A 122,452-nucleotide genomic window follows, 5' to 3' on the forward strand; every position below is an offset into this window, starting at 1 on the left:
GGGGGAGGGCAGGCAGAAAGGCTCTTCTTCAAGTCACAGAAGAGGAGCCATCAAAACACAGAAAATTCACGAACATTTTACAAAAAAGGATGGTGGCGCCCACGGTCCATCACCGACCAAACCAGATCCGTGATGTCATTATCATGTTACCAGCGGATCGCTAATGGTTCGGGCTGTCTGGTCCGAACCGGGAGGAACCCACCACTGTTGATATGATATTTACAGATTCAAAAATAACCTGGTGAATAAAATCTGGACAAGTTTTCAAAATTCTATGAAAGACAGGAACATTTTAAATTGCTTCCATTAGTCAGAACTCAGAGGCAAATAGAAAATTACTGTAGTTCCAAATAGTTGCCCATAACCCAGGAGAATGAAAATCAACGCAATTAAATATGTCTATTTAATTCTATGCCAGATTGTGGACTTGTATTGGGTTATATGAAGAAATCTGTCTATCATGACCCAGCATTTGTCAGCAAGACCAATTTGTTTCCCTTTGCAAACCAGTGTCGTTCTTAAATATGTGAAGATAGCCCTGTAATTCTAGTAGTGGTAAAAAAACTTTTCCTGGTTTATTTTTCCAACCTAGTTTAACAGCTATACAGTATATTCAATGATAGATAGCACCATCTTGTGGAAGAAAATCCTGAAACAAACCACAGTTTTTCAACACACGTATCTAGTGGGAGATATAAATGAAAGACCTTAACATAATGGTATTGGCAGAAATATATTCTGATAAACACATGGTAGTACAGTAATTACTTTTACATAAAAGTGCAGTTTAGAAATGTCATTTTCTACAAGGTTGTCTCAGAACGAGGTGTTTTTAACATGAAAATATTTCGTATTTTTAAACTTCAGTTCACTAGATATATTAATTCAAAGCTTGCAATCATAAAAAAAAAATCTGTGCAGAATCCAGAAACAGTAGAAATTGACTTAACTTGCATGTATAACTATATTTTCATAAATTTCAATGGGTATTAGGCTGTAAACATTTACCTTTTATTATAATATCCACGTGCAATCACAGCTATAAATTCTTTAGTTCGTGTTAGCATTCATATACATCAAATTCTTCCCAAGAGTTCAAGATGTCATAATATATGGTTTAGTATATCTCAAGATCCAAGTGCAATGGCCTTTTGTAACTGACAGGTGTATATGTTATCAATGCAAATTTTTCTAACTGCTGTCGAACATTTTTGGATATTACATAAAGTATGCTGATAATCACTGTTATTAATTATGGTTCAACTGCAGTCAGCCAGATGTTTAGATTGAATTTGGTATTTTTATTTAACTATTGAGTCCTTCCCTAAGATAAAGAACACATAAGATAAAGAACACAAGAATTAGAGAGATGAGAAGGAAAATTTTACATAAATGGTACTTTACGCCACTAAAACTAGCACACTTCCAGAGGAAAGGAAAAGGAAATTGCTGGCATGGTTGCCAAATAAAAGGAGGTTTTATGCATATGCTCTGGGAATGTGTTGAAGTTCAAAAAATTTGGAAGGAAATACAGAATGAAATTAACAATATGCTAAACATTAATTGGATAATCACAAAAAAATTAGCAACACTAGTTAAATATGGGGAATTACGAGAATTCAAAGAAATCAAAACAGCAGCTTTGGAAAGTGCTCAAGTAGTAGTGGTATTAGGGTGGAAGGACAGCAATAAATGGACAATCCAGAATTGGTACTGGTACATGGTGGACCACATACACTTCGAAATTATGGAAATAAGATTAAATAATTTTGATGAAAATAAATTGGAGAAGCTGATGGCACGATGGAATAAGGTGAAAGATTATATCTTAAGTAGAATATATGACGACAATGTGAAAAATAAACTCCAATCACTTTTTGTATGTAAAGAAATGTAAACCGGAGCCAAGGAAGAAATTGAAATTTATTGTAAATAATTTAACCCCCTAAATGGTGGAGGGGTTTATTGGTGTTGGGCACTCTTTCTTTAAGATTTTTTTGTTTGCTTGTTGTAACAAATTTTTTTTTAAAAAAATTTAAAAACAAAAAACTATTGAGTCCTTCCTGGGAGACAGATGTTATTTGATGTTAAAGAAACTTTCACAGGGTGTAAGTTGTCCCAAGTAAAGATGTCTTTGTAATTGACTGATGATTTTGTCCATGATGCTGCTGTTCACCTGGTGGTGCTCCAGAAATTTTGGGATTGCACCTAGGGTACCTATTATTACCTAATATTATATTTCTTTCTTTTGCTGCAATTGTTCTATTTCTATTTGCAGCTCTTTGTATTTTGCAATCTTCTCCAGTTTTTGTTATCTTGTGCAATGAAGTCATTTTTAACTCTTAGTGACCACATCAATTTTCCCCATGACACTGTCCCTAACCTGTTCTTTCAAATCTCCAAATTGTATACTTATTGCCATCTTCCTTGATGCTGATCCTCCTTTCGTTTTTCCTTCGACTTTTCCCAGAACTAAGCTTTTCCTACTTTCTTTTAAATCTTGAGGAGCTTTTTTTTGTGTGTGTCTTAGTCGGAAACAAAGAGAAATATTTTTTTTAAATTCACTGATTTTTCATATTTCTGAACCGCCCATCTTCCTCAGAAAAGGACTTTGGGCAGTATACAATCTCATTTTCCTGAGAACATAGGATTGCATTACAGAACATGCATTGCTAGATATGTTGAGAAGTTATAGTCATAAAATGCACATAAAAATTAATGGGTATTAATTAAAACAGTTTTTATGAAGTATGTTTAATTTTATAACTGGCAAAATTTTGGTTCCTGCTTAAACTGCATGAACGATTAGCAATTAGATACTAAACAAACAAGAGATAATTGTTTTTCTATCTTACTTCCTACTGCAAAGATTAATGTTATCAAACAGTGCATAACATATCTTTACTCTAGCTGGAGAGATTGTAACCAGATTGCAGTTTGAATGTTCTAGGAGTGTCTCTATCCCACTTTCTTTAACATGTCAACCTTCGGTAAAAGAAAACATATTTTGTCAAGTTTTGAGTCATAAATATCCAGTACATCTTAATATTTTACACTGGGGGTGGGTGGTATTTTGACAAGACAGATCCTAGCTCCAAATGAGAGAAATCTACAAGTTGTGTTTTCACAATCAAGTCACATGGTTTCAAATTGTAGAACCCTTTCCTTACTTTGCTTTTTAGAATTTAACTTTTTGAGAAAAACGTCCAGAGATAAATGCAATTATAAGTAAAGTCGGTTGTGATATTTAGACAGATAAGCCTTAGAAAATATTATGCAGAATCCAAGTATATGGAGGGATGATCAAACTGTGTGTTGTAAGTAACTGAGAAGGGTGATCATATTTTTTTTTAAAAATTGACCAGGTCAGGCTTGCAAGAATACTATGGAGTTCACGCTAGGTCTCCCTCACCACCTTACCTACAGGTACATGCAATTTACAACCATAACTAAACCCAGAATTATGGTCCTAAATAATGTCGATCATTACATGATTAGCCTAATTTTAAAACTTTTTTGCAGCAGTCTTTGGGCTAACACTACGGTTATGGTTGTTTTGCTGGAAACTGGAAGTAAACATTAATTTATGGCCCCCCAAAACCATCATAAATTGTGGTGATGAGACTTCTTGTGGGGAGATCCTGGAGGAAAGCGATGGCAACTCCCTTCTCTACAGTACTAAAAAAATTATAAGAAATCGAGCTTGACTTAAGAGCATTTTATTTCAAGAAGGCAATAGCGACTCACATTCAAACTACATGGAAATGTCCATCAAGTCACTAGGAGCCAAACTTAATTAGGATGCTTTTTATTCCAAGTGCAAAAGTATAGTGGGAACTTCTGCAAATAATTCTGGTGCAAAATGTTTTCTTGCCAAACTTCAAAATAACAAGCTAATATTAGAAAGAGAGAGGTGGTTTGGTGTAGTGGTTAATGACCAAGAAACCAGGAGATCGAAGCCAGATGGGTGACGTGAAATGATCTAGTCATTTTTTATCAACCATAGGAAGGAGGCAATAGCAAGCTACTTCCAAAAAAACCTTGTCACAAAAACTGCAAGGACTATTCTAATGGTGTAATGATTAAGGCAACAGACTAGAAAGTGGGAGACTATGAGTTCTAGTCCTGCCTGAGGCATGAAAGCTGGTTGGGTGATTTTGGGCCAATCATTCTCTCTCAGCCTAATCTACCTCACAGGGTTGTTGTGGGGAAACAGAACGATGGAATATTAGATATGTTCATAGACTTGACTTATTTCTAAAAATAATAAAGGCAGGATACAAATATAGGCAGTCCTCAACTTACGATCACAATTGAGGCCAAAATTTATGTTGCTACAGTAAGTGAGGAATGTGAATTTTGCCCCATTTTACAACTTTTCTTGCCACATTTGTTAAGTGAAATTACTACGGTTGTTTAAGTGAATCTGGATTCCTGGCTGTTAAGTGAATATGATTTCCCCATTGACTTTGCTTGTCAGAAGGTTGTGAAAGCTGATCACGACTCCAAAACACTGCAACCATCATACAAATCTAATTAATTAATTAATAAATAAATAAATAAATAAATAAATAAACAAACAAACAAACAAACAAACAAATAAATAAATACGATGATGATGATGATAGTCAGTTGTCAAGCATTCAAATGTAAATCATGTGACCATGGGAATGCTTCAACTGTCCTAAGTGTGAAAAATGGTCATGTCACTTTTTTCAATGCCATTGTAACTTTGAACTGACACTAAGCAAATTGCTGTAAAGGGAGGACCACCTATAATAAAATAAAAATATTAGAAGGCATATGGACAGCTGTATAACAATCCAGAGCAATGTAAAAACAATGTTGAGACTCAGAAAGAGTGAAGAGAAGAGCAACAAAGATGATTAGCGGATTGGAGACTAAATCATATGAAGAACGGTTGTAGGAACTGGGTTGTGTCTAGTTTAATGAAAAGAAGGGCCAGGGAAGACAGGATAGCAGTGTTCCAATATCTCAGGGGTTGCAACAAAGAAGAGAGAGTCAAACTATTCTCCAAAGCACATGGGGGTAGAACAAGAAGCAATGGGTGGAAACTAAACAAGGAGAGAAGCAACTTAGAATTTAAGAGGAAATTTCCTGACAGAACAATTAATCAGTGGAACTGTTTGCCTCCAAAAGTTGTGAATGCTCCAACACTGGACGTTTTTAAGAAGATAGTGGATAACCATTTGTCTGAAGTAGTGTAGTTTTCTGCCTTAGTAGGGGGTTGGACTAGAAGACCTCCAAGGCCCAACGTTGTTGTTGTTGTTAATATATTACCTAGTGTCCCATTCCTTCTGAATCACCCCGCCAGAATGCCTGTTTTTACCCAGGGTGTGATTAGAAATAGTATAGTTAGTATAAGAGGTTTTTAACTGTTTTTATTATTCGTTATTTATATTTGACTTTTTGTAATGCTGTATTGTATTTTTGTTGTTTTAAGCCCCACGGGATTAGACGGCATAAAAGTCAAATAAATTAAATTAAATTAAATGTTTATGAGGCTATGAGAGGATTTTCTTTATTACCAGATGGGCATTTCCTTTTTTCGGTCACTTGCCCGGGAAGGGAAATACAAACAATTCACCTGCTCAGGTGCTGCAATCAATCTCACACGCGCACACACGTCTAATCTGGGACGCTTCCACGCGTAGGGGGGGGGGAAATACCCTGCTAGCCGACGAAAATCCAGTCACACATGAGAATGGGAAGACGCGCAACCTTCTGCCCTTCGGCCAAGAAGATCCCACTTCTTCTTATTTTATGCCTTATAATTCACGCGCCTCCTTGCGAGAAAGAGCTAGCTGTGGGGCGCCCGCCTCCCAACCAGCGCGGAGTTGTGATAAAACTTTGCACACAGCCGCCGCCAGCATACTTGTTCCCGGAAAGGCAAACAAAGGCAAGGCATGAGGAGAAGAAACACGGGCGCCAAAGCGCGCGGCGACTCTTTTGCCAGGGGAGGCCCTTCAGATATTTATTCCCCCCCGAGGCCGGTTTGCGCACCGGGACTGCAGCGCGCTAAACACGACAGCTGGGATATACCTTGGCTAAACCTGTAGCCCGCACCCAGCTGCAGCCCGGCCCAGCCTTCCCGGGGTTGGAAAAGCAGGAAGGAGACGCCCAAGTTGCCCCAGCACCCAAAGCGGCGGAGGTGGGAAAGGAGGGAGCGGCATGGCGTGCTACAGAGGCGAGTACTCGGTAAGAGACCACGCGTGGTATTTTTCATTGAGGGGAGCTTAGAGTTTAAGCCTTAGACGGAGGGCGGGATGGGGTGGTGCCATCTCCCTTCACCGTTGCAGGAGGAGTTTTGAGGGGGGGGGAATGCCTTCTGCTGCTTTGCAGCGGCCCCGGGCGTCGCTAACGTCGCTGGCAAGCGGCGTTTTCTCCCGCACCACCTCCCCACACCGGTTACGCAGCAGACGCGGTGCTGCCCGTGAAAGCGGACTGCCGTGTCTCCCCAGTCGACAGGTGCACGGGAAGACGGTCTCGCTTTTCCACCGTAAAGAGGCCTCTTACCGCGGCGACCGGTTTTTTTCCACCACCACCCCTTGTGCATTTGTATGGCGGGAGGAAGGGACAAGCAAGCCCTATTGGTTTTGCAGGGGAACAGCACGGTTGGGCGAGTTGAATGGGGGGAAAGTTGCAATGCGAGGAAAAGCAGAGTTTTCCCGTGGCTGAAATGGATTACAACTAGCAAAGGTCGACAGTTTTTTGAAGGATTTTTAAAGGAGGAGGTCTGCCCTGCCCTGCCCAGAGCAAAAAAAAGATTTAATCTGCTTGCCTGCACCTCGGTGGATTAGGTACCGTTGAGCTGGGATTGTCACTTGAATGGCGTTGGATCCGTCGTTAGTGCTCCAACGAATCACATCTGCAAAATTGTGTTGATAGTGTGAAGAATGACCACTTACACTGCCTTAGTTAATTAATTAATTAATTAATTAATTAATTAAGGCATTAATTAATTCGATTTGTATGCCGCCCAAATCTCTAGGGGGATTCTAGACGGCTCAACCCCACAAAAATAAAACCTACAGTATAATATTAGGACATCTAAAAAAAAACCAATTAAAACAATTTTTAAAAAGCAATTAAAACAATTTGCCTTGTTTTCTTTGGGGTGGGGGTGGGGAGGCATAGTATCAAAACAATGTGATTGGCAAACATTTGCATTTGTTCCATTCAGATAATGACCTTTGTAGCTTATTTATTCCTTACATTATTCTCATTGTACTGTATATACACAGTATATCAGCAGTGTGTTGAACCACTAGGGGCGGTTTTAGGAGTGGAGCTGTTGCTAAACGTTGATTGGTTAATGCAATTATGCCGGTTATATTTTAAGGAGCTGTTAGAACAGTGATGGCAAACCTTGTTTTCCTCAGGTGCCAAAAGCATGTGCGTGAACGCTATTGCGCATGTGTGAGTGCCCACATCATAATTCAATGAGGGTAAAATGGCTTCTCCCATTCCCCCAGGCCCTCTGGAGGCCGGAAATTGACTATTTCCCAACTTCTGATGGGCCCATAGGCCTGTTTTTCCCTGGAGCCTTGGGAGGGCAAAAACACCCTCCCCTATTCCCCCCTCCCCGCCCGGAAGCTGAAAACATCCTCCTATCTCTGTGAGCTGAAAATCAGTCCAACAGCTGAGCTAGGCCAAAGGTTTATGGCATGCTGGCAGATATGGCTTCTCCATCACTGTGTTAGAGGAGGCCTCAGAACTTTTTAAGATGTGTTACTATTACAATAAAGGTTATTTCACTTGCAGCCTTTCATCTCACCTCAGTTACTGCCCCATCAGCTATTAAACATAGCAATATAACGAAATTCAAATAAACCCCAAAGACCAGACCCAATACCCATAAATCCCCAAAACACGCCCCACCCACCACAAATTCCCCACCCAGAACCACCCAAACATCCACACAACAGACCAAGTAATAACGTCCAACAGCTCACTGATGGTGACCATGTAGTACTATCCCATGTTTTCTGCAAGAGTTAATGTTAGAAATCACATTCAGCAATCCCTTCCCCCTACCCAAATTAGTTGTATTGAGTTAATGACTAGCCTCAAGATACAGGTAAATTTAGTCTTACAGCTAAATTTTAAGGATATAAAAAAAACATTATGAAACCCAATTAAACTAATCTAAAAACCCAGACCATAAGAAGAAACCATACAGTCAAACTCATCCGCGTTGCAATCATACTAACGGCCGGACCAAGATGTTAGAGCTCAACGACCCATTTACTATTACTTGTAAATTCTTGTTTGTTTCAGTAACATATATTGAGCAATTATGCAATACAGTATTTGAAAGAGGTACTTTGCAACATGCAGGAGTAGGAACAACAACAACAACAACCAAAATCTTTGAAGCTTTATAGCAGCCACATATTTTGTAAGGCTGCTTTAGAAGTACTTCCCATATGCCTCTGCATGCACACACATGCACTGCTACTTTGTTTTGCAGGAGAAAAAAGCAAAACGTTTGCTGTATATATGCATGTGTTTTGATGCTTCAATTGCATTGAATTATGGGTGTGGGCACTCATGTATGTGTGTTAGCGTGCATGCGTGGTCTTTTGGCACCCGATGCAATTGTCAGTAACTTTTCTGTTTGTGATTATCAGGAATTCTTTAAGTTGACCTTATCAGCTGTATATATGCATGTGTTTTGATGCTTCGATTAACCTTAAGTACAAGAACCACAAAATATTATAAATAACCATATCCCTCAATCATTTATATATGTATTATATAAGTAAACAGCACTTCTTAAGGCATACAGCAAATCACTAGAACGCATTGTATGAATTGTAAAAAAATATTGATAAAATCTGCAGCAAAAGTTTAGCATCTCAGTTATAAGAGAACTGAAGGATGTTCTCCCTTAAAACCATATATACCACACTTCAATTGGCAGGGGAGGCAAGGATCTTATAGCAGAAATAGGCAAAGTTGGCTCTTCTGTGATTTGTGGAGTTCAACTCCCAGAATTCCTGAGCCAATCATGCTAGTTCAGGAATTCTGGGTGTTGAAGTGCACATGTCATAGAAGAGCCAACTTTGCCTACCCCTGCTTATAGGACAATGATGGCTAACTTTTTTGTTGTTGCATGGCGATAGCCATAATGCATTGTATACGTGATCACTATACGTGCCCCGCGCATGTGTGCACATGACCCACCCATTGTGCGCTGAACATGCACCCCACACACGTAATCATCATGCATCCTCTGCACATGCATGCATGACCCAGCACAAGTATCCTGCCTCCTGTGCATGCACATGTATCCAGCATGCACCCCACCTCTGTGCAAGGACGGCAGAGACCCAAAAAACAGTGGGTTGACGGTGGAGCTGAGTTGGGGCAACAGCTTGCGTGCCCACAAAGAGGGCTCTGCGTATCATAGATTCGCCATCACAGTTATAGGGAAATCTTGAAGTATATAGGATAAAGATTAGAGAAATTACTTCTTCAGGTAATTCCTCCAGTTCATTTAGGGCAGTGATGGTGAATCTATGGCACGGGTGCCCCAGGTGGCACACGGAGCCATATCTGCTGGCACATGTGCTGTTGCCCTAGCTCAGCTCCAACGTGGATGTGTGTGCCAGCTCGCACAGAGGCTCTGGGAGGGCATTTTTGCCTTCTAGAAAGCCTCCGAGGGGATGGGGGAGAGCATTTTTACCCTCCCCCAGCTCCAGGGAAGCCTTTGGAGCCTGGGGAGGGTGAAACATGAGCCTACTGGACCCACCAGAAGTTGGGAAACAGGCCGTTTCTGGCCTCCAGGGAGCCTACGGGGTGTGGGGGAAGCTGTTTTCAACCTCCCCAGGCATTGAATTATGGGTGTGGGCACTTGCGCATGTGCGTTAGCGTGCACGCTCGCTCTTTTGGCACCCGAGAAAAAAAAGGTTCACCCTCACTGTTTTAGGGACTCAAAGTTAATTTTTTTGTTAATACATGTAAAATTATGTTTATAATCTGATATTTGTGCGCTTGGTACTGATTAAACTAAAATGATTATAATCTGAGGCTTATGAGCTTTGTGCAGCATAAACTAAAACGAATGACCAAGATCTACCCATTGGATGTCATACAAAAAAATACATTGTCCATCTAAACATCCTTAATATTTAATGAATCTTAAAATATATCCTCTTTGTGAATCTTAGGTTTCTGAAGATAGATTTCTTGAATCAAGAAAGTGGCGACCATTGATATATAGGAAATGCACGGACAAATTTTGGTTGATAATATTTTTCCTCTTCTGGGCAGGTTTGGTAAGTATAGTTCCCATTGGAATAAATGTGTTGAAAAGAATGAGATGTTGTTGAAATTGTTAGAGAATAAACTGATAAAAATATTTCTTTATTCATCTGCAGTGGGTACTCTGAGTATATCAATTACTCTGGAAGCAGAATTTTGCAATATTTTAAACTGGTTTGGCAACTGTCTATTGATTAGGTGCAGTAACATAGCTGTTCCAGTATTTTACCGCAATTCAATATGTTTGTCTTAGGAAAAATGGCTGTATTGTCTGCCAATAGACCCAGTTCACTGCCAAGTTGCTATACATAAGGATATAGATATGGAAGCCTGGAGAGCTTCTGGTTGACGTCGCTGCGAGACAGACTCAGGGAACAGGTCTCTCCATCCCCTGAGTTGACCTCTGTCTGTGGGCTCGAAGAGGAGCCTAAGCCGCTCTGTAGCGGTGGTGAAGCAAAGAGGGGCACCCTGAGAAGTCAAGGAGAGTCACAGCTCTCCTGTCTGAACCGGAGTTTACTTTCCCTCTCAGCCATGGCAGGAACGAAGAGGCTGCCTAAAGATGGCCCCTACAAAGCTGGGACAACCGATAAGGATCTAAGAGTGGTGCTGGATCAAAGAAGGTGAACAGTGGGTGGAACTGGGGGAAAGGATTTTTCTTTTAGGTTAAATTTAACCCCAAGAAGCAATCCAGAATAATTGGTTTAGAATCAGCTTTTTAAGCGGGGGCTATGCTTTCGGAGAAATTACCAAACCACATGATCAGAAGGGGGCTTGAATGGAAATAATAAACTTTGAAATACACAGAAAATTAAACCCCCAAGCTGGGAAGGTGTGGTACTGGGAAGATATTTTTTATGCTGGACTCATTTAAAACTTTTTTTAATATAACTTTGTTATAATTAAAAATACGCTGGAAACCTGGCTATATTGAAATGTAAGTTGAGAATGCCACCTGCTGACGAAAGAGAAAACTGCATGTTAGGAAATAAGTTCATTTTATAAACCTGGATATACTGTATCTAAATGAAGTTGTCTGAAAACTTTTATTGAATTACTTCTAGCCACTCTATGACTATTGGATTATTGGAGACTCAAGTTTAACTTCTAGAACTATTTATGTCTCAATGTGACATAAAGAATTGGAAATAGTAACTTAAAGATTGGATAAATAGCTTCTTGGACTGTTGGATAGAAATGGATTTTTTTTTAAAAGAAAACAAGGTATCTAATAAAGGAGAGATGAATTAAATTAAATAAATATTCTTTCTGCCTTTCCTGATATATTAAAGTTCTCCATATTAGCAGAGAAGAAAATGTTGTAACTTTTCTCCCTATAAAGTCTCCCCGACCCTTTGGAATCAACTCCCCCCCAGAGATTAGAATTGCCCCCACCCTCCTTGCCTTTCGTAAGCTCCTTAAAACCCACCTCTGTCGTCAGGCATGGGGGAATTGAGACATTCTTTCCCCCTAAGCCTTTATAATTTATGCATGGTATGTTTGTTATATGGATGTTTAGTTTTATAAAAAGGGTTTTTTAGTTGTTTTTAGTATTGGATTTGCATGATGTTTTTTATTACTGTTGTTAGCCGCCCCGAGTCTACGGAGAGGGGCGGCATACAAATCCAATAAATAATAATAATAATAATAATAATAATAATAATAACAACAACAACAACAACAACTGTAAGCAGAACGTTTCGTTATCTTTCCTCTCTATTTTCTTGTCTTTACCAAAAAAGTCTATGGAATTGTAAACCCTAAAACAAAACAAAACTTTTTTTCAGTATTTTTCTGAGTGTAAAATGCACCTTATTTTGGGGGGAGGAAAATTGGGTGGGTGGGGGATTCTGCCTACCAGGTATTCATCTGGCTAGTCCTTAGCCTGGCTAGCTTCAGTACATTTGTTTGCTTGCTGGTTTTACTGGTTTTGAGATTGGGGGAGTGGGGGCTGTGCTTCTAAAGCACAGTGGATTGTTGGAGAGAGCAGCAATTAAAAAAGCACGCAAAGCATGGAAGATGTTTAGCTTGTGTTTGGTCTGAAAAACAGCTTCAAAAGCACAGCTGATCCTTGGAGGGAGCTCCACTGACTAAAGCAGGGAAGGGGTAAGAGAAGGCAGCAGCTGTTCCGGGTAGCCATTTTGGGCACTGTACAAACATTTGGAGGCTGAAAATGCAACCCGCAGAGCCCCAAAACACAAACCATTGTCAGTGGCAATCTCTGCAGCCAGGAAGAGGATATACGGAGGTCGAAGGGTAGGGGTCGGCGAATGGGTGGGCTACATTTGAAGTATAAGATGCACCCAAATTTTCAGCCTCTTTTAGGAAGGAAGAAAGTGTGTCTTTTTTTGTGAAAAATATGGTAATAGCTGACTCCGAGAAATGGTTGAGGATGCAGTTGTCAGTAATAATAATAATAATAATAATAATAATAATAATAATAATAATAATAATAATTTATTAGATTTGTATGCCGCCCCTCTCCGAAGACTCGGAGTAACTTTGCTGTTTGTGATTATCTAGAATTCTTTAAGTTGACCTTATCAGCTACTGAAGTCACTTAAGTGGCTTGTGGATTTAAGCTTTCTGAACAAATATATTTCTGAACAAATCAGAAGGTAAGGGAAAAGTATATACCAAATACATATATAATAATCTGTTACAGTTTCTGATAAATGTTTCACTTGATATAATTACATTATAAATGAATCATAAATGTATTTAATGGGTAAAATAGTTAACCCTTAATATTCATTAGAAGGAATGATATACATACAGTGAGTGTGGCAGATCAATGTGAATTCCAAGAATAAAGTAGTGTGCATATGCTTACAGATGTTTATAACAGGCTATGCTGTAACAGCTGGAGCTACAGAAAGGCTTATATTTGGATATGATAGCTATGGAAATGTTTGTGGTCGGAGGAATACACCTGTGGTTGGTGCACCTTTGTCAGGACAAGATATGAGAAACAAAAAGTGAGCAAATTATTATTTATAATATTTTAACATTATCTCCATTATATTTGAAGTGAAATTTGGTTCCTCAGAAATCCATAATTGGTGTGGCTACAGGTATTTTATACAAAGAAAAAATGCATAAATATCCTAAAGCAACAACAATATTTGACTATGATTCAATATATTTGGAAATCCTCTTAAGCCTTAAAATCATATTTTTGTTTAATATATTATTAGAATTTATTCTATAGAGTATTGGTCAGAATAAAATTGCAGTAATATACGGTATGAAACATTTTAAATAGAAATTAAGTTTTGGTTTCAATTTTTTAGAAATATGCTTTTGATTCCTAGGTAAAAATTGTAGGTAAAGTAAAACGCACATTTGATTCTTAAATAGAGTTTTTCTCTCCCATCCTTAGATTTGTATTCTATTTGAACTCATGTGGTTTAAAAATAGAAAATCTTAACATCAACTCAACTGCATTATGTGTATCAAGCTGTCCACAGGAGCAACTGAATTCTTTAGAAGACATCCAGCTATTTGCAAATAACAATGGTATGAGGCCAAATATATGAGTTCCTTTATATGCAAGGTTTTGTGTGTATATTTATCTTTACTTAATATATTATATTATATTACATTCATATTATATTTATTATATATATTTATATATAATATAAAAACATGTGATACATATATATATATATATATATATATATATATATATATATATATATATATATAAAACTCAAAGATGTATTAATTTCTAATGGGTTTGAAAGAAAAACAATTACAAACCTAATAAAAAAAGAGACATCCCCCAAAAATCAAGACAAAGAACAGGATAATGGCATCACCTCTTCCCTTACATTAAAGGCACCACAGACAAAATTAGCAAAATTCTCCACAAACATAATATCAAAACTTCATTTATCACTAACCAGAAAATATCCAACATCCTAAGAAACCCAAAAGACAAAATGTAACTCGAAAACCAAGGAATCTATGAAATACCATGCAAAACGTGCAGCCACATTAGACAAACTAATCGAAGAATAAACGCATGCATTGCAGAACATAAAAATGCAGTCAAAAAACTTCCTTTTCCAGCACATTAAAAAAAAACCAGGACATGAAATTGACTTCGAAAAAACTAAATTACTCTCCAAAACAGAACACGTATATAAAAGAATAATCATGGAAGCAATAGAAATAGAAAAACACCCCCTCAGTATGAATAAATGTGATGACACGTCCCGCCTACCAGAAATTTGGAAACCAGCCCTAAACAAAAAAACATATCACAATCATCAACATGTCAATCCTTTAACTAAATGTGATTCCACCAACCAATCAAATCATTAAAACAGAGCCACCCAATCTATTTGCTACATTCAAACCAAATCTCCACCCCCAATACTATTTATAAGGAACAAATGGCAGTTGCAAACAAACTATATTTACAGCAGCACGAAGCTAACAACTTCAGCCTGATGATGGTGAATGTGATTTCACCGAAACGTCGCATAGACACTCAAAATATTACATGGGGTAAAACCTGAACTCAGAACAATCTACATATATATATGAAGCCAAAATAAGGCCAAAATAGATCTATCCTAGTCTCCCTTAATTTTCAAATTCAGCAAAAAAACATGTGACACATACAGATAGAATTGTCGGCTATCAATAAAATTAACTGCCTTGAAATGGCCCTGGCTTGGGCCGAGAGGCAAAAAAGGAGCTGCGATGTTCCTTCAATACACCAGGGTGATTCGACACAAAAATATGTAACCCTTCCCTGGTGCAGAGCTGAAGGGATTGGATACTGTAGCCTAGAGGTTAATTCTCTGCCTTACAAGGCAAAGATTGCAGGTTCAAGTCCCAGTGAGGGTATGGCTAGCTGATGAGGCCAAAATAAGGCCGAAATAGATATATCCTAGTCTTCCTTAATTTTCAAATTCAGCAAAAAAACATGTGACACACATATATATATATATATATATATACAGCCAAACCTCGTCTTACGAACCTAATTGGTTCCAGGGGGAGGTTCGTAAGATGAAAGGTTCGTAAGACAAAACATTGTTTCCCATAGGAAACAATGTAAAGTCAATTAATCCGTGCAACCAAAAAAAAACCCCGCAAAAAAACCGCTGCCGCCCGGCTGTCACCTTGTTTTAAAAGGTGACAGCCGGGCGGCGGGGCTTCCCAGCACCCCCAACCCCGAACTTTTGCCGAACTTCCGGTTTCGGGGTTGGGGGGGTGCTGGGAAGCCGCGCGGCTGTTTTAAAAGGTCACAGCCGGGCTGGGGGGCTTCCTAGCACCCAACCCCGAACCCGGAAGTTCGGCAAAAGTTCGGGGTTCGGGGGGGTGCTGGGAAGCCCCCCAGCGCGGCTGTGACCTTTTAAAACAGCCGCGTGGCTTCCCAGCTGTCTCCGAACGCGGAAGTTCGGCTTTGGCGTTCGGCTTCGGGAGACAGCTGGGAAGCCGCGCGGCTGTTTTAAAAGGTCACAGTCGTGCTGGGGGGCTTCCCAGCACCCCCCCGAACCCCGAACTTTTGCCGAACTTCCGGGTTCGGGGTTGGGGGGGCTGCTGGGAAGCCCCTCAGCGTGGCTGTGACCTTTTAAAACAGCCGCGCGGCTTCCCAGCTGTCTCCGAACGCCGAACGCGGAAGTTCGGCTTTGGCGTTCGGCTTCGGGAGATAGCTGGGAAGCCGCGTGATTGTTTTAAAAGGTCACAGCCGGGCTGGGGGGCTTCCCAGCAACCTCCCGAACCGAACCCAGGGTTCAGAAAAATTTTATCTCTTCTTACGAACTTTTTTCGAGTTACGAACCGGCATTCGGGAGGCTGCTGGGAAGCCCCGCCGCCCGGCTGTCGCCTTTTAAAACAGCCGCGCGGCTTCCCAGCTGTCTCCGAATGCCGGTTCGTAACTCGAAAAAAGTTCGTAAGAAGAGGCAAAATTTTTCTGAACCCCGGGTTCGTATCACGAGTTGTTCGTAAGACGAGGGGTTCGTATCTTGAGGTACCACTGTATGTGTGTGTGTGTGTGTGTGTGTGTGTGTATGTGTGTGTGTGTGTGTGTGTATATATATATATATATATATATATATATATATATATATATATATATATATATATATATGTAGATTGTTCTGAGTTCGGGTTTTGCCCTGTGTAATGTTTTGCATGTCTATGCGACGTTTCGGCGAAATCACATTCGCCATCATCTATATATATATGTCACATGTTTTTTTGCTGAATTTGAAAATAATCTTTATATGAAATAAGTGGAGACTACACACACACACACACACACACATACACTGCTCAAAAAAAGGGAACACTTAAGCAACACAATATAACTCCAAGTAAATCAAACCTCTGTGAAATCAAACTGTCCACTTAGGAAGTAACACTGATTGACAATCAATTTCCCATGCTGTTGTGCACATTCAACTTTGTACAGAACAAAGTATTCAATGAGAGTATTTCATTCATTCAGATCTAGGATGTGTTATTTGAGTGTTCCCTTTATTTTTTTGAGCAGTATATAATTTTATTGCCATTGTACATCATAGTTTATTTAGGATGGTCAGAGTTATGAAATCAATTGCTTATTAAAATTTCTAAAAATTAACATGGGCTTTAAAATTACCAATTTACATAGATTTTTGTAATTCAAATGAATATTTTGCCCAGTTTACTGATTCTTCTTTCTCCTTTTTTAATGTTTATGGTATATCTTAATTATATTTTAGTTTTCCTATAACTTTAATCTTTAAGAAATTATGAAGTGTGATCTATATTTTCCTTTTAAAAAATGGAACAAATCAGCAAAAGTAAATTCAGTTCTGTGCACACGATTATGAACATATTTTATGGGTTTGTTTTCTGTAGGATCTTGCCTTTGTGTTTACAGTTTGAATGCTAGCAGTTGTATACACGGATCCAAAGCTTCTGAACTTTGTCCCACCCTACCAGTGTCACCAAGGTAAGAAGAACCATAGGTATTATTTACATAGAATAAAACACATTCAGTTCACTAATTTTGCATTGAAAAGTTGTTCTTTTTTAGAAAAAAATACCTCCGTAGTTTCAAGGAAGGGATATTTTAAATACTCTGCATATTCTAAGCACTCTACAGGTAGTCCTTGACTCCCAATGGCACTTGTGACTGCAATTTCCATCGCTAAGTAATGTCGTTGTAACTATATTCCTTAGCAATTGAACTACATTGATTAGCAATGGCAACCTCTGCAGTCCACTTGCTATCATTCATTGAATTCTACAATTGTTAGATGAAACAACTTATTGCCAGCTCCTCACAATCAGTGGGAAAGCCGACAGGAAGTTGCAAGTCCCAGGCTCACAGGCCAGGGATGAAATTTTGAGTAGTTCGGAGACCCGGAATATACCACATCTGGCTGGCCCAAGAGGCGGGTGGGAATGGATATTTTGCAATATCTTTCCCCCAGGAGTAGGGAGGAAATGGGGATTTTGCAGTATCCTTCCCCTGAAGTGTGATGAGAATGGAGATGTTACAGTATCTTCCCCTGACACGCCCACCAAGCCACGCCCACAGAACCGGTAGAGAAAATTTTTGAATTTCACTTCTATCTCAGGCAATATGTGGCTGCTATCAGGTGGGGGAGCATGTGAGAAGGGGTGCAGGGGAAGGTTGTGGAGGGTGCACGAGAGGCTGTACACAGTATGGCAAAGTGTATATGAAGGTGTGAGGGAGTGTGTGACTTTCATTCCAGTGTATTCACTTTTTAACATTTATTGTACATGTATTTTAATTGTCCCAGTTTATCTTTTCCGCTGTTTAATCGATGTGTTCCACGGAGCCTCGAATGCTATACCAATTTCGCACCTGTATTAATAGATGTGGTAAATGAGGTGGACTTCTTTCATCGTATTCTGGGTGGGCTTATGGCAGGAAGAGATACGGTAACAGGACTGTGCATACTTTCATTAGGTAAGTTGAGTCTCCACTTATTTCATATAAAGATTATTTATATTTATCTTTTTAAAAGTTATTACTGCATTACAAGATATATGCAACTTTGCTCTGTTATTTATCTTCAAACAAATAAAGGCAAAATTCCCCATGAAGACAAATATATCTGATCATATATTTAGTTGAAAAATTCTGCATTCTCCATATCAATAATGAATTTCAATAAATAATAGAGGGTTTTCTTATTAAAATATATAAAAGTAGAGAATATCTATCCTAAAGAAAAAATACCCATATTAACATTGCACAAGTGGGATTAAAACACAAAATCTATCCAAAATCCTAGCCATGCCTTTATAAGACTGACCAGATGAATCCAGAAGGATGTTCAAACTTTTGAATTCTGCAGAAATTTCTCTGAATGGTACATTTTTAAAAATGGAATAGAGAAGGAAGAATAGGAACTCATATGTAATTTTTACAAAATATGTTCATAAAACAGGTGCTGCTGGGAAGAAATTCACCACTTGTGGTCTGCATGATAATTAATTAAAGTATTAATAATTTAGTAAAGTAATTAAATTACTTAAATTATTCAAAAAATGTCATTCTACCACAGGGGTGTCAACTGGCTGGATACATCATGCCACGCCCACCCCAGCTCCGCAAATGGGAAGAACATTGCGAAATGTCACATGACGGCAATGTGACACCGTGTTCTAACGCATTCAGAATTGAGCTGCAAATTACATTTGGGTATAAAATTGAAGTGCTTTTGAGCATATAGTTCCATTCAATAGTTTCATATTCAGTATGAATATCACAGTAAAGTAAGAAAAAACATTTATATCCATATTAATTGATATGATTAATAAAAACAAAAGCTTAATAATAATAATAATAATAATAATTCTCCTAAAAACTAGGTCTTGTGTTTTTCAATTGATTGTTTTTCAAAAAAGAGAGAATACAGGTAGTTCTCACTTAATGGTCACTCGTTCAGTGACTGTTTGAAGTTATAGTGATGAATGAGGGGGATTTAGAACAAGTCTTCATGGTTGAAGTCACTGCAGCATCCCTACAGTAATATGATTCGGACTCTTGGCAACTAACTCACAATTATAGTGGTCATAAAGTCCCACAATTATGTGAACATCATTTGCAACCTTCACTGATGGCTTCCAACAAGGGTGAAGCCAACAGATCATAAAATAACTATCAGATGTGAGACATGGGATTCGCCTAATAGCAGCAACTGAAACACTCAGAAATTTTATCATAAATTAGTGAAATCATGTGATGGTGAACTTAATAATCGCATTTGTTAGAATTCTTAGCCCCAGTTATTGTTGGTAAACAAGGACTATCTGTAATTTAATCATTATTAAAATATTATGAATTCTGCCCCTTTTTCTAAATTATGTCTTCCTTCCTTCCTTCCTTCCTTCCTTCCTTCCTTCCTTCCTTCCTTTTCTTTTCTTTCAGAATTTAGCAATTGATATCTGCTAATGTAAATAACACACTCACATGATTCTTACACACATAAATACGCCTATATATTTATTAATGATTATCGTGTACACTTTTTGTTGGTTCAGAAAAATCAATACATGATATTTTAAAATTATAGTATGTAATTCAGTTTTTACAAAGGGAAATAATTTTGCAAATGCAATGAAAATGAAAGGAATAGCAGAAGAAAATTGGAAAGTTGATCATGTATCCTTAGAAATAAACAATAATGAGTATAATAGAGTCTAAATAAAAATATGGTACTGAATTGGAAAGGAAATTGCATTAATTTCTCTCTCAAAGTGATAAGACCTGCATGAAGATATGTAGAATTGATTGTTAAAATCAAAGACACCATGTGCACAGTGAGGCTGCCATTGGATCCTGTAATGTTTGGCAATTAAATTGGCAAGGAGTGCAATTTCCATCTCTACATACTAAGACATTTTCCATGTACTCCACTTAATTAGCTTGTTAAAATAAGCAATCTATTCCATTATTTTTATTGCAGCTTTGTCTGCCCTAATGATGTTAGCCTTCAGATGCATCAATATGCTCGTGGTCCATATTTTTCTTACACTGTTTTTATTTGGATTGTTGTGTAAGTATAATTATAATTTAATTTGCAATTTAGAAAAACCGTGCTAAATTATTTTATCAGCTATACGTTAACATGAGGGCTTTTCATCCTGATGAAAATCTCTCATATTCTGAAAAAACATAATCAGAAATCTTACAATGTAAAGAGCTGCTTGCAAGGTGGGGCGGATTGAACATTCAGGGTTCTTTCTATATTTCATTCAAAACCACCAGTAAATAAAGAGATTCAATGAAAAAATAGATCTCATTCTTCTGGCACTTAGTTTACTTAGCAAATTAAAAATAACTTTAATAGGATTCATAGGTTAGTATTCAAACATATACAGTGGTACCTCTACTTACAAACTTAATTTGTTCCATGACCAGGTTCTTAAGTAGAAAAATTTGTAAGAATAAGCAATTTTTCCCATAGGAATCAATGTAAAAACAAATAATGCATGCGATTGGGGAAACCGCAGGGAGGGCAGAGGCCCTGTTTCCTCCCAGGAGATTCCTAGAGAGGCCCCATGGAGGTTTCTCCCCACCTTTTCCGGACCTGTTTCCTCCCAGGAGATTCCTAGAGATGCTCCATGGAGGCTTCTCCCCACCTTTTCCAGCCCTGTTTCCTCCCAGGAGATTCCTAGAGAGGCCCCATGGAAGTTTTTCCCTGCCTTTCCCGGTTACAGTTTCGGAGGCTCGGGTTTGACACCCATGCTCTAAGGCAGTGGCTCCCAACCTTTTTTTTGGCCATGCCCCACCTAAGCATCTCTAAAATCCTGAGGCCTCCCCCCCATGACATATAATTCTTATTATTCAAAAACTGAACTACTGAGTGGAGAAAGCCTAAAAGGCCCATTAACTAGGTTTAAACAAGGTTCCAATTGCCCCCTGTGGGCCATGGGCCATGGGCCTTCATAAGAAACCAGTTTGCAATCAAACATCCTTAGCAAATAATTGGGGCAGAAGGTAATATGCATCAACATTACTGCTTCACAAAAATGCAAACTAGAGTAGCATTTTAGTTTGTGTTACCTTTTTTTGTATTAACCTAATTTTTTAGTCTCTTTGGAAGAACTGCAGGTGAATCATGCTGAGTAAATGCTTGATGATAAGCTTAATATGCCACTGCTGCTCTTTTATCTTTTAAATTAAATGAACATTGCTGGATTTCTATGTTTGTTCTAGTTGTCTCAGGTGTTATGTGGTGGCTTTATTACAATAGCAGCAGCGGGCCCAGCATGGAATTAGAAACTGAAAAAGAAAATATGAAATTATTATGTGGATTTTCTATTATATCTACAGTTATTGCGGTAAGGCATCTATGTATATTATCGCTAATATTCTGTGAATACTTTTATTAATATATGATACTTCATCAGAAGTATTTGCTAAACTGAAAGCCTATAGTTAATTTCCTATTTTTAGCAATTAAATTGCTTCTAGTAGGTATTCATAACTGGAACTTAATGTAAAATAAATTGTACACGACTGACTCAAACCTTGTAGTAATGGGGCCAGGAATGTATTCATTTTAAAAATCAAATTACTTGTTTTTACCAGTTAATAAATATCAGGGTACAATGGACTAGGACAAATTTAAATTGTAGAGAGAGAAAATACACAGATGCTGCACTTGTGGATTGTGGCAATGTGAATTAGGCTTTTGTGTCCATCATCAGATTCAATTAATAGCGATTTGTGGGCCCCAAGCATCAGTAGTAGCAATGTTTTTGCCTCATTAACTACTATACCTGGTTGCTGGCACAAGGGGGCAGCAGATATCTCAAGGAAGACAGCTGCATTAACAATACACAAAAGTATATTTTGAATACACTTTTTTGCTTAACATTTTTAGCGTTGTACTGTTGAAGATCTTTCAGTGTGTAAGAAGTGACAGATACAACAAACTGCACCTCATTTTTAATCATACCTTTGGTGGGTTGCTACCGGTTCAGACCAGTTGGAATTTGGCCCCGTTGGTCGAACCCGTAGTGATGACCAGCTTGCCACACCCCCAAACTGGTTCCCTGGTCACTGCTGCTTCAAAGCAGCTGGCAAATAACCCTCTGCACATGCACAAATGCTTCTGTGCATGTGCAGAGGATCATGTGTGCAAACTGGTTCCCTGGTCACTGCTGCTTCAAAGCAGCTGGCAAATAACCCTCTGCACATGCACAAATGCTTCTGTGCATGTGCAGAGGATCGCGTGTGCAAAGTGCGTATTTCCAACACAATGTGCACACTTCCAAACCAGTAAGGAAAATAAGAGAAACCCACTCCTGATTCATACAAATGACTGATCTTTATATTGCATTTTTTTTGCTGTATAATTGTAGCTGTTTGTAAGATCAATAAGAATTTTTTTTTTAAGTATCCGACAAAACTTACTCATTTATTGAAATTATGTTTGAGCCTTTTCTGTATAGACTCTGTGGTTTTCACAGTGTATCTTCCAAACATTTTCTTGGGTAGAAATGTGATGCAAAACTGTGATAATGGTATTGAAATTTTTATTTCTGTGTTGGTGCATTTATAATGTAGTTTTGTAAGACTACCCATCTCAAAATCATTTGGTTAGTAGACAAATGAAAAATTAAGTACAAAATTAAGTCCTAGACTTGATTCTCATTTGGTAATAGAAACATTCTAATGCATTATTTTTCTTTTTATAGGTGATTCTACTTGTCTTGATAGTGTTATTAAGGAAGAAGATTCACTTGATTATTCAGCTCTTTCAGGCTGCCAATAAAATAATTGGCAAAGCCCCCTTTTTGTATTTTCAGCCTATCTGGACGTTTGTAATACTTATTTTATTCTGGATGTACTGGGTGGCTGTACTCCTTAGCTTAGGAACTGCAGGTCAGTAATGTTACATCAATTCTCTTTGCTACATAAATATATCATTTTCCCTGATGATCAAAAGCTATTAAAATTGTCCCAAGATGTGGAAATATGTTTGCATTTTGTTTTCTAGAATTGCAAAATACTTAATCTAGATCTAGAACCAGTCAAGCTAAACCCTACATTGATTGTTTTCTGATTATTATAGGTTTGCTTAAGTTGTCATTTTATGAAAAGCATATCCTAGCCATGTGTATTTACGTCTCTTGGTCTCCTGCTATTTCACTTTAAAATAAAAACAGCATTTCCTACAAAAAGAGAAAATAGTTGCAATTAAGGATATTTGGGTGGTTATGGTCTTAAGTCAAGACGTTAAACCAGTGATGGTGAACCTTTTTTCCGTCAGGTCCAAAAGGGCATGCACACACACTATCGTGCCTGCGCGAGTGCCCACACCCAATGCCGCCCCGGAGGCCCTCTGAAGGCCAGAAACAGCCTCTCAATTTCTGGTGGGTCTGGTTGGCCCATTTTTCACCCTCCCCAGGCTCCAGAGGCAAAAACGCCCTCCCCCATCCCACCGGACGCTCTCCAGAAGCCAAACATGCCCTCCGAGAGCCTCTGCATGAGCCAAAAATGAGCTGGCTGGTGCGCACATGTGTGCTGGCATTGAGCTAGGGCAATGGCTTGCATGCCGGCATATATGGCTCCATCACTGTGTTAAACTAATGATCCCGTAGTTCTTCAAAATGTATGGTATTACTTGAATTAAGGAAACTTAATAATTTTAATTGTATGATTAGTGCACCTGCTAAGGCAGTATTTTGTTTCGACTATGGAAATAATGGAGAGTGTTAGAAGTCTATAGATCATATATAAGGTAAGAATTAGTATGAGTCCAATTGTATGAGAATACAATATCAATGCAAAAATTAACAGTCAGCTAGCTAAGCGCCTCTTAAGGGCAAAGAAACAATTATTTAATTTTGTTTCTATTTGCAAAACTTTAAAATGAAAAAGTTTTTGAAAAACTTTTCAGTTGATGAAGATATATACCCAAACCTTCCCAAATTAAAAAAAAACAAAAAACAACATTGAGGGATAAAGACACAAACTTGGCAGTTGAATGCCTATTAGTATTGTTTCTGCTATATGAAATCTTCCTCATTTCCCCCATCCTGTTAAAATTGCATTGTGTAAGATAGAACTTAGGACAGTGCTGGCTCTTTGGCTAGAAATGGAGATATATACTGCTCCTAGAGCCAGAAAGGAGTAGCACGCATATGCAGGGGAACCTTTACCTTTTAACTAGTGGTGGGCTGCTAGCCGGAACCCTAAATTGGGCTCGCCGCCGTGGCTCGTGAGTGCTTGCAGGGCCAGCGTGATTTTGCTTCTGCAGCTGTGGAGATAGCAAAATCGCTCACAGAGCCACAGGTGCGCCCGTGTTTCGGCAAGGTTTTTTTTGCTTCTGCACATGGCAAAACACGGGTGCACCTGCGGCTCCGTGCCTGATTTTGCTATCTCCACAGGTACAGAAGCAAAATCACGCTGACCCCGTAAGCATCCATGAGCCATGGCGGCAAGCCCAAGTTAGCGTTCCGGGTGGAGCCCACCCCTGCTTTTAATGTAGAACTTGATGTACTACCCTTGCAGGTTTTATATGTTATATGAGTCTTCGGAGAGGGGCGGCATACAAATCTAAGTAATAAATAAATAAATAAAATATGTTGCTGCTGTGTCCTTCTCCAAAAGGAATGCCAATGCTAGGATTTAAATAGCAAATTTAAATAATAAAGCCAAGAGGAAAATTATGTGTTGATATTTAAAAGTGACTCTAGAATACTCTATGGATTGAAGAGAAGCATTACAGTATAATTAATTTTATTACAATATGGGAATCATTAAGATAATGAAAACAGGATGATTTGTAAAATAGCATGGACATTATTACAGTGAAACCTATATCCGTGTAGGTGTCTATGGCTTGCTTGCTTGCTTGCTTGCTTGCTTGCTTGCTTGCTTGCTTGCTTGCTTGCTTGCTTGCTTGCTTGCTTAGTTAGTTAGTTAGTTAGTTAGTTAGTTAGTTAGTTAGTTAGTTAGTTAGTTAGTTAGTTAGTTAGTTAATATGCCGCCCTTCTCCGTATACTCGGGGCGGCTCAGATACCATCCTCTCGGGGGGGAAATGTGGGCTTTGATCCACAATGCTAGTCATTTGGTGGGATATTATTATTATTATTATTATTATTATTATTATTTATTAGACTTGTATGCCACCCTTCTCTGAGGACTCAGGGCGGTTCACAATGAACCTTATCTTCAAGTGACCTTGCTCTAATCCAATCCAAATCTAATTATGATGCTGGTTTAGATTTCAGGATTCAGGTAGCTCTGGACTCAGTGTCACAAACATAATGGATTATTATTATTGTTGTTGTTGTTGTTAATGTTGTTGTTATTTATTAGATTTGTATGCCGCCCCTCTCCAGAGACTCAGAGCAGATGTGGTTTGCTCCTTGTCTAAGAATCTAAGCCATACCATTGCTTGAAGTGAAATCTAATATTAAATGCTACTCTTTATGTTTTGCAACTTAAACCTCTAGTAGATAGTTCAAAATGACTATATAACACTATTTCTGTCACTTTAATATGGAAATACAAATTAACAGATGCGTGTGACTGAAAAAGCAAATTGGTATTATCAATGGTCATGGGCTGTTTTCCTTTAGCTGACCTTAACCAATGTGTTGTTAGGTTACAAGGAAACACTTTCTATAACCTTGAAAAGACAGCTGGCTCGCCTATATTATGTAGGAGTGTGATTTGAAGGTCACATATTTCCTAGACAATGTCCTTCACTTAGAATACTTATAAAGTTTTTTCTCTTTCAGTCCCTGCCCAACCTTCCATTTAGAAGCAGTTAGAGGTTCTAATTCATAATGGACATGTTAATGTCTGAAATTGCTAAAACTGTGACAGCCACTAGATCTTTTAGAAAGTTTCCTTGTTTGTTTTGCATTTCTTTCTCAGGGTAAGATATTCAGGAAAAAAAGTACAGCATGAATACATTATCCTTTTCTCTATATGTTTGTATTTTCTAGCATGGAGGCATATTCTTGTCTGCTTTTGAAATCTTAATTTTATAAATCTTTCTTTTCTCTCCATGGAATGTTAAGATATTAAGTGCAGCTAAAGTTATAATTGATATAGGCAGTTCTTATTTAATGACTGTTTTGTTCAGTGACTGTTTGCAGTTAGTATGGTAATAAAAAAGTAACTTTGTGATGAATTTCATTTATGACCTTCATTGGTCTGTAAAACAAAGGAAAGCTGCATCAAGTTCATAGGCTTGATTGCTGTTTCACTCAGTGAAAACTTCATCTAAAAATTGAGTTACTAGTCAAAATTGTAATTGTTATAAGAGAACTACTTATACAAAGCTGTCTCAGTGTTTTAAAAGTTTATAAGTGTACTTCATTTTGATGTAACTTAAACATTTTGTGGCTACACTTCTTCCTTTTTCTAACCTATCAGTAGTTTTTAGTTTTTATTTTAGCATAAACATCGTGTCTTAGTCTGACATTTATCTTTTTATTTGTTTTTATTGTCTTAATTTTTTTTATCTATAATCAGTTTCATAAATTTTCATTATAAATCGTTTCTAAGATACGATAAATAATCAATTGAATAACAGCTGGGTAAGCTTAAAAAATGACGGAAGAATATTTATTTCTATTCTTTGTGTCTTAAATTTATAGGCAATGCGCAAGTCATTTCAGGAGGCCAAGTAACATACAAAATTCGATTTGGAATCCGCTACATGTGGTGGTATCATTTACTGGGGCTTATCTGGACCAGTGAATTTATTCTAGCATGTCAGCAAATGACTGTGGCTGGGACTATAGTTACTTGCTTCTTCAACCGGTATGTACAAAGTTAATCTAATTGCCAAAAACCTGTTTCTTAGCTTACTTTTACTGTATTTTTAAGAGATTATGGAAAAAGCATCAAACGATCCTGTAAGCATATATAAACAAGCCCTCTCGAAGTCAGTGGATTCCTTTCTCTGTAAGTATAAACATGATTATATAATTATTAAGGAATGTGATGAGAGCAGTTGATCTTTATTGGTTGATGTTCTATTCTGTGAACTAAGTGCCTTTCTTTCAAATCTTGCTTGTCTCGTTAATTCAGTGGCTGCATTCATGCCTAACACAATCTATAATTTAGTAGTGCATCAACAGGATTCAGAGTTCTGGACTTTCCCACACTACTTATGCTATTCTGGCAGGACTTTGGAAAGAAGATGAGAAACATTTGCTGTTTTCAACTAATAGTAGTTTTCCATTGGATACAAATTAGAGTGGGCTTTAAAGTAATGATTTGTTTGCATCAGAAAGCTGAAATCATGTCTCTAATCCAAGGCTGTTATTAAGCCATAGTTAAATGAGTGCAGATTGTATTTTATATACATTTTATTAAAAAATTTAAAAGAATATTAAACAGGATATAATACAGGATAAGGAGAAGAGAGAGAGGAAGATAAAACAAAAGTACGGAAAATATGAGGAAGCTTCTGATTTCCTCTGCACTATGGTTATCAAAAAAAGCTAACTTTTTTTCTTTTAGCCATTTTTTCTAATCAAAACAACAAATCATAAGTGCATTATTTTCTGTTTCATGCAAAAAGGTCTATAAAGTGTTTCCAGTGAACCATACGTACTGTCTTTGGTTTCAGTTATACTTTAATCTTTAAAATCTTTTGAAATGTTTTTTAGCTTTTTTATATGCCCTCCAAATGATAAAATGTCACTTCACATTGTTCACATTTCTAGCAAAGATTTGAAACCCCTTTATACATTCTAGATAATTTTTTTGGTGATAAGTGCCAACCTTAAATCATTTTATAAAATTCTCTTTTAAGATTAGAGACTAATGCAAATTTCAGTCCTTTCAACCAAATATTTTCCGATCAATACATTTATATATAATAACCAAAAAATTTAATTCATTTTATCATACGTTCTTTTACTTGTTCTTTTGTTGCATATTTCAATAAAAGTTTATACATTTTAGCAATAACATTTTAAACATTAATACATAGTTCTTTTTCAAACTCAGTCCTACTCTGTTTTCCCCAAAATAAGACCTCATCCCCTGATAATAAGACCAATCAGACTTTTGAGTGCATGGCAGTAAGGTCAATCAGGGTTCAAAAAACCCGTAGGGTCTTATTTTTGGGGAAACATGGTATGTTCCAACAATCAAATCTTTTATTCACTTCAGATCTTTCTGATAATTGTTTATAAGAAGATCAGCGATAAGTAAACAATTTATTGTCAAATCTTTGAATTTATTTTTCACTTTCTTTAAGAAAATTCTAGTATGATAAATTAGCCATTCATGTTTACTTAACATATCTCATCTAAAATAATTGCATATTGTTTTGAAACATAACACAAGAGTTAGTAGAAAACCAAAGTACAGTAATACCTCATCTTACGAACTTAATTGGTTCCAGGACCAGGTTCATAAGGTGAAAAGTTCGTAAGATGAAACAATGTTTCCCATAGGAATCAATGGAAAAGCCAATAATGCGTGCAAGCCGATTAGGAAAATCCAAAACATTAAGGCTTAAAAAAAAAAAGCTGCCGGCAGACGAAGCTGAGGCGAATGGAGTGGGGGGAGGGAAACCCATGGAGATCCAGAGGGGAGAATGGGGCAGGACAGAGTGGAGAAAAACGGAGGAAACCCATGGAGATCCAGAGGGGAGAATGGGGCAGGACAGAGTGGAGAAAAACGGAGGAAACCCATGGAGATCCAGAGGGGAGAATGGGGCAGGACAGGGTGGAGAAAAACGGAGGAAACGCATGGAGATCCAGAGGGGAGAATGGGGCAGGACAGGGTGGAGAAAAACGGAGGAAACCCATGGAGATCCAGAGGGGAGAATGGGGCAGGACAGAGTGGAGAAAAACGGAGGAAACGCATGGAGATCCAGAGGGGAGAATGGGGCAGGACAGAGTGGAGAAAAACGGAGGAAACGCATGGAGATCCAGAGGGGAGAATGGGGCAGGACAGAGTGGAGAAAAACGGAGGAAACGCATGGAGATCCAGAGGGGAGAATGGGGCAGGACAGGGTGGAGAAAAACGGAGGAAACCCATGGAGATCCAGAGGGGAGAATGGGGCAGGACAGGGTGGAGAAAAACGGAGGAAACCCATGGAGATCCAGAGGGGAGAATGGGGCAGGACAGAGTGGAGAAAAACGGAGGAAACGCATGGAGATCCAGAGGGGAGAATGGGGCAGGACAGGGTGGAGAAAAACGGAGGAAACCCATGGAGATCCAGAGGGGAGAATGGGGCAGGACAGAGTGGAGAAAAACGGAGGAAACGCATGGAGATCCAGAGGGGAGAATGGGGCAGGACAGAGTGGAGAAAAACGGAGGAAACGCATGGAGATCCAGAGGGGAGAATGGGGCAGGACAGGGTGGAGAAAAACGGAGGAAACCCATGGAGATCCAGAGGGGAGAATGGGGCAGGACAGAGTGGAGAAAAACGGAGGAAACGCATGGAGATCCAGAGGGGAGAATGGGGCAGGACAGAGTGGAGAAAAACGGAGGAAACGCATGGAGATCCAGAGGGGAGAATGGGGCAGGACAGGGTGGAGAAAAACGGAGGAAACGCATGGAGATGCAGAGGGGAGAATGGGGCAGGACAGAGTGGAGAAAAACGGAGGAAACGCATGGAGATCCAGAGGGGAGAATGGGGCAGGACAGAGTGGAGAAAAACGGAGGAAACGCATGGAGATCCAGAGGGGAGAATGGGGCAGGACAGGGTGGAGAAAAACGGAGGAAACCCATGGAGATCCAGAGGGGAGAATGGGGCAGGACAGAGTGGAGAAAAACGGAGGAAACGCATGGAGATCCAGAGGGGAGAATGGGGCAGGACAGGGTGGAGAAAAACGGAGGAAACCCATGGAGATCCAGAGGGGAGAATGGGGCAGGACAGGGTGGAGAAAAACGGAGGAAACCCATGGAGATCCAGAGGGGAGAATGGGGCAGGACAGAGTGGAGAAAAACGGAGGAAACCCATGGAGATCCAGAGGGGAGAATGGGGCAGGACAGGGTGGAGAAAAACGGAGGAAACCCATGGAGATCCAGAGGGGAGAATGGGGCAGGACAGGGTGGAGAAAAACGGAGGAAACCCATGGAGATCCAGAGGGGAGAATGGGGCAGGACAGGGTGGAGAAAAACGGAGGAAACCCATGGAGATCCAGAGGGGAGAATGGGGCAGGACAGGGTGGAGAAAAACGGAGGAAACCCATGGAGATCCAGAGGGGAGAATGGGGCAGGACAGGGTGGAGAAAAACGGAGGAAACCCATGGAGATCCAGAGGGGAGAATGGGGCAGGACAGAGTGGAGAAAAACGGAGGAAACCCATGGAGATCCAGAGGGGAGAATGGGGCAGGACAGAGTGGAGAAAAACGGAGGAAACCCATGGAGATCCAGAGGGGAGAATGGGGCAGGACAGGGTGGAGAAAAACGGAGGAAACCCATGGAGATCCAGAGGGGAGAATGGGGCAGGACAGGGTGGAGAAAAACGGAGGAAACCCATGGAGATCCAGAGGGGAGAATGGGGCAGGACAGGGTGGAGAAAAACGGAGGAAACCCATGGAGATCCAGAGGGGAGAATGGGGCAGGACAGGGTGGAGAAAAACGGAGGAAACCCATGGAGATCCAGAGGGGAGAATGGGGCAGGACAGGGTGGAGAAAAACGGAGGAAACCCATGGAGATCCAGAGGGGAGAATGGGGCAGGACAGGGTGAGAAAAAACGGGAGGAACTCAAGTCTGGAGGTGGGGCATCCCAGCGGCCGGCGGCAGGTTCGTAAGGTGAAAAAAGTTCGTAAGAAGAGGCAAAAAAATTCCGAACCCTGGGTTCGTATCTTGAAAAGTTCGTATGACGAGGGGTTCGTATCATGAGGTACCACTGTAGATGTTTTTAACTTGAGAAATCAGTCTCAAAATGATACAATCAATTATTTAGAATTAAATCAGCTTGCTGTTTCATTTTGAAATGATAATACTTAACTAATCTATAAAATTTGTTGGGATTAGGTGAAGTGGCATGATTTGCACATGACATTAAACCAGTGTTTACTTTTTGACCATGTTTTTTTTGAATAGGCCCTAATATTTTGGTTCACATTAAACCAAAACAAATCAAATATATTGCATTTTAATATTAAGCATGAACCAGGGCATTTAATACCTTAAAAGAGCTATATAAAAGCTTTAAAAAATTAAAAACCTAAATTATTTCTAATAGTCTGTTTAATATACAATAAATTGCTTGGTTTTTTAGCATGTTGTTATATGTGTGTATATGTATTAGAGAGTTATGTGTGTGATAAGATGCTATGTTCTAGAAATACTATCAAAATGGAAGAGGGAAATCAAAGCCTCTTGCATCATAAACTACAATCCAAGCAACGGTTTATTAAGTTTCAACCTGGAAGAAATTATATACACTTCTCCACTTACAACTATTCGTTTAGTGACTGTTTGAAGTTACAGTGGCACTGAAAAATGTGGTTTATCAGCATTTTTCACATGATCATTGAAGCACCCCCATGGTCAGAATAGAACATCAAAATTCAGACTCTTAGCAACTGGTATGTATTTATTATGGTTGCATTTTCCCAGGGTCATGTGATCAACTTTTGTCACCTTCTGACAGGCAAAGTCAGTGGGAAGCAAGAGTCGCTTATGATACCAACCAAACAAGTGCAATTAACAATTCACTTAACAATTGTCTTGCGTAGCAAATACATTTTGGGCTCAATTTTGATCAGATCTCAAAGCCTATCTGTAGTATTAGAATAACAGTCCTTAAAAGCTTCTTTTTCATTAAATATTATAAATACTGAAATATTCTGTAGTATCAGAAAAGCAATCCTTAAAAGTCCTTAAGAGCTTCTTTTTCATTAAATATTGTAAATACTGAAATATTCTGTACCTTCAAAGGCTTCACAGTTCTCCATTGTTTCCATGAAACTGTGAGATTATCCACAATTAGAACTGGAATTCTGATTTTTATGTTTTACTACAGTATTTGATTAATAGCACAATGTGTTTTAAGTTGTATTAATAGATTTAGATTTTCTCGTGGGTTTCTCATCCTCTTGCATAGGTAAACAGATTTGTGTGTTTGAATTAACATGCCCGGCTGTAGGGAGTTGATTTGTTAGATTATGAACACTAGGTTCATTTGGAAAGTGGTTCTGTCTTTAAATATTCTTACATTGTTCAATAGCTCATTGGTAGCCAGAGTGGAAATCACCAATCAAACTCAGAAGTGCAAACTAAGGTTGGAAAGTTAAGAAAAGATGCAAAAGAGTATCTTTTGATTGATAAATTATTGTTGCTATTTGTGTATTTCCATACAAAATGCCCTAGGGCTATGATGGCAAACCTATGGCACGTGTGCCATATCTGTGGGCATGTAAGCTGTTGCCCTAGCTCAGCTGCAGCGCGCATGCTTGCGCCAGCCAGCTGATTTTAGGCTGGCCCTCTCCCACCCCTCTCAGGAGTCTTATGCAGCTTGTTTTGGATACCTGGTAAGTACAGGGCTCATGCAGAGACTCTGGGAAGGCGTTTTCAGAGTGCCTCTGGGGGATGTGGGAGGTCGTTTTTGCCCTGTGGAGGCTCCAGGGAAGCCTCTGGAGCTTGGGGAGGGTGAAAAATGGGCGTACTGGACCTACCGGAAGTTAGGAAATGGGAGGGCTCTGGCCTCTGGAGGGCCTCTGAGGGATGGGGGATGATGTTTTCGCCTTCCAGAGGCTTCAAGGAGGCCTTCTAGGCTCCAAATGAGGGTTGTGCATGGACGCATGGGGGCAGGGAATTATGGGTGTGGGCACACCAGTACTTGAGGGAGAAAAGGTTCGCCATCACTGCCCTAGGGGTTGAGCTTGTGCATTACGGAATCACTATTCATAAGGTTTCAGTTCTATTTATATCGGGGATGCCTCACCCTTTTTGGATATGAAGGATTTTGGTTAAATTCTTTCTGTTTCATAATTTTCATAAAATGTCAACATGGTGTATTTATTTTACTTCAGTAGTTTGGTGAGGAGAAAGAAGGAATTCACACTACATTATATCCAATGATACATAATATTTTTAATTTTGTTTTATTACAAAATATGTACTGGTAATTTCGATTTGTATTCGGTGTGCAAAGAAAACAGTTTTATTTTTCAGGCACATTGTTTTTAGAACATAACTAAGGATAGTTATGTCATAGTTAAGGAACATAAGATACTTTTAGAACACACAGAATTATAGCAACATTTTCATAAAACATTAATTTTTAACACTGCATCCTATTGTCATCCTTTTAACCAGAATGCATAGGATAAATAATTTTGGACTAGTTTAATTCTGGCAAGAAATGTTGATTTGACTAATATTTCCTCTAATGAATATCTTTCTTTTTGTCTTATTTATTTATTTATTTGTTTATTTATTTATTTATTTGAATTTAGTTCATGTCAGAACTAAACTTGACTCTGATAATTGTAAGTTATACGACATTTTAATCAAAAACCTTACACTTCCAGAGGGAAATGTGGTGTTGATGTGTCTTCCTATTATTTGCTTCGTCAGCTTGTAGAAAATGAGATGAATCGATACACTAGAACAATGTTATAAATATAGAAAAGAAAAAAAAACCGAGTGTTATTCACATATTTTGTCGGAGGAACGTGAACAAGAGCTTTGTTTATCGCAGTCTGTGTAAAGCTTTCCTTTTTAGCTAATAAGCAATTTACAGGAAACTGGAGAGACTTTAGTTTTGCAAATCTGCTTCCTTACTACATAGTCCATTAGGCACTCTGCTCTTTTCTCCTAAGCAGAATTAAACTGGGGAGGGTTGTGAGTTGTTTCAGCTGGATTACCTATTGCAGGAGACATCTGTTTGACCTAAAACAATAAAAATGAAGCATGCTTTCCTTTTTTTATTTTTGATGAACGATACATTCCTTAGAAACTGTAATGAAAACGCTGGTTCAGATAACAGTATGCTATATAGTTTCTGCAAATAGGCTCTGCATATTCAAACATATAGCTAAATTTTTACTTTAATAGATAATACATTTTGGGAAATTTGACTGATTGGCAGAGTACTTCAATAAACATGCAATGAGTGAGGACCCAACTCAGGCATCATATTCATTGATTCTCATTGGGGGAAGACTTTTATCCTCTATCACCATTTCTAAAATTTGAATAATATTCTTCCCAGTATTATTTTGTAGCAAAAATATTGTTTGAATTAGTAGTAGGAATACGGGGAGCTACCTTTGAATTTGTAAAGCTGCTGCGATGGGATTAAGTACCTCTCAGATTTAAGCGAATAAAGAGCAAATGTAATTAATGTTTTTTTAAAAAACGTAACAACAAGAATAATAGAATGCATATAACAGTAGTTATGCTATATCAACCATGAAGACAGTTTAGGAAAATGTTGCTAAGACAGCAGGCCAGAAGCATTTTCTCATAGTAATGTTTCCTTCAATCTTTCTTAAATGTCATACATGACTGCACCACTAGAAACACCATGCGAATTGCCCTAGTTTCTAGCCTCAGCATATTATATGACCCTGAATCTGCAATGCTAGAGAAGATTATATGTGTCAGTAGACCAGCTGATGGCATTCTTTAAATCCCTATTATTTTTGCTTAAGGATTGAGTGCTTTATACTTTTTGTATATTTGGCTTGATTTTACTGCAGATACAAAGAAGAATATCAGGTTTTTTTCCAGTTTTTCCTTGCCAAGAAAGAGGTGAGGAAATTATTGGTTAGAATCACTTAAAAAATTTCTAGACCTTTTCCTAGACATTTCAGAACATACAGTTTGTGCACATTAATTATCTAATCTTACAAGTAAAAGGTAATCAAGCAAAGACAATTTCTTCTTTTAATGTCCATAAGAAGTTAACTATTATTGATGCATAATCCCATATAATATATGAATGTACACTTGGTTTCTGTACTAATTTAACTATGAAATTTCAAATGTGTGCTTATTAAGAGGCATTTTTATGTATCTCAATTGAAGCTGAGATAAAAATAACTATTTCAGACATAGAATTAAAACAATTTGAAATATGTTAATAATTATTTTATACAGAAATCCAGTCATTATCCTTATATAGACTTGTGGGCTGGTAACTGAAATATATGCATACCACGTCTATGGTATTTCCTATTGAAAATGCTGAAACACAGGAAAGCAGTGCAGCCATTAAGCTGTAGTGTAGCAATAAGAAATTTTTGTGGCTCCTTGGGAATTTATGTTAGAGCAGGCATTTTAGTGGGTATTCTTTTGCCCTGACAAAATAAGGTTTCTTGAAACAGTTTAGTCTACTTCACTATGTTGTAGTATTCAATATTGGTTAAATAGGAGTGTGCTTAATTCTAAATTCTGTGTTTCTTACTTGCTCTTCTTTTGCAATTTTTATAATAAACAAAAAGCCTTAAAAGTTTTACAAGCAGCAGGTGAGCCCATGAAGGTTCATCTGCGCATGCACAGGATTAGGTTGCACACACAAAATCATCCCTGCTCCTGGAGCCATAAAGGTTGGGGACCACTGCTTTTATACCACATTCTAAGCAGTTGTCAGAGTCAGCATGTTGTCCCCAACGAACTGGCTCCTCATTTTACTAAACCTCGGAAGGATGGAAGGTTGACTCAACCTTGAACCGGTCAGGATTGAACACCTAGCTGTGGATAGAGCCAGCCTGCAATACTGCATTCTAACCAGGTGAGGGTTACTTGTCTCCTGCGCTACCAGTACGCTCCTGGAAACAGGCGCAATAGCGTGTCTGGCAGGCAGGTATGTGCATGTCTGCGCAAGATTCAGCTTCTGTGCATGCATTGGAAACGAAATCTCTCGCAAGGGCACACACATGCGAGATTTTGCTGATTTTTGGCATTCATTCATTCATTCTTAGATTTCTATGCCACCCTTCTCAAGGCGACGTTACAGAAACAAAAAACCGCTGAAAATTGGTGAAATCTCATGCGCGCAACCATCCTCGTGTGAGATTTCGCTTCTGGCGTATTGGCAGAAGCCAAATCTCACATGCAGCTCCATTTTCCCTACTGGAACACCATCCTCCCCCCAAATGCCCCCGGAAACCTATTACTGATACTAGCCACTATACCACCAGGGCTCATATTGTACTATCTGTGCATACTGCACCCATTTGTTACTAGGCACAGCCATGCAGCACGGGAGGGGGGAGTGAACTGGCAGCGAGGTAGGTTGGAACACCCCCCTGCTCATAAGTTACTTTTTTCAGTGCTGTTGTAACTTCAGACGGTCACTAAATGAAATGTTGTAAGTCGTGGACTACCTGTATAGTGTAGCTTCTGAAATGGAATTGGCTGAATGAACAAAGGATAAAATGATAAAATTTAAATTGATCAAAAGTGTTATTTTATTTATTTATCAATTAACAAAATGTATATAGCCACCCAATTCACACTCGGGGACTGAGTGTTTTGCAAGTATAAAACCCCAATTCATAGCCCTCATAGGGATGTGAAGATGTTTAATAGATGCTGCTTCCCTAAGACCAAAAGGAAAATATCAAAAAAATAATCAAATTGCATCCAGGGTATAGAAGTGGGATCCCCAAAAGTAATTAAATTTGCATCCTCCGTGTAGAACTGAGACCTGAGTCAGCCAGTATCTATGCAGAAATATTGAACATTATTCAGTCAAAGGCCTCATAATATGAGGGAATTGTCAAATCAATGTATAGTGTACAGTAAGAGCTGAAAGAATGAACAATTCCTCTCTCAAAAAAGGAGCCAGAAGCACCCCAAGTGCTTGTGCATTTTTTTTCAAGCAGTATGGCCATATTTTGCTTGTCAGTAGTGTAGTGAGGTACAAATTTGATTTAAATAAAATTAAATATCATTTGTGTGGTGTTGTTCTCATCATGTATTATACTGATGTATTAAACACTTTAGTTGCTTTAAAAATGTATTAACACAAGATTTTTTGAAAGATTTGGAGGGGGCATATTTCAGGATTTGATTGGCTCATATTGGTTTGAAGCTCAATTGTCAGTAATAGTTTTGGGTCAAGCTGGACAATAAAGAGACTGAAAAGAAAAAGGGAAAATAAAATGGGAACTGTAAACACTTGGAAGGATTTCCAAACTATTTGATGAATATTCTGGTAGTTATATTGTGTTTATATTTCATTTTCTGTATCAAGCTTGTTTATTTTTCATTGCAGAAATAAGTGTAAACTATCAAGTCATCCAATCCTGAGTTCCATATCACTTCTTTTTTGTTATCATCTGGGAACAGTTGTGAAAGGGTCCCTTATAATCCCAATCATGAGAGTCCCAAGGATTATTCTATTGTCTGTTTATAACATTCTGAAAAATAAGGTAGGCTCCTACTTTCAATTTCTAACACCACAGCATAGCAGTTGGGCAAATAAGTGTAGAAATGTTGTATCTAAGTAAGGAATGCAAATGCAGTCTTTCTTTATTTGCTTACTTTTAGATTGGACTTTATAACTTAGCCTTATCTCAGCAGGCAACAGCTTAAAAAGCAATAAATTCCATTGTAACAGACTTACTATAAAGAGGATCCATATCCTCATGATTTGCTCCTAATCCCTGATAGCTAGAAAAAAGTACTGCACAAACTAAAAAGGTCTGCTTAGGCTAAGTCTCTATCTATGAGGAGAAGATGAAAATGTCTATTATGAATGGGTCAGAAAGGGAGGGAATGTGGATTGATGTTTCAACTTTGTTCATGTGAAGTATCATGACCCTTTGAGTAATTAAGGTTCCAGTGAGACAAAATGAAAGAGATTTCCAGAACTTCATATATTAAAATGGAAGGCTGACAAGTATGCAATATTAAATTTATACGCATAGGTCGATTTAACCAGAAAGTAGCAGGAAAATGTGCAGGCTTGCATTTTTCTCATTCATGTTGCCGTTAGCTATAATTTAGGTGTCAAGAAAAGACAAGTATGCTCTGATAATATTTTGCAAACTAATGATGTACTTTGGGAATATCTGCATGGCAAACCAAAACCACTTCTTCCCCTTCATCATATTGACATTTTCCATAAGTGTATATGATGGAGTTTTAACTTGCGGGGGGTGGGGGGGAGAGAAGCAAACGGAAGTTTAGACATTTACTTTCCCTCCTTGGTAATTTTGGCCAATAATCCGAGCACTCTGCACCTGTTTCTTAAGGTCTTAAAGAAACTTAAGAGGGGAGAGTTGCTGGACAGAGCTCATGAAGTTTACTGGATGCCAGCCAGGAAGAAGAGGGCCAAGCAATGAATGGTTTTCCTTTTATTAATTGCTGCTTTCCATGATCTAATTAGCCTGAATCCCAAATGAATGTGTTGCATAACTTTTGGTCAATATTTCCTTGGGTTCGTAACACTTCATAAATTAGTTTTATATACAGTATGCATAAACTTGTTTGGTGATGCAAATAGTCCTTGACTTACAATTGGTTGCCTAGCAGCCATTCAAAGTTACCCTGAACCCCAAAAGGGGGACTTACCACCCAGATCCAAAGTACTAAAGCTGCTATTTGTCTTTACAGGAGTTTTAATCCCAAGATTCCAAAATCTTTTCAAGCTAATTCATGAATCATGACTATAATTGATGAATATGAATCTTGTATACCATGCATAAAAAGTGTGAAGTATTAGAAGTATTTGAAACACTTGCTTTTTAAATTCTGGCATTTTTTATAATTAATTTACAACTTGTGCTTTTTTCCCCCCAGGAGAATGTGTGTGCAAGACATATTTTCCAATACTGTTTTTGCAAATTCTGGTGCCTAGAAAGATTTCTTGGATATTTAAACCAGGTATATTATATAAATTGGATAATATCACATGCATAAAAACGAAAATCACATGAAAAAGAAATGTTATGCTGATCAGTAATGTTTCCAAGGCAGTTACTATCCCAGTTTTGTCACCACTAGCAAAGAAAGATGATCTTTATTTGCTCTTTTCATTCCATCTGATTTTATAGAAAGCCTACAGGACTGTGCTATAAATCTTAGCTGAAATAAATCACATTGAGTTCAATAGGCCTATTCATTGATACATGGGGTAGTAGAATAGCTACTGTGATTTATAATGACCGATTTAACTAAACTAGAATGCATCTAAATCTGATTATTTCATTCTGTCAAACATAAGCACCTAGTGAATTATAGTTTGCAAAATGAGAATATAATCAGTTTCTGTAAAAATCTAAAGGAAACCCCTTCGTTCAAATCAATGTCATTCACAGCATTATTTGTATCATACTCTGAGCTGTTCTAATCTGGGAATAAATAGCATTATTGCATACATTTTTTTCAGGTGTGTTTCCCCAGAATTATTTTAGATATGGAATGCATATCAATATAATAATATAATCACTCTGTTGAGTCCTGATTTTTACAAGCAAGATTGGTTTGCTGTAAGCCTTCTTCTTATTTTGACTAAAGATTGCTGCTTGCCATTGTTTGACATAAAGGAAACTTTTTCTTGTTGCTTTTTCTGGTGGGAAAGAAGTTAAAATCAGTGAGACAGCATATGCAGTATTCGTGTTAGTGAAACATTATTTCCTTGTCCAATGCAATAAGGAAAATAGGGGAGAAGACAATTGGAAGATGAAGGCAACCTTAGAAGTAATTTCAGCCGATATCCATGGAAGGGTCTGTTTTCAGTTGAAGTAATAGAAACGTTAATTAATACTGGTCCTATGATAGATATTATAAAAGGCAACAAACTTAAATAGTTAGGTGGTTTATGTGGAGGGGTGGTGCTTTTTTATAAAGAAGTTCCAGGTGCTCTCCCCATCCACAAGAAACAGCTTTTATGGCTTGGGAAAGCTTCTAGATCCATCGTCATGGAAGTTTGTGTACATATATGGCATGATATAACCACCTAATTTGACCACAGTAAAATGCACAATTTGAGTCTGCCTTTAAAAACTTCTTGGAAACCACAGTTGGTCCAAAATGTATAGCCTGCATTAGGAGCATATAACATCTAGTTTGCAGACCCTGCATTGTTTACCAGATGGTACAATTTGAGGTGCTGGTTTTAATCTATTAATCCATTTATGGCTGAGACTCTGGCTATCGGCAGAACTACTTATGCGAAGCAATACCTGCCTGATGAGTTAGATCAGTGATGGCGAACCTATGGCATGAGTGCCACAGGTGGCACGCGGAGCCATGTCTACCAGCACGTGAGCAATTGCCCTAGCTTAGCTCCAACACACATGTACTCACGAGCCAGCTGATTTTTGGCTCACACGGAGGCTCTGGGAGTTCGTTCTTAGCTTTCGTCCTTCCCAGGCTCTAGGGAAGCCTACTGAGCCCACTGGAAGTCTGGGAATGGGCCATTTCTGGCTTCCAGAGGGCGTCTGGGGGGAAGGGGGCAGAGAAGGCCCTTTTTGCCCTCTCTAGGCATTGATTTATGGGTGTGGGCACTCATGCCTGAGCAATGGCACGCTCACACGTTTTTGGCATCCGAGGGGGAAAAAGGTTCGCCATCACTGAGTTAGATCATTTAAGCTTGTTTTCTGAATTCCCTGTGTTTCTGGAAAATTTAGAATTTGCAGAACAGGTACTGAAGTTGTAAGACATGAAAGTTGGAAGGCATTGGACTGCCCATAAACTGAATCCTATTTAATAAAAATTTTCCCAGTAATTACTGCACCAAGTTTTCTTTCAAATCCCAATCTGGTGAGTTCAAGCAGTAGAGACTGACTCTGGAATTTGAATCACAAAGGGTGTACTTTAATTAGGCATACTTTAATTTATAGCCCTTCCATCTGCCCATGGAGATGCTTAGTTTGGGCATCAACAAGGGAAGGTTACATATTAATGATGATTAAATGTCTGGAAGGTATCAGGGACCACTAAGACAAAAGAAGAAAATAATTACCTACTTAAGGTTAGAGCAGAAATTTGTTACCTTGTAGGCTATGGATAATTTTATCTGACTTCTGTTCTAGAGATACAATTGTTTTGTTCTCTCTTAATCGGAGGGGTTTCTTAGTGATAATGCTTAAAGTCAATCTAGCAATTTGTGAGTACTTTAGGGAGTTGTATTAACTGGTATTGTTTCCAGTGTCCAGTGTCATACACTTCAAATATCTCTACTTTCTGTCTTCTCTACAAATCCAGGGAAGAAACACGGAAAAGTAGCCACATCATGTAATTAAGAACTGACTGTAGGGCTGCATTTATTCACATTGTATTCACCATTATTCATTCAAATAATGCTGCTATTTCAAGCTAAAGCTGTTTTGTTCCCTGCACCTATCTGAAAGAGGCTGTGTTATTATCCCATCAATATTTTCCTTTACTGCTATTTTTTTAAAAAAACCCTACTTCCTTCTACCGCTTCCATTTATCACAGTCTATGGATCATTTACTTTTTCATTTTGCTGCACCATTAGGTCTCTGGGAGAGCTCTCTACATAGTGGGAGATATTGGCCAACCACTCTAAAAAGGCAGGCAGGCTGTGGATTGGAAGCTAGACGTACTTGTGTGCCTGGTTTATTTTCGGTTTCTTTCCAAAGAGGATTCTGTTGCTATGGTGCTTTTCCTTTCACTGGGACAATTTTATAAATCTTAGAATGGAAGATAGAATTTGGCTGTGACGCAAAGAAGCAATTATTTTTCACAAGAAGGATTTTTAAAGTGTTGGACCTGTGCCATATAGCATTTCTCATGAAGCCATCAGGTCAATTTTTCCAAGACCTTTGACATTCTGTCTGTATTGGGAAATGTAGATGTATTTTTTCCTAAATATTTTCTTCGCCTACTAAACTTGAAGTATGTAAACAAACCAATCCCTTATTTATCTGTTTCTTTGGTTCCCATGCATATTAATGCAAAAAACCCAGAGTGAAAATCCAGAGTAATTTACTTTAAAATCCAGAATAAATTTAAACTGTCAATATCTGAAGATTACTTTTTTGTGACACTCCCTTAATCAAGAAATTTAGTTATGATATATAAATCAGAGAAAGAGTTAAATCTTAACAAAATGCCGTTAACTTAGTCAATTATTGGGAGAATCAGTGTTTGTTACTTTTAGTGTTATCTTGACAGCTGCTTCAGTTTGCAAAAGATTGTACTTAAGTATTAGTTCTAGAGTATTGAAATTATTAGAGTTTAAAGAGTTCAAAGATTTGTATGCTATGGGTTTTTTGGGAGTGGGGGGGGGGGTTGTTGCCTTTTCTTCAGATTATGCACACCTGGAATCTGCCCTCAAGGGTGGGAGTTTGAATTAGAATACAGAAGGCAATTAGAGATAAAAGAAAATTAGTTTAAATGGGAAAGAGGTTCCTTGTTTGCTGTTTCATCCTGTCTTATTCTATAATATTGAAGAATTTTTTTCAGTTCTGGGGAGTAAATTGCAAGCAGTTGTAATTTTGTAAGACAAAATCTCCACAAATTACTTTTTAGAAAATTCATCCCATAAGTAAAGATGTTGAATAATATCTGTTAAAGCTCCATGTTGGAATGTACAGTATTTCTTTAAAAGTACTAAAATATTTAAGTTGAGCTAGTTAATAGCACAATATTTTAGATGATTTTTTAAAAAAAATGTTGATACACTGTGGTGTGTTCAGGAAGTCATTGTCATTGTGTTAGCAAAAACTTCAGAAGAAAAGGATTTAGGGGTAGTGATTTCAGACAGTCTCAAAATGGGTGAACAGTGCAGTCAGGCGGTAGGGAAAGCAAGTAGGATGCTTGGCTGCATAGCTAGAGGTATAACAAGCAGGAAGAGGGAGATTATGATCCCGCTATATAGAGTGCTGGTGAGACCACATTTGGAATACTGTGTTCAGTTCTGGAGACCTCACCTACAAAAAGATATTGACAAAATTGAATGGGTCCAAAGACGGGCTACAAGAATGGTGGAAGGTCTTAAGCATAAAATGTATCAGGAAAGACTTAATGAACTCAATCTGTATAGTCTGGAGGACAGAAGGAAAAGGGGGGACATGATTGAAACATTTAAATATGTTAAAGGGTTAAATAAGGTCCAGGAGGGAAGTGTTTAGGAAAGTGAACACAAGAACAAGGGGACACAATCTGAAGTTAGTTGGGGGAAAGATCAAAAGCAACATGAGAAAATATTATTTTACTGAAAGAGTAGTAGATCCTTGGAACAAACTTCCAGCAGACGTGGTAGATAAATCCACAGTAACTGAATTTAAACATGCCTGGGATAAACATATATCCATTGTAAGATAAAATACAGAAAATAGTATAAGGGCAGACTAGATGGACCATGAGGTCTTTTTCTGCCGTCAAACTTCTATGTTTCTATGTCATATTACACCCCCTCCCCATGGCAGCACGTTGAAGTTTCATGGATTACAACTGATTTCATGTTTGTGTATTTTACACTGTATTATTTTAGTATTATTTATTATAGACATCGATTAATATTTCTGTATTAATATTTCCCAACCCTCTTATGAAAATAAATCATTGACTTAATTTTCACAAGTTCCAAAAAATTAAGCACAAGAAAAAAGGTAGAAATAAAACATTAATCTTAGGTTGTTGAAGGGTGTATTTAACAGATGCTGGGAGTATTTTCAGTTCCATTCATGCCCACGATCAGAATTTTAATTCCAAATTGAGCATTAAAAGACTACACATTTCTTTTTAAGAATAATTTTTGCAGTTATTAAATACTTATTAAATATACCAGCATGAAAATTCTTTTAAAGAGGACAAGAATAGCTCATTTTTCACTACATAAAATAAGGATGTTTATAGCTTATTATAGACTTTTGGGTGTTCCTATTTATATACATAATTAGTTTGGTTCTTGAGGAATGAAACTTACTGATATCCACAATTCTAAATAAAAGATCGTCCTCATATTAAAAATATTGTTAATTGGATGATATATAGGTTTTGACAATTAGATTAAAAGTTATGCAAGTAATTTCATTTCCACAGTAGGATAAAACAAAGATTATAAAAATAATTTTGACCAACTAATTCCTATTTTCTGTCTTGTTACTTCTGCTATTTAACCAATTAATGTTTTGATTGCAGAATGCATATGTGGCAACTATCATAAATGGGACAAATTTTTGTACCTCAGCTAAAGATGCCAGTGTTATTTTATCAAAAAATGTAACTAACACCATGGCAATCAATTGCTTCAGTGACTTTGCTGTCTTTCTTGCAAAGGTAAAACTTTATTAACCTTTTTTCCCTAATTGAAAATCTTGTTTAGTCCATATGAAGCATCAGTCAGATTCAAGGCTAAATTCAAATTTTTATGGAAATTAAATTATTCTCTGGAAGCCAGTAAAATATGTATCATAACCATGAATGACCATGTTTAAGACAATCAGAGCAAGTACAAAAGTATTCTTTGGACTGGTAATTGTGTCAAAGTATAGTGTGCATTTGGATGTTATCTTAGCCTTGGATCTTCCTATGGGCAGAACCTCTCCTCTCTTATTTTTTTAAATTCATCTGATTATAATATACGTTTGTAGTCAGATTAGACCTAAAATGGTACATACATAATGTTGATTGTGGTATCCAATGGGGACTTACTGTAGTTCCCGCACCACAGTGTAGCTTCCATCACAATGGAAATCTGGATTTAGGAGAGAAAAAGTTCAAAGAAGATAACCGATTGTTCAAGCGACGGGAAGAAGAGATGGATGCCTCTTCATGGGAAACCCAAATTAATTTAAGGAATGAACTAAAACAATGAAGATATTTTCTTCTGTTAACTTAAAGCAGTGGGGCACCTCTCCTGGGGGCGCAGAGCACGGGGGAATGTGCTTTTTTTTTCTGTCACATTCTTCACCATTGTGTTCAGGGCATCCCGTTCTTAAAAAAAAGTCTCACAAGTTCAATCAAACTTCTCGAACTTGTGAGACGTTTTCTTTTAAAATGGGCTGTATTGGACGCAATGCCGAGGAATGCGACAGAAGTACTGGTACAAGTGTCCAGACACGCGTCCCGCAGTGGGGCACAATTTGGGGGTGGCAGGTCAGGCCACTGACGGGTTGATGCTATTTACAGTAGTGGCAGAGAGTTAGGATGAGAAATGTTTACTTCTGGGCGGGAGGAGTAACAGAAAATAATTGAGAAGCACTGACTTAGAGCAACATACTGTATGACAGGACTGAAACGCCAAACAAAAGTGAAGAAAATAGTCAACCAATATTTATTGAGACAACATGGAAGGTTTAGGTGAAAATGTTATTAAAATGTCATAAAACCAATAATAATCATAATTTATTTACTTATTTATATAAATGTATATTTACTTATTTATTTAAATTTATTATCCAAGCAACCCTAATACTAAGTATTTATATACACTTGGTACCTTCTTTGGCTGAATTACCTTTTATAATATAATCTAATTTTATCTTAATATAGGTGTTTGTAGCATGTTTCACCGTTTTTGGGGGTTTGATGGCATTTAACTACCACCAGGAATTAAAAGTTTGGGCCTTGCCACTGCTGCTGGTTGCTGTTTTGGCTTATTTCATTGCCCATAACTTCTTATCAGTATTTCAGACTACAGTGGATGTTCTTTTCATTTGCTTTGCTGTTGATGTAGAAACAAATGATGGCTCTTTAGATAAACCCTACCTAATGGATCAGGATTTAATGGTAAGCATTCTCAAAAGCAGTTTATAAGTGTTAATTCTTTAAAATGAAGTAGTTATGTCAAAAGTTGATAGTAAACATTTTTAGGAAACACCTGTATTCTTATCCAGGTTAGTGTTTTACTTTTCAGTTGAAACACAGTGGCAAATATATTGTGAAATTTATTCCACTTTCTAATAGGGATTTCTATTAAAACGTATTCTAGATTTTCAGAATTTCATAGATGCTTGAGTGATTGTCATAAAGGTAAAACTTCAAGAATTTTCCCCACTATACTATAGTTGTTTTTAAAAAACCATCAGTCATAACTATTTTCTTCTCATCTCACGTTCCTTTAGATATTTTCCCCAAAAATTAAAGCTTACTATTAATTCTCTGACAGAATTTCTTATTTAACAGTTTTTCAAATAATTGAACCACTTTTTATTAGAACTGTTTTTATTAGAACTGTATTTTACCCATCAAGGCCAGGGGTGGGCTACTGCCCGGACAGGGGGGGGAACGTTGTGGGGTAGCGAAAATGAAGCTCTACCCCAGACCACCAAATTTCCACTGAAAGACATTGAAAGAAAATGCAGGGCGTCCTGCATAAGCCACGCCCATAGTGTGGTAGTAAAAATTTTGGTAGCCCTTCACTGATCAAGGCTATATAATTTCATTTACTACATGATATATGTTTCATCCCAGAATGCAAAGAACTTTTGCTTAAAATTTAGTAGTGCTTAAATAATGATAGTATTAAATATAATACGTTTGGATAATATATTGCTATTATTTGCAGAACTTTGTCTATCAGAACAGCAAGCTTGCAAAGATCAAAGAAAGAAATAGAAGAATATTTTATAACAATGAATACAGCATTGAATTGCAGCTTGTGGTAAGAGACAAACCAATTCTAAACATCAGTAGATACTGCTGATGGCTGGATTGCACTGTTCTGTTGTAGCTAAAATTTGGTAACAGAAATCCCTCAATAAAAAGTGGGTCAGTAGCAGAGCAGGACGAGTTATCTGTTCTTGTATGTGGTACAGATAGTCCTCATCTTAACAACAGTTCATTTACTGATTGTTCAAAGTTACAACGGCACCGAAAAAAGTGACTTATGACCATTTTTCACACTTACAACCATTGCAGCATCCCTATGATCAAGTGATTTACATTCGGATGCTTGACAACTGATTCACATTTGTAGTGTCCCGGAGTTATGTGATCACCTTTTATGACTTTCTGACAAGCAAAGTCAACGCTGAAAACAGATTCACTTAACAAAGGTGTTACTAATTTAAAAGCAACAATTCACTTAACAAATGTGGGAAAAGTCATAAAATGGAGCAAAATCAGTTAACATATTTCTCACTTAAGTGATGTAAATTTTGGACTCAGTTGTGGTTGTAAGTTGAGGACTTACCTGTATTACTTCCCTTCATCTGAAATCTGGGTGGAATAGAACATAGGAGTATGTTTTTAACTAAATCGCTCCCGTGTACATTTTCAACCAGAATGGCCAAACCCTAAGTATCTGGTAGAAAGAATTCATAGAGGGATGAACTGGAAGCAGAATTCCATGATTTCTGGGGGTTTAGAAAGTTTGGAAAGTTTTTTACTTGGAAAGTTATAAGAGATATATTAATAAAAGAAGACAGAAATAACAAGGTTCCAGTAGTATCAAGTTGTTAAAATTAACACTGCTATGATCACTGCATTGCTGGCTGCATTAATCTTTTCCCAAGGGTCATAAAGTCCACTTCAAATATATAATTTCACTGTAAAATAGTAACATAAGCTTTAAAATAACATCTGTGCAGCTTTCCCCCCCCTCTTTTTTTGCATTTGAGCAAAATAAAGTCATTGTGATGCTTCCAAAGTATCATTTTGCTGTCAAGGGATTTCCAGTAGCAGCCATAATTTTTCTGCCAAAATTATTCATGCCAGAAAAGAAAATCTGCACGTAGGGGTCATATTTCTGGATTTTATTTTATTTTTCATTTCATGCTGCACACTCTGGAGGGCCTGGGTCCTTGTGCCTTTTTTAGAAGTTTGGAAATAGTATACAGTAGGCGGGTTGTGCTGCTGAGAATCTGTGGTTTTAAGTTGATTAGGTTTATACATGCCTCTGTTTGGCTTATTTCATCATATGCAACTCTTTTGTGCAATTCTGCCTCTCCCCCCAAAATCCTCAAAACGTTAACATATGCCGTGAAAGAATGCAAAAAATATTGTTATGCTAAACTTTTTTTCCTGTTATTGACAGACACTTTTGTTATGGTTAATTTCATATTTTATTTTTTTTATTGTAGAGCTGAAATTGAGATGGCTTTAAAACTATGTGAAGCAAAGAGAAGGTGAAGATCAGGGAAAAATAATTGCCTGAATTGATTTATATATTTTGCACTAAGAGAGATTATTTGGTCCACGTTCACTTTGTGAAAAAAATGTCTTCAGCTTTTATGATTTTGTAAAGAGTTTATTTAAGATATTTTATTAAAGTATGTTAATGATCAAATCTGGTGTTCATTTGATAGATTTCATTTAGATCTTAGGTACCAATTCTTAACTATGTTGCCGAAAATGACTACACATTTGTTCCAGTGTCACAAGTTCCACCCTTCCTTATTTCAGATGAAATGTTGCATCCAAGAGGAAGGGATTGTGTTCCTACACAAGTTCTGCTGTTTTCTCAGTGGCACAGCAATCACTTTATTCTGCTAAAGAATGCATTGGAAGATCATGATGGGTTTTTTAGATGACCATATAGTTTTATTTTGTTGTACATCTTTTGTGAAGAGCAACTCAGTAGGAACCAAAAACACCCCAAAAATGAACATGATAATTTAGAGGTGTTTAATGTTAAAAGCCAGAATGTATTGTAGCTGCCCAGGATCATTTGTTTGATGAGATGGGTGGATATATAAATGGACAAATTTAATTAATTAGATAACCTATAGAAAAATTAACCACTTTGCTATAAATTATATGAACAATGGTAATGTGTTTACTCACACATCTTTTTTCTTAGTATTTAGATGCAGCTGTGCACAGGTAATCCTTGACTTATGACCGGTCACTTAGAGACTGTTCAAAGTTATGACAGACCTCTCCAGGGCTACTTACACCTGGTTCCAAAGTTCTGGTGGATGTGCCTCCCAGTCAGGCGACCACATCAGGCACTCAGCAACTAGCCGTTTCAAGGCTACAAGAGTGACATACCACAAGTTTATTTGTAACTACGCAGAAGAGAGACTGGAGTAATCGCTCTTTTTCTATGGCTCAATAGTAGACAGCCTTTCTTGTGTTTCTAAGGATCGTAAGTGTGTTGATACAGCAACATCTTTGGAGGGATTGGAATTTTCAATCCTTTGGCTACAAACAAAAAAACACACAACTAGTATAAAAAACAGATGATTTCATTGAATATCAATGACAATGTTCTTAGACAGGTCTGGCAACAACAAAAAATTGTCAGATATGTGGTTGGGAAGACCCCTTGAGTTGTCCACCTCAAATATGTACAGTATTTACAATTACTTGGATTCTAAAGTTTGATTTGGGGAAAATGTTCTTGTCAAATCTTGTTAAGCAGCAATCATTTCTTAAGTTCTATTCATTGAAAAGGAATGTGTTCTAAGACACTGCAGAAGCACCAGAAACTGCTGAATTTCAAAAATAGTGTACATATGTATACCTGCTGAGAATACATTGAAGACACTGTAGACGCCCAGGGTAGAGGGTTGCATATATATTCCAAAAATACTTTTAATAAAATAAATAGAAACCTGGTATGATACCAAGGATGTTTACCAGAATGTCAGGTGACCCTTGGTGACCTCAAAGACATTTCTAGAAAATAATGGATGACTGAAGTTGTCTGAAATCCTTGTGTTAGCAGATTTCAGATATTATGAAAGCATTGTCTTTTGCATAAATGTTTTAGTACAAGTCATGCTATTTATTTCAACCCCATACTTAGGCCAATGACATAAATTGAAGTAAACAACTGTTAGATTTCACACACGCATAGAAGTAACTTGTTCATTATGCTGAAGTTTTACTATACAGTAATACCTCGTCTTACGAATCGAATTGGTTCCGGAAGTAGGTTTGTAAGGCAAAACGTTCGTAAGACGAAACATTGTTTCCCATAGGAAACAATGTAAAAGCGATTAATCCGTGCCCAAAAAAAAATAAAATCCCAAAATGGCGCTCCGCTGGGCGCCGCCGCCTGGCTGTCACCTTTTAAAACAGCCAGGGGGCTTCTCGGTGTTCTCACGAACCCGAACTTTTCGGGTTCGGGAGGCCGCCGAGAAGCGCCGCCACCCAGCTGTCACCTTCTGAAACAGCTGGGGGGCTTCTCGGCGTTCTCACGAACGCCGAACCTGGAAGTTCGGGTTCGGGTTCCGGAGGCCGCCGAAAAGCGCCCAGCTGTTTCAGAAGGTTACAGCTGGGCGGTGGCGCTCAGCAGAGCGCCGTTTTTGCAATCGGCGGCGGCGTTTTCGGGCGATCTGGAGGCTAGAAAGGAGGTGGGGAATTCCAATAGGGAATTCCATGGGTGGAGCTTTGACGTCACGCGGTGGGTTCATAAGCCAAAAAAAGTTCGTAAGAAGAAGCAAAAAAATTTCGAACCCCGGGTTCGTATCACAAGGGGTTCGTATCATTAGGTACCACTTTATTTGGAAGAATATATGACCACCATATATTGGTGAACAAAAATGCAATTTGTTGGCTTTTAATAAGTGGGTAATTTCTGACAATACACCCAGCAGCCATTTTGTGAGGGTCTCACAAGTATGCTTTCATAACTCCAATCCCATCCTTCCAACAAATTGACAGCCGCCCCCTCCCCCCAGGCCCCAGCAATCTGATAAATAAAATGATACACTTGTCAAGGGGATTGATAGAATTATTTTGAAATTCTGTAAGAAAGATGGGTTTATAGATATGTGTGAGTCAGTAGTGGGTTCTAAAATCCGCTACTGGTTCGTGAGCATGCACGCACACTTCTGCGTATGCACAGAAGCTTCCTAGGCAGGTGGGTAGAGCCTCCTGCTGCCAGCATTGCTGGTGTTACAGGTTCATAGAACCGGGCCGAACCGGGAATAGTCACCACTGGTGTGAGTCGAATCTGATTTGATTTGGAGAAAAAATATCCCTTCAGATGAAATTAAAAATTTGATACCTTGGATTTAGAATGCCCAAGGTATCAAAATTGCCTTGAATTAAAGTTTTGAAGTAGGTATTTGCAGCCCTTTAGTACTTCATGTAGAAATTTCTGGGATTTTGGTTTCAAATTTTCAATATAACAGCCAACTAAAAAAATCACCAATACTATCCAATAGTCTTCTGTTAAACCTGCAATTGAACCCAAAGAATAGTTGCTAGATTGGAGAAATCCTTTGGTAGCAATAGAAAATTGCATTATAAAGTTTAATAGTGTGGCCTCTACATCCAATATTAGTAAAAAAATATTTTAAAAGAAGTGATTTAACTAGGGTAGTATTTTTTCAAAGGCAACTTGACATCTTAATCAGCAGCAATAGTAGTTAAATAGAATTCTTTTTCAGTGTTGCCCTTCTAACATAGAATTTTTACTTTTCTAGTTTTCATATTGTAGTTTTCATGTCTGTTACTGAAGGCCAGGGGTGTCAAACTGGTAGCCCATGAGCCAGATGTATTGCACGCAGACCATAGCTACCCCAGCTTTGCAAAGGGAAAAAACATCGTGAAACATCATGTGACGGCAATGTAATGCCGCAAATTTGACACCCATGCTGTAAGCAATTGCTTTCTACTACTTTGTTATAATTTTACTTAATTTGATTTTGAAGTTGCTTGTCTCCGATTCCTTGATAACTTTTGTTTAATAATACATGTTCTACGTCTTCAAGAAAACAACATTTATTTATAAAAAATACAACAAGATCAGTTGATGATGAGAAATGTGGCAATAAATACAATTCAAAGGAAAGGTAATTCTACATGGATATATTATGGCACAGAAAATAAAGTCAATGACCTTCAAAACGTAAAGATTTTTGTGGGCTCAGAACTTAATACTAATTCCCTTCTAAAAAAGAAAGTGTTGCCTAGAATTTTGGTGAATTTAGACATTGTGATGAAACATACACAATCACAAATGCACATTCATTATTTCTACTATGACTTCAGGAGATAAGCAAGCAAATACAAAACCAACATTTTAAACTATTAACTAAAACCTTTATTTTGATGGTATGGTCCAGAATTAAGTTCATGGATAAAGGCATTTATAGACTGCCACAGAATGGAGCTGTAAATAAAAAAGTTCAAAGGAAAAAGCTTGGTATAGTATGTAAAATGCCTATTTCAGAACAAGATTGTAAAAAAAATATGCATAGTTCCTTGTTATTATAAGACTTGGCTGTATAGAAGTTCCCTTTCACAGTATCCCTTTTTACTTCATATGCTGTTATTGGTTATGCTGTAGACCGCAAATGTTACAGCACTAAAGGCAACTAGAGAAGAAAAGGGCAAAGAAAGGAAAGGAATGTTATGTAAGGCAATATTTCCTTAGGTACATGAAGCATAATGTGTAAAGGATGGGTAACAATTCCACAAGGCTAGTTTCGTTTTCCTTGAATAAAATAATGAACTAATACTGAGCTTTTTGAGGCAGATCTAGTAATCAATGCCATGGTCACTGTATTGACCGTGGTAATCTCTCTGATATTCATCTTGGTATTCGCCGTGATAGTCATCTGGATATTCTGCCTGATAATCACTATCACTGATTTCGGATCCATTAGTTCCGGTTCCTTGGCTTCCATTATGAATCACAGGTTCTGTTGGTGCAGCACAATACTTAGGATCATACACTTGCCGTCCAAGCCCATAAACACTCATCCCCTTCTGTGAAGCCACTTTGTTGGTGCCCATTTGTAGTGAAATCGTAGTGTTGTCAATGGGCTGTAATGTGACCTTCTGGTCATAGATGTCTCTCCTTGTTCCTGGTGCAGGCATCCCTGCCTAAAAAGACAAACACACAAATATTTCAGGGATTGTAGTACCGGTAACTACTATAGTTAGTACTTAAAACTGTCCACTTAAGGTTGATTCAAATTAATGGTGACCCAAGAAAGAGAACTTTACAGGCTTCTCTAACAATTGCCCATATGTTGCACCACATCACTTTCCTGGTCACATGATCACAGTGTGCCTGGCAATCTGGACACTTCTGATTGGTTGCCAAGCACACCGTGATCATGTGACTGTCATTTGCATACTTCTCTGGTTTCCCCAGAATGTCAATGCAAGTTGCTGCCACTTGCCAAGAAGACTCTCTCTTGTCTCTGGGGAATGGCTGAAAATCTCCACGCCAAATCCAAGCAGCCACAGCTGAAATCCTACAGGGTGCTCTTTCAGCCAGCTCCCAGAGAGAAAAGCAAGCTGCAGTCTAAGCAAGATTTTTAGAACCTTGACTGGAGAGGCAGCATATTAAGGTAAAGAATGTGGGTGCATCTGGGTGGGGGAAGCCCAGCCCAGTATGTATGCAAATCTCTGCATTTGTACTGAAAATCCTGCTTGGTTTGTGGGATTTTCAATTCCAGAGCAGAGATGCAAGGCAGTAAGGTAAGGCATGTGAAGTGCCTCTGAAGGGTGGAGAAAGTCTTTATCCAGTGCAATTTGTACATGAATTGTCCCTGCTTGGGCTGAAAGTTCTGCTCAGGTTTCAGCAGGAGGTTTTTCAGCTCCTGAGAGGAGAAACATAAGTGGTCCACGATAGGCCTCTCCCACCTTTGCAAGTCTTACTTGGGACTCTGCTTATTGATAAAAGCACTTATTGACCACATCAGGGAGTGCTGAGATTGTGGTCATTAAGTGAAGCAATCGTGACGTCTTATTTTACTCTCAGATTTGGGTCCCCAATTGTTAAATTTAGGACTACAGTGGTACCTCAGTACTCAACTGCTTCAAAACTCGCTGAATTTGGTTCTTAACGTATTTTGATGCAAAAATGTCCCAGTACATGTTTATTTGTTACTTGACACTCTTTATCAGAAGAGGAGGACAGCTGCGGAGAACAGACAGAGAGTTGGCCATGCTGGGAAGGTCATTGCAAAAGGAAGCAGGGGATTGATTGATTGATTGGTTTGTTTGTTTATTAGATTTGTATGCCGCCCCTCTCCGTAGACTCGGGGCGGCTAACAACAATAATAAAAACAGCATATAACAAATCTAATATTTAAATTACTAAAAACCCTTATTAAAAACCAAACATACACACAAACATACCATGCATAAATTGTATAGACCTAGGGGGAAGGTATATCTCAATTCCCCCATGCCTGACAACAGAGGTGGGTTTTAAGGAGCTTACGAAAGGCGAGGAGGGTGGGGGCAATTCTGATCTCTGGGGGGAGTTGGTTCCAGAGAGTCGGGACCGCCACAGAGAAGCCTCTTCCCCTGGGCCCCGCCAAACGACATTGTTTAGTTGACGGGACCCAGAGAAGGCCCACTCTGTGTGACCTAACTGGTCGCTGGGATTCGTGCGGCAGAAAGCGGTCCCGGAGATATTCTGGATGCCCAAAGAGGGCAGATAGGAAGTTAGCCATGTTGGAAAGGCTGCTGACATAAGAAGAGGTACAGACAGGGAGCTTAAAGGGTCATGTGTTAAGTCACATGGTTTGTTTGGTGCTCGTTTTTAGTACCCATCGCTACCGCCTGAAACCAATTAACAACAAGTACCAAGGTACCACTGTGTCTTTAAATAGTACAACTAGCTAGGATCCAGTAAAACTAAAGTTCATTAAATAGTGTTGTTCAATAGTTCTACACAGAACATGGAGAAACTAATTTGTTAGGACTCTTGTTGCTTCAGTACTTAACAGTGCAATGTAAATAATACAAAGAAAAGCCTTCAGAATATTTATTTGTATTTTATTATTTATTTATTTATTTGTCAAACAATTACAGTATAGGGTGATAATTTGTACATATAAAACATTAGATAAGTAATGATAAAAAGTAGACAATAGAACAGGGACGGTAGGCACAATGGTGCCCTTATGAACGCCCCTTAATATTTTGCTTCTTCCCAAGATTTAACTGAAGGGAAAAAAATGCACTAAAACCAGAGTTAGTCCTTTCCAATTCCAAAGAGAAGATTAGGAAATCTGGATCATACAGTAGACAATCCTTACCTGGCTAGCTCCTTTATTGGTCCCCATCTGCAAGCTAATTGTTGTCTGGTCAAATGGCTTGTCTGTTTGCATCTTTGGATCATAGAGATGTCTCCTAGTTCCATAAGCTGTCATTCCTGCCTGGCTGGCACATTTGTTAGTCCCCATCTACAATCAATTAGAGAACACAATTTAAAAGAAAAAAAATCCCCAAAAGTTTGTTGTCATAGGTTTGACTAATATCCAAATAAGCATCAATTACAGAGAGCAAAGTGGTATAGGTCAGTGTTTCCCAACCCTGGCAACTTGAAGATATTTGGACTTCAACTCCCAGAATTCCCCAGCCAGCGAATGCTGGCTGGGGAATTCTGGGAGTTGAAGTCCAGATATCTTCAAGTTGCCAAGGTTGGGAAACACTGGTATTAGGTAGTCCTCAACTTGTGGTCACAGTTGAGCCCAGGATTTATGTTGCTAAGTGAGAAATTTGTTGTTTTTTCCCATTTCATTACTTTTCTTGCTCCATTTGTTAAGTGAATCAACTGCAATTGTTAAGTTGGTAGCACGGTTGTTAAGTGAATCTGGCTTCCCCATCGATTTTGCTTATCAAAAACTTGCAAAAGATTGTTACATGACCAAAGACACTGCAACCGTCATAAATACGAACCAGTTGTCAAGCATCCGAACATAAATCACATGACTATGGGGATGCTGCTATGGTCGTAAGTGTGAAAGGTGCTCGTAAGTCACTCTTTTCAGGGCTTTTGTAACTAGCCTCTAAATGAACTGCTGTTAAGTCGAGGACTATCTACTGTATATAGCTAAAGGAACTGAAGCCAAGGAACTTGACTTTAGGATGGAGGGTGGCTTGCAGTGCCAATTTATGCATTGTATTGTAGTATAATATAGTAAAAGTATATTTATAGTACAGTACAGTACAGTACAGTACAGTATATATTAGAATTTGTTGAACAAAATTGAGAACAAGAATAAAAGACGAAATACTATCACAGGGATGATAGGCACATTAGTGCACTTATGCATGCCTCCTCTATTGACCAATTAAGTATGAAGTAAGGTATTATTGGTAATATAGAGCCGGGGTGGCGCAGCAGGTAGAGTGCTGTACTGCAGGCCACTGAAGCTGACTGCAGATCTGTAGGTCAGCGGTTCAAATCTCATCACCTGCTCAAGGTTGACTCAGCCTTCCATCCTTCCGAGGTGGGTAAAATGAGGACCCGGATTGTGGGGGCAATAGCCTAGCTCTGTTTAAAAAGTGCTATTGCTAACATGTTGTAAGCCGCCCTGAGTCTAAGGAGAAGGGTGGCATTAAAAAATAGAATGAATGGATGGATGGATGGATGGATGGATGGATGAATAAATAAATAAATAAATAAATAAATAAATAAATAAATAAATAAATATTGGGAACAGATAAGGAGATAATGGAGAACAACTGAATTTAAAGCTGAATTATTTTTATTAGGAATAATTAATCAAAAGATAAAGAAACAACACCAATATATCATTTTACACATAGTAACAGCAGCACAAATTGTTTATGCTCAGTGTTGGAAACTCAAAAATATTCCAAACAATGAGATGATTATGCATAAGATATTAGAATGTGCTAAGATATATAAGATATATACATTAGAAATGAAAGATAAGGAAGAAACAGAATTTTATGAGGTGTGGGATAAGTAGTATAATTAGTTAGAAGAGAGAAACAAAAATGTATAGACATAAATGTAAATAACTGCAAGAGATATATGACACAGAACTGTTAAAGGAAAAAAAATAGCTTATTATTATGTAAATTGGAAAAATGGAAAATAATTTTTTTAAAAAGGTATGAAGTAAGGTCAATACTTATTTAACAGAAACTGATGTTAAGAAAAAGTATGTAAAAATATGTGATGGATACGCATAAAAAACAAGACAAGAAAATGGAAAAAATTAAATGAAAATAGAAAATGTACATACAGTATTAAAAACAAAAAATATCATCACAGATGCCAAATACTATAAACTAAAAAAAGACAAAATATATTAAACCTAACCTGTTTTTTTTCTTAATGAGGCTTAGAACAAGATGTACTGCCCAGAAACAAAAACTGTCCCTTATCATATTCACCATCTTAAAATTTCAGAATGTTCTCACCTCTACCTCAAAGTCTTACACCATTAGCTTTAACTGTTCCCTGGAACACTAAACATTCTTGGCTTTAGTTATGTTTAGCTTAGTTTAGTTAGACTTATGGACTAGGCTGCCTCCCATATTTGACAGCTCACAAAAATGGTATTCATGAGCAAACATTACCTAATGATACCAAAACAAAAAACCATCAATATCCATGTCTCTGTGAGGATGTTGGAATTTTTCCAAATTATGGCAAAACCTTTTGCAGATATATTTTGGTAATATCTATACATCTGATATGAAGTAAAAGCCATGTTGCACTAGTCATCTCTCTCCTTCTGAACACAGCTTGCATTTTCTGTTCTCCCCTGTCCCCAAATCTTACATATGCAAAGAGTCTAATATCTGGTAATTGTAAATGCAACTAGCATAAGGAAGAGGAAGAAGCAACAATAGAATAGAATTGGCCAAGTGTGATTGGGCACACAAGGAATTTGTCTTTGGTGCATATGCTCTCAGTGTACATAAAAGAAAAGATACATTTGTCAGGAATCATGAGGTACAACACTTAATGATTGTCATAGGGGTCAAATAAGCAATCAGGAAACAATATTTATAAAAATCTTAAAGATACAAGCAATATGTTACAGTCATACAATCATAAGTGAAGGAGATGGGTGACAGGAATGATGAGAAAAACCTAACAGTAATAGTAGTACAGACTTAATAAATAGTTTGACAGTGTTGAGGGAATTATTTGTTTAGCAGAGTGATGGCAACAACCAAGATAACAGTCCAGATGACAGATATTTGAGTCTAGAGCAGAAATACAATTTAGGAAAGTGACTCAGACATGACCTCTAGTTCTCATTAAGGGGTGGGGGGACTTGTTCTATTACTGTAATGCTCTAGTACCATTAACTTTGGATTCCAAATCTTATATACCAAAGTTATAGTACCATAACTTTGGATTCCAAATCTTACCTACAAGGCCTGACACTAACAAATAAAGTAGCCTATGCTATAGCTGCTTTGTTATGTCTTGTCTTTTCTGAGATGAAAAATCTACCTGGAGCATCTTTTTTTTAAAAAAAAGATGCCTTATTGCCAAGTGTGGTGTAAAAGGAGTTCAACTTGGAATTATTGGAAAACTACTCCATGGTAAGGTAAGTCTCGTTACATCTTTTGGAATATGGTATAAATCATAAGTAATAACATCCAAAAAGTTTTTTTTCTGCATATTAATTTCTGCATACATTATCCTTTTTGCTTACCTGCAAACCGATCACACTTTGTCCAGCCTTGAGTTTTCCAGCATCAAAACTCCTTGCTTGTTTTTCTGCGTATTTAACACCAATGTCAATTGTGGTGTGGAATCCCTTGGTTTTTGCCTAGACACAGGATAAAATGTACATTTAGTATTTCTTGTACCAGTAAAAGAGAATATTTGTAGTTCAGGATTGAAATGAGTATCCATTAGTGCTCTTTGAGCTTGATTGTTTTCTTGCAATCAATCTTTCATTATTCAAACTAGGTAAATCATCAGCGCTAGTAAGGAGTGGGGTTTGCTCTGTTTATATTATCCAATACCCCAAACAAAAGTATTGTTCTTGATTGTTGGCCTGAGGTTAATCTTGATTAACCTCAGGCCAACAATCAAGAAATAAACAATATGAATCAAGGAACTGCCAAACAAAGCTAACAGTAAACACTGTTGTATTCAATGAAAGAACCTCCAAAACTTTTCCCATCAACATTGACAGGGCAATGTTGTGCTGTCCTTTTTTCCCTTGGGTGCCAAAAGCATGTGTGTGCATGCTATCGCACATGAACGAGTGCCTACACCCAAAATTCAATGTCTGGAGAGGGCAAAAATGGCTCCCCCCATAGCCCTGGACGCCCTCTGGAGGCCAGAAATGGCCCATTTCTGGACTTCTAGTTGGCTCAGTAGGCTTCCCTAGAACCTGGGAAGGGTGAAAACGCCCTTTCCCGCCACCTCAGAGGCCCTCTGGAAGCTGAAAACGAACTCCCAGAGCCTCCGTATGAGCCAAAAATCAGCTGGCCGGTGTGTACATGAGCATTGGAGCTAAGCTAGGGCAACGGCTCACGTGCCAGCAGATATGGCTCTGTGTCCTAACTTTGGGCACTTGTGCCATAGGTTCGCCGTCACTGCACTAGAATATTAACTTACTAGCATTGTTGTTGTCATCTAGTTTGGGTAATGAAATGTCTGCAAGAAAATAACCAAGCTCAGACAGCACCAGGGACCCCTTAATATTTCTTGTCTCATTCTATAATCATTTCATCCAATATAGTGGTGTTTATAACAAACTGTAATGATGATAGAATGATGGCATCATGCAAATGCCCCCCAAACACCCTGTTCTCACAACAGCCAATTTCAGTAAGACATGGCATTTGTATGATTGTCGGCCCCTGTGAAGAATGAAAGTTTGTCGTGTTTATTCAAAAATCAATGATCAGTTCCTTAATTTGACGATTTGACCTATTGCTTTGTTGATGTAACATGGTAAAGTGATGGTTTTTGTGCAGACAAATTAATGGGACTTGTCAATTGTGCAGACAAATTAATGGGATTTGTTGGCCGCACGAGCAATCATGGGTCGTCTCAGATATGCCCATGTTTTGTCAACATTCTGCGGCCTGCACTGGTTGCCAATTAGTTTCCGGACACAATTCAAAGTGTTGGTGATGACCTATAAGGCCCTACACAGCATTGGACCAGAATACCTACGGGACTGCCTTCTGCCGCATGAATCCCAGCGGCCGATTAGGTCTGACAGAGTCGGCCTTCTCCAGGTCCCGTCGACTAAACAATGTTGCCTGGCGGGGCCTAGGGGAAGAGCCTAGGGGAAGAGCCCTCTGGAATCAACTCCCCCCGGAGATTCGAACTGCCCCCACCCTCCTTGCTTTCCGCAAGACCTTGAAGACCTATCTATGTCACCAGGCATGGGACAATTAATGTATCCCCTTCTCTGACCATTAAGTGTATAGTTGTGATTTTATAGTACTGATTGGGGTTTTTTAAGATAGCGGATTTTTAATCATAGTTTTAACTATTAGATTTTTATTGTACTGTTTTATTGCTGTTGTGAGCCGCCCAAATTTTCAGAGAGGGGCGACATACAAGTCTAATAAATTACAGTATTATTATTATTAATTATTAATTCTTAGGGCAGCCATAACACAAACTCAAACTATGAAATTCATTAGCATGCCTGTTCTATAATTTCTTTAGGTAACAAACGATGTGAACCAATATTATAAGGCAGTGATGGTGAACCGTGGCACATGGAGCCATATCTGAGGGCACAAGAGATGTTGCCCTATGTCAGCTCCAGCACGCATACACACATTGGCCAGCTAATTTTGGGCCTTCTTTTCAGCCGTTTTCACTCTCTCCAGGCTTCAGGAAAGCCTCCTGAACCCTGGGGAGAGCAAAAAGCAGCCCAATGGGTCTACCGGAAGCCTGGAGGTTTCAGTGAGTCTGTGCGCATGTTGGGGGGGGGGCAGGACGGGGGAAAGGGTGTTGTGCGCATGTGTGGGGGCAGCGCAGGGATTGTGCACAAGCACAGGGAAAGGGCATTGCATTATGGTTGTGGGCATGTGCCCACACACTATCACACGCGTGCGCACCCTTTTGACACCCAAGCCAAAAAAGGTTCACCATCACTGTTATAAGGTTTGTTACTTACTAAGGATGGTAAAATGTGCATTGGACTGCATGGATCAATGTACTTACCAAACCTGCAAGTGCCACCAGTGATGTCTGGACTTGGGTCATATTTCCATTCTCAAAGAGATCATTTGCTTCAAAAATATCATGTGGTTTCATGCCATATTGTTGTATGGCCTTGATAAAGTTTCCAATGTTCTCCAGCTAAAAACAAATGCAGTAAGTCACATTCTTACAACTTGTTATCACCGTTTATTTAAGTGGAGCTATACATTACTTGGAACCAGTAATTATGGAGGGCTATTGTTTGAGGAAAAAAATCAGGTGGGATTCACATGGATGGGAGAAATGCTACTTGCCGACAACCTCCTTAAAATCAGTGTTCTGGCTGTTTTTAATAACACAGTGTTCCCTCGATTTTCACGGGTTCAAACTTCATGAAAAGTCTATACCACGGTTTTTCAAAAATATTAATTAAAAAATACTTCGCGGGGTTTTTTCCCTATACCACGGTTTTTCCCGCCCGATGATGTCATATGTCATCCTCAAACCTTCGTCTGCCTTTAATAAATATTTTTTTTAATAAACTTTAATAAATAAACATGGTGACTAATAATCTAAATGGTTGCTAAGGGAATGGAAAATTGCAATTTAGGGGTTTAAAGTGTTAAGGAAAAGCTTGTGATACTGTTCATAGCCAAAAATAGTGTATTTACTTCCGCATCTCTACTTCGTGGAAATTCGACTTTCGCGGGCAGTCTCGGAATGGATCCTCAGCGAAAATCGAGGGAACACTGCAGTTATGATTTAGGCACATATATTTGTAAATAAAACATGTTTAATTGAGGAAAATGTTACTTAAATGAAGCTTACAAGTCAAGCATAAGAGAAAATAGGAAGATAATATTTCAGTGATTAACATGGCATCAGAACAGTGTAATTTTATTCTGTTCAGCTTTGAACTTGAAGTGCTCGGTTAATATGATCCCATAATATTTATACTCCTGTTGCAAAAATAATTTTGCTTCATCATCTGTTGTATTTGAAGGTTTGTTTTGTTGGATGTGGGTATTCATCCATTTAATTTTTCCCGGTACATATAATGTGAAAAATCATTTCCATAGAAAATGGGATAAATTTCTAATTTAAAGGAGATGCAGTTACTGATTTTCATTCTTGTACTACTAGAGGGCCCTGCTATTTGAAAAGTGAGCACACAGTATCAGATTCCTTGAGCTATGAAAATTTAGAGAAAATCTACCAAGAGATAGAAATTTCTCCAATCCCAAGAAAGCTTTTAACGAAACTTCTGCTTCTCTGATTTTCTCTTAAGAACTATCTTTCTCCTTGCTTTTTTCTTTTCAGGAAATACATGTACAGGGATGGTACCTTCTAATTACTAAAATTAGTAATCCCGTTGTACAGATATTGGTGCTTTACATAAGTTAATACTATTTGTAGTTTCTGAAAAATAGACCTTTAATGTGTCTCTTTTTGAAAACAGCTGGCCATTATCATTTATTCATTGCAATTCTCCTTAAAGAAAAGACAAATAAAAAATAAACCATAGCTTACCTGATGCCAGTTTAACTTGGACTGATTTATTTTCTTTATTGATCCTGGCTGGAGTTTGTTGATAAGCCTGCAAAAGTGATGAAGTAAAGGGCCTTTTTCCATTTTCAAAGCCATAATTTTATTTTATTAATCCTGCTAAAGGCGTATTATGTTTTCTTCATACAAGAAAATGATCTTAGGTACAAGCTACATAAGTTTCATATTTTCCACAGACTCTAGCTACCTTCTTTCTAATTTTGTTCATTCAACCATTATACAGTAATACCTCATCTTACGAACTTAATTGGTTCCAGGACGAGGTTCGTAAGGTGAAAAGTTCGTAAGATGAAACAATGTTTCCCATAGGAGTCAATGGAAAAGCCAATAATGCGTGCAAGCCGATTAGGAAAATCCAAACCATTAAGGCTTAAAAAACAAAAAGCTGCCGGCAGACGAAGCTGAGGCGAACGGAGTGGGGGGAGGGAAACCCATGGAGATCCAGAGGGGAGAATGGGGCAGGAAAGAGTGGAGAAAAACAGAGGAAACCCATGGAGATCCAGAGGGGAGAATGGGGCAGGAAAGAGTGGAGAAAAACGGATGAAACCCATGGAGATCCAGAGGGGAGAATGGGGCAGGAAAGAGTGGAGAAAAACGGAGGAAACCCATGGAGATCCAGAGGGGAGAATGGGGCAGGAAAGAGTGGAGAAAAACAGAGGAAACCCATGGAGATCCAGAGGGGAGAATGGGGCAGGAAAGAGTGGAGAAAAACGGATGAAACCCATGGAGATCCAGAGGGGAGAATGGGGCAGGAAAGAGTGCAGAAAAACGGAGGAAACCCATGGAGATCCAGAGGGGAGAATGGGGCAGGAAAGAGTGGAGAAAAACGGAGGAAACCCATGGAGATCCAGAGGGGAGAATGGGGCAGGAAAGAGTGCAGAAAAACGGAGGAAACCCATGGAGATCCAGAGGGGAGAATGGGGCAGGAAAGAGTGGAGAAAAATGGAGGAAACCCATGGAGATCCAGAGGGGAGAATGGGGCAGGAAAGAGTGGAGAAAAACGGAGGAAACCCATGGAGATCCAGAGGGGAGAATGGGGCAGGAAAGAGTGCAGAAAAACGGAGGAAACCCATGGAGATCCAGAGGGGAGAATGGGGCAGGACAGAGTGGAGAAAAACGGAGGAAACCCATGGAGATCCAGAGGGGAGAATGGGGCAGGAAAGAGTGGAGAAAAACGGAGGAAACCCATGGAGATCCAGAGGGGAGAATGGGGCAGGAAAGAGTGGAGAAAAACAGAGGAAACCCATGGAGATCCAGAGGGGAGAATGGGGCAGGAAAGAGTGGAGAAAAACGGAGGAAACCCATGGAGATCCAGAGGGGAGAATGGGGCAGGAAAGAGTGCAGAAAAATGGAGGAAACCCATGGAGATCCAGAGGGGAGAATGGGGCAGGAAAGAGTGGAGAAAAACGGAGGAAACCCATGGAGATCCAGAGGGGAGAATGGGGCAGGAAAGAGTGGAGAAAAACAGAGGAAACCCATGGAGATCCAGAGGGGAGAATGGGGCAGGAAAGAGTGGAGAAAAACGGAGGAAACCCATGGAGATCCAGAGGGGAGAATGGGGCAGGAAAGAGTGGAGAAAAACGGAGGAAACCCATGGAGATCCAGAGGGGAGAATGGGGCAGGAAAGAGTGCAGAAAAATGGAGGAAACCCATGGAGATCCAGCGGGGAGAATGGGGCAGGAAAGAGTGCAGAAAAATGGAGGAAACCCATGGAGATCCAGAGGGGAGAATGGGGCAGGAAAGAGTGGAGAAAAACGGAGGAAACCCATGGAGATCCAGAGGGGAGAATGGGGGAGAACAGGGTGGGAAAAAACGGGAGGAACTCAAGTCTGGAGGTGGGGCATCCCAGCGGCCGGCGGCAGGTTCGTAAGGTGAAAAAAGTTTGTAAGAAGAGGCAAAAAAATTCCGAACCCTGGGTTCGTATCTTGAAAAGTTCGTATGACGAGGGGTTCGTATCATGAGGTACCACTGTACTGCTTTTTCCTATAGACAAAATATAAGAAGTTTCTTAAAGTTCCAATTTTAAAAAACCTCACATGAATATTATAGGGTATTTTAGTAACAGGCAAGCTTATTTCACAGAGAACAAAAAATGCACGAAATGTTGATATTGTTAATTCAGTTGAGCAGAACTGTATTCTGTTGTTTCTAAGAGCTATAGGGTTATTTAGCGAGGTGCAGTTCTTCAAACCTGCACTTTCAACAATTACACAATATGCTCATCTCTGGAAAACATGTATAGCCTTTCTAAGACACAAACGTGTACATAATGTTTTTAAAATGTAAAATATAAAATTTGATCTATGCCCAACAGCTGCCGTTTCAGACTTAAACAGATCTACTGGATGGAGAATTTTAAAAGCATTGCTTACTCGCATAGTATAATGCCATCCTTTAAGCCCAGCTGGAAATTTGGGCCAATGCTCATGCCGGTAACTTCTTCAATCCAGTTGCGGAGATCTTCTTCTACCTGTGGATCATATTTCAAAGCAATCTAAAAAACAAAAGGAAAAATAAAAGAATGAATATCTCTTCTCCAATTTTAATTATTTTCCCATTTGCTTAAGCAATTATATTTGAGAATAGATGTCTTAATTATTGATTTTATTAATCTGTATAAAAATAAATGTGTAATTATACCTAAAGCTTTTTCTAAATTATGAATTAAACTAATGGATATTTTAAATTTATGTGATTTTTCTTCTAATAGTTTGAAACATCACATATCATTCTTCCCTTGCACTTCTCAATCAGGTTTCCTAAGCTGTATGGTAATGAACCAATCTGCATTATGCTGATATAAACTCTTCTGAATATACCCAGAGGAACCCATCACAAGCAAGCATGACTAACAGACATATATGGCTTTGCCTGTGGTGTATTTAGCTTAATATGCAAAACCAGAGGTTCTGATCTGTTCCTCTTACCAAGGCAAAAGCATCTGTCTAATTCTCAAGCGATTGTATGAGCACCACCCTCAAGTAAAGTGAAATAAAAGCCACTATCAAATGAAATCCATATATTTTCTTGCTATGGCTTTGACAGTTGATGGCGTGCATAAATCGCAAGTAGCTACTTGGATAATTCCAACCTTAAATTGAATTAAATGACAAGTATTTGCCATTCTGATACTACGCAAGACTCTTAGCCTAACTTCAAAACCCTCTATTTTTCTGCATAAAAACTGTGGGGAGAGAAAACAACAGAGAATTACAAAGCATTCAGGCATAAAGATGATATGTATCAAGAACAGAATGGATGATAGTTGCCTTGATAGTTTCCAATGACTATGAAGGCAATGCTCAGAAGGAAAAAAAGTAATTGCCCACAATTCTAGAATATAGACTGTAGAATCAATATTTTTCTGAGATCATCCACATTTGAAAGCAATACAGTATTACTACGTTTAGAAATAATTATTCCTTTCAATCCTTTCAATGATGAGGAGACTAAGCAGAGGCTAAACAATATTACAGAACTAGGCCTAAACATCTGCTTTAAATTGATTGAAAACTGGACAAAACATTATTGGCTAAGAATGGAAATAGTACTGTAAATAATTATTTGACTTCCTGACTACCAGGATCATTACAATACACTAAGGAAAGGCACCATAGCAGGCAGCAAAAAGGAAAAAAGTCAGAAGAAAGGCAATTAAATCACATCCTGCTGTACAAGACTAGGCCCAGAACACAGCAGGTTTTCAATAAGTAAAACAAACAAACAAACTGCTGACAGCCTATATCAGGCACAATGGATACAGCAAGATAAAAGGAATGGCCAATATAACAGAACTTTTGAACGACTTTCTATTTCTGCTGATGTCGAGCTTGGGCCACAAGAAAATGTAGGAGACTATTTTGAAAAGTGAAAAAAGAATTTGTTTTGCTTAAAAAAATATAACTATCAAATGTAAGAAAAACGTCACTGAAAACCACCATGACAATCAAATATAATTCCAAATATCAGGGCTGATATTGGCTGTTGGGAAGCTGTGATGGCTCAGGATTGATTCCCCCCTCCCCCTATAGCTGGTGAAAAGTTGGATTAAGCAAATTAGAAGATCCCCTAATGGGTTCACAAATAGGGTGGTTGCTTCTAATTAATAAGAATTGGGCACAGCATATCTATCCCGCTGGAAAAACCTTTCAGTTTAATTAAGATTTTGCTACCCCACCTTGAAATTATCATAAATTAAAATGCACATCCTTAATTTAATGCACAATTGAGGTATGTAAATAATAGCAATCAACATCTTTTGCTGTTGGCAATTCTGTCAACTTATTCCCAGTTGAGATGCTTTCTCCATGGCAAACTAAAAGGTTATGGCCAGTGTCTAAGCAAAAAAATTATTTCTATTAAAATGTTAAGTAATCAAAGAACTATCGTACTTGAGCTTCTTTCTAACAAAATCTCTTCCTCAGTGAACTGCATAGACAAAATGGATTTTTACTAGAGCCAAAAAAAAAACCTTCTACTTCACTACTCAAGATTTCTGTGGGAGTAAATTACAGCCACACCATTATAACTGTATCCTCCTATATTTTGCATAGAACAAGCCAGCCAGTTGTTCATATTTAAGTCCCACAAGTAATTCAGTTCTTATGTATTGCATTTTCTACAGTTGATCTTGAACTCACTTTGTCTTTTAAAGGAACCATTACCAGCCTTTTCTCTACATGCACAGATATGAAATAAAAACAGTCAGTGAATACAGAAAGGGTGAATACAGAAACTGTATTCATAGTCAATGAATCTCTGTTTCTCTCTTCAGGGTAATACAGAACCTTACTGTATAACTCTTTTATAAATCAATGTCTTTAAAAATATACTTTGAGCTCATTTTTTATCAGCTTGGAATCTTTTTAATAAAAGAAAGAGATAAATAAAAGAGCTAAAAGAGAATATCAGCACAAGATGCATTTTGAAGGAGATTAATTCTATATTGAAGACCACAAAGAGCAATATTTTCATCAGATTAGTAGTAAAGCAAACCCAGCAATCAATCCTATCCCTATTTATTTACTTACATACTTTCTTACGTATTGGGAAAATGAAAGAAAAAATTTCAATGTTCATTTTCTAGTCTGAATTTCAGTATTTTCATTATGGAATAAAACGCTTATTGCCTTGAGATGCATTTTATCACCAGTGTTCCAGTAACAACAATAACAGCAAAAATAGTGGTTTGGTAAACTTGTAGGAATTACAATAAAATGAATTAAACATGTGGAATGCTACCAAAAGCTGTAAATGTGTATTTTAATTTTGTTTTCTACAACATTGCTGAAACATTTTTAAAGGATGACTGCTTAATGCAAAGGGTCGGTTTGAAAAGTCCAAATACAGTACTCGTTAAATACATTTTTCGATGGGGAAGCGTTCCAAGACCACCTGTGAAAAACGAATTCCCATGAAGTAGAGGAAATATTTTTTTTAATGTATTTAACGAGTATTTGGACTTTTCAAACCGACCCTTTGCATTAAACAGTCATTCTATAATGTTTCTCAGCTGGAACTACATGTGACATCCTACTGTAGAAGAATTTTATGAATTTTTAATGGATTTAAAATTTTCAATGGATTTAAGCCCTCTTTGAAAACCCGTGTAGAGAATCCGCAAAAGATGAACCGCGAAGTAGTGAGGCATTACTGTATATAGTCTATACATATAAAGGAAAAAACCACTCACACATTAATCACAAAATCTCAAGGACCATAAAGCCTACAAACTTGAAATTTGCCATGTATGTTCCCCTTGGCTTCTATTTGCTCACCAAAAAAAAAAGGATTTTTCAGAATGACCATCTGAGCATGAGTATTTCTTATTTTATTATTAATAAGCTCTGATGCTAAGGAGTTCTACTCCCCCTCCCAACCTGAAAAGAAATCTGATCCAAATGCAAAACATAAGCAGAGGAGTTTCAGTTTCACTTTTGCTTTCACAGCAGAAAGCAACTTTACTACAGAACAGTTGAGTTAAGCCATGCTAGCCAGACGAATACCAATGGATGCTGGTAAGCAGAGACAGATTTTGCCTCCTCAGTTTAAACAAATCTGTTTTTTCTACTGTAAACACCAGTTAAAGGGAAAAGAGAAAAAAATGCAGAAAAAGATTTACAGATCTTTTGTAGATATCTGTAGATCATGTGATTAGGAAAACACAAATAAGGAAAGCTGCACACAAATATAATCAAACTCATCCCCAAGTCAGTAGACAATAAAAAAGTATTATTAGCACACTTTGATGCTAATTAGTTAGATGTTCTACTCCCCCTCTCCTCCCAACCTGAAAATAACTTTGCAGAGAACCAGATAACACAGGTGAGGCTTCTGTGGGGCCAGACTGAGGGAGAGAAGAAGAGAGGAGAGGAGAGACCTCTGTGGGGCAAAGCTGGGGGAGAGAAGGGATAGGATAGGGGAGGATTATGTGGGGCAAGGCTGAGGAGAAAAGAGTAGAGGAGGGGCTGATTTGCTAATTAATTTTCAATGTCGTAAGTGTCGGAATTATCAGGCCCGATCACATAGTTCTGTAGTGGAGTACAGGTATTTAGCTAGTAATTCCAATAAAATATCAGACAGTCTGTGTTGTTAAACTTTACTCATTTTTCTCAATGTGTACATTAGAGCTTTGTTGACTCCAATATACCCAAAATAATTGTGTAGGCAGAGGATGTGTTTTTTAAAATTATCATTAAACTACTGCTTTGTCTATGAAATTATAACATAACATCCAAGCCAACCATTCCCAATTTGCTCATCATGTCTTCCGATACTTCTTTGCTGTTTGGACATGTTGTTATGTCATGACAACATACCAGTAATAAACTAAATTTCTCAATACTTGTCCCACCTAACTCAAATTTTCTTACAAATATATTATTTGTCATAACAAATACACAGATGCTTCATATACATGCACAAGATCTAAAAATATATATATACTGGAATAGCAATATATTCCCAGGTATATTGAATGGATGTAATCATGAAATTACATGCATGTGATCATGAAGCTTAATCATGATCACATTCCATTTACATCATGATCACATTTGCTTAATCTGCAAATATGAAATTAGTAGTATGGGATTACATCATCTTCAGGAGCATGACATATTATTCATGATTCAATATAAAATGGAAAACGGGGAGAAAGTTCCCTCAAAAAATTATGTCTCTCCCAAATGGCATTCTAATTTATGGGTTGCTTACATGCCATATTTCTATGGGAGGGAGGGGGCAAAACCTGATTGGCAAACAGAATAAGCAAGATATACCAGACTGTAGACATAGCCCTATTTCTCTCTCTCCTCTCAGGGGTCACCTCTGTGAATGTCTGAGTTATAGTGTAACAAGTATAAATGGATTTAAGTAATCTCAGACAACTGAGAAAATTTGCAATGTCTGAAAGCACAAGATCAGCAAATTCTAAGCTTATTTTGTCTTCATTGCTACCAAAATAGATTAGATTAAGAAAAAACAAACATGTTTCTTTAAGAGTCTCTAAGAATTATGAAGGTAGTGCTATTCAATTATATTTCATACAAAATTAGAACAGCCTATCTGTTTGCAGAATTATATTTAATTGAAACTATACTCATTCCTATTCAGTTTAGACTTAAATGATTCTCATTCTGTAATGTTAAAGCCACAACAAGTGAGCGCAGCGGTTGTAAGTTCAGGCAAGGCGAAGGGGGGAGAATGGCCTCAGCCCCATTAAACCACCCTATGAATGTTCCAGCTCATTCCGCTCCCCCTCCACAAGCGAAGTGGGCAGTGTGAAGGACCACTCAGCAGTAGACGTTTGTGCAGAGGAGGGTTCCTGGGGTGCCCTCCCCATATGAAGATGAACCATCACCTGCCCTGAACTGTTCCCGCACTAACGCCCCGGCTCTGCTCAACTGCATTTTTTTGCTGCCCCCAGCGCTGAATCCAGGAAGGCTAGAGGGGCAGTGGTGGCAACAATGGCTCTCCAGGACGGCACATGACCGGGGATGTATTGCTGCTGGGCTGCCCACCCTCCCAGCACTTTCTTCCTTCCCCCACTGCTGAGAAGAGAGAGAGAGAAATTAAGAAAGAAGAAGGGAAACAGAGACAAGGAAGGAAGGAAGGAAAAGGAAAAGAAGAAAAAAAGAAGAAAAAAGAAGAAAAGAAGAAGAAGAAGAAGAAGAAGAAGAAGAAGAAGAAGAAGAAGAAGAAGAAGAAGAAGAAGAAGAAGAAGAAGAAGAAGAAGAAAACTTATGGCCACAATTGAGCCCAAAATTTTGGTTGCTAAGTGTTGGTAAGTGAGTTTCACCACATTTTGCAAGTTGGACAGGCCCACCCAGTCCCATGACGAAGCCATGCCCACCTGAAGCCACACCTGACTTCCAAGCCACAGAACTGGTAATTAAAACATTTAGAACCCACCCCTGATGTGATCTCCCTCTTCACCCAGGAGCTCCAAGGCATTAAACCATCTTTCCAAGCCGTCTCCATGTTTCCAGTATCTTTCTTCCCACTTGGAACTGAACCCAGATGGACATTTCTTCCAACACTACAATAATTCCACTTTATTGGCAATGTCACAGATAAGATACACTATAACTGCCTTGTTGTAGTTAGCATATTTTATTAATCTTCTCATTAAAACAAACACTCTTAAAGCTGAATTCCTAGTGAGACGCTGGGTATGTCCAACTTGTGTTCTTGGCAACAATGTGGAAGTGATTAAATACTAACTCTTTCCAGCATTCTTCTAATCTACAGCCCTGAATTTATGGTGGTATTAACCAAGTTAAATTTTTCTTCACCTATTTCAAGATCAGCCAACCAAAACCATAGAATCAAAACCACCTAGGAAATCTTCTAATCAGCCCACTACCCTGCACAGACAATTACCAATCAGCGACTGGAATGCTGGTCGGCGATTGTGTCGGAGCCAGAAGTATCGTCTCTTTGCTCTCGGAGGCTGGGTGATCCTGGGGATTGAGGGGATCATCCAGCAGGCTTTGCGGCACCCGTGCATGCTCGCATCAGCCCAATCCGAGCGCCACATGGCTGGGTGATCCCAAGGATTGCTGGCATCGCCCAGAAAGCAGAGTGGTGCTGCGCTTGCAATAGAAGGCCGGGGGAGGCAAGACACAGGCCTAGATAAAAGGGCCCCCAGCTCGATCCTTTTGGATCTTCTTTGCTGACACCTGCCCGGCCTTCCCTTGTGTCAGTGTGACTGTTGGTTGCTGGTTGGGGCCAAGCAGGAATTTTTTTGCGGCTGCAGCAGTTTATGGCACAGCTGGCTTTTCACCTACTCCAAACTGAGATTTGAGGATAGGATTGGTTAGGGGTGGGTTTTTCTAGCTATTATTAGCTTGATTTGGCTTCAATCTGGCTTTAATCCCCTTGGTCACTGCGGTGGCAGGTATGGGCGGAAAGGGGTGTTAGCAGCAGCTGTGGGTTCTCCTTTTGGAAGGTGATGAGCTGCCCCTCCGCAGAAGCTCCGGGCCTATAGGGCCTGAGTGATGCAGAGGGGGTGCCCTTGGGGCTCATCTACTCAGGTCTCAGGAAGGGGATCTGGGGGAGTGAGCCTTCCCACATGCCTTGTGGTGTGGTGGAGAGCAAGGAAAGGGCCATGGTATCCTCCCCTTGCTTAGTAAGGAGTTTCGCCCATAGGTGCTTAGAAATATTATGTGTTGGGATTTTCGGCCCCATTTAGGTTTTACCTCTGCAGGTCTATTTCATTTATGTATTAATAAAGTGACCCATTTATACCCAGTTCTCTTGTCTGAATGGTTCTTTACGCGTACGATGCAAATGATTCTCCATTATTTGAAAATCTTCAGCGATGGATCACCCACAACTCCAGAAGACGGTCTAATTCACCATTTAATAGTTCTTGTGATTGGGATACTACTACTTATTTTGAACTTGGATTGCTGAGAAATTTCTACCTGCTGGTTTTTGTTCTACCCTCAGGTGCTACAGAGAATAAATCCACACCCTCCTTCCACTGATGGCTAAGAATTGGGAGACTGCTACCATGTCTCCTCTTATCCCCCATCCCACCCTCTTCTCTTCTTTAAACTAAGCATATTTAGTTCTGCTCATAGGATTGGTGCCTACCTCACAAAAACTGGGAAGAAGATTTTGAGTTCCATTTGAAGAAATGGGAACATGGGAAAAATTACAGCTGCTTTGTTTTCACCCGAGGTGAAAATGTAGGTAGAACTGTAGTCCATTGCAAATCATAAAATTTGGCCAGAGGGATTATTTTAAAAACATTTCTGAAAATCAAAATAACCCCCACAGAAAATAATATTAATATAGTTCTGCTTTCATTTACTGAAATCATGTGTTTGGGTCAGAAACTGTCCTCAATCTTTCCTTCTCAATCTTGTCAACAGAGAGCACTGACAAGCTTTTCAGTTTATTTAAATGGTTTGGGTTAATCGGCTGGCAGATTACAGAACAAGCTGGTCACTTTAATATTCTTTTCTATTAATGCATCTCAAAAACCCCAATCCCATTCATTATGTATTTCATAGTATTTTAATGTACTCTGAAGCTCAAAATTCAATTAACACAAAAGTATGCAGAAGTCTCACAAGTATGCCCATGTTACACCAACACTCTGCAGTCTGCATTGGTTGTCGATCAGTTTCCGGTCACAATTCAAAGTGTTGGTTATGACCTATGAAGCCCTTCATGGCATCGGACCAGAATACATCCGTGTCCGCCTTCTGCCACACGAATCCCAGCGACCGGTTAGGTCCCACAGAGTCGGTCTTCTTCGGGTCCCATCAACTAAACAATGTCGTCTGGCGGGACCCAGGGGAAAAGCCTTCTCTGTGGCGGCCCCGACCCTCTGGAACCAGCTCCCCCCAGAGATCAGAATTGCCCCCACCCTCCTTGCCTTTCGTAAGCTCCTTAAAACCCACCTCTGTCGTCAGACTTGGGGGAACTGAACTTTTCCCTCTAGGCCTATACAATTTATGCATGGTATGTTTGTGTGTATGTCTGGTTTTTAATAAGGGTTTTTTAAATTATTTTAAACATTACATTTGTTACATGCTGTTTATTACTGTTGTTAGCCGCCCCGAGTCTACGGAGAGGAGTGGCATACAAATCAAATCAAGTCAAGTCAAGTCAAATCAAATCAAATCAAATCAAATCAAATAAATAAATAAATAAATAAATAAAAATTAATTAATAAATTAATAAATTAATAAATTTCAAAATTTAACCAACTCTCTCGTAATTCTACACATACACAGCCTTAGTAATACCAGCAACACTTGAGTGTGAAATAGAGCAATATGTGCATGGAAACATCTTTGCACTATTTGCCTCAGAGGGGAAAAAAACTTCACAACACAACACATCCCGTCCTCCCTCCATCTCTCCTCCCATATAAATTCTAACTTTCCCATAAAGTTGCTAAGGGTGCAGTTGCATTAAGAAGTATGTTCTGTCAGCCAGACCGGCAAGCATGGAAATGTAAGCTGCCTTCTCCAATCTAGCCATATATTTAATTGTTTCATTTCTTTCAAAGCCTTTATCAGTCATTCAATCAATTTCAATTAAAAAGAGCGGCAAGACCACTCCTACTGTTGTGCTATTGAGGTTGAGGAATATTTGGCGCATGCACACACACCATTCCTATTTTATTTCATCCTTGGAATACTCAAAGTGGCTACCTTCAAGCCAGAATGTTTTGTATTTGAAGAATCCTTCATTATCTCTAGTGATAAAAATATTTTAGATAACTTATCTGAAAATACAGTAAACTTTTGCTTTACCAGACCATTCAGAGACACGTAAATAAAGTGTCTGTTGCTCCTGAAAGTTTTCTAAATACTGTACAGAAAATCATGTGTGTTAGTGACATCATTTGAGTATATTACATATTCGCAACAGTACTAATTAGTAGCTAAAAGAGTTTTGCATTCAACTCCTGCTTAAACTGTATTATATCCAGCTTTATTTCTTTTTTCTCTCAAATGAATCATTCAAAGATCTATTAAAGATTTGATGAAGTACTTGCTATAACTAACTTATGATACTGCAGGGCTAAAAAAATTATTTTGCATTGCAGGTAGTTACAGTTAGTGCACAATGATAGGTAATTAGTGATTTAGCACATAGAAGAGATTGTTTGATCCCACAAAGCTTGGCCTATCAGATCTGGACTGCAAAAAAATAATAATAATCTAGAGAATCTTTTTTTTAAAGGCAACAAAGAGTTACAACTTTTTCTATAATTGGCAGACGAGATCTCAGAACCACTGAATTATATTCTTTCAAAGATCTTGGAGCATCGGGGATCTGCCAGGAAAAGAGCTGACGTAGTTCCCATCTTTGAAAAAGGAAAAATAAAAACCAAATCCAGGAAATTACAGACCTATCAGCCTGACCTCAATACCAAGGAAGATTTTGGAAAAGATAATCAAGCAACGAATCAATGAACACCTAGAAGCAAACAAAGTAATAACCAAAAGCCAACATGGGTTTGTCAAAAACAGACCATGCCACACTAATCTTATTGCATTCTTTAACAGAATGACAAAATTAGTGGACCAGAGGAATGCTGTCAATGTGGTTTACTTGGACTTCAGTAAGGCATTTGACAAAGTAGATCATAAGCAACTACTAAATAAAGTAGAAAAATGTGGAATGGACAACAAGACCACCAGATGGATTCAAAACTGGCAAACCAACCACAATCAACGTGTAGTGCTCAACGGAACTGCATCTACATGGAGGGATGTACGCAGCGGAGTACAGCAAGGCTGTTTTAGGTCCAGTACTCTTCAACATCTTCATCAATCACTTGGATGAAGGGATAGATGGGGAATTCATCAAATTTGCAGCTGACACCAAACTGGCAGGAATAGCCAACTCCCCAGAAGATAAGCTCAAAATACAGAAGGATCTTGACAAACTTGAACAATGGGCGCTATCTAACAAAATGAAATTCATGGTGAAAAAAATAATGTTCTACATCTAGGCAAGAAAAACAAAATGCACAGGTACAGCATATGTGGTACATCGCTCAACAGTAGCAACTGTGAGAGAGATCTTGGAGTCCTAGTGGACAACCATTTAAATATGAAGCAGCAGTATGCAGCAGCTGCCAAAAAAGCCAACATAATTCTAGGCTGCATTAACAGAGGGATAGAATCAAGATCACATGAAGTATTAATACCACTTTATAAGCCTTTGATCGCCACGATGCTAAAGGATGTTGAGACTCTAGAAAAAGTGCAGAGAAGAGCAACAAAGATGATTAGGTGACTGGAGGCTAAAATATATGAATAATGGTTGCAGGAACTGGGTATGTCTAGTTTAATGAAAAGAAAGACTAGGGGAGACATGATAGCATGTCTCAGAGGCTGCCACAAAGAAAAGGGAGTCAAACTATTCTCCAAAGCTCCTGAGAGTAGAACAAGAAGCAATGGGTGGAAACTAAACAAGGAGAGAACTAAGGAGAAATTTCCTGAAAGTTAGAACAATTAATCAGTGGAACAGCTTGCCTCCAGAGGTTGTGAATGCTCCAACACTGGAACTTTTTAAGATGTCGGGTAACCATTTGTCTGAAGTAGTGTAGGGCTTCCTGCCTAAATAGGGGGTTGAACTAGAAGACCTCCAAGGTCCCTTCCAACGTTGTTGTTGTTATCATTATCATTATCATCATTACTACTACTACTACTACTACTACTACTACTACTATATCTTTTCTAGTATCATCTGGTAGATGCCCAGGTTTTGGCTGCCCTAAACGGATGGCTACAGGTAATTCTTGATTTACAACAATTCGTTTAGTGATTGTTCAAAATTACAATGGCACTGGAAAAAGGTGATTTATGACCATTTTTCACACTTAGGACATTGCAGCATCCCTGTGGTCATGTGATCAAAATTTGGATGCTTGGCAACTGGTTCAGTAGTAGGATTTTTAAAAATTTCTGCCGATTTTGTGGATATGGCTTGGCTTGGTGGGTATGGCTTGGTAAGCATGGCGGGGAAAGGATACTGCAAAATCCCCATTTCCTCCCGACCCTTTGCCCACCCAATTTTTGCAAAAAAACAGGCAAGAAACGGCCCATTTTTCACAAAAACGGGCATTTTGGCCATTCCTCAGCAGCCAAGAGCTCTTTGCAGGTGGTGTGTATGTGTTTCAAGACAGCAATAATGGCTACATTTGGTGTATAAGACGCACTGACACTTCCATCCTCTTTTGGGGGGGGGGTGCATCTTATACTCTGAAAAATACATAGCTCTGCCGCTTTCCATTTTTAAAAGTGCCTAAGAAAAAATAAAACTACTTTTTATTAGTTTCTTGAAGTTTGAGTTTCCCAGGCTTATCTGGACTTGGCTTTCTCTCTAGACAAGTGCTTCTATATCTAAATGTCAATCACAGCTTGAAATTTTTGAAGGAAAAAACACTTTCTATTTTTTATTTCAGAATATTGAACTATGATATTTCAGATTTTTTCTTTTATTTTTCTTCTCATACAAATTTGGGTCAATTGTCCTCAAATGACAACTTGGAAAGAGCTAAGGTCAAAATAATCCTGCCAAAAACATATGAGCTAGTTGCCATGTAACTGGTAACAGAATGGCTATTTCTCTTAATTTGTGTGTGAAAAAGGAACATAATGTGAACAATGATCTTCTCTTGTAAAAGTGTCAAGCAGCTGGATGGAATCTCTGTACACATACATTTCTGTGTACCCACCAAATATGGAAAGCATTTGAGGTGAGACCTCTATATCTCAAATCTTATCTCTAACACTGCATTCCAGAATAATTGTTAAAAATAAGTGGAGGAGATACACTCAACAGCAACTTCAAACATAGGTTCTCCCATATCAGCCATCAATAAGAGGTAACCTCCAAAAACATTGGAAATTTTGGGAAGAGGATACAAAACACAAATAGTCAAAGAGGATGCAGGAAGAATCTATGCTTCTAAAATGAAAATCTGTCATTCTGGCTCCAGAAAATGATTACTGTGACATAATCACTCACACCAACCTTAAAAAATATGCACAAATTATTATTTAATTAAAAATTGAACATATGGGCTACAAGTCTGAATTCAGCTCCTTCCTTCTCCTCTTAAAATAGAAAGGTGACAATTCCTATAAAGCTAACATTTAATCAAAATTAAGAATTAAGGTTGCTACCGATTATATCCACAACAAACCAGCATTCATTATTTGACAATCACATACAGGAATATCCAAGATCAGATCATTTGATAACTTTAAAACATGATTTTGCCAAATGGGACACTGAAAAACAAAATGCATCCCATTATTATCTTCAAGTACTAACTACAGATATTGGTTTTGAAAATTGAGCATGACTTAGGAAAAATAATGAGATGCCCTGACCAATCAATTTAACCAATACATTAACAAAATGTAAAGTCTTTGCACATTCAACTAAATTAAAACAAATAAACCTAGACCATCGACCGTAATCCCTTTGATTTGGTGTTGGCCAAAATCACATCTCATTTTCCCCTATCAAGCAGTTTTCCATTTTACCTATTTTTTTGTTAAGGAGTGTGCAGAACGACCCTTGAGTTACCAAGGACATGCACAAAGGAAACGTGGAATTCCAGCATATGTCCAGGATACATGAGCATAGTTCCCTCTAAGCTGAGCAGTGAGCAATCGCTCACTTAAAAATCATCATCAACTCAGAGTTTTCCAAACCTGCCCAGAAGCCGAGAGGGAAAGAGTGAGAGGGAAGGAGAGAGAGAGGAAGAGAGAGAAACAGATAGAAAAAAGAGAGGAAGGAAAAGAGAAAGAAAAAGAATGGGAGTAAGGAAGAGAGAAAGAAAATCAAAATCTAGTTTGAAACTAGCTCAACTATTTAAGTGGCATTTTGATATTGATAGAGTTGCCCTATTATGAGCTCACTGTTATGGACACACAGTACAGTATTTTATTTTGAAATTCTCTGCGGCAAAACAGGGTGGGTTTTTTATTTGTTTGTTTGTTTGTTTATTTATTTAATATTTCTGTGCCGCCCAGTACCAAAGGGACTGCGGCTCAGACACTATACTTTTCTGCCCACCCCCCCAAAAAATTAGAGGGGACACTGTACATGAGTAGTACTTATTCAGGCATACAAAACATACATTAAAGTTCAATTAGTGTTTACTGTAGAAATAGTACAATCAAGTTAAGCAGCCCGGTCATACACATTCAAATCAGTCAGTATCTCTCAATATAATAATTATATTACAAACCTGTCTTTGTCTTACATATCAGACATACTTTACAGCTTACAAATACATCAAACTAACACAGAGCTTACTACATCAGTCACAGCGAATCAGCAGAAAGAACAGAAAGAGCAAAGAGAGAGAATTAGGCTTTCTGGCTCCCTCTTAGGGCAATTTACAACACTACCTCTTAAAGCTGTAGTACTTCAATACATATATACATCCATTGTTAGATTGCTTATATATTGCCAATCCAACTGTCTTGTACAGAGTCCAACACCTCCCTGTTGCCTATACTTTATTTTAAGCCTTCCTCACAAATATAACACAAGACATCAGATTTAAAGCAATATGTTTCTGAATTTTACTTTTCAACATCATAGTAAATGTTACTAAGTAACATGGGTTTTTAAAAAAATATTAGAAATTTTCCACAACAAAATAATGTTTCCCATCCCAGTTATGCTATACAAGATTCAGTTTTTCAATCATCTGACTCCATATACCAAGTTTTTCTTAGGTTTCTTATCCTTTATGGATGCTATATCTATTAATTTATTACAGCCCTCCAACTGAAGTTATTGAACACTACATGTAAAATATGGAAACAAACATTGTGCAGAACATACTTTTATGATGCTGTCACATTTATGATGCACAAGCTGCAGCTCCCTGTGGCCCTGTCATGGCACGGGGATTAAAGAGCTGTAGCCTTGTCGCAGCAGTGACAATGGGCGGAACCTTAATGTGGGAGCGAAGCGCCTCTGTACTTGTCTTTGTGCGGCAACAGGATTTTGCCTTCGTTATGGAATTTGCTGTTGCCACTAGCAAAGGGAGCTGGGAGAGAATGGTGTGGGCAGATCTTGCAGGGTGGGCACCATTCCTCAAGCCCGGCCTTCCTCCTCCCTCAGCATGGCCAAGAGAAAGAAGAGGGCAGCATGAAGAAGCACTACCCTCCCCTGGCTGAGCACAAAAGCCCAGTGGGAGGAGGGCAGCTGGATCAGCAGAAGCACCCCATTGGTGAGTCAGATGGTGGAGAGGCCTGGCCCAGCTCTCATAGGTGGACACTCTTTGGCACTCCGGAAGCAAGCTGCCACACTTTTGAAGAAGCTGAGCAGTGATGGCTGGGGCCACAGCAGGGGGAGGCAATGGAGGCATCAGGACTGGTTCCCCCACTTCTCAGAAAGTAAGGCCCCAGAGGAGCGGAATGTTGCGGGCTGAGCACCGGAGGGTCAGAAGGCATGCTCCAACGTCACCCCCACAGACATTTCCACCACACGTTCCTCTGTCCTGAAGTGGGATTGAGTGGGGGGAAGGGGAAGGGGAAAGGATAGGGGGGTTTCTTGTAGGAGAAGCTTGGCTGGCTTTTCTTTTGGCATACGGCAGAGAGGCACTCCGCAAAATGTGTGTTTAAATCTCGCACAGGTGCAAAGTCCTGATTATTAAAGAAAGGGATGGGGAAAAGATGTTCCTTTCCCAAGCACTCAGAGAAAATGGAACAAAAATGTGTGTGTGTATGTGTTTTGTGTGTGTATGTAAATAACAGCCCAGGATAGCTTGAGCCACAAACAACATCTGCTGTTATTTTTGCTGAGAGCTTCTGAGTTACACAGCACTCTTTAATAAATACTAACAATAACGAAACATAATATACAGGATTAAAGGAAGGAAGGTGAAATCAAAGGAGGGAGGGAGGGAAGGGGGGTGCAATGGCTCTCCAGAGGCTACTGCACTACACTCCCATCATTATTCAAGTTAAATTGCCGTGTTGGCATTTTGCGATAAATAAGTGGGTTTTGCATTGCAGTTGGGCACTTGGTCTCTAAAAGGTTCACCATCACTGCCCTATACTATTTCAGACAAATGGCTGTACAGTCTCTTCTTTAAAACCTCCAGTGACAACCTCTGACTCTTACCTTTTAAACAACAATAAATTTATGAAATATGCTTCACTAAGAATAGCCCTAAAATTCCATAGCTGAGAAGGAGAGCTAAGACTCTGCCTCCTTAATCCTGGTCCAGTACCTTAAACACTATACAACAAGGATCTTCTCACCCTTATTTTTCAATTTAATAACACAAGAAAAACCCACTTCGTTGGACTGGATGAGAAATTACATTGGGAAACAGAGGAGAAGCTGACCACGATCCTTTGACTCACATAATAGGAATGAAACAATTACAGAAATGGGTCTATGAATGAAATGTTGCAATATAAAGAACATAAACAAGGTACTGTACTGTGTCAAAGGCAGAATAGATTTTTATTAATATAAATTAATAACTTAAAAATATATTAAATTATTACTACATTTAATTATTTAAAAATTAAATTATTTAAAAATTAAATTAATTAAATTATTTTAAAAAATTAGAAAATGTGCTTTCGCTCCTGTGGTCAAGCAACACCATGACATTGAAAGTAACATTTTATTTGATATATGCCATTTTGTACGCTATTAATTTTGAGATTCTTCTTTTGAAATTTTTATACTGAAGCTACACTGAAAGCACGAAAACTAGACACGTCCTTTGCCACCTTTTGGGAAACCAGAATAAATGGGTAGCATAAACATATATAAGATTGCTAATCAAAATAATCCAATAATCCTCCTGCAATTCAGTAACATGTATATCAAGAAAGTTGCGTGTTTCTCTTCAACAACACAGAAAAAACTACTACAGAGTGGATCTACTTACAGTTAAATATGATTACTTTAATATGCATGTAGGCAACCACACAATTATCTTGATAGCTACAAATTACACTTGCTGTTGTGTAAAATAAGCGTATACTGTACTTATATCACAGGTATGCATAATTCGTAATCTGAGTCAGTTGCAGCATGGTGTTCACATTAATCAAGTGCTTGTGACTGTTACCAAGAAGTAGTAAAACCAATATTTAACTGAGCCAGTGATGGGTTGCCACTCACATTGACAGAATGCATTCCCTTTTTTTAAGCTGTTATTGACAGTTTCTTCCTTTTAGGATATGTTATACATAAACTGAGTCCAAATATTTAGAGATTTTTAAATCCACCTCTGTTTAATGTCAGAGCAAGCTCTGGGAATCAGTGATTATAAAACAAGCCTGTTCTCTGTTGCTGTCTCCTACCAAAAACAAAGTCAAATAATTGCTGGTTTCGGAATAAATCACAGGTAATCCTCAACTTATGACTCTTCACTTAACAACTATTCAAAGCTGCAACAGATCTCCCCAGAGCTACTCGTAACCCAGTTTTGATGGGTTACACTCTCCATGTGGTCACATGATTGCATTTGCAGCACTTGAAAACTGGCTCATTATTATTATTTTTGTATATGTTTTATTTGCAGTTTTCCTTTGATATATATTTGGTGGACAGTGTAATGACTGGGTCAATATATTTTTTACACAACCCTAACCTTAACAAAACAATTACATATGCACAGTTTTTATCTTCCAACTTTATATGCTCATTATATTTGTGTGTATGTGTGTGTGTGTGTGTGTGTATACACATACATACATACACTTTTCCCCTTTATAGCCATTTGCACTGTCTCACAGTTACATGACCACAACCTGCAATGTTTTTGCCATTCACTTCCAATTTTTGGAGGAGGGGGAATCCTATTGGGAAAAATGTATTTGCTGAAGGATTGCTGATTTTTTTTTAATTAAAAAGGTCCTAGTGGCGTAATGCCTCAACTTATAACCATAAGTTATGACTATGGTCAGCAATTCTGGGCATGACTGCTGCTGTAAGTTGAAGGCTACCTTTACACTCTCTTAGTTTGAAGCTTGATGGCTTTCACTGGCTTAAGAGAAGATAGTGTAAAAGCAGCTACTTTATAGGAAGTAAAGAGAACCGAATTAAGCTTTGCTAGTTGATTGCTGCAACAGAAGCTTCACTTCTTATTATAGGGTTTTGCAAACTAGTGCAGACCTTTTTTTCTCCCATCCAGTAGACATCAGACCTATAAACTACACATTAAGCCTCTGTAATCCACAAATCATATGTCATTCCAAGGGTCTTCATTTTGTATTTTTCAGAATCTACAAAGTATCTTGTGAAGGAAGAAAGTGTCTTTAATGGCTACTTTCTGTAGTCCTAGGGCAGGGGTAGGCAAAATTGGCTCTTCTATCACTTGCGGACTTCAACTCCCAGAATTCCTGAGCCAATCATGCTAGGTCAGGAATTCTGGGAGTTGAAGTCCACATGTCATAGGAGAGCCAACTTTGCCTACCCCTGTCCTAGGGCAATGATGGTGAACCTTTTCCAGCTCAGGTGCCAAAAAGGTGCATGCACCTACAATAGTGTGCATGTGTTTGCCCACACCCATAATGCACACAGCTGCCCTCCCCAACACATGTGCACAGGCCTCTCTAAAGCTTCCTGACTTCCAGTAAGTCCGTTGGACTGTTTTTCACTCTCCCCAGGATTCAGGAAAGCCTCCTAAAGCCTGGGGATGGCAAAAAATGCATCAACAGGCCAATTGGAAATTCAGAAACACAAGGAAGTGGAGCTGCCCTACTACTTCAGATAGTTGCAACCAGGCCTCGTGCACGTTGGCCCGTTTCTTCTGCAGCCGAGAAGGCTTTCCTGAAGGCCTCGGTAGCTCATAACAGAGCTCCAAATCAATCCGGAGCTCTGTTATCGACTAGAGAGGCCTTTAAGCAAAGGCCTTTAGGAAAGGCCTCTGCAGCTTATAACAGAGTTCCGGATCAATCTGGAGTTCTTTTATCGGCTGCAGAGACCTTCAGGAAAGCCTTCCTGGCTGCAGAAGAAATGGACCGAGATGTGAGAGGCCTGGCTGCAACTGTCCAAAGCCAAAGAAGTTCCTGAAGACCTCTGACAGTGAAAAGGAAGCTGGGAGTAAACACACAAGTGAACTTCCGGCTGGCACGTTGGGCTGTTTTCATTGTGGGGACAGCAAAAACAGCCAAAAAGGCTGAAAATCAGCTGGCCAGAGTGCATGCACGCTGGAGCTGACATAGGGCAATGCCTCACATGCCCTCAGATATGGCTCCACATACCATCTGTGGCAAGCGTGCCATAGGTTTGCCATCACTGTCCTAGGGGAAATGGTGGCGCAGAGACTTAATGACCCTGAAAGTGTGGCCCGAAATGATCTGCACTCTGGCCGTTCAAGCCCAGCTCCCCAAGAAGGGGTGAACTCCTGCTGCTCGTTCCACAGGTCCTGCTCTCACAACAGCTCAAAAGAATGCAATATTATGAGTAAGTACTACATACAGGTAGCACTTCGCTAGGAAAAACCTAGCTGTGTTTGTGGGAGGGGGGGGGAGATTTTTGATTCAGATCATATGCTCCCACTGGACTTTTGCAGTCAGCTACGGAATTTAAAAATCCATGAGAAGAAAAGATTACTAATAATGATCATCATGACTGCCTATGGTCATCATTCACAGTGTTGTTTCTACATTTTTCCGCATTGTGGTTGAAGTATATAAAGAAATTTCTTTCTTATACAAGTGAATCACTGGTCCTTCTTCATTACTCCCTCTTCTAGGAGCAACTTCATTTTGGGACATGAATTTATGAAACTGTTTCAAAATCCAATTGGAGTCTTGGAAGTCCGTTTTATATTCTGTTTTGTTGAGCAAGGGGTTGTTGCTGTTCCTGTCTTGTTATTACTAATTTATTATTATTATTATTATTGTTGTTGTTGTTGTTGTTGTTATTGTTGTTGTTGTTGTTGTTATTATTATTATTATTATTATTATTATTATTATTATTATTATTAATTAGATTTATATGCCGCCCCCCTCTCAGGAGTGTGGTTGGACTAGAACAGTGTTTCCCAACCTTGGCAACTGGAAGAGATCTGGACTTCAACTCCCAGAATTCCCCAGCCAGCGAATGCAGTGACCCCTCGATTATCGTGAGGGTTCCGTTCCAAGACCCCTCGCGATAATCGATTTTTCGCGATGTAGGGTTGCGGAAGTAAAAACACCATCTGCGCATGTGCACCCTTTTTCCATGGCCGCGCATGCGCAGATGGTGGAGTTTGCGTGGGCGGCGGGGAAACCCGGATCTTCGTCTGCTCGCTGCTGCTGCGGCCGCCCAGCAGCTGATCTGCTCGGCGGCGGCAGCAGCGAGGAGCCGAATCGGGCTTTCCCCTTTGCGTGGGTGGCGGGGAAAGCCCGATTCGGCTCCTCGCTGCTGCCGCCGAGCAGATCAGATGCTGGGCGGCCGCGGCAGCAGCGAGGAGCCGAATCGGGCTTTCCCCTTTGCGTGGGCGGCGGGGAAAGCCCGATTCGGCTCCTCGCTGCTGCCGCCGAGCAGATCAGATGCTGGGCGGCCGCGGCAGCAGCGAGGAGCCGAATCGGGCTTTCCCCTTTGCGTGGGCGGCGGGGAAACCCCGATCTTCGTCTGCTTGCTGCTGCTGCAGCAGCAGGGAGCAGACGAAGATCAGGGTTTCCCCGCCACCCACGCAAAGGGGAAACCCCGGCTCCTCGCTGATGCCCCCGCTCGCCCGCCCGCCCACCAGCAAGAGGGGGAGAGATAGAGAAAGAGAGAGAAGGAAAGAAAGAGATGAGAGAGGGAGGAAGAGAGTGTGAGAGAGGAAGAAGCAAGATAGAGAAAGAGAGACAGAAAGAAAGATGAGAAAGGAAGGAAGAGAGTGACGTCATCGGGTGGGAAAAATAACGATATAGCGTTTCGCGAAGATTGAGATCGCGAAACTCGAGGGATCACTGTATCTTCAACACTGGACTAGAAGACTTCCAAGGTTCCTTGCAATTCTGTTTTTGTGTTTTCTTTTGAGTGGGAACAAACCAAAATACCTTTAAAACTCTAGCCTGAGCAAAGATCTTTCCAGGGTCAAATGTATATGGACATAAAGCTTAAAACTACAACAGGTTCTCTCACTACTAAGCTTCAAATGCACATTTGAAACTACAAGATTAGTTATTTATTCCCTTTACACGTGAGTGTCTAAAATGTGCTGCAGCTTATCTGTGATAGGACAGCCGTTTACTAATACTGTTAAAAGCAGCTCTAGCCAGAGGACAGCTTATGTAATTGCTAGTTCTTGAGGCATGTCCAAGGAGGATATAATCTGGGCTCTCTAATGAGCTAATTTATTTGTTGTGTTTATATCCTGCCTTTCCTTAGGAATTAGCAGCAACACACATAATATTCCCACTCTAATTTTATCCTCTTATCCTAGCCCAAAGCCATTCAGTAAATTTCATGACTGACTGTGACTTGAATCTTATGAATCTCCCAGTTGTAGTCAAACACTCATTATAATCAGATTCTTAAGTCCTACTGCAGTGATGGCAAACCTATAACATGGGTGCCAAAGGTGGCACGCGGAGCTATTTCTGTTGGCACATGCGCTGTTGCCCTAGCTCACCTCCAACATGCATGTGTGTGCTAGCCAGCTGATTTTTGGCTCACACAGGGGCTCTGGGAGGGTATTTTTGGCTTCCAGGGAGCTTCTGGGAGGATTGGGGAGGGCGTTTTTATCCTCCCCTGGCTCCAGGAAAGCCTTTGGAGCCTGGGAAGGGCAAAACACAAGCCTATTGGGCCCATCAGAAGTTGGGAAACAGCCATTTCCGACCTCCAGACATCTTCCAGGGGATCGGGAAAGCTGTTTTCATCCTCCTCAAGCTTTGAGTTATGGCTGTGGGCACTCGTGCATGCGCAATAGCCAGTGACGGGCTACCATTCCCAGCCCTACAGGAATGGGCTGGAAGCGTGTGTGCGGTCACTGTGTTCCCCTATGCCCTGCGTGTGTGTACCCCACATGCATGCGTCCTGTGCGGGATTTGACTTCTGCGCATGCGCAGAAGCCGAATCTCATATGAAGATGAGATTTCCAGGGTTTTTTTCCTTCTGCGCATGCGCAGAAGCGAAAACCCCGGAAATAGGCTAAAAAAAGGTAAGTGGCCACTCACCGCTGCCCTCCACCGTTCACCCCCCACACATGTCACGGCGGCTCCCTGCCACCTTTTGCCCTGCCCATCCTCCGCGCCTCTCATGGCACCTGCTCTCTGCAGCCACCACTGCCTTTCGCCCTGCTGCCCGCCACTCCTCTCATGGCAGCAGCTCTCTGCAGCCACCGCCACCTTTCACCCTGCCGCCTGTCACACCTCTTGCGAAAGCGTCTCTCTGCAGCCACAGCCGCATTTAACCCATCCGCCACGCCTCTCACGGCAGCGGCTCCCTGCAGACACAGCCGCCTTTTGCCCTGCCCACCTGCCACGCCTTTCACAGCAGAAGCTCCCTGCAGCTGCAGCCGCCTTTCGCCCTGCCCACCCCGCCGTACCACTCACCCTCCCTCCCCCCGCCACCCCACTTCCTCTCACTTCTCCCCACTCCTCCACCACACCCCTCATCCCTGCTTACCCGGATCACCTCCTGAAGGGGCCATGGCACAGGGAGCAGGTCGGGTAGCCCCAATTCTGGCCGTGCGGCCTATTCTGTGCTCTCCCGCGCTGCAGGCATCTCTCCTTCAGCCTGGGAGGTCAAAGAGTAGGCCACATGGTCAGAGCTGGGGCAGACCGCTTTTGCTGCCAGCTCCAGCTGTTGCTCTAGGCACAGCAGCAAGATTTGGCTCTCTTTCTGGCAGGAAATATTCCTGGTTTCCTTGCTTCCGCGCAGGCGTGGAAGCAAAAAACCCGGTAATTTTTACTGGACTCATGCTGGTAGGCATGCAGGGCGCATGCACGCCAGACAGCAATGGAGCGAGGCTATGCGCTCCATTGCCAGCAACAGAATGGGTGTTCCCCCACTCTGGCTAGTAGCCCACCCCTGGTGATAGCGCACGTGCATGCTCTTTCGGCACTCGAGGAAAAAAAGGTTCGCCATCACTGTCCAACTCAGTATTAACTTCAGAAGACAAGATTTAAACCTGGATAATTTATTTAGACATGTTCTGATATGATCAGAACTCTATACATGAGTGCTACAGCACCTCCAGTCTTAGCATCAGGCATAGAAAAACAATCATAAAAAGGAAAATAAACAATTATTAAATTAGTACCATATTATTTCTTTCCTTTGTTGTTTTTTCTTTTGTAGGGGAGGAATGGTCATTGTCTGGTTTGGACATTGCAAGAGTCTTCTCTCCTACATACAGGACAAAATTCAGGTGGGGAATATGGGTTGTTCGGATGGTGCAGTGGTTAGAATGCAATATTGCAGGCTAACTCCACTCACAGCCAGGAGTTCAATCCTGATCATCTCAATCTTCAAAGGTTAGTAAAATGAGGACCAGATTGTTGGGAGCAATAGGCTGACTCTGTAAACCACTTAAGAGAGGGTTGTAAAGCACTGCAAAATGCCATATAAGTCTAAGTGCTGTTACTACTTAAATACAGTGATACCTTGTCTTACGAACTTAATTGGTTCCGCAATGAGGTTTCTTAAGGTGAAAAGTTCATAGGGTGAAACGTTTCCCATAGGAATCAATGGAAAAGCAATTAATGCGTGCAAGCTCAAAACTCACCCCTTTTGCCAGCTGAAGCGCCCGTTTTTGCGCTGCTGGGGTTCCCCTGAGGCTCCCCTCCATGGGAAACCCCACCTCCAGACTTGCCAGTGAAGTGCCCGTTTTTGTGCTGCTGGGATTCCCCTGTAGCATTGCAAAAACACGGAAGTCTGGAGGTGGGGTTTCCCATGGAAGGGAGCCTCAGGGGAATCCCAGCAGTGCAAAAACGGGCACTTCGCTGGCAACGTAAGTCTGGAGGTGGGGTTTCCCAAAGAGGGGAGCCTTCGGCTGGCAATGGAAGTCTGAAGGCGGGGCATGCCAGCAGCGGCGGCTTAGGTTCATAAGGTGAAAATAGTTCAGAAGAAGAGGCAAAAAAATCTTAAACCCTCGTATCTCAAAAAGTTTGCATGACGAGGGATTTGTAAGACAAGGTATCACTGTATATGGATTCAGCTGGAAAAAAACCTGCTAAGAGAGCCCTCATAAGTTGCTAGCAAATACTTTCCCTAGCATCTCTGTTCTTTAGAAAGGGTTGCAGGGGACTCTGTTACATAATACATACAAAGGCTATATATATTTTCTCTCTCTCCTCCCCTCCCCACCTCTCTCAAACCGGATTGGGCTTATTATATGGGATGTCTTATTTTGGACTCCTGACAATTCACAACAATTACATATATACATCAAGAAAATAAAAATACCTGCAGGAGACAGCAACATAATTATATTAGAGTTCAAATCAAAATAAATATAAGAGCTTCGCCAACAAAAAAAACACAGTGATGGCATCATCCTGTTGTGAAAACAGTCTGGAAAAGCTCTATTTTCAACATTTTCTGGAAGACAGTCAAAGACTTATCTAATTGCTGGAAGGAGGCTGCTTCATACAACAGGAAGCACAATCTTTCCCCCTCACCTCACCAAAGAAAAGAACTAACGTTCTTCCCAAAAATAAGCCCTCCCCCAAAATATTTAAACACATGCACAGCCGGTCCCCACCATTTCCTCTAGTTAGGGTTAGGGAAACAGAGAGGGAAATCAGGTAAGACAGCAAGAGAAGCCCTGTCTTGCTCCACGTGCCCCAAAATAATAAGACCTCCCCAAAAATAAGGCCAAGCGCTTATTTCAGGGTTCAAAAAAAATTAAGACAGAGTCTTATTTTCGGGAAAACATGGTATTGGCAATTTTTCTATGGAAGAATAGCTTGGAAAAACTGATTTTCCTGGAGGTGATGGTCCTGGAAATATTTTTAATACTCATCACAGTTAATAAGCATGACACACAGTTTAGCCTAAAAAACCCTCCAACCTACATTGTATATAAAACTCTTTTTTGGATTCTTTTATGACAATGTGGCCTAACATTATATTACCACAAGCTTACTTCAAATGATTATCCTTGTAACAATATTTGAAACTGGATTTCCAAATTACTGAAGTTAGATGTTTGGAAAGACTTTTTGAAACCCTTTCTGTTTTGTAATCTACTGTATCATTTGTGCTTGAGTGTGTGTGTGTGTGTGTGTGTGTGTGTGTGAGAGAGAGAGAGAGAGAGAGAGAGAGAGAGAGATTAATGAAATGTTCCACCACAGTAAGCCATTATTAACCAATCCTAGCCAAATTATTCTGAGATATTATATATCACAGCAATTATTAGCTGTTCGTGCAACTGTTTAACCAAGGGGTTCTGGCTAATATTACTGAAATTAATGGCACACCACAGTCTGCATTGGCTTAAGGTATAAATTAGATTTTTTTCCAAATTATTCTTTGATTTGCTTTTATCCTGCTGAAGGAGCCTTTACAAATGGATAAACGCAGGACTTTTGTCTAATTAGACAATAACTTGATGGTCTTTCATCATTTTCTATTATTTTGCTTTATTGCATGTTATTAGAAACTAACTACAGAAGGGCAACTCTTGAATAAGATCAGTATCATATGCACAGGCATTAACAAATTAAAACGATAATTTCCACTAAGAATATTCTTGCACACCTGCTTCTAAGTTCTGTTGACATGTAACAAATCTATTTCTAACTAAATCCATTTGCTCTGGGATTCAAAATTCCTCTTAGAATAAATTCCATTGAAATGAAGAGATTAAAGAGGAGTAATCTATAAACTTAAAATATGAAAAGGCATAGTTTAAATGCAGGCACCACTTTAAGGTGTTCCTGCATGAATACATAGTTCTTACTCTACCAAGAATCTTATTTAAAACCGAAAATTATTGAAAAAGCTTCTTTGTACAAACATCATTGCTTAGTGCAACAAATATTGTCAGGATCATACAACCAGTTAAATTAAATTTCTTAAAATTGCAGCCCTTCATGTCACACAGCAAACTATTTTTAAGTTATGAGACTTCAGTTAGGATTTATATACCAGTAAAAATATTGGGATGTGCTGATTAAAAGTTGTTTTCTACTTTCAAGCAGGGACTAGAAAGTTTGTTATGACATACTGTGCTTTCTTATTCCAACATTTTATCATTATTAAACTTGACATGCATTATTAAAAAATTATATTTAAATATAACGATGTGTTGCTGTTGAAGAAAACAGGGTATATAATTGAGTGGTAAAGCATCTAGACCAGAAGTCTTCAAACTTGGCTATTTTGACTCACTTGTGTTTTATATTTCTTGTAGCTGCTTTGAATTTCAATGCCTAGGTTTAGAGGAGAAATATAATACTACGTGTATCATTTTCTAAATGTTGTGTGTATTAGGTATCTCCTGCACATAAGAACATCCATTCAATTCTCAAAAGTGAATTAACCTTTAAGAAGTGTTCTGAGTACACACATCTTTCCTTTTCCAATATATGCCAATGAATGAAATTTTTCAATTAAGTACTGTATTAGACTTACATTACTATACTATAAAGTATGCAAATACAGTACTTTATACTGTATTTTGGAATGACTATTTGAAACAAACCCATTTTATTTGCAGCATTAAAAACTTAAAGAGACATAATTAATCATCTTAAAGGTTAGCAATAGCAGAAGTGATGTTTGTTCCAACAGGTAGCCCAGAAAACAAAAGAACAAAAACAGCTTATCCTAGACAGGGAATTACATGGGGAAGTTTAGTTAGGAAACTCCATACTTCCTCCATTGAAATAGCTGGGATTTAATTACAAGTAAAAATAACCAGAATTGGGTGACCCAAGATTAAAACAAGATGGATCAAGCTATGTTGGAAAACCATGTATGTTTTGAGTTTTCTGCTCCATCACCAAAGACTTTAATTTTGTAACATTAAAAAACTTTTGTTAAATTCATACTGTTCTATGCATGCGGGTCACCTTACTATTACAACAGGAGTATGTTACAGTGTAGGGATTAGGTACCACCACTGCACTTTTTCTCCAGAGGAAGAGTAGGAATATCTCACAATACTCCATTTTCCCAGCAGACTTAAGGAAACTTAAGCCCAAGTCCCAGAAGCTTCCTTTGTGTGTATCTCCCCCCCATCCTTCCCCACCACTTTGGACTTCAGAGCAGCAGTATGGAGACAATGAATATTCTGTGCACAACACCCACACGGATTGGCTGGGCTCTCCCCAATACCCTATGATGTAACGCAATTGGAATGTGCTGGGGTTTTGAGCTGGAAGTGCTGGGAGGGGAGGGGAGATTTAGGTGACACTTCTCATCTGTTTTGGCAGAGCAAAGAAGTTCAGCAAATTAACATGACAGAGTGGGTAGATCTGCCAAGTTTCATTACCTTTTCCTGTAACTTTCTATTCAAGATGGAAGGATTCCTTTTGAAACCCTGAGAACAGGCTCAGGACATCACTGTTATCTGGGAAAATATATGACTGCCTAAGGCAGGAAATGAATATAAATTAGGTAACATATCAAATAAAAGTGGGGTTTTTTTTAAGTGGGGTTTTTTTTAAAAAAAATCCATAAACTAACAGATTAAGATGGAAGGATTTAAATGAGTTACAGTACTGGGGGGGTGGGGGTGGGAAGGGCGGAGCAGGATAGTTCAGGGTCCTGCTGTTCTCTGCAGATCTACACTACTAGTTTACAAACTACTCTATTTACATTTTAATCTTAGCAACCTTAAAACCGAAACGGTTCAAAAAGTAGAAACCAGGCTTGCCCTCAATGCAACCGTTTTCGGCGCTTTTAAAATCACGACGGGGGAGGGGGCTTTTGGAGCTTGTTCTTTCCGTCGTGTTGTTGGATTGCTCGCTTTCCTTGGTCGTCAGGAAGAGAGGGTTTTTTGGTGGGTTTTTTCCCCTGGAGCCAAAGCACCGAAATATAGAGAGAAGGGGGGATAGAAAAGGCAAGGCGGCGCATCCGTGTCGTTCCCCCACCCCCCGCATCCCACAGCGCACCATCCTCTCTCGCCTGGCGCTGGCTAGCGCTTAGATCGGAGCCACGTAGGCTGGGAGCACCTCCCGCTCCCGCCAGCCTCCCGAGCTTGGGTGGGTCCCACAGGCAAGCAAGCAGGAGAGCCAGTCCTCCAAACGAGGGTGGGTGGGTACGAGGGGGGGGCTTCTCCAACCCACCCACCCCGTTTGTCAAGTCCGTCTCAAAACTCCCGACGGGGGGGAGTGTTAAAAAAAAAAGCCACCGGGCAGCAAAGCATTTCGCCGCCTTTGTTGTTGTCTCTTCTTTCCTTCAAGGCGGTTTCGCCGGACAGATATTAAACCCTCGGCATCCGCAGAGTACAGTACTGTAATTGGAAAGAAAGGATCCCCCCCCCCCATTTTTTTTATTTGGTCTCCCCGCCTTCTCTTTCTGAGGGGGAAAGTACTTTTCCACTCCAGGGAGGTAACGCTGAGGCCAAGAAGAAAAAGTTTAAAGGGAAAGCAGAAGGCCCTCCCCCGTCTCCCCCCCCCCCCCCTCAGGTCGGCCCGGCAAACGACAAACAGGTCTCCCTCAGCCCGTGCTGAGGGAGTTGGGCGGTATACAAATCCAAATAAATCAATAAATGCAAGAGTGGCCAGGAAAAGCCACGCGCAATAGGGAGGGGACCCCTAACACCCTTCTTTGCACGCACGCAGAGAGAGAGAGAAGAGCAGACGGTGGGGAAGGTCGGAAGAGAAGGCCCAGTAAAAGGAGGGGAAGGGGGGGCTGGCGACCCAGGGGGACGCCAGGAGAATCGCGGGGTAAGCGTAATTTTCCTCAGGAAGATGACGTCGCGGGGGAGCGCGCGCGCTATGCATTCCATTAGAAAAGGAACCGGGGAAGGCGAAGCGGGGAGTTGGGGGGGGGGTATGTATCTTTATTGGGTGTCCCGGATCTTTTACAAGAAAAGGTGCGCCTGGTCCTAGCTTATGAGTAAGCCCCGCAGGAAGAAGCGTCTAGCAAACGAGAAAGACCGGCAGGGCTTCTACGTGGGGAGAGTGGGAAGGGGGGCGGGGAGAGACAAGGGAGCCCATTTTTGTGTGTGTTCAGGAGTGGAAGCCTCAGAAAGACCCGGGCTTGGTTTGGGGGGTTCCTCCCCGCCCCCTCGCATTGGCTCGGTACTCAGCGTCTGCGTGAATGTTTCCTCATAAACCGAATTTGAGGCGAGGGGAATTTCAACACCGAGGTTCCCAGCATACGGGATAAAGACCGACACTGTTTCTCATCCCCCCCACACACACACACCGAAGCAGCAAATTTAAAGCCCAGTTTAGGGATGTGAGGAAACACCTTCCTTTGAAGCCACTCTTACTTTGCGCCCCACCACCACCAAACAATGGAGGAGGGGAGTATATCGAAGACGCTACGAACCAGGAGTAGGGTTTCCAAGACCTATAAACTATGTGGGGAAAGAGGGGGTGCGGGTGGGCGTAGGAGACCGACTCCATTTCCCCCCCCCCTCCTCGCCGTAACTGAGCGCTCCTTTCCTTCCCTCCTTCCCACCCTCAACTCTTCCCGCGCCTGCCTCCATCCCACTCCTCCCCCCTCCCCTTTCTGGCGGCTCAAACAAAGCGGGAGAGAAAGCCAGCCGCGGAGCTGGCGGTCTGGGCTTTGACCGCGGGCGCTTCCCTTCTCTCCCCCACTTCGGCTTTTTTTTTTTTTTTTACCTTATTCTTCACCTCGGCGGAGAGCCCGTAAGAAGGGCCCTTGTTAAAATGGGTCATGGCAGCGGCGGGAAGTGGGGTCGGTGTCGGTGCCCGAGGTTGGGGGGGAGGACGCGCGGCTGTGAAGCTCTCCTTTCCTTGCGCTCGGCTGGATGCTCCGGGCTTGCCAGTGGGGCGCGAGCGAGCGAGGAGGCGCGCGAGGGCGGGCCGGGCTTTGGAGAGGGAGGGACGGACGTGGGGGCCAAGCTTGCTGACGGCGCCCGCTGCGGCTTAGACGGCCTCCGAAACTTCTAGTCCCGCCCCGGCCCGGAGAGCAGCCTTGACGCCCCTTCTCCAAGCCCGACGACGGCCATTCCTCTTCCCGGCCCCGGGAGGAGCAGGAGAAGTCTCGCTGCCTCTCCCTCTTTTGGAGTCCTGGGAAAAGCCTTCAAAACACCGGCCAGTTGCTACTAGTCGTTTCGCCTGCATTAAGCCTCTAATAACGCTGGCTTAAATCATAGAAGCCCGGTTCATTAACTCCGTGTCAAATAAATCTGTTTTACGGCCCGCTCTAATTCACCAATCGCAGCTTTGCTCGTTAATGAGGCGCCAGGTGAATCACTCGCCGAAGGAGGGGTGCGCTGCAAAACACCGCCTTTCCTAAACGGCGCTGGGGTGTTAAGGCTATTTAGTCCTTACCTTGAGTGGTTTGCCTGGTCAAGTGGGCTGGGAACGATGGGTGTTGTGGGGTAGCACCAAACCGGAGGGTCCCTGATACGGGAAAGCTGTCAAAAATTCATTATTGTGATTTATAGGCTGCCCAATTCCTTCTGGACTCTGAGCGGCGAACGACAATATAAAACAAAGTAAAAACAATACTAAACCCCTTAATTCTAAAACATTCATAGCCATTAAATTATCTAAATAATTTAGCTAATTAAAAATAAATACTAAAATATTCATATCCATTAAAATAATGGTTGTTATCATTATTATTATTATTATTATTATTATTATTATTATTATTATTATTATTAATTAGATTTGTATGCCGCCCCTCTCCGAAGACTCGGGGCGGCTCACAACAGCAATACAAAAACAATATAACAGTGAGACAAATCTAATATTAAAATAAAACATATCTATCTGTTAGTTCTATTAGTTAGTTCTATTATGTTAGTTCTCCTGATCCTAAATAAAACCCATTTTTGACTAAAAAGGAACAGAGACCTAGCAAGTATGTTTAGATTGCTCCTTTAAACTAGCATAAGTTATCATGGGGAAAGTCGATTGAAATCTTTAAAATGCACATGGATGTCATTAAACATGTGAAATATTATTTGTGCTTCATTCTCTTTTAACATGCATCCACCAATACGTGTGTCTGTCTATCTTCGGCAGGGGTAGGCAAAGTTAGCTCTTCCATGACTTCTAGACTTCAACTCCCAGAATTCCTGAGCCAGTCATGTTATCTCAGGAATTCTGGGAATTGAAGTCCACATGTCATTGAAGAACCAACTTTGCTTACCCCTGGTCTATGGTATCTATAGTATCTTATTTATCTACTATCTTTCTCTCTCTTAGCTATTTCCCCCCTCATCTGTCTTTCTCTCTTCTATCTATCTCTCCTATCTATCTCTATTGCTCTATATCAGTGATGGTGAACCGTTTTTCCCTCAGGTGCCGAAAGAATGTGGGCGTGCAGTATCACACTTGCTTGAGTGCCCATAATTCAATACCTGTGGAGGGCAAAAGCAGCTTCCTCCCCTCCAGGCCCTCTGGAAGCCAGAAATGGTTTGTTTCTGAACTTCTGGTGGACCCTCCCAGGCTCCAAAGGCTTCCCTGAAGCCCGGAGAGGGTAAAAGCGCCCTCTCACATCCCCCTGGAGGCTCTCTGGAAGCCAAAAATGCCCTCCCAGAATCATCTGGCCAGCACACACATGCACATTGCAGCTGAGCTAGGGCAACAGCTCATGTGCCAACAGATATGGCTCTGCATGCCACCTGTGGCACCCGTGCCATAGGTTCGCCATCACTGCTCTATATCTTTTGGAGGAATTATTCCTTCGGATTCATATTATAAACTAAAGCCATATGGGATACATTTAACAAAGGCTGTATTGTGGATGAAGGGGCTGTTGGAAAGTTTGGGATGTTGCTGGGAGAAAGATGGTACAGTTGGACAGAAGATAACTTTTTCTTATGGATAACTGGCAAAAGTTATTATGAAAACATATTGAAAACTGTACATTTGGAACATTGGAGCCTCAGGGTAGTTGGAGGGAGAATTGGCAGTTCTTAAGGACTGGAAGGGAGTTTGCTTAGCCCTGCTGCCAAGGAAGAGAGAAACATCAAAGAAAGCAGGAAGGAATTACTTGCTGTTCAGAATTTTGTAGCAACATTATGGGAAAAAAAACAAAAAAACGTGCAGGAAACTTTGTTTTAAGAATCCTGAAATGGCCACTAATTTTTAACACATGCTATAGAAGGGATAGAATCTTTTTTTAAAATTTCTCAACTGGATCAATACTTGATTAGCTTTTCTTTTCAACTTATACAATATATATATATTATATATAAACTAAGCATAACACAATACATGTAAACCCCTCGGTATTTAGACTGTCCTTTGCCTGGATCACAGGAATTATGGGTTTATAAATAAGATAGCTATTTCTTTTTTGTACATTTAGCAGGGTTTCTGTACTTCTGACAGACAGAAATCCATCCCATTACTGATTGCTGCTGCATTTCTTAGATGCATATAATTTGGATAAGTGTAGTTTATTGAATTTTGTTTGTCAATTTTTTAAAAAGTTCCAATAATGCCCCTATTGGTCAGTTAATAATAAGAATAATAATTTATTAGATTTGTATGCTGCCCCTCTCCAAAGACTCGGAGTGGCTCACAACAGTGATAAACAACGTGACAAATCCAATACAGTGATCCCCCGAGTTTCGCGATCCCGATCATTGCGAAACGCAATATCGCGATTTTTCCACCCGATGACGTCACTCCCTTCCTTTCTCATCTTTCTTTCTCTCTCTCTTTCTCTATCTTGCTTCTTCCTCTCTCACACTCTCTTCCTCCCTCTCTCATCTCTTTCCTTCTCTCTCTTTCTCTATCTCTCCCCCTCTTGCTCTCGAGCGGCGGGTGGCACCCAGGGAAGGTTCCTTCGGCCGCCCACCAGCTGATCTGCTCGGCAGCGCAGTAGCAGCGAGGAGCCGAAGATGGGGTTTCCCCTTTGCGTGGGCAACGGGGAAACCCCATCTTCGGCTCCTCGCTGCTACTGCGCTGCCGAGCAGATCAGCTGGTGGGCGGCCGAAGGAACCTTCCCTGGGTCTTCAACTCCCAGAGCGGCGGACAAGCGGAAAAGCAGCGGACAAGCGGGCAGGCAGGCGGCTCCTCAGCTGCTGGGTCTTCCCAGGTGCGGAAGTAAAAACACCAACTGCGCATGCGCGGCCATGGAAAAAGGGGCGCGCATGCGCAGATGGTGTTTTTACTTCCGCACCGCTACATCGCGAGAAATCGATTATCGCGAGGGGTCTTGGAACGGAACCCTCGCGATAATCGGGGGAATCACTGTACTTAAAAACATCTAAAAACCCATATCATTAAAACCATACAACTCAGTTATACCATACATAAACTATATTAGCCTGGGGATACCTCAATTACCCCATGCCTGGTGACATAGGTGGTCTTCATTAACTTACGAAAGGCAAGGAGGGTGGGGGCAGTTCTAATCTCTGTGGGGAGTTGATTCCAAAGTGCCAGGGCCACCACAGAGAAGGCTCTTCCCCTGAATCCCGCCAGACATTGTTTATAGTCTATGGGACCCGGAGAAGGCCAACTCTGTGGGACCTTATTGGCCGCTGGGATTCGTGCAGCAGAAGACGGTTCTGAAGCTATTCTGGTCTGATGCCATGTAGGGCTTTATAGTTACCATAAAATGTCTTGCATGTAAATAGAATTTATATACTTTTAGGGGTGGGGGAAACACCTCAAGGCCAAAAATGGCTCCTTGTCTAGTTTTGGTATGCATGGGTGCAGGTTAAGGGTGAAATCCAGCAGATTCTATAGGTCCTGGAGAACCGGTAGTGGAAATCCTTTATAGAAAATGTCCCTATTGTTATTTGGGAGCCTTCAGAAATGTGACCATGAAACATGGAAAAAAGGTGTGGAGTGGCATTTGAAGGAGAGACAATGGGTGAATTGTTGCAGGGAAAGGACGAAAGATCATTGGTCCTCCTTTTTTCTTATTTCACTTTCCTGTTTAATCAAGGAAAGCACAGATAGACTCAGAACCTAGAACCTAGAAAAGTGTAGTGTTTAATATTTTGCTTCTATCACATCAGAAAATATTAGATCAGAAGTATTTGTAATATGTGAAGTTTTCTTCACTTGGATGACAGAGAGATGGAAGAGGAGGAGAACTGTCTTCTGATAACAATGTATTTAATTCTTTAGAAAGAGGGACTTTTACTTGGATTCCACTATTGTAATGTGTTAGTTGGAATAATTTTAGACCTCACCATCTTGTTTGTTTTGGATTCTTTTCACGTATAAAGCTCTTAACCTGAAAGGCCAATTAAATATTTTACATTTGTCAGATTATTTATGATTTGTTCCACGTGTTGTGAGCCGCCCCGAGTCCTCGGAGAGGGGCGGCATACAAATCCAAATAATAAAATAAATAAATAAATAAATAAATAAAAAGTGACATAACCCATGTTCTTTAAGTAGAATGATTGGGTTTGCAAATCATACTAAGTCAAAAGTCCACAATTTTTAGGCCACTGAACTTTGGAGAGCACACAACCCACACAACATGGCTACCATAGTAGAATTGGTGAATCACTAAGTACCAGAACTAGGAGATTCCTGCTGACCATCATCCATTATCTTGTTAGATGATTTCTGCTACCTAGAGACTTAAACTTCAGCTCCCTACCATTTTTGCTTTCCAAGACTGCTTTTAGAATAAATTTGCAGGCCTGAGAAGCAATCTTGAAAAGAAATTGTGCTTAATTATGGCACTTTGTTTCGAAGACCAGTATTTCCAATTTATTTCTATCATTTAGAGACAGTCTATAAATGAAGAAAATTATGTGAGATTATTAAACATAAAGAGAGGTGTTCTGAAATACTGTATTTGGATAAAGTATATGACCATTAAAAGGTGCTATATGAAATCTATCTTATCAATTCTATTGTGCTGCCTTATCTTGGTAGGTGGATGTTACTTGCAGGGATGAGCAAAGAATGCCACGTGTTTATACAAAGACTATTTAATCTCCGCAGGGTCATTCAAGGTATGAATATGCAGCCAGTTAAAGTTACTCTGCATTTATGTTGGCTGCAGTGCTTTAAGAAGAAGCTGTAAATGAATGATCAATTCCAATGACAATAGTAAAGGTAATGTTTCATACTGTACAGGAGAAGGGAGGGTAAACCACTCTTGTATTTGACCAAGAAAAACAGCAAAAAAGACAAGATAGATAACTAATAACATAATGCCAGATGGTACGTCCCTTAGGTCAGGTGGCACTCATCCTAATACTGAAGAAAAGCTGAGGATCTTTCAGAATAATATTGCTGTTTATGACATAAATAGATTAAAGTCTTTGGGACTCTACGTTGACCTGCAATAAAAAGAAAATCTGAAAACAGAGTAATCAAAAAGTATGTGACAATCACCAAGGAATGTCTCTGCCTCTATTGCAGGAGGAAAAGTTCTTGCAAAAGTTCTAAATCATCTGGAGTTGGCCTTGCTGCCCCAGTCATATTGACTTCCATACAGGTGAACGTTTTTGCAGAGTACCAAATTCTGGAATAAGTATCAAGAATACAATTGTGACCTCTGTGCAACCTTTGTTGACCTCAAGAAAGCATTTATCTATCTATCTATCTATCTATCTATCTATCTATCTATCTATCTATCTATCTATCTATCTATCTATTTACCTACCTACCTACCTACCTATTGGATTTATATACCGTCCCTCTCCGAGGATTTGGGGCAGCTATAACAATAGCCAACAAAGCCAGTCCCATGAAAGTACAATGGCCAGAATTGCGAATGGTGGAAAATACTCCCAGTCACCAATAGTGTCAAATAGGGCTGGGTACTGGGTTACCCATATTGTCAGCACGATGTTTATTGCCGTGCAAAATGATGCCTCTCTCTAGAAATACAGGACCACCAACTTTGTATATCTCTGAAGGCAAGGCATGAGGCTTTGCTATTGAATAGCTGGCTGACAGTTTCCATGGCTTCAGTTATTGGTGGATCATCCACAGAGCTGTTGATACTGAACTGGGGGAATCGTGTCTATCACTGCCCCAAAGGTGCTTTTTCAGGACTTCCTTGTTTTTTCTTTGAAGACATCTATAGACTTCTGTCTATCACTGCATTATAAATAGATGACTGTTGGGCGAGGACTGCTACAAAGTGTTCAGCCTATCTCTGTGGGACAGGAGACTACTCTGTAATGGGAGTTGCGCCATCTATGATCAGGAGAGGGCAAATCCCAAGAGTTTGAGCTCCATAGAGTGTTCAGGGCTTCCTAGAACATTTTCAAGTCATTTCTATCAGCATATCCCTGTATTATGTCTGCCTTGGTGCGCAGTCAGACATCTAGCATTTTGTACAATTCATTCTGGAGTATTTTATTATTATTATTATTATTATTATTATTATTATTATTTATTAGATTTGTACGCCGCCCCTCTCCGAAGACTTGGGGCTGCTCACAACAATAATAGAAATAATATAACAGTGAAACAAATCTAATATTAAAAATAAAACATATATAAAACCCCAGCAATTAAAACCATAAAACACATACATACCAAACATAAAATATAAAAGCCTGGGGGAGGATGTCTCAGTTCCCCCATGCCTGGCGATATAGGTGGGTCTTGAGTAATTTGTGAAAGACAAGGAGGGTGGGGGCTGTTTTAATCTCTGGGGGGGTTGATTCCAGAGGGCCGGGGCCGCCACAGAGAAGGCTCTTCCCCTAGGGCCCACCAAACGACATTGTTTGGTCGATGGGACCCGGAAAAGGCCAACTCTGTGGGACCTTATCGGCTGCTGGGATTCGTGCGGTAGAAGGCGGTTCCGGAGGTATTCTGGTCCAATGCCATGTAGGGCTTTAAAAGTCATTACCAACACTTTGAATTGTGACCAGAAACTGATCGGCAGCCAGTGCAGGCCACGGAGTGTTGCAGAAACGTGGGCGAATCTACTGAGCCCCACAATGGTTCTCGCGGCCGCATTCTGCACGATCTGAAGTTTCTGAACACTTTTCAAAGGTAGCCCCAGAGAGCGTTGCAGTAGTCGAACCTCGAGGTGATGAGGGTATGAGTGACTGTGAGCAATGACTCCCTGTCCAAGTAGGGCCGCAACTGGTGCACCAGGCGAACCTGGGCAAACACCCTCCTCGCCACAGCCGAAAGATGGTGTTCCAATGTTAGCTGTGGATCGAGGAGGACGCCCAAGTTGCAAACCCTCTCTGAGGGGGTCAATAATTCCCCCCCCCCGGGTAATTGAGCAGTGCCACCCACTCCCAACCCCTCCAGCCGGCGCAGAAGGATACCGTGTTCGATGGTATCAAAAGCCATTGAGAGGTGAAGAAGCACCAGGACAGAGGACAAGCCCCTGTCCTGGGCCCGCCAGAGACAATCCATCAATGCGACCAAAGCAGTTTCCGTGCTGTAGCCGGGCCTGAATCCAGACTGCTGAGGGCCTAGATAATTCTAGCACTAGTAAGGGCGTTTTTCTTGTCAGCTAATGTTAAATCATTCTGATGGGCATGATGAATGTGATGCTTTTCAAGTAGCAAAGCCTGTGTCTCTTTCTCACTCTCATTGAACCAGTTATGCTGCTTATGAGTAGAGGCATCTTGGATGCAGATAAATGGATTTCATCCCTGAAGCATTCCTAGTCGTCCACAGAACTGCCAGCAAGATGTAGGTAAGCAAGCTTAGTTTCTAAGCCTTCAGCTGATGCTGAAGCTGTGTTGGGCGGAGGTCTGCAGCCTGCCTCATTCATTATTTTCATGGCTTTATTTTCTCATGGTCACCTCTTGGTTCTTACTGTCATTTTGAAGACAATGTGCCTCTGATCTGTGCAATAATAAGCACCACACGTTATCCTAATCATTCTGACATCCTGCCTGCTTTTTCTTTTGATAAGGACTTGGCACTAAGATGCTATTGTTAAGAGTGGCAGTGCACCATCCTAAGAAGTCATGTTGCAGACTTGGTAGGCAGAACATTCTAGCAGTGAAGAGGTAACATGCTACACGGATCTTCAATAAGAGTAGGTTATTGCTGTTACAATTCTCCATTCCAGTCTCCCAGTGACTCCCTGCTAGGCTATAAAATTGCACCCTACTTTTAAAGTCACCAAGCTTGACAAATGTATTTATTTATTTATTTATTTATTTATTTATTTATTTATTTATTTATTTATTTATTTATTTATTTATTTATTTATTTATTCCAATACACAATACATATTGAAGAGGATAGACATGAAGTGTTATATATAAAGAAAAGATATAACAGTAGAGGAGAAGATATATGAAAGAAAAGATATATGATATATGAGATAAGGAGAGACAATTGGACAGGGGACGAAAGGCAGGCTAGTGCACTTATGTACGCCCCTTACTGACCTCTTAGGAACCTGGAAAGGTCAATCGTGGATAGTCTAAGGGAGAAATGTTGGGGGTTAGGGGTTGACACTACTGAGTCGGGTAATGAGTTCCACGCTTCGACAACTCGATTGATAAAGTCATATTTTTTACTGTCAAGCTTGGAGCGATTAATATTAAGTTTGAATAATTAATATTAAGTTTGAATTTCTTTTTCTTTTATGTACGCTGAAAGCATATGCACCAAGACAAATTCCTTGTGTGTCCAATCACACTTGGACAATAAAATTCTATTCTATTCTATTCTATTCTATTGATGGTGCTGTTCACTGCTGATAATAGGGCATTTAGTTCTTCATAGAACGTGTCTTTCATTTCATCCACGTTGGTCTTTGTGGGGAAGGCTGCAATGTCATGAGCTGGTTTTTAAGACCCTTGGAGACACTAGCCAGGTCTCTGAACCAAATGACTTCTGATGGTAAATCCAAGTCCAGCATCCTAATGCTTAACATGTCTATGATTGCTTCAGAAAATAGTGGGTCCACTTCTAATTTCAAGCAGCTGAGCTTCATTAGCAAGATGAGTCACACTCAGGAATCTCAGAAAGCTCAAACCACCCAAGGAGCTGCTGATTATAGTTCAACAGAGAAATTATTGAGTCTGTCATCTGTACCTCTATAACTATCTGGTTTGGTTCTGCAACCCAATAAGACAGACACAGTATAATTAGAACTGCAGAAAAAACAATTGCTACCAACCTGCCTTCCGTTGAGGATTTGTATAGGCATGAAGTCTTTTTATGTACATTGAGAGCATATGCACCAAAACCAAATCCCTTGTGTGTCCAATCACACTTGGCCAATAAGGAATAATGGTTGCGCAAAGCCACCTATGAGAGAGATGGGCTGTTTAAAAGTTTGATATATAAGTAAACAAATAAAACAAATATATGCAGACATTCCAAGTGCCAATGTGTCATGGATCTGCCACTGGACCCTTCTTCAGATGGGAGTTCAAAGGAGGGAAGAGTTTGAGTTTGCAGAGGAAACTGTGGAGCTGAGTATTGGTCAGGATCAGCACTTGGAGAATGTTAGCCTGGTGGAGCAGCCTCCGCTGGGTTTATTGGACCAGTGACAGGCTGAAGGAGGTGATCTATAGCTGCAACAAGTTGGCTAGGAGGTTCCAAGCCAGGACTGGAAGCAGCGCTAGCAATGAGGAGGTGGAATCCATACCACCTCCTGATCCAAGGACACATAATGCAGAGAGGAGACGGGCACAACACTGGTCAGCTAAATAACTCATGAGGAGGTATCCTCGCTTCTCATTAAGTATTAAGTATTGTCTACTTAAACCCGTCCTGAGGACTTGAGTGTTGCTGGAGCCATGTGCCCAGTGCAGGACCTTATGTGCTTGTGCCATGGATCTTGGCCTCTTCAACTCCTGGATTGCTTTCCTGGACTTTGTATCTGCCCATTGGACTCAGTTACCCAGTGCTGTACTGAACTTGGAATCTGGACCAATATGGGTGCTTTCCGAAGACCTGTGGGGTTTTTTTTGGGTGTGTGTGTTGAATAAATACCTGTAGAATTCCTTCTAATATGTGCAGGGGGGGGGAGCAGGGTTGCAGTATTTGTTTTTATGTTTGTTCAGCTGCCAAGATAGGTCACTAGACTCTATCAGTAAGAAAAACAAGGCAATAATAATCTTAGACAAAGAAAACGATTCTGGAAATTTGGACAAGTTATTTTACTGAAGGTGTTCAGTAAAATGAAAGGTTTTCAAACAAAATGAAATCACAGCAGAATTTAAAGCCTGGGAGGAGAATGCATATCAATAATAAATACTGAAGATTATAGTAAAAGAGATATTCTCTGCCAGACCCATCCTCAAATACAGCTCATCTGTTTGGAACCCATATCGCATCTCAGACATTAACACCCTTGAAAATGTTCAAAGATACTTCACAAGAAGAGCCCTTCATTCCTCCACTCGAAACAAAATACCCTACGAAACTAGATTTACAATCCTGGGTCTTGAAAGCTTAGAACTACGAAGCCTTAAGCATGATCTAAGTATTGCCCACAAGATCATATGTTGCAATGTCCTGCCTGTCAAAGACTACTTCAGCTTCAACCACAACAACACAAGAACACACAACAGATTCAAGCTTAATATTAACCGCTCCAAACTTGACTGTAAAAAATATGACTTTAGTAATCAGGTTGTTGAAGCGTGGAACTCATTACTGGACTCCAGGGCCGCCGATAGACCGGTACTAGTGGGAGTGGCGTCACGGGCCCGGGGAAATTGAATAATGGGGGGGGGCTGGCGCTTCTGCTGAGCCCAGTCCTCTCCCGGTGGCTTTCGGCTCCTCCCGCCGAGGAGCTGCAAGGCTGGCCTCGGAGCCCCGCGCGGCCAGCGTTCCCTCGTGCCCGGTGGGCTCCCCTTTACTAAACCCCCGCCAGCCCCCTCCTTCCCTTCCCGCCCTGCCCTCCTTCCCCGAGGCATCCCTTGCCCATCATCCCCTGCCGGGCAATGGGGCAGCGGGACTGCTAGATGGGCAGCTCTTCCGGCAAGGGTGGGCAAGGCGCGCCCTTCTCAGGTCTCGGTCTCCACCCGCGCAGAAAGCATCCTTCCTCGCACCCAGCGCCGGTCATGGGGGCTTCCGCCGCCGCCTTCCGCAAGGCCCCCCGAGGAGCCGCGTGGGTCTCCAGCCTTCTCCTGGTGAGTCACCGCGGCAAGGATGCGGTCGAGGGAGAAAGGGAAGAACCCTGCGCCTCGGGTGCTTCCCTCTTGCGGTAGAGGGGGTAGGTGGTTTGTGGGGAGCCGGGAGCGGGGGAGGGAAAAAGCCGGCATAGTCAAAATCACAATTTCTTTCGTTTCTTTTTCTTTCTTTCTCTATTTCTCTCTTGCTCTTTCATTCTTTTTTCTTTATCTTTCTTTCTTTCTTTCTTTCTCTTGCTTTCTCTCCTTCCTTCCCTCTTTCCATTTCTTTCATTCCCCCTCTCTTTTTATTTCTCTTTATTTCCTCTTTCTTTCTTTCATTTCTTTTTCTTTCTTTCTTTCTCTCTTGCTCTTTCATTCTTTTTTCTTTATCTTGCTTTCTTTCTTTCTCTTTCTTTCTCTCCTTCCTTCCCTCTTTCCATTTCTTTCATTCCCCCTCTCTCTTTTTATTTCTCTTTCTTTCCTCTTTCTTTATTTTGTTTCTTTTTCTTTCTTTCTTTCTCTCTTGCTCTTTCATTCTTTTTTTCTTTCTCTTGCTTTCTTTCTTCCTCTTTCTTTCTCTCCTTCCTTCCCTCCTTCCATTTCTTTCATTCCCCCTCTCTCTTTTTATTTTTCTTTCATTTTCTTTCTTTCTTTCTTTTTCTTGCTCTTTTTCTTGCTCTCTTTTACCTTCCCTTCCTCTATTTCTTCTTTTCTTTCTCCTTCCTACCTTCTTCCCTCCCTCCCTTCCTTCAGTCCTTCCTCTCTTACTCTCCCCTTTCATAAGTTTCCTTCCTTCCTTCCTCTGTTCCTGTCCCTTCCCCCTTTCTTTCTTTCTTTCTTTCTTTCTTTCTTTCTTTCCTTCCCTCCCTCCATTTCTTGCTTTCCTTCTCCTTCCTCCCTTCTTTCCTCCCTCACTCCCTTCTTTCACTCCTTCCTCTCTTACTCCACCCTTTCATACCTTTCCTTGCTTCCTTTGCACCCTTCCTCTGTTCCTGTCCCTTCCCTCTTTCCTTCCTTCCTTCCCACCCTCCGTCCATTCATTCACCCATTCCTCTCTTGATAGCCCCTTTTACCATTCCTTCCTTCCTTCCTTCCTTCCTTCCTTCCCTTCCTTCCAGATGGGAGTGCCCCCTCAAGACACCCGCCTGACTGCTGGTACCCTGCTTTTTCTCTCCCCTCGTCCTTTCCAGCTCCTCGCCGGTGGCTGCCAGGTGTGGGATCCCCCTCCCCTCTCCCCTCGCTAGAAAGCACATGGTTTTGTCAACAAGAAGGGAGAAGTGCCAAGGAGCCGTAAATAAGCCTCGCTCCGCCTGACCGATGCCAGGATCTTTCTTTCCCTTGTCACTCCCGCTTCTTTCTTTCTCCTGGACGAGTCCACACAATCGGCTTAACCCAGTTCCTGAAATAGCCTATGGCAGTGCTTCCCAACCTTGACAACTTGAAGATATCTGGGCTTCAACTCCCAGAATTCCCCAGCCAGCATTCGCTGGCTGGGGAATTCTGGGAGTTAAAGTCCAGATATCTTCAAGTTGCCAAGGTTGGGAAACATTGGCCTATGGGACCGCCTCGCTTGGCGTGAAGCGGGAAATGATCCCCGGGGGATGGAGTGGCTTGGCGACTTAAAATAGTTTTTAAATGGCGGGGGGCCCCCAGACACTTAGGCTGTATGGGGCCCCAAAATTCCTGATGGTGGCCCTGCTGGACTCCGTAGTATCATCCCCTAACCCCAACATTTTACCATTAGACTATCCACGGTTGACCTCTCCAGATTCCTAAGTGGTCACTAGAGTGCCTTCCGTCCCCTGTCCTATAGTCTCTCCTATATCTCGTATTTCTTCTCTACTATATCCTCTATAACCTTCATTGTGTATTATTGTGTATTGGACAAAATAAATAAAATAAATAAATAAATAAAGTTTCTCAATAGGTAAAGTATAATGGTGCCCACTCTGTCCCTTACTATCTGTAATTGCTTTCAAGTTCTTGCAAATTGGATTAAAAACAAAACTCTGATTAAAATGGAAACAGAAGAAACTAAGGTGGAATGTTATGCTGGTAATATAGTATTAAGAATTATGCAATCACAGAGCTCTGCAGGACAGCTAACAACAAGTAATTAACGACTTTGGTTGCTTTCCTGTATTCAAAATTAATGAAAAGAAAACTAAGGCACTTAACCTCTGGTGAAGAAAATGCAGTGAAAAAAACCAGACCTGTGATGAGATAACAAAAGACTTGGTTAACCAGGAACTCCATCTGACAGGAAGCAATAAAGATAAATTTCAAAGCAATTACAACAAATGATGGAAAGAAAGAAAGTTCTCAAAATATGGAGAAGTCTGAAACTTTCCTGGCTATGACTTAATACCATCATAAAAATGAATATATTACCCCAAATGAACTTTCTATTCCAAATGACACTATTTCCGGTTTCATACAAAAACTTGCAGAATTGCTAAAGAACAAGCAACAGATTCATATGGAGAAAGGGGGGGGGGGGAAGCCCCAACAAAGGAAAGACATAAAAATATACCGGATTAAAAAAATAAAAGAGGCAGACAAGTCTTCTGCAATCCAAGAATGTCTTCTAGAGAAAGCTGCTTATCATGGATAACAGAAGATATAAAATCTCTGAAGAATTTTTCTTCCTATGTATTTGTGTATTGGACAAATGAATAAATAAAATAAATAAAAATAAATTGAACATTATTAAAAGAAGGGGCAGATCACACTTCATGTATTCTGTGGTAGGAAAAAACAAAAGAATGTGACAGTACATGCAGTAACAGTCAGCCTATTTTTTTAAAAAAAATTTTTTAAAAAAAAAGCAAGAATAAGGCAGACAATTTAACCTCTAGCCTCACTAACAAATGGTCTTGAAGGATAATTTGAGTAAAAAAAAAATTCAAGTACAGTGTACATGATATACAGTATCTGTATTTGAGAAACAGATTAAAGACACATCAGTAACTTCACAATAAAAGTAGTAGTTTATCATGCTTATTGAATTTACAAACCAGATTTTTAAAAAAATATATAAAAACAGGAAGAGACTTTGAGAAAGATGACAAGAGTTTTTATTACTGATGTATTTGTATCCTGCCTTTATTATTTATATGCCAAACATATCCAATGTCACTTTCTTCCTCCTATTTTCTTTACAACAACCACCCTGTGAGGTGGGTTGGGCTGAGAGGCAGTGACTGGCTCAAAGTCACCCATCTGCCTTTCATGGCTAAGACAGGACTAGAACTCATAGTCACCTGTTTTCTAGCCTGGTGTCTTAAACACTAGACCAAAAAAAATCCCAAAGTATCAGAAAGGGAATTTCTTTTAAAAAAAATTGAACTGAAATCAGAGACTTTTCTCTTAGATATAATTCCATAAAACATAAATAATAAGGAAATAGTACAATTAAGATATATCTTGGTTGCAGCAACAATAAACCTAACATGTGTATATATAGTTGATTTTCTATCAAATATATATATATATGAGAGGAGGAGTATCTGTGGTCTAGACTGCAGTGGTTCTCAACCTTTCCAATGCCACAACCCCTTAATACAGTTTCTTATGTTGTGGTGACCACCAACCATGGGTTTAGCGCCAATTCTCCCAACAGAGCTTTAAGCTGATTGGCAGGAAGGTCAGAGGGACACTCCCACTGTAAACGCCCGATTGGTCGGATTGTAAAAATATGTTCCAAGGCCCCAGAATAGAAGCTTTAGTTCCTAACACTATGGGAAATTTGTCTTTTCCCATGATCTTAGGCGACCTGTATGAAACGTTGTTCGACCCCCAAATGGATCCCAATCCCCAAGTTAAGAACCACTGGGATAATGAATCAAGTTTGAAAGGATTTCTTGTTTTGTTTATGAAAGAATAATTTTGTAGTTACTTCCCAGGTGATGCACAAATAATATACATTAGAATTGACGTTGGAAGTACTGCAGCTGCTCACTCTCTACTAGTATTTTATTTTCTTGGGTTAATTTGTGACTGGAATCTTTTTCTTGCAAGAGGGCATAGGCAGATTGAACTGATATATTTTTGGATGCTATATTAGATATCATTGCCAAGCAGCAATAGTTTGTTCCTATTACTTTATTTAACTGAACAACAAACAACATGTCACTATTTATATTGAATAAGACTTTCCTATCCAAACTTTTGCTTAAATAAAAATGGAAAGCTTCAGTTTGGCTATCTAAATTACTTCTACTTGGCATTATAATTAGGGATTGATAGTGTTTCACAGACTAAAGCTACCGGGCTGTTTCAGTACAGTAATGAAATTTGTTTGTGGTTTCCTTTTATTCTGATTTTTGCCAAAATCAGATAATCCAGTGATTAACCTTGATTTATCTTACATACCGGGGTCAGCCACTAAGCGTTTGCAATAGCTGGATTAATTTATAACAGAATGCAAATTCTGTAGTGCTAGTTCCTCTAAAAGTCATTATTTACAATAGAATCTAGTAATTTCTGCTAGCAGTTCTTTAGGATGGAGGGACAAAAAGGTAGGAATATAAAAAAGCTACAGGCAACAAAAACTGAACTATTGAAAAAATAAACTGAAAGTGACTTAGCTTTATTATGGGCTCAAGCATTGTATAACTGCTTATAATGAAGAGTTGTTTTAGGCTTGATAAAAGAAGAAAAGCTTTCTCTAAACAGATAGTTATCTTTTTAAAATGACTAATTGGAACATTGGCCTTGAACAAGACAAATTTGTATGATACTTTTGACACTTTTTAAACCAGTCTTTCTCTCTTAGTAATACTTAAGTGCATTGGAACAATCATTACTTTAATGTTTAAAGTCAATCTGAGCTCTATACTAAAGAAAAAAAACTGTTGTTTTTTTTCTCCCTGTGGGAGAAGAAATTAAGTTATGTTTCAGCTTATTGGGCTACTGAAATGGCTCTGGGGATATTACAGAGAAAGCAGTAAGTCCCCAATATTAATTAAATGGGGAATGATTAAACTTACACCACACATGTTTTGTTAAAAGACCTCCATCCAATTGTCATTTAATTAATTGATTGTCTACATGTAGCAGTTCATTTATCTCAATATATTTCCATTAAGAAATTAATAGTAAAATAAGAGGATGAAAATCAATTCAATTAAATTCAATTTGTATGCCGCCCCTCTCTGAAGACTCGGGGCGGGTCACAACAGTAATAAAAAACAGTATAACAATGGAACAGACCTAATAATAAAATTATATAAAAAACCCCAACAATTTAAAAACCATACAGCACATACCTACCAAACATAAAATATAAGAAATCCTGGGGGAGATGTCTCAGTTCCCCCATGCCTGGCGATGCAGGTGGGTCTTAAGTAATTTGCGAAAGACAAGAAGGGTGGGGGCCATTCTAATCTCCGGGGGGAGTTGATTCCAGAGGGTCGGGGCCACCACAGAGAAGGCTGTCATGATGTCCAAGCTGGTGGGCGCAGTGAAGGGCTACCAAAATTTTTACTACCACACTGTGGGCGTGGCTTATGCATTTTCTTTCAACATCTTTCAGTGCAAATTGGGTGCTCTGGAATGGAGCTCCATTTTTGCTACCCCACTGCATTCCCCCCTGGGCAGTAGCCCACCCCTGGGAGGGCGGAGCCTCCTGCTGCCGCCTCCATTGGTTCACCTGAGCTGGGGCAAACCAATAGCAACCCATGACTGCCTAGAAGGCTTGCCACAAAGCAGATTATAATTTTGCAGTCATTTAATACCATTCAGGCACAGTGGTAGAATTTAGGATTTTTAGACAAGATGGGTTGAATCCAAGATGAACATCCCTGGCAATACTGGATTGTTGTGAAGAGATTGTGCAACAGCTCTTGTTCAAGTCCTTCAACGTCTTATCAAGAAAGCTGCCCTTAAAATGTAATTCAGAGTACTTTCATTATCTGTCTTGATACAGTCAGTTTATTTAGCCAAAGCACAAATAGAGTCTTGCGAAGGAGTTGTCTCTCTTAGTGTTTCCTGTATTTCAAGGCAATGGAGGTGGATAGTCCTATCTATATATTCCTGTTTTGTTTTGTTGTTTTACAGTTCAGTTGAATATGTTTTTAGTCAGAAGTAACTCCCCGAAAAGAAAATAAAGTCAAGTATTGAATTAATCTAGCACAAGGGTGTAAAAATCACATTTATACCGTCGCCATGTGATGTATCAGGATTTTTTCCGCCTTCACTAAACCATGCATGGGCGTGGCCAATGCATGACACATCTGTTTGACAGCCCTGATCTAGCACAAATAAGAAAATGTTTCGAGCAGTTAAAAAGTAATGGGAATTTCAAAATTAGAGTCAGTTTGATAAAAAAAATCTAGGTTAAAACACCAGCATTCCACCTCCCCAGGAATGTTTTATAATTTCCCCCAGTCCATGTAAAGGCAATAAATCATGAAACGACATTACCATACCATACTGACCCCTCACATCCTGGACACAAACTGTTTCAACTCCTACTCCACGAAGTAGAGATGCGGAAGTAAATACACTATTTTTGGCTATGAACAGTATCACAAGCCTTCCCTTAACACTTTAAACCCCTAAATTGCAATTTTCCATTCCCTTAGCAACCATTTAGATTATTACTCACCATGTTTATTTATTAAAGTTTATTAAAAAAAATATTTATTAAAGGCAGACAAAAGTTTGGCGATGATATATGACGTCATTGGGTGGGAAAAACCGTGGTATAGAGAAAAAACCCGCAAAGTATTTTTAATTAATATTTTTGAAAAACCGTGGTATAGACTTTCCGCGAAGTTCGAACCCGCGAAAATCGAGGGAACACTGTATACATTATTGTATAATAATGCAATATATTACATTGCATTTATCACCCAAGAATCTACTACTATGATCAAAGAGATACTAAAATATCTAGATTCCAAGAATCTGTAATGGTTCTTGGATGTTCTGTTTTTCTGGTTTTTTCTGGTTTTTTAAAAATTATTATTATTATATTGATGGTCTTTGACTGTAATAAAGGTCTAATAATAACCACTCAAAAATACAGCCATCTGTAAATTATGTATCTATATTTCAATTATATTTTCAGGGAGTAAACCAATTATCTATTGAGGTTGTCTTATCTCTGTATTCTTTGTTGCCATTGACTTTGGCTTGAGAGATGGACATCCGTTGAAAGCATCCTTCTATTATTCGGTGTAAAGGGAAGAGTTTGATGGAGGGTGTTCTTTGTGCAAACTCCTCCCTTTTGGAATAAGGCGGTTCCCAAGCTCATTATCTGAAGTCAAATATAAATTTGGAATGTCTTTGAGTGGGAATTGGTTGTATGGAATTAATGAAATCAGAGTGGTTGTTACTGTTTTCTATCAAATTATATACCAATTATTATGTTTTAGACCTGTACTCTGCCCGGAGTCCCTCACAACAGAGGTAATCAATTTTTTTTTTTTACATTGCATTATTACATTATTGCATCAATGACATTGCTGTACCAATCTCAACTATGTGACTCTGGGAGTTTCACAATAAAAACTGTATACTGTATAATTCGTATTGCCATAGCGATTACTAAGAGACTGTCCTCTATGGGTAGTATCTCATGGTCTCTTAGTCATCACTGTAGCAATATGAGTTATACGGTATACAATTAAGCAAACTCACTAGGAAAAACAAGGCTTGTTGCAGTAAGATAGTGCAGTAAGATACATAAGACTAGCCAATCTGTAGTTAATCAAACGTTTCTACCTTTTTCCTCCTGGGAACTAAAATAACAGCAAAAATGCCCTTCATGGCATCGGACCAGAATATCTCTGGGACTGCCTTCTGCCGCACGAATCCCACCGACCAGTTAGGTCTCACAGAGTTGGCCTTCTCCGGGTCCCGTCGACTAAACAATGTTGTTTGGCGGGACCCAGGGGAAGAGCCTTCTCTGTGGCAGCCCCGACCCTCTGGAACCAACTGCCCCCAGAGATCAGAATTGCCCCCACCCTCCTTGCCTTTCGTAAGCTCCTTAAAACCCACCTTTGTCATCAGGCATGGGGGAACTGAGATATTCCTTCCCCCTAGGCCTATACAATTTATGCATGGCATGGTTGTGTGTATGTTTGGTTTTTTAAATAAGGGTTTTTAAAATTATTTTAAATATTAGATTTGTTACATGTTGTTTCATTATTGTTGTTAGCCGCCCCGAGTCTGCGGAGAGGGGCGGCATACAAATCTAATAAATAAATAAATAAAAAATGGTAGAAAATTTCAGGATTGGGTGGGGCTGCTGTCAGCAGACAATGACATGACATATGAGTGTTATGGTCCCTCATATCATTCTGTGGCCGACGCAGGGCGGTATCGTGATAGAAGCCTACCTGAAAGCATCCAATTTTTAATATATCTTTGGTTTCCATGGATCAATTTTCAACAAAAGCCCGAAGGACCAAATCTGGCTTTGTTGGCATGTTTAGTCTAAAACAGCTCTATTAATTATCTACTAAAATGACAGTGTTTCCTGAAAGAGCCGGGGTGGTGCAGCAGGTAGAGTGCTGTTCTGCAGGCCACTGAAACTTACTGTAGATCTGTATGTCAGCGGTTCAAATCTCATCACTGGCTCAAGGTTGACTCAGCCTTCCATCTTTCTGAGGTGGGTAAAATGAGGACCCGGATTGGGGGGCGATATGCTGGCTCTGTTAAAAAGTGCTATTGCTAACCTGTTGTAAGCCACCCTGAGCCTAAGGAGAAGGGCGGCATAAAAATCGAATGAATGAATGAAGACAGAATCATTGGTTTGAGATGACTTTTCATGATCAATTACTTTGAAGCATTTTTCTTTCTGGGACTCTATAACAGGTATGTAAAATTGGATAGTTTAGCACATGTGAAGTATCTATTAATGTAGAAGAAGAAGAAATGACACCAAATAAGCCATGCCATGGTGGCTGCAGAACACTTTCTTATTTCCTCTTAAAAAAGAACAAATCCCAGTTCACTGGATTATGGTTCTGTTTGTCTTAAGTAAAACTGGCACCTTGAGGGTTGAACCTCAAAGCCTAGGGTGCCCACCATGAATCCTCCCAAATGACCATCTTGATTACAGGAAATGACAAAGTTATTAGCAACTGCACCAACAGGTGGCCAACATGGGCATGCTGCTTTTGGTGAGGTTTTTTTTGCTTCCGCGCATGCTGAAACAGGGGCGCACCTGCGATTTTGCTACCTCCACAGGTGCAGAAGCAACATCGTGTTGGTCACGCAAGCACTCACAAGCTGCGACGGCGAGCCCAATTTAGCATTCCGGCTAGTAGCCCGCCGCTGCTGTTAGATTGCCTCTATGCCCTGGAATTTAGTAGATTCTTATATTTTCTGTCAGTTGTGATGCAGTGTGTGGCTTTGAGGAAAGCAACAGTCAGAATCAAAATGGCTTGTTTGGTCAATGGTTGGTTGACCCCGCTAAGAAAAAGCCATTCTTGTGAGTTTGCTAATTAAGCCTCCAAGGCCATTCGGCTAATTTCAGAGGTTAACCCATGCTTTCTGAGTTCAATTAATACCATGCTAATTACTTTATTGATTATTCCTATCGTACATCACAATAGCAATATTCTTCTTTGGTATTGATTTCAGCAAAGGAATGCCTTCTCTTTTAAAATAACCACAGCAGCTTTGTATTCTTTGACCCCAAACCAGAGCCAGACTTGGAAAATAATGGATGAACGCTACTTTTTCCACCTCTCTGCCAAAAGAGTCAGAGGAAATGATATTTTATACAACCAAAATAGTTAAGAGTGTTATCAACTGTCGCTGATTAGAGCTCCCGATAGCAGCCAGACAGCACAGCCAATGGTGAGATGCAAGGAGTGCTATTTCAGCAATATCTGAAGAGCTCTCAGATCCCGTCTCCAGTTTTAACAGAAATTAACATCATGACCTTTTGTGGGTCTAAAGCTAGAAGTCCTCTTGTGATTTGTGGTTTCAGCAGCAACTGGGTCATCCCAATCAAAGCTAGGTTAAGGTAATTTCTCTCTGAGTTACAATCTGTTGGTGTATTTGCACAGCTATTACTTTGGATTATTGATGGCCGTGGCCACTTCTTGATGTGAAGCAGCTGGTTCCATTAGTAAAGCTTTGCTATCTCACTGGTAATGAGATGTTTTCTCAGTTTTGGGTAAAATGCTAATGCACTGAAATATCGGATCTTCAAGAGCGAATGTTAAACATGCCGAAACAAGTCCCAGCCATTTCCTTTAATCCCAAAAAAACCTGTTTAAAAAAAATTGTGAGTAAGATACCTGCCTATGAAACTGAAGCGCTGATCAAGGTTTAGTTTTGGCTTTATGAATTTAAAAAACCTGCCCTGGGCAGCCCTGCTAGGGCCAATCAAGTTGCGTGGTGTACACCCATTGACGGAACGTGATTACAGAAGGTGAAAAATATATGTTGCCGTTTAATTTACTAAGCCAGCGTCTCATATCTGCACTGCCTTTCTACACCACCCTGCCTCCAAGTTGTTCAAGGATCTGGATTTTTATGTCATTTCTCTCACTCTCCCCACCCACATTTCTTGTGGTAACTGTGAAAGGCAGGCAGGCATGTCTGGTTTCCAATTTTTCCTTTGCAGGGAAGAAAAAGGAAGAAGCAAGAAAGGATCTCCTGAATTGGGTCCTTCCTCTACTACAGCAGCTCCAAGGGTGGGCTACTGCCTGGACCGGGGGGGGGGGGGAGGAGACGGACACAGTGGGGTAGCAAAAATGGAGCTCCACCCCAGAGCACCCAATTTGCACTGAAAGATATTGAAAGAAAATGCAGGGTGCCCTGCATAAGCCACGACCACAGTGTGGTATTAAAAATTTTGGTTATTTTTTTTAAAAATTTCTTCTCCAATCATGTGTACAGAAAGAAAAAAAATATCGTTAATTTTAAGTTATATTACAATATATCATTTTTGCAATTTCGATATACATAGCTTAACCAATGCTACCTCCTTAACATTTGATATCTGAACAAAAATAATTACTCCATTTCCTTCTATAATAGCAAAAAAAAAAAACCTGTTAGCCAATATACATTTTAGACTGTTACTATTTATTTATTTATTTTATTTGTCAAACAAGTATAGTATTATAGTACATAATAACATAACATAACGTAAGTAGAACGTATAATAAGACAGTAGGACAGTGACATTAGGCACATAAGTGCACTTATGCACGCTCCCCCTCTTAGAAAAGGGGAGAGGTCAACTGTAGATAATGTAAGGTTGAAGATTTTGCGGTTGGGGGAAGCAACAACAGAATCAGGTAATGAGTTCCAGGCGGTGACCACTCTATTGCTGAAATTGTATTTTCTGCAGTCAAGTTTGGAGCGATTTACATTCAGTTTGTATCTATTACGCGCTCTTGTGTTGTTGTTGTTAAAGGTGAAGTAGTCACTGACAGGGAGTACATTATAATGTATGATTTTATGAACAACAGTTAAATCAGTTCGGAGAGGACGTAGTTGTAAATTTTCTAGATTTAGTATTTGAAGTCTGGAGGAGTAGGGTAATTTATTTGGAGGAGTGAAGGACTCTTCTTGTGAAGTATTTCTGGACTCCTTTCATAGTATTAATATCTGATATGCAGTGTGGATTCCACATAGGTGAACTATATTCTAGAATAGGTCTGACGAATGTTTTGTATGCTCTGGTTAATAAATCAGTGTTTCTAGAGAAGAAGCTACGTAAGATTAGGTTTACAATTCTTAATGCTTTTTTGGCAATGCTGTTACAGTGGGCTCTAGCACCTAGGTCATTGGAAATGAGTACTCCAAGGTCTTTGATTGAGTGAGGGTCCTCTGTTGGTTCAGTTTTACCAAGTATGTATTTAGTATTTGGATTCTTTTTACCAATGTGTAGGACGGAGCATTTGTTGGTAGAGATTTGAAGTTGCCAGTTGTTAGACCATTCAGCTACATCATCAAGGTCCCTTTGAAGGGTAGAAGTATTGTCAGTGGTATTAAATAGTTTAACATCATCAGCATTCTTAATCACATCTATTCTTAATCACATCTAATTAATTAAGCCATAATACTTCAATTTTCTCAAAATCTCCTCCATAACAATTTTCATGTATGTTTTAAACCCTTTTCCATAATAAATGCCCCTTAAAATGAATGAATGAAAGAAAAAACATTAAAAGAAAAGAAAAGGAGCAAAAATTTTTAATTACCTCCAACATAGTATTTGAATTAAATCCAACCATTGCTAAAAAATACTTTAAAAATATATTAGCGGGGGGGGGGGGGGGCGGCAAAAAAAAAGAAACCCACCAAATAGTATGTCCCAAATATCACCGAATTAGTAAACCAAATTAAAAAAGAAACCTAGAATAGGGTATGATGAATGTATGGAGTATTCAGTATTGTTTTTGTTCTTCCTTTTTTAAAAAAATTCTTTCATTTTCTTTCCTTGTTATTGTTTAATTTTCTTTATTTCCTATTTTTAATTCTGTATTTTTACCCATTAAAGGGAATTAGTTTTAATTAGGTAGTAAAAATTTTGGTAGCCCTTCACTGACCAGCCCCCAACCTTTTGGGCACCAGGGACCAGTCCCTTGGAGAGACATTTTTCCGTGGACTGGAGAGGGTGTGGTTTCATGTACTACCTGCATTCCGTGGATGGAACTTTGCTTGTTTGCACAGCCTGGCCCAGTGCCAGTCCACGGATCAGGGGTTGGGGATCCTTGTTGTACTACTCTAATCTACTAATGAAGCAAGGACAATAAGATTTAAAAGTTTAGAGCTATGGTCCCAACTGCTTCCCCACAACTCACCTCTCCACCAGAGGTGGGCTGCTAAGGTGGAATGGTGACATGTGCTCGCCCCGTGGCTCTGAGTGCTAGTGGAGTCCAGTGCAATTCTGTTACTGCAGCTGTGCAGGTGGCAGAATCATGCACGGAGAGGCAGGTGCGCCCATGTTTTAGGGCGGTTGATTCCTCGCGTTCAGTAGAACTGCGCTGGATTCCGCTAGCGCTCAGAGCCACAGGGGCGACCACACATCAGCATTCCACCTTAGCAGCCCACCTCTGCTCTCCACCCATGTGGCTCTTGTGGAACCATCATCTTGGAGATCCTGTCATTTGCAGAATTCACACCTCCTGGTTTTGGTTTGGGTTAATCCATCCTAGCATTCCTCAATTCTTCCTCGACAGTGTGCAACTGATGGACCATCACCTACACCGATGTGGCTACAAAATGGTAGAAAACATTTCCAGTCAGTTGCTGCTCCCTGCGGAGGATGGGAGGGGTGGAGACTGGAGAGCATAAAAATTTAGGCCAATCCTGAAATATTTAAATATTTTGTTTATTTATTTATTTTATTTATTTATTTTGTCCAATACACTATACATATTGAAGAGGATAGACATGAAGTATTATATATAAAGAAAAGATATAAAAGTAGACGAGAAGATATATGAAAGGAAGAAAAGATATATGATATATGAGATAAGGAGAGAAAATTGGACAGGGGATGAAAGGCAGGCTAGTGCACTTATGCACTTATATTCCAGAGAAGAATTGAAATAAATTGTAAAAGTGGCTTCTTCTACCTGTACTTTCAGGACAAACTTTGTGCATTTGTTTGGCCATTGGCAGAAAAAATCAGAGCAGCATATATGACAGGTTGAAAGTCACTGTTACTCCATGAAATGTAAAATTCACTCTGAGCTAGAGTGGTGGGGGAAATTGCAACATCTGCACTTTCTGCAACCAAACCCTTTCCTTTCTCAGTAGCTTCAGGCATGACTGGTCATTTAAAGCAGGAAGCCAATTGAATATAGGGTCAGGCTGCTGAAGCCTTAGAGATGGGGGAGAAAATATTGGCTTTAGTTCAGACGCCCCGAGGGTGGCATTAAAACAGAATTCCTGCCAATTGAAAGGGATTGTCCACAGTCTCGTTTGTGAAACCAATGAAATACCGGTTTTAGCCAAACAGGGATGCAGATAACCTGGTGTAGAGCCAGGAAGCGCTGGCCAACATTCCAAGCAGAATGATATTCCGCAATCAGGTAAATCAGTAACTGATTTCAAGCAAGCCTAGATGTGAACTTGTCTTTAATACAGTGTGTTCTGTGAACCCTCTTCATTGTTGCTTTCAACTCACAGTTTCTATGTGAACTTGTGTAACTGTGTTTGTTCAACAGTTGAATCTACACGTTCTCTTATGTTCGGGACAGTTAGATCTAGTCCTCCAGTACCTGACAAAGCAGAAATGCAAATTGTCTTTACTTTCTGATCCATTTACTTACCAGTAGTTTAAAAAAAGAATCCACCCTATTTAAAACACATTCAGACAATTACTGTAATAAGATTTATTTATAATAAGCTGGCCTCTTCCAGGTCCCAGCGAATGTTCTTTCTGTGCCAACTCAGGAAGCTCAAACTGCCCAAGGAGCTGCTGATACAATTCTACAGAGGAATCATTGAGTCTGTCATCTGCACCTCTATAACTGTCTGGTTGGTTCTGCAACCCAACAAGACCGACACAGACTTCAGAGGATCATCAGAAAAAACAATTGCTGCCAACCTGCTTTCCACTGAGGACCTGTATACTGCATGAGTCAAAAAGAGAGCTGTGAAAATATTTACTGACCCCTCGCATCCTGGACATAAACTGTTTCAACTCCTACCCTCAAAACATCACTACAGAGCACTACACACCAAGACAACTAGACACAAGAACATTTCCCCCCAAACGCCATCACTCTGCTAAACAGATAATTTCTTCAACCCTGGCAAACTATTTACTAAGTCTGCACTACTATTAGTTTTTTCTCATCATTCCTATCAGCCATTTCCTCCCACTTACGACTGTATGGCTGTAACTTGTTACTTGTATCCTTAAGATTTTTATTAATATTGATTGTTTCTTTGTTGCTTATTTGAGCCCTATGACAATCATTAAGTATTGTACCTCATGATTTTTGACAAATCTATATTTTCCTTTATATACACTGAGAGCATATGCACCAAAGACAAATTCCTTGTGTGTCCAATCACACTTGGCCAATAAAATAATTATCTTCTCTTCTCTTCTACTCTACTCTAAACCAGTGTTTCTCAACCTTTTTTGAGCCGCGGCACATTATTCATATTTTCAAAATCCTGGGGAACACTGAACGGGGGGACGGGGGGGCGCGCGGGGGGGGGCTAAAGAAAAGTTTGGACAAAAAAATATCTCTTCCTCCATTTCACTTTATTTCTCCCTCCCTCTTTCTCTCTCTTCCTTCCCTTCTTTCTCTCTCTCCATCCCTCTTTCTTTCTTCCTCTCTTTTTTGCTCTCTTTCTCTCTCCCTCCTTCCCTCCCTCTATGTCTTTCTCTCTCCCTTGCTCTCTCTCTGCCTCTCTTGCTATCTCTCTTTCATTCTCTCTTTCTCTCTTTCTCTGTCTCTCTTGCTATGTCTCTTTCTCTCTCTCTCTCTATCTCTTTCTCTCTCTCTTTCTCTCTCTTTCTCTCTGTCTCTCTTGCTATCTCTTTCTCTTTCTCTCTCTCTCTTTCTGTGTCTCTCTTGCTATCTCTTTCTTTCTCTCTCTCTTTCTCTCTTGCTATCTCTCTTTCTCTTTCTGTGTCTCTTGCTATCTCTCTTTCTCTCTATCTTTCTTTCTCTGTCTCTCTCTCTGTCTCTCTTGCTATCTCTCTCTCTCTCTCTTGCTATCTCTTTCTCTCTCTCTCTCTTGCTATCTCTTTCTTTCTTTTTCTCTCTCTCTCTTGCTATGTCTCTCTTTCTCTCTCTCTCGGGCGTGGGGCGCGTGGGGGGGCTAAAGAAAAGTTTGGACAAAAAAAATCTCTTCCTCCATTTCACTCTATTTCTCCCTCCCTCTTTCCTCCCTCCCTCTTTCCATTGTATCTCTCCCTCCCTCTTTCCTTTCTATCTCTCCCTCCCTCTTTCCTCCCTCCCTCTTTCCTTTCTATTTTCTTTCTATCTCTCCCTCCCTCTTTCCTCCCTCCCTCTTTCCTTTCTATCTCTCCCTCCCTCTTTCCTCCCTCCCTCTTTCCTTTCTATCTGTTTTCTTTCTATCTCTCCCTCCCTCTTTCCTCCCTCCCTCTTTCCTTTCTATCTCTCCTTCCCTCTTTCCTTTCTATCCTTCTCTCCGTCCCTCAGCGGCGGCAAAGAAGAAGGAAGGCAGGCTGCAGAGGGCACCAAGGACAAGAGCGCTCGCTCGCTCCCTCGCCCTCTGACTTCCCTCCCTCGCTGCTGAAGGGACGAGTGTGGGCACGAGCGCGCGCAAGCGCGCGGGCCCACTGCAAGAAGTTTTTTGGGTTTTTTTGTTTTTTCCTTCCCCCGTCTCACGGGAGAGAGAGAGAGAGAAAGAAAGAGCGCAGCCAGGGAAAGCGGCCTCGAGCCGAGTGCAAACTGCAGGATGCGGCAAAGGACTCCTTGCCAACCAAAAAGGGGGTAGGGGTGGTGAAGGCAAAGCCTGGGAGGCGGGGAAGGGAAGAGCGGGAGACCCCCAGACAGAACGGCTGAGGGGAAGGAAAGACGGAAGGAGGGAGGGATTGAGAAGCGAAGCCAGGGAGGGCTGAGAGAAAAGGAGCGGCGTGCGCGAGAGGGGCGGGGCGGGCATTCCGGAAACGGACGGAGAAAGCCCTCTCTCGCAGCGAAAGCGCTCCCAGCCAGGGGGCTGCGAGAGAGGGCATTCTCCGTCCATTTCGGGAAAGCCCGCACCGGCACCGGCAGCGCCCCACCCAGCTGGAGCTTCCCTAGGAGCTCCGCGGCACACCGGTTGGGAAACGCTGCTCTAAACAATGCGGGTTGACAGGACCGTGGGGCCTTCTCTGTGGCTGCCCCGACTTTATGGAACCAGCTGCCCCCGATGTCCGTATGGCTCCCACCCTGCTGTCCTTCTAAAAGGCCATCAAGACCTGGCTTTGCCATCAAGCCTGGGGGCTGTGCATGTAACATCTTATCACA

The 122,452-nt window shown here is 40.0% G+C and overlaps 2 protein-coding genes across 3 annotated transcripts; one reads left to right on the forward strand and one right to left on the reverse strand.

The window, feature by feature from the left end:
- Nucleotides 1–5,901: 5,901 nt before the first annotated feature.
- SLC44A3 (solute carrier family 44 member 3) lies at nt 5,902–48,385 on the forward strand. Of its 2 annotated transcripts, XM_070746521.1 has the most exons (17): nt 6,175–6,219; nt 10,197–10,910; nt 12,811–12,905; nt 13,123–13,265; nt 13,670–13,806; nt 17,152–17,245; nt 18,063–18,232; nt 20,238–20,327; nt 21,491–21,615; nt 22,978–23,164; nt 26,899–27,064; nt 37,453–37,609; nt 38,982–39,065; nt 44,296–44,433; nt 45,649–45,885; nt 46,664–46,759; nt 48,180–48,385. In XM_070746521.1, exons 4-17 carry the CDS (start codon nt 13,123–13,125, stop codon nt 48,183–48,185), a joined length of 1,830 nt encoding a protein of 609 aa, XP_070602622.1. In that variant the 5' UTR covers nt 6,175–6,219; nt 10,197–10,910; nt 12,811–12,905; the 3' UTR covers nt 48,186–48,385. The 2 variants fall into 2 exon arrangements, with proteins under 2 accessions (XP_070602620.1, XP_070602622.1); XM_070746519.1 differs by lacking the exon at nt 12,811–12,905 and having other exon boundaries at nt 5,902–6,219; nt 10,197–10,304.
- Nucleotides 48,386–51,758: 3,373 nt separating this feature from the next.
- Nucleotides 51,759–94,823, reverse strand: CNN3 (calponin 3). The gene is made up of 7 exons (XM_070746522.1): nt 94,186–94,823; nt 64,855–64,976; nt 62,447–62,513; nt 60,938–61,075; nt 58,449–58,565; nt 55,056–55,202; nt 51,759–52,881 (listed from the first exon to the last, which is right to left on the reverse strand). The coding sequence occupies exons 1-7, from the start codon at nt 94,240–94,242 to the stop codon at nt 52,534–52,536; spliced, it is 996 nt and encodes a 331-aa protein (XP_070602623.1). The 5' UTR covers nt 94,243–94,823; the 3' UTR covers nt 51,759–52,533.
- Between the last annotated feature and the right edge of the window lie 27,629 nt (nt 94,824–122,452).

The sequence above is a fragment of the Erythrolamprus reginae genome, chromosome 3, assembly GCF_031021105.1.
Source record: "Erythrolamprus reginae isolate rEryReg1 chromosome 3, rEryReg1.hap1, whole genome shotgun sequence".
NCBI classification, from domain to species: domain Eukaryota; kingdom Metazoa; phylum Chordata; class Lepidosauria; order Squamata; family Dipsadidae; genus Erythrolamprus; species Erythrolamprus reginae.

What these genes read in the sequence shown, in the direction of transcription:
- SLC44A3 (XM_070746519.1), top strand. Translation starts at nt 6,193, where the DNA reads ATGGCGTGCTACAGAGGCGAGTACTCG. An exon ending in GCTATTTGCAAATAACAATG is followed by an intron (nt 13,807 to 17,151) that starts GTATGAGGCCAA and finishes TGTTTTCTGTAG; the next exon opens with GATCTTGCCTTTGTGTTTAC. An exon ending in TAATGGATCAGGATTTAATG is followed by an intron (nt 45,886 to 46,663) that starts GTAAGCATTCTC and finishes TATTATTTGCAG; the next exon opens with AACTTTGTCTATCAGAACAG.
- CNN3 (XM_070746522.1), bottom strand. Translation starts at nt 94,242, where the DNA reads ATGACCCATTTTAACAAGGGCCCTTCTTACGGGCTCTCCGCCGAGGTG. An exon ending in CCGCCGAGGTGAAGAATAAG is followed by an intron (nt 64,977 to 94,185) that starts GTAAAAAAAAAA and finishes TTTGTTTTTTAG; the next exon opens with ATTGCTTTGAAATATGATCC. An exon ending in AAAGTGTGATCGGTTTGCAG is followed by an intron (nt 55,203 to 58,448) that starts GTAAGCAAAAAG and finishes AATTGATTGTAG; the next exon opens with ATGGGGACTAACAAATGTGC.